Source organism: Talpa europaea (assembly GCF_964194135.1).
Source record: "Talpa europaea genome assembly, chromosome: 3".
Taxonomy (NCBI): domain Eukaryota; kingdom Metazoa; phylum Chordata; class Mammalia; order Eulipotyphla; family Talpidae; genus Talpa; species Talpa europaea.
In genome coordinates, this window is record NC_140069.1 from 148,404,865 (window position 1) to 148,542,082 (window position 137,218).

At 52.5% G+C, this 137,218-nt stretch overlaps 8 protein-coding genes and 2 pseudogenes across 10 annotated transcripts; 7 read left to right on the forward strand and 3 right to left on the reverse strand.

The window, feature by feature from the left end:
- Positions 1 to 17,410: 17,410 nt before the first annotated feature.
- On the forward strand, positions 17,411 to 20,905 carry LOC311169033 (GTPase IMAP family member 4-like; the record flags this gene model as incomplete). Its single annotated transcript, XM_084230729.1, has 2 exons — positions 17,411 to 17,450; positions 19,968 to 20,905. The coding sequence occupies 2 exons, from the start codon at positions 17,411 to 17,413 to the stop codon at positions 20,903 to 20,905; spliced, it is 978 nt and encodes a 325-aa protein (XP_084086855.1).
- A 6,665-nt stretch (positions 20,906 to 27,570) lies between these two features.
- Positions 27,571 to 28,785, reverse strand: LOC311169034 (GTPase IMAP family member 6-like; the record flags this gene model as incomplete). The annotated part of the gene is made up of 2 exons (XM_084230730.1): positions 27,571 to 28,364; positions 28,731 to 28,785. 2 exons carry the CDS (start codon positions 28,783 to 28,785, stop codon positions 27,571 to 27,573), a joined length of 849 nt encoding a protein of 282 aa, XP_084086856.1.
- Positions 28,786 to 43,300: 14,515 nt separating this feature from the next.
- On the forward strand, positions 43,301 to 44,089 carry LOC311169035 (GTPase IMAP family member 7-like; the record flags this gene model as incomplete). Its single annotated transcript, XM_084230731.1, has 1 exon — positions 43,301 to 44,089. The coding sequence occupies one exon, from the start codon at positions 43,301 to 43,303 to the stop codon at positions 44,087 to 44,089; it is 789 nt and encodes a 262-aa protein (XP_084086857.1).
- Positions 44,090 to 44,208: 119 nt separating this feature from the next.
- LOC311169036 (GTPase IMAP family member 7-like) lies at positions 44,209 to 48,498 on the forward strand (annotated as a pseudogene). The gene is made up of 2 exons: positions 44,209 to 44,213; positions 47,879 to 48,498. The product of its transcript is annotated as a GTPase IMAP family member 7-like (transcript).
- A 21,692-nt stretch (positions 48,499 to 70,190) lies between these two features.
- LOC311169037 (GTPase IMAP family member 5-like) lies at positions 70,191 to 72,272 on the forward strand (the record flags this gene model as incomplete). Its single annotated transcript, XM_084230732.1, has 2 exons — positions 70,191 to 70,233; positions 71,395 to 72,272. The coding sequence occupies 2 exons, from the start codon at positions 70,191 to 70,193 to the stop codon at positions 72,270 to 72,272; spliced, it is 921 nt and encodes a 306-aa protein (XP_084086858.1).
- Positions 72,273 to 75,253: 2,981 nt separating this feature from the next.
- On the reverse strand, positions 75,254 to 76,848 carry LOC311169038 (GTPase IMAP family member 3-like; the record flags this gene model as incomplete). The annotated part of the gene is given in 3 exon segments (XM_084230733.1): positions 75,254 to 75,553; positions 75,557 to 76,056; positions 76,821 to 76,848. Coding segments are annotated over 3 exon segments (828 nt in total).
- Positions 76,849 to 77,846: 998 nt separating this feature from the next.
- LOC311169040 (GTPase IMAP family member 7-like) lies at positions 77,847 to 78,523 on the reverse strand (annotated as a pseudogene). The gene has a single exon. The product of its transcript is annotated as a GTPase IMAP family member 7-like (transcript).
- A 37,473-nt stretch (positions 78,524 to 115,996) lies between these two features.
- Positions 115,997 to 116,843, forward strand: LOC311169041 (GTPase IMAP family member 7-like; the record flags this gene model as incomplete). Its single annotated transcript, XM_084230736.1, has 1 exon — positions 115,997 to 116,843. Exon 1 carries the CDS (start codon positions 116,091 to 116,093, stop codon positions 116,841 to 116,843), a length of 753 nt encoding a protein of 250 aa, XP_084086862.1. The 5' UTR covers positions 115,997 to 116,090.
- A 2,304-nt stretch (positions 116,844 to 119,147) lies between these two features.
- On the forward strand, positions 119,148 to 120,026 carry LOC311169042 (GTPase IMAP family member 7-like; the record flags this gene model as incomplete). The annotated part of the gene is made up of 1 exon (XM_084230737.1): positions 119,148 to 120,026. One exon carries the CDS (start codon positions 119,148 to 119,150, stop codon positions 120,024 to 120,026), a length of 879 nt encoding a protein of 292 aa, XP_084086863.1.
- Positions 120,027 to 131,508: 11,482 nt separating this feature from the next.
- LOC311169043 (GTPase IMAP family member 5-like) lies at positions 131,509 to 133,797 on the forward strand (the record flags this gene model as incomplete). The annotated part of the gene is made up of 3 exons (XM_084230738.1): positions 131,509 to 131,518; positions 132,665 to 133,425; positions 133,735 to 133,797. The coding sequence occupies 3 exons, from the start codon at positions 131,509 to 131,511 to the stop codon at positions 133,795 to 133,797; spliced, it is 834 nt and encodes a 277-aa protein (XP_084086864.1).
- Between the last annotated feature and the right edge of the window lie 3,421 nt (positions 133,798 to 137,218).

Below are 137,218 nucleotides of genomic sequence, written 5' to 3' on the forward strand. Positions count from 1 at the left end.
TAGCAGTCATAAACAATTATAATGTCTTCTTCTGTCTAGTCAGTTCCATGTCATTATTTCTTATTCTGCTGGAATCCAGTTTTTCCATTAGTTCTGTAATGCTTCACTACAGGGTGAGAGAATTCACCAGAGACAGAGCGGGCAGCAGAACAGGCAGATTGACTGATATACACTGCTGAGGGGAGCGGCAGGCATGACAGGAGAGGTCTGTCGTGCCATGTGTGACCCTTGCCGGCAGCTGGGGATTGAACTGGCACTGCAGAGGCTGTGGGCAACTTCGCAGCCCAGTGTTCAACCGCTGCACTACCAGGGGAGGCCCTACCTTTAATTTTATAATCTGAAAGCTGTTAGAAATCTGTCACTTTCTGTCCTTTAAAAAAGGACACAGGCTTCCCCAGTGGCGCAGTGGTTTGAGCGCAGTGCTGTGAAGCTGTCCGCAGCCTCTGCAGTGTGGGTTCGATTCTCGGCCAGCCAGGGAGATACCCACAGGATTCTATTTTGTTTCTAAGACTTAAACTTAGCTAGAAGTTTGTACCATTGTCATTTAAAGTGGGAGTGAAGGCAGAGGTGTAAAATACAGTAGTTATTTTAAATACTAGAAAAAATAACTTATAATACACTTACCTGAGTTACCAGGATCTCTGCATGTATAGAGTTCCCTGCTCTGGCTTATATTTGCAATGACACCAGGCTTGGGCTAAATGCTTTCACAATAAAACAACATCTAGGTTGAAATTTGTGACTATGGAAGCCTATTTAAAAACAAAAAGCAATTTAAAAATAATTATCTGGGGAATATAAAAATAAAATTTATTATAAAAAAATAAAAATTAAAAAAAATAAAAATAATTATCTGAGATATCACTTATCTTTATATTCCTTTAATAATTGGAAAAGGACAGCCAAATGGATCTAAAATAGGGAAAGTGAAGGAGATAATACGGAGGCGGGGGGAGGAACACTGACACAGAAAAAAGAAAAAAAAGAAGGAACACACACGAAAATAAAACCAATTATTTGGAAATAATAAGGCTGACATGCCTCTATGTAGCAAATAAAGAAAAGGGGGGAAAATACACAAATTCCCACTCTCAAAAATGGAAGCAGGAACATCACAGGAAATCCTACACATTAGGGGAATAGTGGACTGTAATCAAAGACTTTTTGCCAATAAATATGACTCTATAGATGAAACAGACAACCTCTTTGACAAGCACAAGTTAGCAAAGCTGATCCAAGAAGAAACAAGTTTTAAAGGTCCTCTATCAAATGAAAAATTGAATGTGAAACTTAAATTGAAAACTTTCCTGGAAAGAAATCTCAGGGAAACATGAATTCAGTGGTGAACGCCATGGAATGTCTAAGGAACAAATTCCACGAGGTGAGTCTAACTCAGAGAAAAGAAGGGAACGCATTTCACTTCCTTTAATGAGGCAAAAAAACTGTGAAACCAAAACCAGAAGCAGACATCTCTGCTGAAAGCTCCCAGGTTGGCTTTTCTTTGAGGACCAAGGTCTTACAAAAAGCAGAACAGATTTTCTCTCCTCTAGTTCCTCTTCTGTCTCACTTCCCCATGCAGCTACCTGCTGTTATGATCTGAATTCATCAGCAAATGTAAGCCCATGTAGTAGAGTAAGGCTCTAAAACCCTAGCACCCCACTTTAGGCCCAGAGAAAGCAGGACCCCCCGCCAGGGCACGCACACTCTCTCTCTCCACCTCACTGTGGCCCAGGTGTGCCGTGTAATTTCCAGGTCTTGTAAGAAATAAACCTCTATTTCCCCCCAAAGTTTCCTGATGGTTATTGCTAAGGGCATCTTGCAAAATATAAGAATCCTAAAGCGGGTCCAGTCTTGATGCAGTTACAAATGGCCAGTGTCTCAGATAAACATTAATGAGTTTGTCTTTCCCATGTTTCTTGCAATTCCCTCCTTGTTTGACAGGTTTGTCTTCTTGCACTCCAAGGAATACAGCCGTTAAAAAGGCAAGCTGGCACCCACTTGTGAAGACCCCGTCCCCTCCCCTTTACAGACCCTTGCCCATCTCCACTTTTTTCCCTTTGTGTAAATACCCCACCCACTGCCAAGGAGCAGGACGGGGTCTTTTGGACAAGAGTCTGCTGCCCTCCTCATGTGTCGACAAATTAAACCACTTTCTTTTTCCTAGAAATCTGTTTCCTTTTATTGGCTGAGGGAAACTGAGGCCGGCGTTCAGTACCAGAATTTTCTGCAGGAAACTTACGGGGACTCAGGGGACAGCCCTCAGGCTTTTCTGGCCATTGACCTTTTTATCTATTGACTGAGATGGACGGGAAACAGCCTCACGAGAAAAAACACAGGCAGATATCTCTGATTAGATGGACACATACTTTCAGATATTAGCGAAAGAAACCCAACAATACACCAGAAAATACTGCATCATGATTGAGTGGGTTAGTCCTAGGTATGCAAAGTTAGTTTGACATTTGATAATCATTGCAGTTCACCATCTACAGATTAAAGAAAACACATAATCATTTCAACCATTCCAGAAAAAGACTTCGATAAAATAAAACTCACATTTGTGATGAACTTTCAACAAACTAGGAAGAGAGAGGCAGTTCCTCAACCTGAGTAAGACGGCTAGAGGGAAAACGTGTCTGACACGGGACCTCACAGGGACAGGCTGGGTGGTTTGGATGGAACACTGGGCGTTAGGCAGGGAGGTCAGTTCTCACTACTGTGCTTCAATACTGTCTTAGAGACCCTCTCCATTGCAACAGGACAAGATTTAGGAAAGAAAAGGCAAGAAAGTTGCAAGGAAGAAGAAAAACTGTATTTGCATATGAGATGGCCAAGTGCTACATGTAAACGACATTAAGGGCTGGCAAAGCTGGTTGGAGGAATTGGTGAGTGTGCACCAGGGGACACCAGACCAGTAGCCAAGGCTCCACTGCAGCTTATTAACCAGCAAGAAGAATGTAGGTTTTCAAGCTGACTTTTCTTTTTTGTAATGCAAGAACCTGACTAAGCTTGACGCCTCAAGGGATGTGAGGTCAAGAACTCCGAATTCAAACACTTTGCTGGTCATAGGGCGGGGCGGGGTCAGGCTGCAATATGGATCCCCTCAACAGATCCTGGTTGGCTGGGCTGCTGGTGTCCTGCCTTTGTCCTAGGTTTGTCTCTTCCAATTTTTAATCTCCAACTTTGATATTTAAATTCACCAATAAAGAGTAAACTCACAAAACCTATATTCCTCATCCTCAGGCCCTGCAGAAGCCCGACCACTGCCAAAGTGCGTCCTCTCACCTCCCCCATGCGCCCTCCTCCCCATGGTCACACAGTGGCCTGGGTGTGCTGTCTAAGCCGTGGGCACAGGGTTCTTCAGGTCTGGTAAGAAACAAAATTTTGTTTTTTTAGTTTCCTGATGGCGATTGCGGAGTGGCTTCCTGCAGTCGTAGGAAGAAACATACGTTGGACTCTACATAATATTGGCATAAAGGGGGGGATGCGTAGGGGGAATTCTGCATCCTGGCTGAATGTCCCAGGTGTTGTACCCATTAGCATTGTTATCTATGGGCTGAGAAGACACAAAATAAGGGAATAATTACACTTAAAAATAATATACAAAATCGGCTATTTAAGATACATTTTATGAAGGATGAGCCTGACCTGTGCACTGGGACTCACACGAGAGAATCACAACATAGAGGGTGTGACATTTGCAGGTTGGGAGAGTCAGATTGTTAAGGTGGCAAATTGCCCTTCACTGATCTATGAATTCAGTAGACTCTCAATCAAAATCTTCACATCAGGGCCTCCCTGATAGCACAAGGGGTTAAGTCTCAGCACTATGAAGCTGTCCGTAGCCACTGCAGCATGAGTTCAATCCCCAGCCAGGGAGCTACCCACATGGCGCAGCAGACCTCTCCTGTCTCCCCAGTGCTCCCCTCAGCAGTGTATTTCAGTCAGTCTGCCTGTTCTGCTCCCCACTCTGTCTCTGGTGAATCCTCTCACCACCTGCCCCTCTGGCCTGCACCTCAGTTCTTGTTTGCATAAATAAATAAATCTTTAAAAAAAAAAACAACTAAACTGGTCACATCATTTTTTAAAGAAATTGCTAAACTGATTTTAAAATTTGCAAGGAAAGGCAAGTGACAGATGATGGTGACAGACGCTGGTCACGGCTGCCCTGGGCACCAGGTGAGCAGAGGCTGGAACCCTAGTGACCGGCGGCTCTGTGTCCTGGCTAAGGGGGTCATGTCACTGTGCTCATTACCAAGTTCATCAAACTACAGCTCAGGTGACAGCTTCACCCCGTCGGTGAGAAACCAGCACAGCGGACAGCCTCACCACTGGGTCTGCAGGGTCAAAACTCGAGGCCAGTGGTGGGAGAGGATGGCTGAGCCCCCTCAGGCTTCACAGCCTGAGTCATGAGCTTTGCCCTATGAACTCCTGCCTCTCTGCACCCTGTGAAGCTCAAAGTCACAAAGTTTGCAGACTGGCATTTGACACAGTCAGCATTTCCTGTTTTGACCGCACAATTTAACAGGTCAATTCAACCCACTCCCATCACTTTGCCTCTGGGGGAGGGAGGCTCATGTGCTGTCTTTTTCTTCATGGGGCCCCACTGCTGAGTCTGCAGAAACCCCGATTCTGGGATCCCAATCCCAGGAGGCCACTCTCCCTCCAGCAGCTCAGCTCCACTCCAGCCCCTGGACCTGGACTCCTACTATCGGGATCCCCATGGCCTCCTGGATACGCCCCTCCCGGTGGCTTCGGCAGCCCTCTCCTGAGCGGCCACATTGAGTTAGGGAACACACACTTGTCCACAGCCGTGGGCGCAGGGTCCTTTATCAGCTTCCTCGCCTGTTGCCATGTCCCTGCTCGTGTTCTAGGGCCCAGGGCACCAACCAAACCTAACAGGCACCAACAAAACTCCAGAGAAGAGGACCCCCTGATGACACCAGCCTTGTTCTGCGGCGGCATCAAGGCCAAGAGGCTGCCTGACTTGGTCTGGGTGAGGGGGAGCCCTCATCCCCTGGGGGGCACACACCCCCAGCACGGGGTCCCCTTGGAGCCTCCCCTGCCTGGTCACACAGTCACACAGATGCCTCCTCCCCGGGAGCTGGGGCTCCGGAATGACCCAGACCTGGTGCCCTCAGGGCCCTTCTCCTCCTCACCAACATGTCCCCTTTGCAAAGGCCCTTGTCCCCCCTCCCCAGCTGCCTGCCGGGTGCGTCCAAGGACTGAGCAGCTGCCCCGCAGACCCCACATGGACGCCTGCAGGAGCTTTGGGAGTGGGGACACGGGGTCCTGAGGACTCGGCTGAGACTGCGGGAGGTGTGGGCGTCCATGACCCGACACGCTCACCTGGGTCTCACACATGCTCATCAGCCCCATGTTTCAAGGTCACCCAAGACACCCCCTCTGACCCCCCCTTGATGTCTGACACTCGCCTGTCACACCCGCTGCAGCTGCTGCTCTGGGTCCCCTTCCCCTGACCCTCTCCCCTGCGCCCTGACTCCCTGGTTCTGCACGTCCGGATCCTCCTCCTGACCACCCGCGGACACGGGCGCTGCCTTCACCCGGAACTGGCCCAGGGTCCCACCCCAAGTGCGCCCGTGAAGCCTGGGGGAACTCCCTTGCTGGTCACAGGGGGCCCACACCTCCCGAAACCCCTAGGCCCCGCGGGGCACCCCGGGCACAGGTGCCACCACCTCTGCTGCGGGGAGGGGGCGTCTGAGACCATTCCAGGGATTCGGGGTCACCGTACCCCACAACAGAGGGTGAGACCGAGAAAGGAACAAGGGCCCCCTGGTCTGCAGTAGGGCCCCGGGTCCCGTGGATTAACAAAACGCCCCCAGTCTCGGGGAACTTCGGGGACGGCCCCCCGAGGGCGAGGGCGGGGCCGAGCCCTGAGTGCTCCCCAGGACCCCCCTGTGCAGCCAGGCCGTGGGGTGGGGGCGGGGCGAGCAGCCCCCTCAGTGCCAGGAGTGCTCCCCACAGTGCTCCCCTCGCGCAGCTCACCCCACAGCTCCGTGGCGACCGCGTGTCCTACAGCGCGGATCCCGCCACCCCCAGCCCGTTCCCCGCACGTTCGGGGTGCGGAGGCCCAGGCCGCCCCGCCGCCCCCACCGCGACGCCCGCGGGGGTGACACCCGGCGCCGGCCCGCTGGAGCCCCGCGTTATCTTGGCCAGAGGGAGCCTCTCCCTGCCCGCAGCCCGGTGACCCCGCCCGGGGCTCTGTCGGGGAGGGTGTCCCGGCAGCAGCACCGGGGTGGAAACCCCACGGGGAGTCAGGGAAGGAGAACGGGGAACAGGTAATGAGACGCTGGGGTCAGGTCCCAGTGAAGAGGGATGACTCCAGTTAGTAACCGGGGCAAGTCTGGAGAAGGACCCCGCAGGCTGTGGAGATGACAAGGGTGGGCACTAGTGACAGTGAGGAAACCCCACCCCCACTCTATGGGGTGAATGGAAAGGGGCAGCAAGGAGGCTAGGTAGAGAGGCCAGCGGGGAGGAGTGTGCCCTGGCTTAGGGGTGCGGGTGGCCAGGTGACTCCGCAGGGAGGAGGGAGCACATCACCCGGTCTTGCCCTCCTACCCACAGGGGATCCCCAGTGGACGGGCAGCCCACGGGAATCCAAGCAGAAGTCAGAGGGCAAGAGACACCGGGTCTGGGTGTGGACAGGGGCCAGGGGCTGTGGGGCTGGGGTGGGGGGTGGGGAGACCGTGGAGTCTACAGAGGCCAGTGAGGACGACCCGCCAGAGAGGTGGTTCCCTCACCGTGGCAGGGCGCTGCATGTGGGTTTGTGCCTGAGAAGGAAAAGGGGGAACAACAGGAGGCGGCATCATCTGAGGTTTGCCCGCTGCAAGCTTCCAGCCAGAGCCTCGTGCTTCACTAAGGAAGCCCAGGTACCCCCCGCGCCCCACTGTCCACAAGCCTGTTGTGCCCTTTACGTTCATGTGAGAACTTGTGCTCGTACCTGTTTGTGGACAACCGAAGGAGGATCAAAGGGGATTTTCTCCCCGTGGTGAGAAGTGAAACAGGGTTGAGTCTCTTCCCTGGAGGCCACTTCAGCTACGGGAGCCTTCACAGGGTGCTCGCCCTCAGGTATCGGGGGGCTGTGCCCAGGGCCTGGACAGGACAGCACAGGTCGCCAGCGGTGCCAACACTTGGTGTCCTGGGGTTTATTTCAGTTTTCCTAAATAGAAAATTGCACCTGTTGTGCTGCTGGTTAAGTTTGTTGGCGCATGAGCGGGCAGGAGGGAGTGGGGTGTGGGCTCTGAGCGGGAAGATGTTGATTCTGGTTCATGGAGACACAACAAACCAGCTCCAGCCCTGGTGGTTTAAAACAACAACCATTTATTTTTCTCATGAATGGGACGTGGGTGGGGGGGTGGGGCTCACCGTTGCTCTCAGGCACATGGGAGGCCCAGGGCAGCTGAAGCGTCCACTTCCATGTCTCCTCACCTGCTGTGCAGATGGACGGTCAGCCCCGGTGGGCCAGCGACTTGAAGTGCTCTCCCCGGAGGGTTCTTGGGGGCCAAGTCCAAGGGCGAGCACCCAAGGGAGCAGGGAATAGGTTCCGGCTCCACCTGAGAAGTCCCTGGGGCTGCGTCAGCCACCTGCTGTTCATCCACGTCAGGCAGGGGACACAGACCCCACAGCTCAATGGTGGGAAACAAAGTCAGGGTGCAGGGACAAGTAAGACAGGAGACCCTGCAATGGCCTCACGTGGGGACGGACGTACCCCATTAGCGTCACAGCAGACTGGGAAGGAAAGCTGTGCTTGGCATTACTTCCTAAACACATGCCGTATTCCTGACAGCATCTACTTGATCACATTCACAATGTTGTCAAACACACCCGCCTGGCTTCTTCCTCTACATGTTTTATTCGCTCTTCATATTGCCTCCGCAGCACTGAGATTTTTCTTTCCCTGTCTTCCTGGGGTTTATCAGCATCTTCCTCTTCCACCAGTTTCATTTCATTATGTAATTGATCCACGTAGATTTTCTTCAATCTACCTGTTGTTTCAGCTTTTCCTCTATGTCCTTGTAGATGGCGTCAGAGAAGCAGGCCCCTCCGTTGCTCTGCACCATCTTCTCTACCAGCTCCACCAGCTCCTGCACCTGAGCCTCCTTCTCGGCCTCCCCCGCTCTGTTGTTCCCTCCCTCTTGTGAAAGGCATCTTGATCATCTAAGCCTTTTTAAAATCGCGGTGCGTTCTCTGGGATTGGGAGTCAACAAGTCTCCGCGTTGCCCACGTGGGTGGTGGGTGTGATGTTATCAGCACCCTAGTGCTGACATCATCACTTCCCCGTCATCACCATCTTCTCCTGCACCGGGTCTGATGTGTCGGCCCTGAATGGATGCATCACACGCGCTCCCACCAGGGGACACTGGCCATGCGTAGCTGCCCGGGCTGGCGCCGGGCGGGGAGGGATTCGAAAGGCCTGAGGAGGCGGCTGCGGGCTGTGGCAAGGCCTCCAGGCTGTGTGGCGACCCGCATGCAGGCCAGACTCGTCTTGTAATATGTCATCGAAGTGTTAATTCATATTTTTGTTTATTTTTAAATTGGGCTTTTTGTCTTTTTACTAATGAAATCTGTTCTTCACGTATTCTGATCTTTTTCTGCATTTTATCATATATGTTTATGTATTACATACATATGAAGTTCTTTTTCAGATATGTGATTTGTAAACAGTCTCCCAGTTTGCAGCTCTGTTTCCTTACTGCTTTTGACACATATTTGCTGGTATTTTTTATTCCTTGTGTCTTATCTAATATGTATGCTTAAAGCTAGAATTTAAGCTCTAATCGCCCCTTTAGCTGCATTGCATGAACTGTGAAGCTCACGGTTTTAATTATGCTCTAGTTCTAAATATTTATCAATTTGTATTATCTTATTTATCTATGAGTCATAAAATCATGTTCTCTAATTGCCAACAGCATGGCAGCTTACATTTAATTTTAATCCCAGAAGGGCCAGGAGATATGGTGGATGTTATTTCAAATCTATGAAATCTCTAGGTCACCCCGGTGAGCACACCTGTAGCGGGAGACCCTACACTTCCAAGGTGCTCGCAAGGATGTAAACCAACGGCACTTCAAAATAAATCAATTAAGCAAAAAGAGGTTGGAAACTTAAAATAACAGACCACTATTAATAAATGTTCCCTGTACTCTTTTTTTTTTTTTTTTTAAGATTTGTTTATGCATACAAGGGCTGGGGCACAGGCCAGAAATGCGGGGGGTGAGAGGACTCCCCAGAGACAGAGTGGGGAGCAGAACAGGCAGACTGACTGAAACACACTGCTGAGGGGAGCAGCGGGTGAGACAGGAGGTCTGCTGCACCATGTGGGTTTCTCCCTGACTGGCCAGGGATGGAACCCGTGCTGCAGAGGCTGCGGATTGCTTCATAGTGCAGTGCTTAACCCCTTCAGCCACCAGGGAGGCCCCTGTTCCCTGTTCTCTTGGAAAAACTGACTCTGAAATGTTAAGAAATAGTTTACAGGTGCTCATCAGATTAGGTTTATTAAGCATTTATATCCTCTGTGTCCATTTAGATTTTTCCTGTTCACTTCAGCAATGAGTGGGAATTAAATTTATCATCACAGATGTGGATTTGCATTGTTTTATTGTGATTTAGCTATTTGTTCTAAACCAAGATGCCTGTTATTATTATTTAAATTTTGAGGGTTACATTTTTGCTGTTTCATATGTATATATTCCACTCACCCTCAGCCAAACCACCAATGCCCTCACCCCCTCTGCCTCCCTCCCTACCTCCGCCCATTTTCCCCTCCCCATCCCCCTGGTAATCATTAAATTCTTTCACTGAGTTCAAGATTTATTCCACTGTATTTTTTTGCCTGTGAATGTTTTGGGTTATTTATACATCTTTATGGTGAAAGTCTTGTATCGCGTCCCCTATATTTTCTTTCAAGCAATTTACAATTTCATTTTTTATATCCAGATCTTTAATCCACTTTGAATTAATTTCTGTGTATGGAGTTAGGTGTAGATCTGGTTTCATTTTCTTGTGAGGCCTCTCTGTGTTTCCCAGCGCCATTTTTAAAGAGGCTGACTATTAATTGTGTGGCCGCGGCTATTTTGTCAAAGATTAACTCTCTGTATTGGGTGGTTTTATCTCCAGGCTTTCCATTCTGTTTGGTTGGTCTCAGTTTGTGTTTTGTTCCAGCACCATACTGTTTTGATTACTGTTGCTATGTAATAAAGTATGAAGTCAGGAAGTGTGATAGCTCCATTTTGTTTTTTTGCTTTTCTTTTTCTTGCAGGATTGCTGTAGTTATTTGGGTTTGTGGTCTGTAAAATTACTGTGGTTCTGTATACATTTTGTAATTCCCTATAAATTTTGTGATTCCATATAAATTTTATAATTGCTTATTCCATTTCCTTGAAAAAAGTGATTGGGGTTTTGATAGGTATTGCATTGAATCTTTAGATGCTTTAAGTCATATGGCCATAAAAGATGTTTATTCTTCTAGTCCATGAGTAAGGGATTTCACATTTCTTTGTGTCTTCTCCAGGGAGTGGCTGGAACAAAATTACCTCCTTTTCTGACCTGGAGAGAAAACACAGGACAGAAGCTAATCTCTGAATTCTCCTGCATGTGTCTGTGACTCGTTTCCCCTGTAAGGAAGAGGGGTTCATCAGTCCTGCTTAGGTGGTGAGCTCCATCCCTCGTTGCCTGAACTTCCACTGCATGAGGAGTTAGCGCTTACAGGACGAAAGCTGGGCCATGTCATGTGACTTGGACAAGTGACAGACAACAGACAACCATCAAAAGAAATTACCCAGGCACACAGGTGACATTTTTCCACAAAATTCTATTGCTTTTTCAATATCTGAGCTGATTAATAAAGTTTTTTCAATATTTTGAGAAACTTTAGCACCCATCAACACCTCTGAGGTCTCTTAAATGTAGTCTCTGGCTTGGTGGGGGATAGGGAGCCTGAGTATCTGTGCTGCCACCAGGTTCCCAGGTTCCCAGGACCCCCTGATGCTCAGGGCTGCCCTGACTCTGAGACTCAGGGGGTTTTACAGGCCAAGACTATGGGCCTCACACAGAACACGAGAAACTACCTCACCATGCAGAGGGGGTGGGGCGGGACCCCCAGGTGGGAATGTCTGGGCTGTCGAATCTCAGCTTCTCCTCTAACAGGCCTGGGCACCCACCAGGCCATACCCACTTGCCATACCCACACTTCTGAGGAACCACTGAGCGAGTGCCCCTGCAGCACTTGATTGTTGGGTTAATGGTCAACCAGCGTGACATCTGCCCTTGTAACACTATCCTGCAGATTAATCTAATCCTCTTGCTACTGTCTGGTCCCACGACACTTATTCCTTAGGCCTATCTCAGGCCAAGTGCCAGAATCTGCCCTTGAGACACTGAATTTAGGTTTATCTTCAACCGGCTGCTCAATGCTCTTTCTGTCTTCATGGGCCATAGACTCCCTGTGGGGGGAAGGGAGTGGAGGACAGACCCCTGCAGGTGTCGGGGCTGGCTCTGACAGAGGAGCGGAATTGCTGGTGCCAGGGCAGGACAGCAGCGTTTCCATGAGGAGGTTTGGATTTCTAAGTAGTATTTATCTTAATTTCTGTAAGAAAGGGCAAATCAGGTTCAACTAGTATATTGATGTTTTCTATGCTGCTGATTAATCTGGCTTCCCCAAGTGGCTCAGGACCAGGAGAATACAGTGTCCACAAGCGAAACCCCACTGTGTGAACATATGCCAGGAATCACAATAAAATTCTTCTGGTCAGAGACTGATAGATTTCTAGCATCTTACTTCTGTCTCCCCTGATAGTGGCAAATTTGAGCCATGAAAGTTGATCACCTGACTTGATGCATGAGCTTTGTGTGTGTGTGCGGGGGGAGGGCTAGAAGCAGAACCCAGTCCTGAGCAGCTGCCAGCACATCCTGCTGTCCGCCTGGTGTCTGCAGCCTGGCTGGAGCCTCCCATCTGATCCAGCCAATTGCCACACAGGAATTGCTAGTCCCAACCTGGGACTGTGCACAGAGGGTCAGCCCCTCCTCCCGAACAGGGAGCCCAGGATGCAGACCCCCTGCCTGGGGACCAGAAGGGTCCAGTACAAGGCTCTGGACTCCTTTCCTCGCTCTGCCTGTCATGGCCTGTCCCTTACGTGGCTGACGCCAGCCTCTGAGACTGGGTGAATCATGGCTTCCCGTCCACACACCACCGGCCTGTTGCATGCCATCTCCCCTCAGCTAAGACTATGTCACCACAGGCCCACTGCCCTTGGTCAGTGCACCCGGGGTGCTCCTTGGAGATCTCTTCTCCCTGAGGACAGACTAACAACAAGTCATTTGATTTTGAAATTGAGTGTTAAGAAGCACCTGGCTTTTGCCTTTCTTTTGCCATAAGGAAGTTTATTGCATTTATTTGGGAAGGGGTTGACTGAGGGAGAGATAGGGAGGAGGTTCTAAAATACGTGACCTCTTTAGTAGCCCTCCCCCGCTTCTCTGTCTATGTCTCTCCCCTTCTCTGCACTCTGGCGCTGGGGTCTCCATTGAGAGTTGAAGAGATTCAATGGAGGAAGGTTCAGTTGCCCAAGCCTGAATGACTGGCATTGAGATGGCAGGGACTAGTCCACATCCTCTGCGGGTCGATGACGTTGAATTTCAACTCACTAATTTCATCAAATAATGCTTAAGGTTGGGTTGGATTCTGTTCATCCACTCATCAGTGAGGGAGACTCACAAGAACCCCAAGTCGAGTCCTGCTGGGCCCTAACTTTACTTAGGTCTTGGTGGCGCTGGCTATTTTTTGTGCAGACGTCATGCACATCTTTCCTTAGTTATTCTCAAACATTTGAAAATGTAATGTTTTAAAATGTAGTTTCCATTCGTCATGGATGTAAATAAAAATGTGCTCGAATGACATGTATTAACCTTTCCCCTTGCTGTGAACACCACCGATTCCTTCCACCAGCTTTGTCACGGAGTCCTTATCTTGTCCAAACACATGGTCATCTGCCAACAAAGGTGGTTTTTCTTCTTCCTTGCAATATTCTTGCCTTTTCTTTCCTTGTTTTGTCCTATGGCAATGAGAAGGTCTCTAAGCCAATATTAAAGACAAATATTGGGGCCTGACCTCCTTGCTTGGCGTCTAATGTTATACCCAAAACACCTCACCTGTCACTGTGCATTCCCTTATTAGACACGTCTTCCCCTCATGTCCTTAGTCAGGTTGAGGAAGTGCCTTTTTCTTCCCCCTTTGCTGAGAGGTTTCACTGATGAGTGGCGGTTGCATTTTATCAAATGCTTTCTCTGGCATGACGATGTGATTACAAGTCCTCTTTTCTTTGACATGTGAATAGGCTGATCAACAGTGTTGAACTAACCTTGCATTCCCAGGACTAGCCTTCTTATCATGATGTAGAATTTTATATCTACATTGTTGGATTTATTTTACTAATGTTTTTAAAAGGATGTTTCTGCCCTCATCGTTGGGCACGTTGGTCTGTGGTTCTCCCGTGGGGTGGCTGCTCCACCCCTGGTCTCGTGATGCTGGGCCACAGGCACTGATCGTGGGTGTGTTCTCTTATCTCCTGATTTGTGAGTTTGTGTTAGAGTGATCGCGTGCAGTTTGCTCCTGATGTGTTTACTGGAATTCAGCACTGATGTCACTTTGCTCTGGAGTCAAATTTCTTGGCATGAAGTTGTTCATTGGCATCAACTGCTCCCTTTACTGTGGCAGGTTGGCAGTGGCGCTGCCACTTCTGTTCCTGACATGGGCAATCTACATTTTTACTCTTTTTCTTCAGTCATATAGAGGCTTTCGGTTTTATGTGATAATTGTCAAAGATTCAGTCTAGATTTCATTTTTTTCTCACTGTTTTTCTATTTGCAGTTTCCACGGCTTCTCCTTGTGTTATCTCCGGCATTCTCTTGACCTGATTAGCATTTTGATGTTCCTTTTGCAATTTTTAAATGTTGTATCACCGATGATGAATAACGCAAACCTCCTGCTGGGCTGAAGCTGAGACAGGTGGAGCCAGCCCTTCCCTCTCTCTGTCCCCTCAGGACCCGGCAAAGCTTTTCTTCCTGCCCCTTCTCTGGCCTGGCTGTGGTAGTCTGTGGGATCAGGGACTGAGACGACCTTGAAACTTAGGTTCTTCTGCTCTGGAATATTGTTTTCTTCATTGCATGCATGATTTATTGTATGTTTGTTCCCCCAGCACAGGGAGCTTAGCCTGTGCTTACATAATAAAACCAACCACACGCTGTCCCGGAGAAATGGGCGTCTGTTCTTATCTAGCTTGAGAGCTGTTAGCAGTTTGCATAATTACTACAGTGCTATAAAATTCCAGACAGAGGCTCTGTGAGGGGTTATCATGGTAAATCAGACCCTTTCATAATGAGACCCGAGTCTCCAGGGAGCTGGGACCCAACGACAACACTCAGAGCCCCTCCCCATGGCAGGCGGTGTCACAGATCAGGGTCAACTATTCCTGATGGTTCTCCTACATCTCATGGAGTTGGGACCCATCCTAACGATCTTATGACCCCAGAGGCTCATTCCAAAGATGCACCCTGAAAGCAGCAACCCTGTCTCCCCCCACATCACCTGGAGGAAGGAGTGGAGGGACCCACCTGACCTGAAACTAGCCTGACGCCCTGGGGCAGTTGTGGGGCCAGACCTTGTGTCCTGGGACTCAGGGGCATCAATTACTTGGTGACTCTGGCACCGACCCAGAGTTTTTCCAGAATTTTCCAGCGTGACCCATGCTTGGGTCCTTTCTGTAATGTCTTTTGTGGTCTAGAACACTAGCTGCCAGGCTGAAGGGGCGATCGCCCTTTATCTTTAATCAATGTTCCATTTCCCAACCACTCTCGCCACTGCAGCGCTGCCCCGACCCTGGTACAGCCCTTCCGTGCAGAGGCTCGGGCAGCACTGCCGATGACGAGGCACAGGTCTCCTCAGAGCAAGCTTTGACGGCTCCGCCCTCACTTCTACTTCCTCCACGTTCTTGACATCCTGGCTGAGCAGTGGCCAGAAAATTGGAAGGGAGCCGGGCCCAGATTTTCCAGGTAGGGGAGTGGGGTGTTGATGGGGAGGAAGTGGGTGACTGTGAATTGGGCACCTCGCCCCGGGTCGTGTCGGCAACCTCCGGAGAAACCTGCTCTCAGGGTGTGCCCCTCCTTGGCTCCTGTTCCCTGTTTGCTGAGTTTAAGCTGTCTCTCTTCCCAAGGACGAGCCCCATGAGTTACTGCCTCTTCCAGGGGGAACCGATCAGAGGAGTCCCCTAAAAATGTATGGGCCAGTTCCTAACCCACAGCATTTATAAATAAATGAAGCTTGCAGGGAGAGATGGCCGAGCGGACACCATGAGCTCCGGGGGTGGGTGGGAGCTCACGCCAGAGGTGGAGCAGCACAGCCCAGCTCCAGTGCACCCCGAGAACACAGGGTCAGGGCCAGAGCTGTGGCCCCCCCCCCGTGCTGCCGGCCAGAGCTGCCCTTGGGAACCTGCCTCCTCGGGGACGGTTCCTTACTAGTCCATCGAGAACGGAGGAGGGGGACCCCAGGAGCGGGAGGAGGGGGACCCCAGCAGTGCAGCAGTGGGAGGAGGGGGACCCCAGGAGCAGGAGGAGGGACCGCAGCCCTGTGACTGCAGCCAGGAGAGGCCGGGGCACGGCCTGCTTGGTCTCCAGGCAGAGGGGAGGCTCGGCTTCCAGCGCAGGGGTCTCCACCCAGCTCTGAGTGAGGGTGGACACGGCAATGTGGAGACTGCAGAGAGAGCCCCGGGGCCGGAGTGGGGCCTCAGGAAGCACCTGAGCTCTGGTTTCCTGTTTTTATCCTCCACCCTCTCCCAACACCAACCACATACAGCAGAATGTACCAGAACTGATATTTTAGAGTCTGTGATTTCTCTCCTCTGTTCATAGGAAGCTGTTTCCTCCTCTTTCTCCTTGAGGGATAAAGAGAAAACCCTTTTTTCAAAAGCTCGTTTCTGCATCTGACAGCGTGTCAGGTTGGGCTGGGTGCTGCCATCACTGAGCCGCCCCTCCACGCCAGCACGCTCAGCCGGCCCTGAGCAGTCAGCTCAGCCAGAGTCCTTCTAAACACTTGCAAAACGTTGCGGGTAGCAATGAGAACATTAAAAAATGTAGCACCGTGTTTCTAGAACACTCTCTACTGGTGAATACGGGAAGGGTCATTTTCTCCACAGGTCCCGCGTGGGCTGGGCAGAAGGCCCTTCAGAGGGAGGCAGAGTCAGGGGGACGATGCTTAAGCAGTTTGCTTACTTAGCAAGCGCTGACTAAGAACCGGTCTCTGTCCAGAGCGCACCTGTTCCTGGGGGGCACAGGAAATACCAGACCCAGGGGGTCCTGCAATCACAAATCATCACTCTAGGGGGAGACAGCGGGGCACAGACGAGGTCTCCCTGTTGTAAACCCCACTGCACCTGAGCCCTGAGCGAGCAGAGCAATTGGAGGTGACCTCACCTAAGCTGTGCTGTTGGGGGTGACCGGCTTGGGGAGAGGGGCTGGAGAACACTCGGTGGAGAAGTGGGAGCTGGGCTCTGGGCACTAGATGGCCTGGGATTTCCCAAGAAGAGGGCACCGGCCACAAAGGTGCCAGGTGGATGGAGGGTAGAGGACTCGGGAAGGTTGAGGGGGGCAGGATGGCTGAAGCCTCTTAAAGAGAGACACTGATGGCTCAGGAGGCTTTCTGGACTATGCCAAGGATGGTAAATTAGTTGCAAAAATAATAGTAATAATTTTAAACAGGAAAAGACCCCAAGTATGACATGAAAAATGATCTGACTAAAGCAAAAAAAGTCAGCCATCAGCTCCATCGTTAACAAGTGACCACCCATTAGGTTAACACGAAGCTGCAGGGAACTCGATCATCTGCAGTACCTGCAAGTAGAATCAGCAGGATTTGCAGAGGGACTGGGGAGCAGCTGAGGAACAGGAGGTACAGAGGACCCCAGGTTCTGCAAAACCGCTGGCTGACTAGAGATGCCATTCACGGGAACGGGGACTCTGCGGCGGCAGGCTGGGGAGCTCGGGTGCAGCATGGTCTGATTCTGTGGAGACGCCCACGAAGGCCCAAATGCAGAACCGGGTGGGTTGCAAAGTTTGGGGTCTGGGGAGGAGTCGGCTACTGACTGCCCGTGACACCCCGTCAGGACCCTGAATGCACAGAGCGGGGTGGGGGCAGCCCCAGAGCACGGGGCACTGGAGGCTTCATGTTCGTGTAAGAAAAAGGAAACCCCAGAAATGAGACGAGAATGGGGCGTGAGCAGCAGTTTAGAATTCCAGAGGAAGCGCCTGGGAAAACCAGCAGCTCTCGGCACCTGTGGAAGGTTCCAGAGACCCCCCCACCCCCGCCCGTGACACCGTCTCCTTCCTCTGCAGGACCCCAGCTGCCATGGCGGCCCCCCTCCACAGCGACCCCAGCGCCAGCGCAGGTGAGAGGGGCTCGGCTCCCCAGGCCGGCGGGGGGGGGGGGGGTGGGTCCCCGCGGCGCCAGCCCCGCCCTCTGGGCCGGATCAGCCTCGCTCCAGCGTCCCCCCCGCCCCCCCCCCCCCCCCCCGCACTGTCCTGCTCCTCCCGCCCCTGACCCGCCACCCCCTCTCCTCCCCGGGGCGCGGCCCCTGCAGGGGGGCCATGGGGTTGGGGGGCTCCCTGCCTGCTCCTGTGTGTGGCCCCCAGCGGGAGGGGGCGGGGGGCTCCCTGCGGCTGCCCAGCCCGTCCGCGGGCCGCAGAGGACGGAGGAGCCCGGCGGGACGGGACGGCCCCTCTGTCCGCCCCGCGCCCGCTCCCGGCCCTTCCAGCCCCGCAGACGCCCGACCCGAGCCCTCGAGCCCTCGGCCTGTCCCGACCCGAGTCCGCCCCCGGGTCGGGCGTCCCGAGTCTCCCCGGGGCCGCCCCCTCCGCTGCGCTCCCCTCGGCGCCGGCGGCCAGTTCGCGGGCAGCGGGGCTCGGGCGGGGCCGGGGTACCCCGTGGGCTGGCGCGGGGCGCGGGCGGGGCTCCGGGCCGGGATCGGGGAGCCGGGGGCGCGGCTGGGGCTGGGCCGGGGCCGGGCGGGGCTGAGTCCTCCCTCCCGCGGCCGCGGCTCCTCAGGCGGGGCGGGTCCGGGGCCCCGAGAAGGCGCCCCGGGGACGCCGCGTCATGGGCTCGCGGGGCTCCCGCCCTCCGGGGTCGCCTGCAGCAGCTCAGCTCCCTTGGGGCTCAGGCCACCCCGCGGGGCCGCTGCGCAGAACCGGGGTGACGAGGGCTGCACATGACCCGCGGCCCCAGGCGCACCCCGCGTTGCCCCCTGGGCCAGGAGCCGCGATGGCGCTGAGCCCGGGCCGGGTCTCCCCTGGACTCGCTCCCTCTCCAGGGCGGGCCTCGCCCCGCAGGGTCCCCTGCAGACGGCCTGTGAGGACAGACGGGGGGCTCTGAACCCACACCCCAGCCTCCCCAGGCCCTCTTAGCCCTGAGGGGTTGGGACCTCCTCTCCGGGAAACTGACCCCTCACCCCAGGACTCTGGGTGTCTAACTGGGGAGCACCAAGGGCGGTTTGTTCATCCCTCAATTAGCAAAAGCGTCACCATCAAGTGTAGAGGAAGGGGATTAACTATAGGATTTTGCAGCCAGAGCAAGTTCCACAATTTTCCCCCATGACTGATATTTGTAAAATTTTACCCCAAGCTACTGAGTAGACTGAAGGGACGGGTGGAAGCAGAGGCCAGTCAGGAGACTGGGGGCGTGGGGAGGAGCCTGGATTGGAATGAGGGTTTCAAGATGGAGAAAGTGAAATTTGCAGCTTTAGCCAAAGGAACCAGCCGACCAGGGAAACGAGGCGAGAAAAGGGAAGCGAAGAAGCAAGTGTGACCCACATCTCTGGTCCGATGACCTGGACGAGGGTGACGGTGTCTCTAAGGCAAAGCGGAGCTGGTAGCGGGTCTATGGTGCTGGTGGCACGGGTGTGAGTGTGGACGTCACCGTGGAGACAGCGGTTTCCACAGAGGAGCCTCGTGCAGGGCCCGTCTCGCTCAGGGGCGCGCTGCCGGGGGCACCCCCATACAGACCCGCGCATCTGGGTTGGCAGTGGCCTCGCGCGGGTGCTGTGTGCCCCGAGCAGTCCCGAGAGATTTCCACATCACACACACTTCACAGAGACTGAGAGGGTCACTGAGACGAGGAGGAGCTGGAGAGGGTCGGTTTTCAGTCTCAGGCCCCGTTCTCTGGACACGGGCTCAGCTGCTGACTCTGCAGCTCTGATGTGATCATTCAATTTCCCAGGAAGGGGATGGATATTCCCCTGCGAGCCAAAGAGGGGATAACGGTACTGATTCATATAATGTGAGTTCCCCCGTTTGTCATGTGTCAAGGCACGTTATACTAAACCCCACATTTGTCAGTATTTCATGACTATAATGTTTCAGCTCGTACTTTAAAATAATAGATCTAGATCTTGGCTGATATTTCTAACATTGCCTCTTCTTAATGCCACGATATAGATAGTAAACTCTAAACACAAGGAGTTTCTGTCTCCTGTGGTTCATAATCCCTGAGGTGATGTACTGGGCGGGACAGTGTGTCTTCCTCGAGGGCATCCCTGTGCCACCCACAAGGGAGTGTGGGCCAGACTGATCTTGCCAGGAAGAAGGACAGTTCCATGTTGACTATAAATGTGTGTGTGTGGGTGGAATCTCCCCCAGGATGCCCTGAGTCAGCGCCTGTGCTGCTTCCTACATTCCCTGTACGAACAGCCGCACCGGCAGCACACAGGGCTCTTCTTTAACTGTTTTGTTTCCCTGATAAGCTCTTGATCAACCCCCAAGAGGAGCTTCAGGGTGGGGCTGTGCATGGTCGCCTGTGCAGCAGAGGCCTCTGGGGCAGGACCCTGTGGGCAGTGGCGGGCGCCCGACAGGGTTCTGCAGTGGACACGCTCTGGCCTCCCTGACACTGTGGCTTCTGTCCCCTCCTGTCCCAGGCCTTGGACACCGAGACCCCAAAGAGTCACAGCTGAGACTGGTCTTACTGGGTAAGACTGGAGCAGGGAAAAGTGCCACGGGGAACAGCATCCTCGGGAGGAAGGCATTTTATTCCAGCCTCGCTGCAAAATCCGTCACCACGTCCTGCCAGAGAGAGAGCAGACCCTGGCGCGGGGGAGAAGTGGTGGTGGTGGACACGCCTGGCATCTTCGACACGGAGAAGCCCGATGCTGACACGAACAAGGAGATTGCCCGCTGCCTCCTGCTGAGCTCCCCAGGGCCCCACACACTGCTCCTGGTGGTCCCGCTGGGCCGCCACACGCCTGAGGAGCACAAGGCCACGGAGAAGATGATGAGCATGTTTGGGGACACAGCGAGGAGACACATGATCCTCCTGTTCACCCGGAAAGACGACCTGGAGGACACCGAGTTCCATGAATACTTAGCGGGAGCCTCAGAGGTCATTCGGGAGCTGGTGCGCAGGTTCAGCGATCGCTACTGTCTGTTCAACAACAAGGCAATGGGGGCTGAGCTGGACGCCCAGAGGGTCCAGCTCCTGGCCCTGGTCCAGCGCGTGGTGGCGCAGAACGGAGGGGGTTACTACAGCAATGATCTATTCCAGAGGGCGGAGGAGGAGATTCAGAGGCAAACCCGGGCCCTGCAGGCTCAATACAGGGCAGAGCTGGAGAGGGAGAGAGCGCAGATAAGGCAGGAGTTTGAGGAGAGGATCAGGAAGCTGGAGGGCCAGCTGGAGCAGCAAGAGAGGAGGGCGCAGATGGAGCAGAAGCTGGCAGAGAAGGAGTCTGTCTACCAGGCCAAGCAGCAAAATGCCAGGCATGAAGTCGAGGATCAGAGAGGGATAACTGACGTGATCCTGAAAGCGCTGGAGAAGGCGTTTCTGGTTTTCTCACATCTGTTCAAGGACGAGAAAGCGTGATGGAAATGCGTCTATTTTCTGGGTGACCGTGCCCCATAGAATTCACTCCCCACAGTCACACACTCCCCGTTCCTCCGCTCGCAGCACCATGGGACACAGCCAAGCTCATGGTGGCAACTGGTAAATGTTTCACTGATTTGCAGGACATGCAAGTTCTCAGTTTGGGAAACTCGGAGCAGAAAGTATTGACGGTGCCGCCGTGCGATTTCTCCCTGAGACGCAGAGCAAAGGATGCAGGGACCAAAGGTGGTGACCCCAAGTTTCTCTCCTTACCCCCAAACACACTCTCTCCAGTCTTCTCACGGGGAGATGATCTTGCCAGGGTTTCTCTGCCCTTATTTGTACCTTCCAGACCCCGTCACCTCACCCATGTGGGATATAGAAAGATTAAGCATTTGCAGAGTCAGTTTTATGGCTGAGGACTGTATAGATCCCTCTCCGAATGAACGTAAACATGTTTAGTTACATTTTACAGGACTCAATCATTTCTCACCTCCTTCCCATTGGAGAACAAAGCACTGTCTGGAAATCAGATTTTTTAGTACTCGATTACATGAAATGCCATGAAAAGAGAAGGGCAGAGATGCAGCAGATGACAGAACAATCGTTGTAGATATATTTGCGGACACGCTTCACCCACTGCAGCATCACCCACTTGCTGAGCACCCGGCTCTCTGCTCTCTTTGTAACTGCCCTCCCCGTCCTGGTCCCCCCAGGACCCCACCCCTGGTTTCTGGCTGACCTGGGTCCTCGGCTCAGGCCGGCCTAACCGGTGAGTCGCTGTTTATCACTATGATAATAAAGCTGTATTCTCCATATGGTGCACAGTGGCCGTCTGGTTTTCTTGGGAGTCACCATGCTGTGTGTGAGAACACGGCGATGAGTTTCACGTTGTGGTAAAATCTCTAGTGAGGTGTGGACTGGATCTGCCCTCGTGTCTCTGCCTCTCCTCTTCCCCAGAGGGTTTGAGCTGCTGTCACCTCCTCTGTCGGCAGGGACCCCACTCCCCTGGATTTCCACTCCTCACTGTGTTCTGATAGAAATCATAGTTAACCCACATTCTGAGGATGCTGTGGTGTAACAAATCCTTTCACATTCGGGGGACAGAACTGTGGCCCCTACTCTTTCCCTGTTCTCCTTCCCCTGGGTGCTCCTGGGGCTTCCCCATCTCACCCTATGTCCCCCCCATGTGTTCTGGTGGCCCCCGGAGACCCTGTCAGCTCTCCCTGCTCTGCCATCTTGAAATTGGCTTCTCTGGGCCCCAAGCCAGGTTGCCCAAATAAGGCCACACCTCTTCTGTATTTCCCCAAAACCCAAGCGATGGAAAATAGACAACCCATTCTGAGGAAATTCCCAGTCATACACAGTTGGCATCTTTTCACAATTTTTTTTTTTTTAATATTAGAGGCTGATGTTTAAGTGTTTCTCAGTATTCTCTGAGGCAGTAGCCATCAGAGCCACCTGGGAATCTTATTAAACTACAAAGTTTCGATGCAGTGGACACGTGCAACAGGAGATTCTGCTACCAGAGCAGGTTCCCGACTGGCTTGCCACAGAACCAGCCCCTGCAGAGAGGCCTCCACAGAGAGAACCCCTGCGCTGGAAGGAGAAGAGTGGAAATGCCTTCGTAATGGCCGAGGCGAGTCCCCTGACCCTAGGGCTCCCAGCTGATCCAGGGTTCCAAGGATGCTTTCCCCTGCTGGATCCTGACGGAAACTGCAGATAAAGAAACATATCAAATAATGGGCCTCCCCGGTGGCGCAGCAGTTGAGCGCTGCATTGTGAAGCTGCCCGCAGCCTCTACAGCGCCAGTTCTATCCTTGGTCGTCGGTGAGGGTCCCACATGGTGCGCGGACCTCTCCTGCCGCCCGCTGCTCCCCTCAGCAGTATATTTCATTAGTCTGCCTGTTCTGTTCTCTGCTCTGGCTCTGGTGAATTCTCTCACCCTCCCGCGCTTCTGACTGTACCCAGTGCTTGTATAAATAAATAAATAAATCTTAAAAAAAAAAAAAAGAAACATCTCAAATAAACTCATGTCACATGTAGGCCCCACACATCGGGAGCCTCCCGGTAAAGATGCGGTGGAGACCGTGTCAGAGGCCAGAGGCCAGGTCAGTGTCCTCGGCTTCTCCTTGCACTGAGCTTGGCGCAGAAAGTCACAGCCTGAGGCCTGTGAGCTCTGTGGATGGACCACGAGGCACCTGCTGGCCGCCAGGGAGAGGACTCTGGCCACCTATGGAATGAAGCAAGGAACCAGGACAGGTCCTGCCTGGTCTCGCAGATCAGGGGAGAGGACACTGTCTTCAGTGTGTTTTCTGTTTTGAAATGTGGAAATAATAGCAGGAAGTGGCCTGATGGATGCCGGGCTCCCAGTGTCCTCACACCCGGGCGGTCGACCCTCCGTGCTGGTGGCGAGGAGGCCTGGAGACGCCCTGACCTGCACTGAACAAGCACCCACCCCTCCTGCCCAGTCAGAGGGGACGGCCCGGGGCCCAGGGGCCATGTCACAAGCTCAGATCTTACTCAGCGTTGTTTAGAATATTTTGTTGGACCTTTAATTCTGGCTCCAGGTGACGAGGCTTGTCAGAGGTTTTGCTTGTTGAGAGGAAATGACATTGCAGACTCCCTGGGTATTTGCTGTCGGGTCTTCACCAGCTCTTCTGTCTGTCTCCTGACCACAGCAAACCCACTGCCTTTGTTGCTGTGATGCGTGCTCTTCCCGCCTCTCTCTGCCCGTCTCTCTTCCCTTGCGCAAATTATACCTCCAGTCACTTTCACATCGGTTATTGCCTTTGTCTTAAAGTTACAATGTGTCCATATTTCAGCTGAAATTAATGTAATTTTGTTATAATTATCACTATTTACACTTAATTACTAATGTCAATGTAGGGAGGGCCATTCTAGCGTGCTGTCTGTGCAAATAGTCACATGAAAGTATTACATCCGCGTGTAAAACAGCTCCTTCAGCCTGAGGCAGTCCCGATGCTGCCTGTTCTCTGGCGTGTCAGTAGACGCTAGAAATTGAAAATACATTCTCCTTTAATGCGGCAAATATGTGATACAGCAGGTAGTGTGTTTCTACCTAAACAGTAAAGCTGTGTTTTGAGGCAAAAAATCCTATGTTGCTTCCCATTTTTAATGGAAAACTAAAGCCAATTATAAAGAAATAAAATTTAAAAATCAGTGTTTCAGGGCACCAGCTGGATTCCCCATGCTCAGCAGCCTCTGGGCAGGCGGCTCCCCCAGCGCAAACTGCATTTCCTGGAAATTACTCAAGTATTTGGAAATTAAATACACACTTCTAATTCATAAGTAAACAAGGACGTCACAAAGAAAACAAAGTATTTTAAAAAATTTTAAACTGAATGATCATGGAAACAGATATACCAAAAATTGTGAAATAGAAACACAATGAGGGAAACTGCATGGGTTTGTACCCTTATGTCAGAAAAATAAATGAGAGTGCGCCGGGTACTGTTGAGACTCTGGGTCCTGTTATCTCCTTCTGAAGAATGTTGAATTTGTTCCAGCAGCACTTCAGTTACTGGTGGACCACGGTGACCTTGGGAAGGCAAGTTTGACATGTCACTCGCAAGGCACTACAAGTTTGCTCTTTCGTTAGTGCAAACCCTAGACCTGATGTGGTTCTGAGTCCTCAAGTGTGACCCCTTTGGTATTTTAGTCGAAATTTCCAAGTTTACCACCCTCTTATGTGCTGGAATGGAGTTCTATTGCTGCTGTGGGCAACAGCTGACCTCTCTGACCAAGAAAGCAGTTATTTCATCCTTCCAGAAAATTCTCCCCAATCACTTTGGAGATCAGAGTTATAGGTCAGTCTATGATTTGAAGTGTGGTTATACGCAGAATTTCCAATGGCCTTTCTCCCATTCTGTGCCTTTTTTCTTTCAAGAGTTCCCCATCATTTACTAAATGTCCTGGCTGCCCCCAAACTCTGTCCTCTTACTCACGGGTCACTGTAAATTTCTGCATGAGGGATGATGACTCCGTGTCAGCAAATGGGAAACATCTTCAGGGGAAAAGAAATACACGTAATGGCAGGGTCCTCCCCCCAATTCAGGGTCAAGTTCCCTCTATATCTGCCCATACTTGGTACTTCCCAGGACATTCAAAATGGTAGTTTTGAAATTATTGCTTTGTGTTTTCTACATCATCCATTAACGCTGTTGCAGGGGGTTGGGAGTCAGAAACCATCCTGTGACTTCTAACAGTTTCTTTGACCCAGCAAGGAGCAAACAACCCTGCACTCACTTGCTCTTCAAACACCCCAAATCCCTGGCTCTTCTGCTTTGCTCCAGAGTAGAGACAATCTTTCTAAAATAGACATTTTAAAGTTCACTAACAATAGTTATTAAACGTTTATCCATTTTAAAGTTCACTGGAACAGTTGACAGCTTGACAACCCTCCCTCCTCACTGCACCTCAATCCTACTGGCACCCAGACTGTGGGATTTCCAGAAGCCTGGAATGGGCCTTCCCCATTCTCCAGAGCCAGGGGGTGGTAGCAGCACTGATCTCTCCTCCTGAAATGTTGGGTAAGCAGCTTCCCTGATTCTTATAGTAAGGACAGAAAACACCATTTTGATATAAACACAGAAAATTCCTTTGAGATTTTTAATAAATGACATGTTTTGTGACTTGCCTTTAGAATGATTGGATGGGTGTCGTTGGTGAAATGCCTGTATGACCTATTTTGATATTAATTAACAACAAAAGCTTAAACAGTAACACCTGATGAAGGACACCTGTCTTCTTACCCTAATGGAAATGCAGATGATTTTAGCTTTACTTCACTAGTGCTGACCTTGTGTTTGTCCACTGGATGACCTTGATTCACTTAACCTTGAAGTATTTGCCAATTCCCGAAAAAATCATGTGTAAATGTTAGAGAATTCCCACTGCCAACACCAGTCAGGTTCTTTTTTGAAAATGAAACGAGTGATTTACCTGTCACATAAACAGGGAAGGCCCAAGGGAAGCAAAGGGCATATGAGAGGAAGGCTGAGGGGGAATCAGCCAACCACAGCAGAGTCCACACGGCAGTCATCCCATCACTGCTTTATTCACAGGAGCAGAACAGCAGAAAACAGGAACAAGAGTCAAACATCCTGACAAGGATTTGACAAAGATATGAAACCCGAATACAGTTCACTGGGAAGTGGGTTGCTGATGAAGTCCATGGCTCTGGCTGTCGTGAGACGGCGGCTTTCTTAAGAACACACCAAGACAAGTCTGCGTGCGGCCTTCAGATTTTTCCGAGGCTTTTAGCAAAAGAAAAATTTTCTTAAGTCTTTTGTAGGAGTCCACTGCTCTGGGGCCCGAGGGTGGCCTGGTGGTCAGCTGGAGGCCTGAGGTGATGGGACTGAGGTGAAGGCTTTGCAGCCCGTAGGTGAGGGTGGGGCAGGCCCGGGGCTGTGTCCTGGGACTCCAGTTTATTCACCAGTCGTCACCCCACCTCCACTCCCCACCCCGTACTGAAAATATGGCAAGAGAACTTGTGCTAGAAGAAAGCCAAGGAGGAGCGAGCGGGAGGCATGTTCCCCCCTTTCCTCTCATCATTGCACCCTGAAGGTCAGGCTCCCCATGCGCGTCTGGACCCCAGGAAACTGAGCTGCATCAGGGCTGGGTCAGCCTCCACCTGCAGTCCAAGGGCACCAGCAGACCAGAGCCCGAGCAGGCCCTACCTGCTCCCTCCTGTTCCCTCCGCACCTCTGCTGAGTCCTGTCCACGGGAGCACCCGCTGACAGACACCCAGACTGCAGGGTGCTCCCCATCAACCAGGCGGTGCTCCAGGATATTCAAGTCACTCATCTGCTCCCCTTGCGGGCCCTCTCCTCTCTGCCTCCCTCCGTACTCGCCCCCAGATATCTCCCTGGGGGACTCACGTGTGAGACACTCACCCACCCGAGCCTTTTCCCCACCAGCAAGGGGGAAGGGAAGGGGCTGAGGCAGGGCTGAAAAGGTCTTTGTTTTCTAAGGCTGGGAGGCAGGAGGCCTGAGGAGTGACAGGTGTCAGGCCTGAGTGTGTGGGCTCAGGCATGGGTCCTCCCTGGCCGCTCCAGGGCTTAGCCAGCTCCAGGTCCAACTTCTCGGGCAGCCCTGCCCGCTTTGTTCCCCTCCCACCTGAAGAGTCTCGCGGGAAGGCTTGTTTGTGGTGATGGCCTCCTGACCGCCTCACTCTCTGGCCCAGCCTAGCCTCCGTCCCTCCCACACATCTCCAAGCCCGTGCACACCCCGACCCCACACAGTGCAGGTATTTCTCGCTCATTACGCTCCATCAGTGTGAACGAGTGACTGCAGGGACCCCACACTGGGGTGCACAGGAACATGAGGCCCAGGCTGCCCAGAGGCAGCTTCAGGTCTATGGGGTAGAGACGAGCATCTCAAGAGGTGAAGGCCTGAGGGGAGAGGCTCTTTCTCTGCAGGGGCAGTGGGGAGGAAGCCGTGTGCTCTGGACAACCTGATGAAGGGCCTGACAGAGCAGGGACTGGGGCCCACACCCCTGTCTCACCACACCAGACAGTGTGGCCTGAGGCCTGGGCTGGCCAGTCACCCTGGGCAGGAAGTGAGCGAGTGACCTGCTGCAAGATGACCACAGGCGAGGGAGGCTGCAGGATGTGACTGCCCTGGTGGAGTCCAGCAGAGGCTTAAATGGACGCCCTGGCCAGGAGCCATCTGTGAGTCCCCTCAGCTTCCTTCTGGACCCTGCACAGGCCCTCTGGCCAGCGCTCCCCGGGGGGCCCTTCCTCGGCAGCCTGGCCCTGGCTCAGCGACTCCCCGGGCGCTTCCTGGGGTAGGAGGTACTCCTGGCAGTACCGGTAGGCCGCGTTGCTGAAGGGGCGGTCCTCGCTTTCCCACAGCACGCCCTGGACCTGGAGCAGCAGCTCCCACAGCTGGGCCTCCTGCTCGGCGCCCTCGGCCCGGTTGTTGAAGCCGCAGTGGCGCCGTGAGCACAGCACGTCCAGCCGGGCCAGGTCGCGGTTGTCGGTGTCACGCACGAACTCCTCCAGGGAGCCGTCACCCAGGTCCTCCCTGCGCGTGAACACCAGCACCGTGTGTGCCATCACGGCCAGGCCGAAGAGCTCCTGCAGGCGCTGGGCCGCCGTGCGGTCCTGCTCGGTGAAGCGGCCCAGCTGCGTGACCAGCAGCACGGCGTGCGGGCCCGGGGCCGACAGCCGGATGGCCTCGCAGGTGACCTGCAGCGCCGCGTCAGCCGGGCCCCCGCCGGACAGCAGGTCGGGTGTGTCCAGCACCTCCAGCTCCAGGCCGGCCCACCTGCGCCGCGCCTTCTGGAAGGCCCGAGTCACCGGCTGGGCGCTGAGCCGGGACTCGAACTCGCGCCGGCCCAGGATGCTGTTGCCGGTGGCGCTCTTCCCGCTGCCACTTTTGCCCACCAGGAGCAGCCTCAGCGTCATGGGCTTTGGGGTCAGCTCCCTCAGACCTGGGGAGCAGAGGGGGAGGGTCTGGCCAGCCATCAGAGGGCCTGGTCTGATGTGATCTGGGGGTGGACGTGCTGGGTAACCACATGGATACCACATTTCTAGGTTCACGTTTAAACCTCATCTTAGGGTCAGTGTTCCTCCAGAGGGCCCGTCCACCATGATGTGGGCCTGGGTGTCCAGGGACCTTGACTGAAGGTGCTTCTCAGTGAGAGGGGGGTGTGACTCAGGGACCACGTCTTCCCCGAGGGGATGGTCACAACCCCTCCCAGCTTTTCCCTCAGGCGGGTGGACCATGGGGGCTGCTCAGCAGACACATTGGGGTCACATCCCAGGTCACCCCTTGGTGATGGGACTGAGCCTCTCACCAGCATGGAGCTGAGACATTCGGCTGAGCAGAGACTTGGACCAGCAATGCGTCATATAGAGAAGCCCAGTGTCAGCATTTCAGCCATGCGGGGGCTGAGGGCGGAGAGGGCAGGCCCTTCTGCTGACCTCCAGGGCCAGGACCAGAGCACAACGAGAGGCGCCAGGTGGGGCTGGTCCAGGCCTGTCCCACATGATGTCCCTGAGGCGTCTCCGGGAAGGGCCCAGGGCCCCTGAGGGGGGACCAGCCTGTCTGCCTCTGAGTCTCCTCAGCACCCACTTGTTTCATTGCTGCACCCATGACTGGCTGATCCACCAGCCAGTTCTGACAGGATGACGTGGGGTCCCTGAGCACCCCCAAGTGACTTGAAAGGAACTTGAGTGAATGGGCGGGATTTCCACAGAAGCAGGGAAGATGAGAGTCTGTCCCTGCCTGCCCAGCGCAGCGCTGGACAGTCTCCTGTCAGAACCAGCCAGAGCCAGGTCAGTCGCTGGGCTCTAAGAAGAACACCTCACCTGGGCCCTGAGGATTCTGAAGTAATAGTGAAGCATGTTTTTGGCTAAAAAGGGCAAATCAGGCCTCAGGACTCCTTCGTGTTTTAATGCTGCCTGTTAACACAGGTTTCTCCCAAAGGCTCAGGCCTTAAAGTTCATCTAATAAAACATCTTCAGTGTAATCAGTGTTTATGACACATTCTGGCCAGAGACTGATGGATTCTGTATCCGACTTCTGTCTCCCGAGTTAGTGCACAGTGAGCCATGCAAGTGGAGCACCTGCCCTGATGCCGGGATGAGCTTTGGGGGGACCCTAGAAGCGGTCCCCAGTCCTGAGCAGCTGCCAGCACATCCTGCTACCCCCCTGGTGTCTGCAGCCGGGCAGGGAGCTCCCATCTGACCCAGCCAACCAGCACGCGGGGCCTGTGGTCCCAACCCAGACTGTGCACAGTGGGTCAGCCCCTCCTTCCTGAGCAGGGACCCCAGGATGCAGACCCCCAGCCTGGGGACAGGCAGGGGTTCAGTACAGGGTGAGGGGGGCTGGAATTCCTTCCACACACTGCCTGTCATGGCCTTTGCCCTGTCATCTGATGGGGGCTGGGGGAAAAGCCCTCCCCAGAAGCCCTCGGATTGGGCTCCGATGTGGCCTCTCCACACACCACCTTCCCATCATGCCCCACCTGCACCTTCTCACATTCATGTCAATGGGATGGTGGGTTACCTGGCGACGGGTCCCCTGAATGATTCTGAGACCGCGCTCCTGGGGGGTCTTCAGGGACATGCTCTTCAGATTTTTTTTCTTCCTCCTTTTAGGGAGATGATATGACATGTTTCTGATTTTTCTGAGTTTTAATCAAATGACTTGTGTTTGCCAGAGCATGTTTACTGCATGGGCTGTGCATGGAGCTGACTGAGTGAGGGCAGGAGCAGGTGCTGAGATACTTTACCTCTTCAGGACCCTGTGTCCCCCCACACCTTCTCTCTCACACATGGGCACACTTGTTCACACACTCACACACACACACATGCACGCAAACACATGCATGCACACACATACCCTCTGTGGTGTCCATCAGGACCTGAGGAGGTGTCATGGAGGAAGGAACTGCACAATCTCCCTGCCCCTGAATGGGTGGCACTTGGGTATAAATAGGGGCCCCAGGGCACTCTGTGGGCAGGAGGGAGGGGCAGGGGCCCAGAGCAGCCTGTGGTTGTAGCAGGAAGATCTGGTGGCCAGTTCGTGCCTGAGGCCAGGAGCAGGTGTTGCTGGGAGGGGATGTCTCTGACTCTTGGGCAGAAGGTTGTCCAGGCTTCACCTTTGGGGAAGGCATGGCAGTGAGCACTGAGCAGGCATGAGAGATGGGTCCAGGTGTGGGGGAGGACCACGCCATGCACAGCCTTCCTGCCACCCCCCGCCAGAACAGTGTCCCGCCAGGAGCTGGGAGACCTGTGGTTCATCTGCACAGGGACAGTCTTAGTCCTCTTGGCAACATAGGGCCATGTCACCCTGCTGGTGGAAAGCGACGGGCGCCCGACCATACTCCTTGGGGACTGACCTGGCTCCTCTCTCAGGAACCCTGGGGTCCCGTCTGCTGATGTTCCCTGGGGGCCTGGGCAGGATCCCCATGGCCCAGGACTGTTTCCAGAACACGCAGGACACCCCAGACCTTCGCAGTCAGACAGAGTCTCCAGGTGTGGGACCCAAACACAGGGGCCTTTGCATGGACAGTGCCCCCACCCCGTGGCTGGAGGTGCTGCTCTGGGCCCTGGACGCGCTTCAGCCCCCAGACCTGAGAGTCAGGGGTTGGGAGCGGCCCCTCGGGCTGTGGGGCATAACGTCCGCTCAGGGTGAGTCCCCAGTCAGCCGTGACTCCCTACAGAAGACCAGGCCTGTGAGCAGCGTCTCCCAGACCAGACACCATCTCTCAGGGACACTGTGTCTACCCCCCAGGGGCTTTTAGAACAGTCTCTGCAAAGTGCAGACCCTCAGCCCCTTGCCCTCAGCTTCCTGCATCTTTGCTGTGCCTGAGGCAGTGCCTCCCCCACGAGTCTCCTTCCTCCTCCCAGAGAGGGGCAGGTTGGGCTAGGGCGGGGCCCTGAGGCACCCGGGAGCCAGTGACTTGCACCCCAGGCCCCCATGTAAGGCGCACCCCAGCCCCTGCCTCTCCCTAGCCCTGCCCTGGACAGGGCCCCAGGGGTGCCGCTTGGGGTAATTCCTTCTCCAGACAGACACCCGCAGGTGCCGCTCTCCTGTGGGCTTATCAGGATGATGGTGAAACTGGGGACACGTCCCCCAGGAAGGAACAGCGACTCCCCTCAGACAGGCAGACAGGGGACCCTCTGTTCACCCAAACAGACGCACAGCAGGTGACAACACACATTCACACAACACACAGATGCACACACGAACCTGCGTGTACAACATACACGTAAACACAACACACAGCATCACACTCAGCACACACACAATACAGGTACACTCACACCCACCACACATACACAACACACACACGTAGCAGGCACAAACACATCCATGCATAGAAACACAAATACACACATATAAACACACCACACACCTGACTCACACCAACCACTCCCAATACAACTCACACACACACACACACACAACACACACACACAACCTCATACACACACCCCTCTCTCACACACCCCTCACCCCCACAGGGCACTTACCAGGCAGCCGGCCCCGGGTCCTGTGTCTCCACTCAGGTAGGAGACTATCCCCCACACGCCCTGACGGAGGGAGGTAACTGGTGTCCAGAGGGCTGAATACAGGGAAGACATGGCTTATTTTTGGAGCAAAATGTGGTGGAGAGCCCAGCTCAGTTCTCTGCCTCCCCAGCGCGGGTGCTACGCGGCCTGGCAGCTGTGGGCTGCTGCTGGGAGGCACCGGAAGAGGTAGGAACAGGGCCAGGCCCGCCTGAGCGGAAGCCCTGCCGTCTGCGTGCGACCGTGTGCGGCCTTGAATGCAAACAGGAAGGCAGAGCCCAGCGCTGTGGCTGCTTCCCCTGGACGGGGTGGCTGACCTCGGAGTCTTACATGGTGTGGGCCCTTCAGGAAACTTTGTGGAAGGGAGTGAATTTTTACTCATTTCCCTTTTCTTAGAATTGCCCCTCCCCGCAGACACCTCCTAAGGTGTCCTCCTAAGCCATGAACCACCAGTAGGCCTGAGCTGCCCCATCTTCCGGAGGATGTCCTCTCCCACAGGGGGCAAAGGCAGAGTCTGAAACAGAGACTGTTGGGGGAGCCATAATTGAGAGGGAGACTAGAGGAGGGAAAACCTCCGCTTTCGCAAAGCCGTGTTTGCTGGGACGTTACCAGTAGCTCTGACACGTGATATTAACATGTTAAGATACACTCAAAAGTCCCTCTCACCTAGCACAGTCGTTCTAATTTCCTCCTGTTCTAGTGGACAGCTGTGGAGCATTTACTCCAGTTCTCATACTCTGTGTGTGTGTGTGTGTGTGTGTGCGCGCGCACCTTCTCATGTTCGACTTTAAATGATTCTCTATGTGCCTGAACATGATTAGTTCTTAGACTCCATGGCTTACTTGTACCACTTCTTCCACTGCATAAATAGTTAAAGCTTGACAGCCCCGGCCGGAGATGCCGTCACCTGTGCAGCATCTGGATGAGCCCCTGTGGCTGCCCCTGGGTGGCTGCAGCGGGCGGGAGACCAGCTTAGCCTGAAGCCACTGAGATGTTATTGCAGCAAAATCTGCAGCGTCAGTCTCATGCTTGTTTCTTCTGGACTCTCACTTTTGATGATTCCTTTTCTGGAGAAATCTGTGAGTGTGAACACAGTCTCTGCTGGTGAACGCCTTTGATTGTGGACTCAAGTGTGGACATCCTAAGAGGACATGTTCTTTGTTATTATCAGGAACTGAGATGTGGGTATTGTTGCCACCATGTTAGCCCTCTCTGGGGCCTCTGATTTAACCCAGCACCCCCCAATCTACAGCTCCCTTTCAAATAGGTCAAAGTTTACACTCAGGGCAGGCAGCTGTCTTCACTTCCCTCAGAGCACCCTGACATCCCCTTGGATTTAGGGCTCCCAGCTTCCACTTCAGCTGGACTTTTTCTTTTTTTTTAAGATTTATTTATTCATGCCTACAAGAACTGGGGTATAGGCCAGAGTTGCTGGGGTGAGGGGGTGGTAAGAGGACACACCAGAGACAGAGTGGGGAGCAGAACACGTGGATCCACTGAAATCCACTGCTGAGGGGAGCAGTGGGTGTGACCAGAGAGGTCTGCTGCGCCATGTGGGTAGCTCCCTGGCCGGTGGAGATCGAACTCTTGCTGCAGAGGCTGCAGACAGTTTCACAGTGCTGTGCTTAGCCCCTTGTGCCATCTGGGAGGCCCAAGTTTTTCATTGTCATTGCATTGGTTTTCCCCACCCAGGATTGTTCCTCACTTCCTGCTGACTGTATGAGTCAGGGTTCTCTGGAGAATGAGGACTATAGGATGCGGGTCTGTCTCTCAACAGGTACGTGGGTAGGGAGGTGGACAGGTATTATAAAGAATTGGCTCATAGGAGTTGTTACAAGGAGTTGCCTCACTGGCTTATGGCCCTGGGAACCCCCTAGCTGCAGTCAGTGGAGACCCTGGAGCCAGTGGCCCAGCCCAGTCCCCGTCCACAGCCTGAGAAGCAGGAGCAGCGACGGGGAAGCTCTGGACTGAAGACACGCAGGCTCGAGACCAGGGAAGAGCCCATGTTCTGGTTTGATTCAAAACCAGAAAGAAAAACCCAAAAAACTCAAAAGTAGTCAGGCAAATGGAATTCACTTTCAATCAACCATTTTGTTCCATTTGGGCCTTGAGCTGATTGCATGAGACCCACCCACGTGGAGGAGGGCAAATTTCTGTGCATCTCCTGCACTGCTGGTGCTTCTCTCAGCGGGAAACATCCTCACAGACACATCCAGAAGGTTTGACCAAACATCCGGGCACCCCATCAAATTGACACACAAATTAGCCATCATGTTGGTGGTGCAGGACCTTGAGCTCTCACAGGGTTTTCTCCTACCACCTGCGGTGTCTGTGACTTATCACAGTCTGGAATGCAGGGGCACTTCTTGCTCATGGAGCCAAATGTCTATGCTGTCACTTAGAATGTCAATTGCACTTTTTTTAAAACAAAAAAAAAAATTAGTGGTTGCTGTAGAGTTTGCAATATACATTTACAAATAATTTAAGTGCATTTCAAAAGATGTTATACCACTTCATGGATCAATGAGGTGCTTTATAACAGAGTATTCCCAGCGTCTCCCTCCCGTCTGCCGTAACGCTGCTGTCATTCACTTCAGTTACCCACGTGCTGTCATCGTGTGATGCGAAGCTCCTTTCATCACTTTGAGCAAAACATCACCTAGTAGGCCAGGTCAGAATAAGGAACATGAAAGGTTTCCTACACAAATGCTCTTACTTTCCTTATGTAGAGCTGATTCCTGACCTGTGTTACTTTCCTTCTTCCTAATGAACTTTTGTTTGTTGTCGGGCTGGTTTGCTGGTGATAGAATCCCTGACTCTTGTTTGTGTGAGAAAGTCTTCATAATTCACCCTAAAGGCTATTTTCGTAATAGAATTTTAGTTGGTGGTTTCCTACTTTCAACACTTTAAATATTTAACTCCATTCTATTCTCTCTTGTATGGTTTCTGATGAATAATCTGCTCTTGTTCTTACCCACTCTCCTCCATAAGTAAAGTATTCTCTCTCTCTGGCTCTTTTCAAGATTTTCTCTTTGTCTTTGTCTTTCTGCAGCTTGACCACTCTATGCCTAAGTGTGGATGTTTTGGTATTTATCCCAGTTTCTCTTAGATCACTGAATCTGTGGTTTGGGGGATGTCATTAACTTTGTCTGCCATTGTTCCTAAGGACAGATTTATTATGTTTTATTCCCTCTTTTTGTATTCCAGTTATGCTCCTTTTGAAATTGTCACATAATCCTTGAATATTCTGTTCTGTTATTTTTTTTAATTTCAGTTTGGGAAATTTCTATTATCTTCAAGCTCTTTAATTCGTTCCATGGTTGTACTCAGCCTATCAATGAACTCAAGAAGGTCATTTCTCATTTCTTTTATGGCACTTTTGATTTCTAGAATTTCCTTTTGAATCTTTTATGCTGTTTCCATATCTCTGCTTATATTTTCATCTGTTTTTGCATGTGAGCTACCCTTTCAGGTAAACCCTTTAACCTATCAGCCACATTTTAAATTCTGGGTCTAACTCTTCCAAAATCTGTCTCATATCTGAATCTAGTTCTAATGTTTGATTTGTGTTTTTCTTGTCTTTTAGCATGTCTTGTAATGTTGTTGAAAGCTGGACACTATATATCAGATATTAGGAATTGGAGTAAGTAGTCCTGTGTGTGAGGTTTCACATTAATCTAAGGTGAATCTCTGTTTAATGTTTGTTGAAGCTACAAGAGTCAGCGGTTACTGTTTTGTCTATGTCCTAGTTTGTCTCACGTGATGTCTGTAGGTTTCCCTAAGAACCTTTTTTTCTTCTTTTTTTTATTTTTATTAAAGATATTTAGAAGCGCGGGAGGGTGAGAGAATTCACCAGAGCCAGAGCGGGGAGCAGAGCAGGCAGAAGGACCGAAGGACACTGCTGAGGGGAGCAGCGGGCGGCAGGAGAGGTCTGCGCGCCATGCGGGACCCTCCTCCGGTGGCCGGGGAGCAGCCGGGGATCGAACCGGCGCTGCAGAGGCTGCGGGCAGCTTCGCAACCCAGCGCTCAACCGCTGCGCCACCGGGGAGGCCCTTAAATGTTTTTCTATAGGAGATATATGATGAAATCATGAAAGTCAAAAGGGATTGGTTTATACTCCAGAAAGACACAATCCTGAATGCTAGAATTCCAAAGCCAAAATTCCAAAAATAAAATGATAGAGAATAGAACGTCAACAATTCTTCCAGACATTTCTGGGCCTTTTGAAAGGGCTTGCTCTGCGTGAGAACAACGTGGGCACCAGCTGTGTCTGTGTCTGGAGTGAGCCGGCTGTCCATAGTGTTGTCATCAGGATGTACACACTGTCTGCTCCAAAGTCTGGTGATCACACTGCTGTGGACAACAAGCCAGGTTCACTTTTCACGGCACCAGTGAGAAAGATCTTTCCAGCTCTTCCCTATCCCTGTGAGATGTTCTCATATATCATCCATGAGACACGGTGCAGTCTTTCCCATGAACCAGCTGGAATACCTGCCTGTGACCAGTCCAGCGCTCACCCCCCTTACATTTCATAGCCTGCCTCCTTTTTTTCTCACATGATGGAGGCCATCAGGATTTCCACATTTTGATCACTCAGGACTATGATCTCCAGAAATTCAGATTTCAGGATTTGACCTTCCGGAGCTGGTGTTTGGGATTGTGTCTTTCAGGATCGTGGTCAGCACCAAGAAGTAAATTGCATATATGAAAAATGAAAAGATGTTTGTAAAATTATTATTTGTTGATGCTGTGGTCTTCTATTTGGGAAATCAAGAGAATACACTGATAAACTACTATAAACAATGAGATCATTTCCAAGTGCAAGTGAATGGATGCAAAATTAATTAAAAACTATAAAAATTGATGAACATAAAACAGTAGCCAAGTAGATGCAAATTGTGGTTTTTAAAATACAAAAAATAAAACACCTAAGAATAACCTTTAAAATTATGTAAAAAAAAAAAAAAAAAAAAAAAAAAACTACCTGAAGAAAACTTGAACAAGATTGTCAGGATGTGGAGCAAGCAGAACTCTCACATGATATTTAGTGAAAATGTAAGCGGGTCAAACCACCTTGGACAATCCTGGTAGTGTCTAAGAAAGCTCCTATCTCAATAGTCAGGGTCCAGCTACTGGGTCCCCAAGGGGAACCCAACAGAAGCTGGTGCACGTGTTCACCAAAAGGAATGCCTGCGACATTGGCAGTGGTGCTGCTCAGAACAACAAGCACTAGTGAACATCCATAAAATAAAAGTGTTCTCCCCACAAACAAGGAGAGAAAAGAAAATGGTGACTATGAGAGACAATAGACATATAATGAGCTTGGTTGTAGTAAATACGACCCAGTGTATGCCCTTATCAAGTCATCAAGTTGTATACCTTTAATATGTATAATTTTCACTTACCAATTATATTGATAATTCTGAAAAATAAAATTAATAAAGAGTTTTATTGATTATTTTAAATAAATAAGTAATAAAATAACTGGAAAATGTTTAAAAATGAAAGCAACATAGTTCAGATTAACTGAGTTGATTTTATAAGTTATACTTACACATTGGGTTATATTGGGTTATAGTCGCACAATGAAATAGTATATTGCAATGAGAATGAATAATTTATTGCCATATATTGTAATATGGATAAATCTCAAAACATGCTGAGAAAAAAGCCAGTTATCTAAGGATATATGTTCTATGATTCTGTCAGTATAAAAAACAGAAACAACTAAAACCAATCTATGCCACTGGCCTCAGCTAGAGGTCACCCTGGAGGGCATGGGGTTTTGGGGTGCTGGCGAGGCACCCTGTGTCGGGGTGCCGGTACCAGTGCAGAGAGTGTGAACACAGATGGCCCCTTTTCTCCATGCAGATTATATTTTGACCAAAAAGCCCAGACCTGGAAAGGAAAACTCCATATTTGAAAAAGTCCAACGTGGGCCTATGAATTTCCTCTAATGAGGATTTTCTGAAAAACAGCTGTTAACACAGCTGTAAGGACAGAGGCTTCAGGAGGACTAACCATCCCAAGACACCACCACCAGGAAGCCCCCAGCCCCACAGCCTACACCTCACTGCAGCCGCCACTGCACCCCTCCTCGCATGGACCCCCATCTTCTCTCTGCGTAGGCAGGAAGGTGAGATGTGCTTCAGGGGGTCACCCTGGGCTCCCCAGGAGGCAGGATCCCCTGGGGCAAGGGCGAGTTTAGGAGGCGCTTTGGCTGAAGCCTATAGGAAGGGGAGGGAGAGGCTTGGGCAGAAGGACACCCTGGTCACACTCTTGTCACTCAGCACGACCTGGGGGCTAAGAGGGATTTTAGAGACACCTCAATTGGGGCAGAGTGTCCGGGCCAGCCGGGCAGATCAACGGGGTACCCGGGGGAGGAAGCAGGGGCTTGGTATGGAACAGGGGTACGCGAGGAGTGGAGACAAAGCCAGGATCATCGCCAGTCTCATTTATTCAGGAATGTGTACAATGTTATATAGGGTTCAGAGGAGGAGGTCTCTCGTTATCTCTAGCAAGGAGAGACCACCAATGCAAACAAGCCACAGTAGCAAGCAGGGGGAAAGGTTCAGTCGTCACAATAGGAAACTTGAAACCTTCCCTGGAGCTAACATTCAGTACCTGCTTCAGGCAAGAACCCGGATGTTCAGGTCTGGGCCTCAGGTCTGGGCCCCAACAGCAGAGATTAGGCCTGTTACTCCCACATCAATCGGGCATGGGATGTGGGTGTTGGGGATGGGGTGATCTTGGAGGAGGTGAGAGTCTATGGCACAGAGTCACCCCAGGGAACCCCTGAAGTTTGGGGGCTGGGTGGACGCTGAACTGGCAGCTATGGACACTCCATCTGCTGGGAGCCCAGGGCCTCAGCCCCAAATGGTTGGTGGTCTCAGGACAGAGGCTAGCACACCCTGGTCTGGGCACACGGGCCGGGGCCACGGGCCTCCTGGGCTGGCTATGACCCGAAGCCCTAGGAACCAGCAGCAGGACAGGTGCAGGAGGGAAAGGTATGAGCTGGGCCACCTGCAGCCCCAGTCCAGTGACAGGGAAAAGTTTCCTTTTTCTCTGCAAAGGCAAACCCCCATCGCTGGCTCCGCCCACCTGAGCTTCCTGTGCTTGTGGCCCAGGGATTAGGGCTCCAGAAGGAGAAACACCCTTGTCCTCACTCGCAGCAGAAGCAGCAGCTCAGGGATCCCCGGAGAACTCGAGACTCATCCGTCTGCAGAGAAGGTGAGGCCAAGAGGGCTGCGGGTGTGGTGATGAGCCTCAAGAGTGTGAGTGTTGGGGGGACCATGGAGGAGAGCACAGTGGGGGCTGGTGTGAGGGGAAATGTGTCAGGAAACCAAGAGATTTACTAGATGCCACACGTCAGTTTAGATTTAATTGCTCATCTCATGCTTCATTGACGGTTTATTTTATTTGAATCAAGAGGCCAAAAAAAATCTAATAAGACGATCCCAGGTCATCACTTTATGCCTTTCCTGCCTCGGGCTGTCAGTCAGTCTTTCCTGGGAGAACCCCAACGTCCTCTTGCTGGAAGCTGGACTTTAAGCAATAAAGGGTGCCTAGATGTGGGGTGTGTCCCTATTCTAGACCTTTCCAATAGTGTGTGCGTGTGCGTGTGTGTTTGTTCAGTGTGTACAGAGACAGATCCACACACATATCTTCAGCATCACACCGACATTACTTGTGGTGAATTATAAATAGCTTAAAGGTGATTTGGTTTTTTTTTCCACCTTAGGATGCACTTGGCAGGAGGTTTTCATGCAATCAGTGTGTTTTTAAACACTTGGAGTTTCTCCTGTCAGTACTCTCTGTGATGTTCTCAGGCACACGGTTCTCTTCCTTGTTTCCTTTCATTTTTAAGAATGAATTTTCAATATAATCTCATTGTAATGTACAATATTGTCATCATTCTAAAATCAAAATACGAAATACAGTGAATCCAAAGAAGCCGGGGTCCTGCCTCTCATGCACTGCCCAGCACCCCCACCACCACCCTGGGGTTAGGCACTGGCCCTGTGGTGTTTTCTCCCCTCCTAGTTCCTGTGGTTGCTGCTTCTCCTCATGCTGAGGACACATCTGCTCCCTTGACAAATGCAGCAAACATGGTCTGGGCGAGTGAGAGTGTTTCCACTGTCTAAATAGATAGAAAAAAGATCATAAAAACATGTTCAATTCATCTTCTGTGGAGTGATTGGAAGAGAATGGCTCTTCCAAGATTATATGAAAAATGTTTCTCCCATTGAGCTTCCCCAGCCCCACCTCCCCACTTGGTTCTTAGAATAAACCCCACTTAGTCAGGACACGCCATGGCTTCCAACGCTGCTGATTCTCTTTCCTCACACCGTACCCGAAGGCTGTGCTGGGGTCACAGGGTGGGGCACGGGGCACGGTCGTTTCTGCCACCGCCCGGGTCAGGCAGCTCAGGGGATGCTCCCCTCCCAGGACGAACTGTCAGGTTTCCTCTCGCCCATCTCGGGGTTAAGTGAGGAGGGCGGGGAGTCTGCAGCCGAGGGTTGGGTGGGATGGTCCTGGGACAGCTCCAGGCTGAGGCTCCCTGTGGCAGCTCCTCCGAGTACTTTCTCTGTGGAGTCTTCACCATCAGGGTCACTCTCTATCTGATACCTGCCACGAGCCAGCCGCAGCAGTCTGGGTGTCAGGAGTTCCTGAAGGATGGGAAGGCGTCGGCGCAATTGTAGAGAATGATAAGGGAGGCGAAATGAGGAGACGCAAACACTTGATCAGGGTGCTGACATCATCCTGCTGAGGGTCTCAGCAGGCCTTTATTTATACTAAGCAAATCGTGAGTGCACAAGCATATGCATTAAGGTAGGAAGATGACAATCATCACATGTTTTTTCAAGAGCAGCCAGCCAGAGGTCTATTTGCCTTCCTGCAGAGGTTATGACATTTATTATTCTTTGTCTTAAAGAAGGCACAGTTGCTAAACAAATGTTTTATAGATAGTTATTTACTTTAAACAACCCAACAATTATTATATTACTAGCAAAAAACCTATGTGTCTGCAACTAACATTTCTAAGTTTGCCATGGTGAACGATTAACTATGGGCTAGAGGAAAACAAAGGGCAGAAGGTTACCTGGGGGAAGGGAGACAAAGGGATATTTTCTAACCAACCTATAAAGTTTAGACTGGCATACAACCAAATGATTAAAGCAAAAAACAGAAGGCTATTATAAAGAAATCATCATCTATAGTATATTGTTTTAATATTGATTCGATATTAAGGAACCAAGGGCCTGGAGGGCGTAAATGCCAGGCAAGCTGCACTGACTCTTCCCCAGCCCCCAGCTCTCAATGAAGGCAGGAAGTTTCCTAATCTAACAAAAGAGTTTTCTACCTATCACTCCTCTATTTACCTAGTCAGCCTAGTTTCCGTATTTAACTTTAAGATCAAGGGAAATTTCCATTCTCTGTGAGATTGCTGGTTGTCATTTTAAGGAACTACAAATATTTCATCAGGGGCAGGGCCGGAGATGGTTATAGCTTTTGGTTTTCAAAATGTTTAATATGTGACATATCAGTAGTTGTAACATTGACTATTTCCAAATGCATTATTTGTGCTGCCATGGTTATTAGCTTAACCAGTAACCAAATTGTTGTTGACTATTTTTGAATGCATACTCCAACAGCTACCATATCAATTGTCACCTCCAGGGGAATTAGCCCTAAACAAACAGGAAAAATTTAGCAGGAGCTATGGGTCTCCTGGCTTAACAGGAATTTTCTTAAGTACTTTGGCCAGACGTTTACAGCCTTTTGTTCCTAGAAGTTTTTTCACTTTGTTAATGTAAGGCTGAATGTTGAATTACTGCCTTTTGGCAGAGAACTATTAATTTTATAAAAAATGTAATATTTGTATCACGTAGTGCCATTTGTCATCAAATTGGCTATTTAGTAATTTTACTTTTAAATGTGTATTTTAGCAATGGTAGAAACTAGGCATAAACAAATGAGGAGAATCTTGGAGTCAGCTGACGAGATTCCTGATTTTTCAGAAATCTGCCCCATGCCTGGACTTTTGTCAGACTGTTGTAGGGCAGCCCCGATACTGAACGGGTTCCTGCCTGTGGGTCCTCACCCACGCGCTTAAAAGGGACTTATGAATACTCCACTGCAGGCACACACAAAAGGTTAATAAAAGGTTTATTTACAAGGGAAAAGGAAATAAGGAAAATGTACAACTCAGGGAGAAAATAGGGAAATAAAGTCTTTAATGCATCCTACCCGATCCGCCGGCCTGGAAACCCAAAAACACTCTCAGAGCTGGCTGGATGCTGCGAGCTGGCAGAGAGCCAAAATGGGGGACCCCTCCAAAGCCCACGTGTCTGGCTTTGTACCAACCTGGCTGCTAAACCCCACCCTCAGGTCCCAGCCACCTTCCCTTTGGTGGTGATGGGATTTGGAGTTCCCAGTGTCTTTGGCTTTGGCCTGGGGTGGGGGTGGAGTCCACAAAGACTGTATAGAATTAGCTTTAGGACTTCCTTTCCCCCTAACAAGACGACATGAGTAGCGAGACTCCCAATAGATACCTTTCTAGGGCCCATGATGGGCATAGGCATTTAGCTGTCACATACACATGGAATTTATAAAAGACATATGATTTGGTCTCTGTTACCAGCCAGTGTAGGAACAGCTTCTAATTCTGAGTCAGATGCCAAAGCTCACTTCAAACACTTTGTCACTATACATCACAAGAAATCCCATATTACTCTGTGTCTATATCAGAGTATTTTTAAAACAATGACATCAAATTTATCTTTCTTTTTCTGGGTATCTTGAGAAAATGAGACTTGATCATGGTTTACCCAGAGCAAGCACAAACACCAGACAGAGCTCACATCCCGCCCCAAGGGGTTATCCCCTCTGCTGAGCCCCCTGGCCCAGCTGCCCACAAACAGGTGGCACCCCAAGACCCCCCCAGCCCACACTCTGAGTGTCGATGCTCCTGTTTTTTAACCAGCTCTTCCCTAGACGGAACACTACCTGCTCCCCCCAGCTCCCTCAGGTTTCAGATCAAAAGCAAATACCCGAGTCTGTCCGGGATCAGAAAATGTGCGACTCACAAGGAAAAGGAGGAACAGACGTAACACTGTGGGCGCTGCTTTCCTCACAGGACAGAGGCCCCGTCAGCAGACACCAGAGCAGTAAGAGGACACCAGAGAGTGACTTCAGTGAGCCCCTGACTTAGGAGATTGGCACCATTTACACAACCAGCAGGGTGTGCACAGAGAAAATGGAGACTGGGATATTTATTTAATTTTTTTTTTCATTTCCATTAACATTGTAAAGGTGCCCGTTCTTCAGAACCTCCTGGGTGACCATGGCTCACAGTGTGGACAACACTCTGAGGATCGTGCTCGTGGGGAAAACTGGCAGTGGGAAAAGTGCCACAGGAAACACCCTCCTGGGGAAAAAAGTATTTGAATCTAAAATAGGCGCTGTTACCCAGCACTGCCAGGCAGCAGCCCGGGTCTGGCGGGGGAGGAGGCTTCTTGTGGTCAACACCCCGGGGATCTTTGACACCAAGGAGGCCCTGGACACCACCAGTAGGGAGATCTGCCAGAGCATCCTGGCCTCAGCCCCGGGGCCCCACGCCATTGTGTTAGTGATGTCGCTCACCCGCTGCATGCAGGAGGCATGGAAAACTATCGAGTTGATCAAGAGCACCTTCGGGAATTCCGCCATGAAGCACATGATCTTCTTGTTCACGCTCAAGGATGATTTGGGGGACGGTAGCCTGAGTGAGTTTATAGCACAGACACCCGAGTGGCTAAGAAGCGTGGTCGAGGAGTGTGGGGGCCGCTGCTGCGCCTTCAACAACAGGGCGGGGGAGGCCGAGAAGGAGGCTCAGGTGCAGGAGCTGGTGGGGCTGATAGAGAAGATGGTGCAGAGCAACGGAGGGGCCTGCTTCTCTGACAACATCTACGAGGACATAGAGATGGAGCTCAAAAAAGAGGAGGAGCACTGGAAAAAGATCTGCATTGATCAGTTAAATGATGAAATTAAAATGGTGGAAGAGGAAGATGCTGATAAACCCCAGGGATTCAGGGAAAGAAAAATTGCAGAGCTGCAGAGGCAATGTGAAGAGCGAATAAGAAACATGAGGTAAAATTAGCGAGCAGTGTGTTAGGAGATGTGAATGTGTTTAGAAGATGCTGTCAGGAGTGTGGCAGATGTTTGGGAGTAATGTCACTCTCAGCTTCTTTCCCAGTCTGCAGTGACGCGCTAATGGGGTACGTGTGTCCCCACGTGAGGTCGTGGCAGTGTCTCCTGTCTTACATCGTCCTGCACCTGACCTTCCTCCTGTCGTTGAGCTGTGGGTGCGTGTCCGTTGCCTGACATGGGTGAACTTCTCAGGTGGAGCCAGAACCTGCCCCCTGCTCCCTTGGGTGTTCGCCCTTGGACTAGACCTGCGTGGAGAGGCCTGTATTTGCTAGTGCATCTCCTATCCTTCCATGTGCTGACCACACTGACTGGACAGAGCAGCGGGGCTTCAGGGTCAGAGGAGCCGGGACTGACCAGCACCATGTCCCTGCACATCCCACCTCACTGGCCAGGGTGGTGCTGGGGAGGGAGGGCTCCCGTCCAGGTCACCGGTAATGAGGGGGATAGAGAATCCTGCTTGCTGAGTCCTGTCAGTCTTTCCTAGAGAGACGCTGCGGCCCTGAGCATGAAGTGGGGTGAGGACAGGGTGCTCTGGTGAGGGTGGGCTCCCTAAGGGACAACATAAGTGGAGCCTCCACCCTCTGCCCTGAATCCCGGCTTGCTGCAGCTCCCCGTCAGGGAGAGAGTGGGCTCTGCCCCCCGCCCTGCCCTGTCTCTGCTGTGAGGTCAACAACATTAGGAATCAGGGGGAGGCGGGAGAGTGAGTGGTTCAGGGTGGATGTGGGGTCACGGGGACTGAAGTGACCCCCTCTGCCAGCACCTGTAGCAGGCGACCTGGGCACTTTCCTTGGCACTGTATGTCGCCTGACAGTTCTCCATTTAATACCTGGATGGATAGAGTCAGCCTCCCCAGCTGCTCTTGGTGACACAACCAAGCAGGTAGCGTGGGAGGCTCAGGGCGCTGGGCGTGGACACGGCGCGGGCAGGTCTCACAGTGGGAGCTTAAATCCCATCACAGCCCAGGAGCACAGTATCAGGAATCCCTGTGCCTCTCACTTCAGTGTCTTGCCAGTGATGCACACTCACACCCAGACACAAACACACACACACACACACACACACACACACACACACACCCTAGAGTAGGGATCCTGAAAGCTGCATAAGGTTTCTTTTGCAGTTTATCTGGTGGTGCTGTAAGTTCTGTCCTGGGTGGACAGAGAATTGCTGCGTTTTCAAGTCTCTTGTTCCATTTTTTGTTCGTTCATCCACCACACAAAATACCTGTAGGTTCACCTGTCACATTTGCTTCTTACTTTTAATGTGTTTTTAACTAACTTTTTTTTGCACAGTTGTGTAAGCTACATGTGTGTTTAACACAAATCTATGAAATCTAAGAATATTAAAAAACTCTAGTTTCCGCATTGATCCCTGTCCTCGCCACCCCCCCCCCACCCCCCTGTGTCTCCTGTCCCCGGGGAAGGATGTCACGTTTGTTTAGGTTCCAGATCCTCCGCCTGCTTTTTCAACATTGAGGGAGTGGTGCTTCTCCCGGCAGGGAGGATGTTGTGTCACGACAGGAGAGACATCAGATAGGACACATGTCTTAATATGATGTCTGTATTGGTGAAAGCACGGGACACTGCACACGGTTTCCCTCCATTTCCTCTCCTGCCTCAGGACCCCGGGGCCTTTCCACACAGTGGACACAGGAGCTTCCCGTCCCTCCACAGCTGGTGCATTCGCGGTGTGAGCAGACTCGGCCTGTGCAGCCGTCACCTGCGGATGGCCTCGGGGGCGGCTGGCCCTTTGCTGGCACCAACAGGGCTGCACTGACGAGCCTTTGCGTGGCTTTTCCATGTGGCTGTCAGTGTAGCTTCGGGATAAATCCTAGAACTGGCTTCAACCCGCAAAGGGTCGGTGCAGATGGGCTTTTGCCAGATCTCAGACCTTCTCCTCCCCGGGCTTAGCCGGGTCTCGCGGCCACTAACATCTCTGGAGCCTGTTTCCCTGCGCTGCTGCCACACGACCCCTGCACACGGCGTCTGTGCCAGAGACTGTGGAACTCGTTAACCCTGTAGGGAATAACCTGTGTCTCAGGGACATTCAAGTAATTTATTGAACTATTTTATTTTTCTTTATTGTGATTGAATCTTAAGGTCTTTTTACATCTTCAAGGATGTTGTGCTATTTTTTTTGTTCGAATGATATATTCACGTTTCTTGTCGCATTTTCTCTTGCATTATTGGACTTTTCTTTCTCTGGTTTTAAAATTTCTTGCATAACAGGAAATTAACTGTCCACAATAGCAGCTGGAAATAGTATTTCCCCAGTCTGTTCCTTAACTTGTCTTGGGTTTTTTAGCCTCACATTTTAGATTTTTATGTAATCAGATTGATGAGTCTCCTCCTCACTTTATTTCAAATCTTGGAAATATTTTCCTCACTCGGGTTACAAAGAATTTTTCCACATTTCTTCTTTTATTTATATGGATTAATTTTTTTTACACTTCACCCTGCAGTCAGCTTAGAATTTGCTTTCTCATGACTTAGAGCTACCCCAGTGTTGCTGACTGCTCCCTCTTTCTCCCCACGGACGTGAGATGCTGAGTGAGTGAATATCGATGTGACGTAAAGTGATGAATTAAATGTGAATGAAGAGATTTGGCCGATTTGGTCTATTTTTGAGTTTTGTTTTGTTTTGTTCTATGTCTCAGCACACACCAGCATTTGCTGCTTTAATCATAGAAACCAAATGGTTTACCCCCTGGGAGAGCTGCTCCTCTCGCTTTTCCTTTTCTTGATTGTCCCCGCTAGTTTGCTTATCTTTATCCAAATGAAAGTTATAATTGATTACTTTAGCTGTGGGGAATTAACAATGATTACAAAACACTTTCAATGTATATTTATACAATTATATTCAAGAAGTATCTGTTAATTCCAAATTTTATAATGCTTTAAATATGAATCAGAGTTGAGTTTGCTCAATAGTCCTGCATCTAAGTCATTTTCTTCTCGTTATAAGATGTATGGGGTGTAGGGCCTCCCCGGTGGTGCAGCGTTTGAGCACTGGGCTGCGAAACTGCCTGCAGCCTCTGCAGTGCCGGTTCGATCCCCAGTCGCCTGGTGAGGGTCCCACAAGGCGCGCACACCTCTCCTGCCACCTGCTGCTCCCCTCAGCGGTGTGTTTCGTCGGTCTGCCTGTTCTGTTCCCTGCTCTGGCTCTGGTGAATTCTCTTGCCCTCCTGCACTTCTGACTGTACCCAGTGCTTGTATAAATAAATAAATAAATCTTTAAAAAAAAAAAAAGATGTATGGGGTGTAAAAATCAGTTTCCTCAAACTCTGAAATCACTCACACTCACACTGTATTATCTCCAGTGTCTACTAAGTTGTTTGGGATTCTGGTATCAGTTTTCACAAACGGCCCACACTGGCAGCTTTATTTACTTGTAAAATCTTAGTCAACATTTTGATAAATGTGGTGAAGCCTGACAGAATGTGGGAGGTTCATGAATGGGTGACAGAGCACGGAGAGGATCAGATCTTTCAGGGATGAGATGAGTCCCCTGTGAAAACACCTGTCGCTCTTTGTGGGAAAACTCTGCAGCCTGTTCCCTGCGCAGTAGGTGGACTGTTGCATGTTTCAGAGTCTCCGGGGATCAGTAGGACACAGATGACACTTTCAGGGGGACAAGAGAGAAAAGAGAAAAGCGGGCGGGGAGTGGTTTCCAGGACTGATAATGATCATTTCCCTCTTCTTGTCCTTAAAACCTGAACCTGCCGGCCCTCCAGACCCTCTTATGTGAACACAGCAGACAGTGAGGACAACGCTCTGAGGATCGTGCTCGTGGGGAAAACCAGCAGTGGGAAAAGCGCCACGGGAAACACCCTCCTGGGGAGAAGAGCATTTGAATCTAAACTTAAGGCTTCCGCTGTTACCAAGACGTGCCAGGCAGAATCCCGGGAATGGTGGGGGAGGAGGCTTCTAGTGGTCGACACCCCAGGGCTCTTTGACACCAAGGAGACCCTGGACACCACCTGTAGGGAGATCTGTAAATGCGTCCCCAGGGCCCCACGCCATCATCATGGTGATGCGACTTAACCGCTACACACCGGAGGAGCAGAATACTGTCCCATTGATCAAGAATGTCTTTGGAATGTCCTCCATGAAGCACATGATCATCTTGTTCACTGGCAAGGATGATTTGGAGAATGGTACCCTAAATGATTTTATAGAAGACGCACATGTGAATCTCAGAAGCATTATCAAGGAGGCTGGGGACCACTTCTGCGCCTTCAACAACAGAGCAGGGGAGGCCGAGAAGGAGGCTCAGGTGCAGGAGCTGGTGGGGCTGATAGAGAAGATGGTGCAGAGCAACGGAGGGACCTACTTCTCTGACGCCATCTACTAGGACATGGAGAAAAAGCTGGAACAACAGGCGGAGAACTTGAAGAAAATCTACAAAGAGCAATTAAATAAAGAAATAAAACTGGTAGAACTGGAAGATGCTGATAAATCCCAGGAAGAAAGGAAAAGAAAAATCGCAGTGCTGCGGAGGCAATATGAAGAGCGAATAAAACATATAGAGGAAGAAGCCAGGAGCAATGTGTTTGACGACATTGTGGATGTGATCAAGAAGATGCCGTCAAGAATATGGCACATGTTTTGGAAGTAATGCCAACCTCAGCTTCCTTCCCAGTCTGCGGTGACGCTAATGGGGTACGTGCATCCCCACGTGAGGCCATGGCAGGGTCTCCTGTCTTTCTTGTCCCTGCACCCTGACCTTGTTCCCTGTTGTTGGGCGGTGGGATCTGTGTCCCTGCTTGACGTGGGTGAACAGTAGGCGGCTGACACAGCCCCAGGGACTTCTCAGGTGGAGCCGGAACCTGCCCTCTGCTCCCTTGGGTGCTCGCCCTTGGACTGCCCACCGTGTTGTGAGCAAGCCCAAAGGGCCACCAAGAGCCCCTGATAGAGAGGAGGTCCACTCACTGGCCCATCCAGGCTGATCGTCTATCCACAACACCTCTGAGGAACATGGACGTGGACACTCCAGCTGCCTGAGGGCCCTCCCATAAGGCTAAGAGAGCAATGATGAACCCCCACCCTCCCGCAGACCTGTCCAAATGGGGATTCATTAAAATAAGTGATTCTTCTTTTGTTTTTGTTTGTTTTTTTTTTAAATAATAAATTTTATTTTATATTCCCCATACAATTGCAGCCCCCCCATTCTGACCCCAATCCCTCCCCTCCCACCCCCCGCCCCACAAAAAGTGTCTCTGGTTCATAGTTTTTTTGTTGATTTTGATTTTCACTTTCTTATAGTTATTCATTTTCCTGGTCCCTTATTTAAGTTTTCTAGATTCCTGCTATGAGTGAGACCATCTGGTATTTTTCTTTTTCTTTCTGGCTTATTTAGCTGAGCATGATCCCTTCCAGCGCCATCCATGTTGCTGCAAATTGCATGTGTTTATCTTTTTTGAATGCTGAGTAATATTCCATGGTGTATATGTACCACATCTTCTTGACCAGTCATCTATTTTTGGGCATTTGGGCTGTTTCCAAAGCTTAGCTATTGTAAACAGTGCTGCTATAAACATAGCGGTGCAGGTGTTCTTTGGAATTGATGTTTCTGTGTCCTTTGGGTAAATACCTAGGAGTTGAATTGCTGGATCCTATGGAAGCTCTATGTTTAGTAGGTCCAGAAATCTCCACGCAGCTCTCCACAGTGGTTGGACCAGTTTGCACTCCCACCAGCAGTACAGGAGAGTTCCTTTTTCTCCACACCCTCGCCAACATTTGTTGTTGCTAGTTTTTTTAATATGTGCCATTCTCACTGGTGTAAGATGGTATCTCATGGTAGTTTTGATTTGCATTTCCCTGATGACAAGTGATGTTGAACATTTTTTCATATGCCTGTTGGCCATTTGCATTTCCTCTTCAGAGAAGTTTTTTAGCTCTTCTGCCCATTTTTGGACTGGATTATTTTCTTTGTTGTTGTTGAGTCTCATCAGTTCTTTGCAGATTTTTGTGATCAGTCCTTTATCATTAGTGTTGGGTGCAAAAATGTTCTCCCAGTTGGTGGGGTTTCTCTTTGTTTTTGTTATTGTCTCTTTCGCTGTGCAGAAGCTCTTTAATTTGATGTAGTCCCAGCTGTTTATCTTTGCCTTCACTATCACTGCTTTGGGTGATGTGTCTGTAAAGATGTCTTTGATGTGCAAATCACGTAATGTTTCGCCTATATTTCCTTCTATATATTTTATGGTTTCAGGTCTTATGTCTAGTTCTTTAATCCATTTTGAGTTGATTTTTGTGTATGGTGTGAGGTAGTGGTCAAGCTTCATTCTTTTGCATGTAGCGACCCAGTTTTCCCAGCACCATTTATTGAACAAACTTTCTTTGCTCCAATGCATATTCTTTGTTCTTTTGTCAAAGATTAGTTGACCATAAATCTGTGGGTTTATTTCTGGATTTTCTATTCGATTCCATTGGTCTGTGTGTCTGTTCTTGTTCCAATACCATGCAGTTTTGATGATTATGGCTTTGTAGTATAGTTTGAAGTCTGGGAGTGTGATGCCTCCATTCCCTTCTTTTTTTTTTTTTCAGGAGAGCTTTGGCTATTCGGGGTTTTTGGTGATTCCATATGAATTTCATCAATAATTGTTCTATTTCTTTGAAGAATGACATTGAAATTTTGATTGGAATAGCATTGAATCTGTAGATTGCTTTTGGTAGGATGGCCATTTTAATAATGTTTATTCTTCCAATCCATGAGCAGGGGATGTCTTTCCATTTCTTTGTGTCTTCTTCTATTTCTTTTAACAGTGTTTTATAGTTTTCTTTGTATAGGTCCTTTACCTCTTTTGTTAGATTTATTCCCAAATATTTGATTTTTTTTGTTTCAATAATAAAAGGGATGGTTTTTTTGATTTCTTCTTCTTCAGATTTATTGTTTGTGTATAGGAAGGCTACTGACTTTTGCGTGTTGATTTTGTATCCTGCCACTTTACTGAACTGATTGATGAGTTGAATTAGTTTTTCTGTGGAGTTTTTGGGGTTCTCTATGTATATTATCATATCATCTGCAAATAGTGATAGTTTGACTTCTTCTTTTCCTATTTGGATTCCTTGGATGTCTTTCTCTTGTCTTACTGCTCTGGCTAGGACTTCCAGTATTATATTGAAAAGCAGTGGTGAGAGTGGACATCCTTGTCTTGTTCCAGATCTTAATGGAATTGCTTTCAGCTTTTCACCATTGAGAATGATACTGGCTGTTGGCTTGTCATAGATGGCCTTTATGATGTTGAGGTATGTTCCTTGTATCCCAAGAATTTCAAGGGCTTTTATCATAAATGGGTGTTGGACTTTGTCATTATCATATGGTTTTTATATTTATTTTTGTTGATGTGTTGGATAACGTTGATTGATTTTCGGATGTTAAACCATCCTTGTGTCCCTGGAATGAATCCTACTTGATCGTGGTGAATTATCTTATGGATACATTGTTGGATTCTGATAGCTAAAATTTTGTTGAGGATTTTTGCATCAGTGTTCATTAGGGAGATTGGCCTGTAGTTTTCCTTTTTTGTGTTGTCCTTGTTCGGTTTTGGTATTAGTGTAATGTTGGCTTCATAGAACGTGTTTGGTATTGTCCCTTCCTTCTCAATTTTTTGGAAGAGTTTGTGAAGGATAGGCACTAATTCGTCTCTGAATGTTTGGTAGAATTCATTTGGAAATCCATCAGGTCCTGGGCTTTTGTTTTTGGGGAGGTTTTTGATTACCGTTTCAATTTCGCTGCTTGTAATTGGTCTGTTTAGGTGTTCTATGTCTTCTTTATCTAGCTTTGGGTGATTGTAGAGTTGTAGGAATTTGTCCATCTCCTCTAGATTGTTGAACTTGTTTCCATATAACTGTTCATAGTAGTTACTGATTATTCTTTTGATTTCTGCTGTGTCCGTTGTGATTTCTCCTCTTTCATTGATGATCCTGTTTATTTGTGCTTTCTCCCTTTTTTCCTTTGTGAGCCTGGCTAGGGGTGTGTCTATTTTATTGATTTTTTCAAAGAACCAGCTCTTGGTTTCATTGTTCTTTTGGATTGTTTTTTTAGTTTCAATTTCATTTATTTCTGCTTCGGTTTTTATTATTTCTTTTCTTCTACTGGTTTTGGGGTTTTTTTGTTGTTCTTTTTCTACATCTTTGAGCTTCGAGATTAGGTTGTTTCTTTGAGTTCTTTCTTGTTTCTTGACGTGAGCTTCTATTGCTATATATTTTCCTCTTATTACTGCTTTTGCTGCATCCCATACATTTAGGATATTGGTGTCCTCCTTGTCATTCAATTCAAAGAATTTTTTAATTTCTTCTTTGATCTCCTCATTAGTCCAGTGGTCTTCCAGTAGTGTGGTTTTTAATCTCCATGAGGTAGGAAAGTTACTTGCCTTCTTTTTATGGTTTATTTCTAGTTTGATGCCTTCATGGTCAGAAAAGATGGTTGATATGATTTCAATCTTGGTGTATCTGTTGATGTTTGTCTTGTGCCCCAGTATGTGATCGATCCTGGAGAATGATCCGTGTGCGCTTGAGAAAAATGTGTACTCCGTTTTTTTGGGGGTTTAGTGTTCTATAGATGTCTGTTAAACCCAAATGCTCTAGGTCCTTATTTAGAGCTTTGGTTTCTTTACTTATTTTTTGTCTTGTTGATCTATCCATTGTTGATAGTGGTGTGTTGAAGTCTCCCACTACGTATGTGATTTCTCTGATGTCTGTTTTCAGAGATGACAACAGTTGTCTGATATATTTTGGTGCTCCTTCGTTTGGTGAGTATATGTTAATGAGTGTTATTTCTTCTTGAAGTATTGTCCCCTTGATCATAATGTAGTGACCATTGGGGTCTCTTTTTATCTTCTTGAGTTTGAAATCTGTTTTATCTGATATAAGTATAGCTGTTCCTGCTTTCTTTTTTGGTCCATTTGCTTGTAGGATTGTTTTCTGTCCTTTAACTTTGAGTCTATTTTTATCTTTTGTAGCTAAATGTGTTTCCTGGAGACAGCAAAAGGTTGGGTTTTGTTTCTTAATCCAGGCTGCAACTCTGTGTCTTTTTATTGAAGAGTTTAGTCCATTTACATTTAGAGTTAATATTGATATGTTAGCATCTGTATTTGCCATTGTGTTTGTCTTTCCTTTGATTTTATTTATTTATTCTTTTAATAACTTTTTTTTTTTGGCCTTCTTTCGTTGTTATTCATCCCTCTGAGGTTCTGTCCTTAGGACTCCTTGTAGTATTTTTTGGAGTGGGGGTTTAGTTGTAATGAAATTCCGGAGTTTCTGTTTGTCTGGGAAGGTCCTTATTCTTTCTTCATAGAGGAAGGAGAGCTTTGGGGGATAGAGTATTCTTGGTTGGCATCTGTTTTCTTGGTGTCTGTTGACTATGTCCCTCCACTCTCTCCTTGCCCGTAGTGTTTCTTCGGAGAAGTCTGATGTCAGCCTGATTGGTTTTCCTTTGAATGTTATCTGTTTCTTCCCTCTTGCCAGCTTCATTATTTTTTCCTTGTCCTGGATTCTTGGGAGCTTTACTATTATGTGTCTTGCTGTATTTTTCCTTTCATCGTGGAAGTTTGGTGTTCTTCTTGCTTCTTGTATATCAATTTTCAGCTCCTTCTTCACATTTGGAAAGTTCTCTTCAATTATCTCTTTGAATATTTTCTCTGTTCCTACATCACTCTCCTCTCCTTCTGGTATTCCTATAACTCTTATATTTCCTTTCCTCATGGAGTCAGATAGTTCCCGAAGTCTTTCTTCGTTCTTTTTCCTTCGTACTTCTCTTTCCTTTTCTGTTTTGGTTCTTTTTATTTCTGTGTCTTCAAGAGAACTTATTCGTTCTTCCATTTCATCTATTCTGCTTTCATTGCTTTTCCCAGAATTCTTTAGTTCTTCCATTAATTCTTTGATCTCCTGCATTTCTTTTACTTCCCTCTTTAGGGACTCAGTTTCATTCTTCTGATCGTTGATTATTTTTCCCTTATCATTTTTTTCCTTTATGACTTCTGTCAGTTTTTTAATCACGGCAATTTTAAATTATCTTTCTGGAAGGCTCAGAAGTTCTTCCAAGTTACTGTTGTTGCAGTCTGGGGGCTGGTTTTCTTTTTGTGGTGTGCTTTTTCCCTGAGGAGTTGCTAGGTTGCGTGTGGTTCTTCTACTCCCTCCTGTCTGTTTTCTAATTTGCCGTATGTGTTGGGACACTGTGTTGCTAGGACTGGCCGGCATCTTGGGTGAGCTTCTCTGCTCCCCTCTGGCTCCTCCAGGAGCCATCTGTCAGTTTCAAGCAGTCTTTACTGGAGAAAGGTCCCTGTTCTAAAATGCCGATGTGGGGACACACTCCCCTGTGCACCTGGTCTGCCCTGGCGGTGGGTTCCTGCTCCCCCTCTGGGCTTGGACTGCAGGCCAGAGGGGGTCTGGCGTGGGCGAACTTCCCCCGCTCACCTCTGGCTCCTGAGGGAGCCTTCTGCAGGTAGTCTTTACTGAAGAAATGTCTCTGTTCTAGAATGGCGATGTGGGACACACTCCCTGGGTGTCCGGTCTCAGGCACACTCTTCTGCGCGCCTGGTCTGCCCTGGCTGTGGGTACTCGCTCCCCCTGTGGGCTCAGACTACTGGTCGGAAGGGGCCCGGCGTGGGCTAACTCCCCAGCTGGCCACTGGCTCCTCCAGGAGCCTCTGCTGGTTTCAAGTCGCTAGGTGGCGCCAGAGATCTCTCCTAGCGCCCTTGGGGAGCTGATTTTTCCACCCCGTGGGACAGGGAACAGAGTGGGAATGGTAGGGTAAACCTCAACGGCTTTGGGGTGCTGTGTCTGCCTTGTGCCCCACCGTCGTGGAGAACCCACGCCCCGAATTTCGTGCCCTGGTCTCAGTTCCAAAGCCCTCAGGTCCAGGACGTGGGCTGTAGCCCAGTTCAGTGTCCACAGAATGGAGTCTTTTGCACCCGCTCCTGTGCCTGGGTGCCTGGTTCCTGTTTACTCAGTGAGGGACTTTCACCTCAGTGAGATTCTTCGCGCGCGTCTCCCCGCACGCCTAGGTCGCAGGCGCGGGGACCTGGGCAGCCGCGATCCCGATCCGCGTTTGCTTTTCAACCGCACTGCTTTTCCGCGCGATCCTCTTCCCGATCCGCATTTGCTTTTCCAGTGCGCCGATTTTCCGCGCAAGCTTACCGGGTGGCCCGGGGCTGTGTGCTGGTGCCGGTCTCCTCCTGGGGGGGGGGGGTCTCTGTTTAATGGTGCCCGGAGCTCACCTCCGCGGCGAATCCTGCAGGGTTCTCCGCAGCTCCCGTTCACGGGGTGTGGTGGCTGAAATAGTTCCTTTCCACTCACAGTCCCTCTGGCTTCGTAGTTTGTTCTTGTTGGTCCTTTTGGTTTGTTGTTTTCCTCCTCTCTGCTGGTCGGAGAGTGCCGCCTCTGTGGGTGGGGGAGGGGATCAGGGTTCTGTGCTTTCCTCCCTTCTGGTCCTCTTTTATGGCCACTTTCTTCTTCGGGTAGTTTGCTGGAGTCGTCCGTTTATCTTATCTGTCCCAGTTCTCACTGGGACCTGCTGCTTTTCCTCCCTATTAACGTTTTTTAATGGGAGATCTTACTCGCAGCGTCTCCTCGCCGCCATGTTGCTCCGCCCCTCAAGTGATTCTTCTTTTGAACCAGTAGGTTTTGGTTTGTTTGTTTTGAAACTTTTAAAAAAAAGATTTATTTATTTATGCAGACAAGAGCTGGGGTGTAGGCCAGAGGTGTGCAGGGTTAGCAGATTCCCCAGAGACAGACCAGGGAGCAGAACAGGCGAATCTACTGAAATCCACTGCTGAGGGGAGCAGCGGGGAGACAGGAGAGGTCTGCTGCGCCGTGTGGGTAGCTCCCTCCCTGGCCAGGGATTGGAGTCATGCTACAGGGACTGATGATAGCTTGATAGCACTGTGTCTTTAATCCCTGCGCCACCAGGGAGGCCCTGCTTTTAAACTTTATTACTTTCTTACTCAATTGTTCATTTTTGCACAGTTTTTGATTTCTCCCCTCTGTGTACTCCCCATAAATCTCCCACTGCAGCACCGAGATCCATCACCACAGTCCCTTGCGCTCTTTCCTCCCCTGTTTTGACCCTTCCCCCACACCCTCCCATGACTAATGCCTCTGGTCTATAATTTCCCTGCAAGGCAGGTTTGGTCTCTGCAGATCATTTGGGATTCCAGGTTGGCGGAAAGGTAGGACGCATTTAAGAATTTATCTCCCTCTTTTCTCCCTGAGTTGTACATTTCCTCATTCCCCTTCCCTTGTAAATAAACCTTTTGTTAAGCTTTTGTGTGTGCCTGCAGTGTAAGTCCCTTTTAAAGCACGCAGGTGATGACTCACAGTCAGGCAACCCATTTTAGAGTGGGGTTGCCCTGTAATAATCTGACCACCCGCACCCCTAAGCCAGGGCACAGTCCTCTCCAGTGGCCTCCCTACTTAGTCTCCCGATGGGCTCCATGTTCACTCACCCCCATGGAGTCCCAGCCTAGTCTCCAAGCCCTCTGGGCCAGCTGCTCCAAGCCCCTCCACTAGACTCTCCTCCGTGGTATTTATAGCGGGTGGATTCCATTGGGATCTCATCGATACACTCACCCGCCTGCTCCTTTTTATCCATGAGACCTTCCCTGAGCTCTGTCGTGGGGTTTTCCATCCCCTGGTGCTGCTGCCAGGACACCCTCTCCTCACAGCGGGGCCCTGGGAGGGGCCACCCAGGGCTGTGGGCAGGGAGAGGCTCCCTCTGGCCAAGATAACCGCGGGGTTCCCAACAGGGCCTGGGACCTGTATCACCCCCACAGGCGACACGGTGGAGTCGGCGGGTGCGGCCTGGGCCTCCCCATCCTGAATGTGCGGGGAACGGGCTGAGGATGGTGGGATCCGCGCTGCAGGACACGCGGTCGCCACAGGACTGTGGGGTGAGCCGCGCGAGGAGGGGACTGTGGTGAGCACTCCCGGCACTGAGGGGGGCTGTTCGCCCCGCCGCCCCCACCCCGCGGTCTGGGATTCTCAGGGGGTTCCTGGGGAGGAGCTCAGGGCTCGGCCTTGATCTCACTCATCCGGGAGCCGTTCCCTAAGTTTCCCGAGACTGGGGGCGCTTTATTAATCCACTGGACCCGGGGGGCCCTATCGTAGACCGAGGAGCCCTTGTTCCTTTCCTCCTGTCTCACACTCTGTTGTGGGGTACGGTGACCCCGAAGAAACCAGCATCCGTGGAATCATCTCAGACGCCCCCTCCCTGCAGGCAGAGGTGCCCACGCTGGCCTGGGGTCTCGGGAGCCGCTGGACAGAGGGGATTTCAGGAGCCTGAGCTCAGTCCAGGCGGCTCCCAAAGGTGAGACCCCCTGTCCCGCCTGCTCTGACCCCCACGTGCAGGCCGGCCGGGCCCACCTGCTCCTCAGGAAGGGCGGGCGCAGGAGGCGAGGCCGAGGACCTGCGGGGACCTTCCTGCTCGGCTCTCTGGGCCGCTCTGGGACCGTCTGATGCTCGGCATCGCCCACACCGGAGGACTGGCCGAGAGTAGCATCACGAGCCCGCATCCCGGGGCGCCGGAACTGAACCTGCTTGACCGGGGACCCGAGTCCCAGCCCGACCTCGAGGCCCTGCGGGGCTCCCTCCCTCTGGCCTGACCCGGTCGTGTCCAGCCGGCACGCTGGAAGTCCTAAGCACACGTCAAAGGGTCCCAGAGTGCGGGGGGGCATCCTCGCCAGCCCCCTCATCAGGAGGCGCTGATGTAGTCGCCCATTCAGAAGGATGAGCAGCCCCTGCGTGTCCCCCCCTCTGCATGGCCATCATGGAGCCCGAGCAGAGATCTGCCCTGACCATGGCCACCATGTCCTGGGGCTTTGCTTCTGCTGCTTCTGGCCCGTGCACAAGACCTGCTGGTCAGGGCACCAGCTGTGTCCACCGCTGTAAGGAGACGGGGTTCAACTGCAGGAAGGAGATGGGAAGAGAGTGGAAGACACTTATGGAGGGCCGGCAGAGGGTTGTGGAGTGCAGACCCCTTTCTTTCTGACCAGTCCCCCAGGTGACTTTGCACCCCCACTGACCCCAGGTGCAAAGTCAGGGCAGAGTCTGGTCTGTGGGGAGGTGGGAAGAGGACCTGGAACCCCAGAAAGCTCTGTGGCCACGCTGACCCCTGGTTATTTGGGCCAGGAGGGAGCAAAATCACCGGGGTTGCCCTTCAGTCTCCCACCAGCCTTCTCTGCGGACCCTGGGCCGGACCCGGGACCAGAGGCTTTTAGTGACCGTGGCCTGTCGGGGGTCCTTGCTGTCAGCCCCGGGATCGGTCACCGCCACCCCCTGTCTGCTTACCACCCTTGGTCTCCTCTGGAGCAGCCTGCATGTCCCCCCCACCTGTCTGACTGTCAGGGACCTTGCGGGTGGATGGGCCTGGCAGCGCTGACCCGGGTGGAGACTCTGAGCTTGCTGCCCAGACTGGAGACTCGGGCCATCCACCAAAGCCCCCATTCCACCCCAAGTCAATGGGGTGAGTCCTGCCCATGGCCATGGACCCGGTGGCAGCTCATGCCCCCTCCCCATGTGCAGACGCAGGCCCAGCCTCCCTCTCCACATGTGCACTGGGGCATGGGTTGAGGTGTGGGGAGTGCACCCTGATATAACAGTCCTGTTGCCAGCCACTCTGGGAGGGCAAGACACTGGATGGAGGGACAGACACTGGATGATGTGTACGTGGTAGCTGAAGCCATACGCTGTCACAGGTGGGGCCCCCTGGAAGGTTCCTGGTGAGGATAGATAGCCTCAGGAAAAATGCTAAAAAGTATCACATATTGGGGTAGGGTGACTGATAACAATATAAGGGATGAGGATTTATTCAGTCTTTGGATTCAAGGTTTTTGGATCTTCAGCATTTAGGGTCGGCAGATTCCAGCCCCTACCGCGCCAATCTTCCAGAAGGCTCTTGTGGGCCTTTGAAAGTGGAGCCCTCCAGCAGCCAGCCTTGGAGAGGAAAAGTTCAGAGGCTTTGCGGGTATCAGAGGGCCTGAAATTGTTCCCAGTTTTGCTGCGATTACAGCCTGGCAGGGAAGGCGAAGACCCAGAGCTGGGTCCCTCACTGAGCTATGAGTGGGGCTGTTTGTCAGGTCCTCCGGCTGCTGCAGCTGCTGTCTGAGTGTCTCTTGTCTGGTGCTGCGCTGGGCCCTCCCGGCACTCCTGGAGCATCTCCTGTTGCGCCTTCTGTTGTCTTCGTGAGCCGGAACCTGGCCTAGAGTCTGGCTTCTGCACGCTCCAGGTCAGCAGAGGCAGGAAGTCAGCATCTTGGACATGTGGCCTATTGTTCGGGAGAGGAGCTCCGAGTCCTCAGTGGTGGGAAGAAGCCATCTTAGCTGTTTTGTTTAGGAATGAAAAACACTGGACACAGCTTCAGGTGAGAAAAAGGCCATTTTTGGCCTCAGTAACTCTGTTTTTCCATGGTTTGTTAAATAAATCCCATTGTTGTGTTTCCCTGAGCCTGAGTAGTGCAACTGTGCTCACAGGTGAAGAACTCAGACAGTGACCGGTAAACTATTGAGCAGTGTCCTTAGTGAGTTCTGGTGCCCCTTGCTGAGCTGTGTCAGATGGAGGGGCGGAGACCCTGCTGCACAGTGGAGGAAGGCCAGGAGACCCTGTTGCAGGGACACTGCTCTGGTGAAAATTCAGATCCTATCGCTGTGTGGGGACGCTCAAGACAGAGTCCTGTCAGTGGACAGGGGCCTAGTGACCCTCTCTGACCACTGTAGCCTGACCTCTCCTGCTCCCTGACGTTTCCTCCACCTGCCAGGAAAGAACGTCCTTGCCTGGTCTCCAGCTAACCCGAGCTCTGACAAATTCCTCCTCAGAGGGCCTCAAGCTAAGACCTGAAGTGGGAGACACCGTGAATGGGGGCTGGATGGTCAGCCCGGGTGTGAGTGTGAGTGTGTGTGTGTGAGTGTGGTTGAGTATTGTGAGTGGTTTGTGAAAGTGTGTGTGCAAGTATGTGAGTGGATGAGTGTGTGAATGATTCTATGCATGTGATTGAGTAACTGTGTGTGGGTGGGTGAGTGTACATGTGAGCAGGTGTGTGAGTGTGAGTACACATGTGTGAGTGAGTACACGGGCTCTGGGGTCCTCAGGTGCGCATCAGGCTAAGGCTTCGGCCCAGCCCAGCTCCCGCCATTTTGCCGCCTCTGAGAGATGCAGCCGCGGCCGTGGGGGCCTGAGAGGAGGCGCAGGCCTGGCCCCTCCTCAGCCCCTGAGCAGCACTGGTCTGCTCCTCACCCGAGCGGCTCTGCCTCCTGCTCAGCGCCTCCGCCCCTTCTCCATCTCCCCCAGTCGCTCCCTTTGCCAACCAGCCTTCTGGGGGAGACCATCACTCAGGAGGGGCCCAGCTCAGGGCAGGAGGGCTGCTGAGTCTGGGCAGAGGGGAGGCGGGTCCTTTCAGGCCCCCCAGGCGAGCTCAGGGCTGGGGTGAGGGGGTCGAGCTCCCTCCCCGCGGCCTGGGTTGTGGTTTCCGTTCACATGCTGAAGCAGACACGGTTGTTTTCACACTTGGGAAAAGCGCCCAGAAGCCGCGTCTCCCTGGGCAGAGCTGAGCTCAGAGAGAAGTAAAATCTACAGGTCTCGTGCCTGGGCCTGGCGGGAGCGGGGCTGAGCTCTGAGCCTGGGGTGTCAGGACGGGGTCTGGAAGCAGGGGCCCCTCAAAGGTCACGGCCAGGGCTCTGGGAAAAACAGCCCTGCTTCCTGCACTGAGGGGGCCAGGCCTGGGTGTGAAGGGGCAGCAGCAGGCCTGGGGAGCTGCTCCCTGCACAGTCTGAAGCTGGAGTGGGGACAGGGCTCCCCAACCCCCACCCGCCCGCAGGTCACATGGGAACAGTCAGCTACAGGCATCTCCCACTTCCCTCAGGAGACATGCAGGGTCCTGGACAGCTCACCCGCCTCCCGCTCCAGCCTCGAGTCTACACAGCCTGACCTCCGCCTCCTGGGGCTCCCCCCCCCCCAGAGCACCGAGGGCTCCCTGAGGCCCCAGCCCCGTCCTCACCTTCACTAACCCCCTCCCCAGGCTCTTCCTGGGGCCACTGGTGCAACCCCCCTCCCTGGGGTGTCCTCTGTCCCCTCAGCCAGCAAGGCCTGCGCAGTGTCGCCCCGCAGAGGAGGAGAGTAGTGACGGGGGGTCGGGGGAGATGGAAAAAGTCTTATTTGCTTACAATTATTTTTGAAATTGAATCATCACATACTTAGTTTATAAAAATTTATTTTCTTTCTCATAAAAAACAGGGGCGGGCGCAGCTCCGGGTGGGCTGGCAGCACCAGTCGGGGCCTCGGCGTGGAGCTCACGGGACCCGTGTCCTCTGGGGCGGGAGGCCCAGCGCCCCGAGAACTCAGGGGGGCCCGACGCCCCCACCGCGCCCCTCGCCGCCCCGCGCCCTCCAGCGCCGCCCCGGCCGGCCCGAGGGCTCCGTCTCCCGAGGGTCCCTCCCCCCGCGCGGGCGGCGGAGCGGCAGCCGCGGACCCTGCCGGGTCCAGGGGCTCGGCCATGGCCGGAGGAGACGCCCCCCGCGCCCTCTCTGCGGGCCGGACCCCGAGGCCCCGTCGGCCGTTCTGGGCCCACCCGGTGTTGGCGCCCGCGGGGCCACCGTGACCCCACCTTGACCCGGGTCCCACCTGAGGCTTCACCTGCGCCCCTCCCGCCCCGGCCCCCGACAGCCCGCGGCTCCGGGGGGCTCGGCCTGGGCGCGGCCGTGCGCGTCCTTCTCCGCGGGCCTCGCCCTCCCGAGCCCGCCCCGGCCCCGCCCGGAGGACACGGCCCGGCCCCGGGATGAGGAGACCCGGCCCGCCCCGCCCGCCCCAGCCCCCGCCGCGGGGGCCCTGAGCGCGGCCTGGGGTCTGGTCCCGGCGCTGCGGGGGCTCCCCCGCCCCCCGCGGCCCCCGCCCTCCGTGACCCGCTGGACACGCGGTGCCGGCCCGTCCCCGCCCGGGGCTCCCTCGCCCGCGCCCCCCGGGGCTCCTCCCACCCCGCCCGCAGAGCCCGCGGGTCCCCGCCTCCCCGGACCCCGTCTGTGTGTCCAGCCCCCTGGTGCGGGGCGCGTCCTGGCGGGTCCCGGGGAGCGGGGCCGGCGCCCCCCGCTGCGGCGCCTCGGGGGAATGTGACGGGGTCTCTGCGGGCCCGAGTTCCAGCAGCAGCAGCAGCAGCTTCTCCCCCCAGAGCCCCGCGCGCCGCGCTCGGACACCCGCGCCTGGAAGGGGCGTCCAGCGGGTCTTTTCCCGCAGACGGTGTCCGGCCCGATGGCGACACGACGCGCGCTGCGCGGGGTGTGGGCGCGGCCGCAGCTGCTCCCTGGGGCGGGGGGCCGCGGGGCCTCAGGGAAGGCGGCTCTGGGCCCCAGGAGGCCGCCCGGGCGCCCCGCAGAGACCGCGCAGAGCGGGTGGGGGATCAGGTCCCGCACCCCCTGGCGACTCCGCGGCGGAGTCCCCGCAGCCCGGAGAACTGGGCGCGTGTCCCTGGAGGAGAGCCGCCTCCAAACCCCTCTCCCTCTGGGGCCTTTTTCAAGGACCCAGGGGGCACCCCTGCAGGCCCGGACACCCCCGGCCCCGGAACCCTGAGTTGTTCAGGTTGGGGATGGCGTCGGCTCCATTTTAAGTACCCGGGCGCTGCGCCCCTCCCGCCTGGTGAAGCGTCTCCCGCCTGGTGAACCCCTGCAGCAGCCCCGGGTGACCCGCCCGCTGGACCTCGCAGGACACCGCGAGGGGACGCGCCGGGGCACCCCGCTGGGAGTCGTCCTGTGGGGCCAGACCGGGACCCGCAGAAGCGCCACGGGGAGCACCTCCTGGGGCCCGCTCGAGGCCAGGCTGGCGCCCAGGCCTACCCGGGACTGGCCAGCCAAGCCGGGGAAGCCGGGGCGCGAGAGCTGGTGGGGATCCACACCCAGAGTGTTTCCGGGGGGCCACCCCGACGCCCTGTGCCGGGAGGGGGAGCTGCTCTCGCTCTCGGCCCGGCCCCCACGCTGCTGCTGGGGGGCGCAGCGGGGCCGCTTCACCGCTAGGAGGGGCTTCGGGGAGCCGCGCTGGGCCCCACCGGGCTCCCCTTCCCCGCCAGGAGGACCTGCAGGGGGGCCCTGACGGAGGCTGCAGGGTCCGGACAACAGGGCCTTCGGGGAGGTGCTGGCCGCGTGTGGGGGCCACTCTGAGCCTTGAGCAACCGCCCGAAGGCACGAGCCGAAGAGCAGGTGCGGGAGCTGGTGGCCCCGATCCAGGCCTGGGACTGGAGAACCGGGGGCGCACGACACCGACGAGCTGCACGGCCTGGTCACCGGGCCAGGGGGACGTCGGAGCCCTTCGTGGGGAGCCCGACTAAGGCCATGGGGTCCAGAGAGGGGGCCCGCCATGGCCAGGGAGAACCGCCTGGCGAGAGCCCCGAGCAGGACGCTGCTGCTTGTTTTATTGTGTCTCTGTTGTTTGCAAATTTCTCTTCCTGCTGCTCCACACAAAATATGCGGTTTGTGTTCCGACTTGTTCTGTGCTCTGCCCACTTTGCGCTGTGGTTTGTCGATGTTGTCAATTGTTCCCCAAAAAGCAATGATGATTTTGAGAAAGACCCCTGGTTTGAAATGCAAGACTCCAAGGGCATAGCCAGACCAGTGTTTGCTCAAGTCCTGGTGGAGGAGGGTCCCTGGGGCCTCAGTAAATGAGGGTCTGTGAGTGTTTACATCTTTACATCACTCTCTTGGTTAAAGAACCGGGTTATTTTAAAAGTTCCTGTGTATTTTGAAATACAGTAACAGGACCTTTGAAATCTGTAAATATGAAATTCTCATTTGCAAATCTCTAAAGTCAATGCACGCTACTGGAAACTCTTTTTCTTCTTTAAAATACTACTGCTACTGAATAGAATAAAGTAAAAGCTACATTTTAACTGAATATAACAAAATTATAGTGATAAGTCAGCTGTGAAGGTCCTGAGATCATGTCCTTGATTCTGTCCTGTGGTTTTGTCCCCAGAGGGCGGTGGTGGACACATGGTCATTTACTCTATAGTGGAGCCAACTCGTGCCCACGGCCACGCGCAGGCCCGCTCACGCCCCGACAGTCTGTTTCACGTAAGTTACAGGTGCTTAGTTGATGGAGGCTCAGCCAGATTCCATCCCTGACCCTGAGCCAGGGAGCCTGAAACACACAGGCTAACCCCCATACAAGGAGGGGGGCTGGATGTTCTGAAGCTTTGTCCTGTTCACTGAAGACAGAATAAACAGAATCTTTATGACTGACGAGCTTGCTGGGAAATAAGAACTCCCGGCGTGAAGCATACAATACTCCTAAAAGAGTGTGCTGCTAACCCTGGTCAGTCAGGTTGAAGGGCTGATTCTGGAACAGCTATTTTAAAGTACTTGACTGAAAATTCCAATGAATACCTCGTCTGGGATTCTGCTTCTAGGAACCATCTCAGCAGCTGGATTTTCCTAATATCTCATATGTCAGATAAACCGCCTTTAGGGGAGCGGACAAGACAGGAACGGCATCCCCAGAGCTGAGCGGGGAAATAAGAATTTCATTCCCAAGGAAGCCGCATTTCAGAGCCAGTTTCAATGACACAGGAGCTTGGAACACTGCTCAGTTTCACACAGGCTCCGGCTCACTTCTTAAGTTTTCAAGTTCCCCTTTGACTGTCTGTCCACAGTCTGAAAAGAAACGTGTCTAACTTTAAAGCATCCTTCGGGTGTTTCAGGAGTCTGTGTGCAGCTAATAGAAACGACCAGTCATGTTTTGATAGAAAATGGACTCATGGCAAAGAGAAAAGGATTTTTATTTTGAGCATTAAAAAAATTTAGACCCTGGCTGAGCCCATCAGGGCTGATATTAAAAAGTACCACCCACTGAAAAACAAGGATGTTCTGTCTTCCTCTCTTGCTTCCTTTCCTTCTGCTGTTTCTCTTTCATTGCAGAGCCATTGTCTGACATCCTTGCTAGGGTTTGGATGGTAGAGGATGGCCCTGCTCAGGTGCAGTAGCACTCCCGTCACTGAGCCACCATGGCCCTTCCCCAGTGTCCACTGTGTCCTGCCCCTGCCCTCGTCTCCCTCCCCCTATCCCTCTAGATACTCCAGATCTTTGGTTCAGCTTCAAGAGTTGGTTTTCATGTTTGGAAACTTTGTTTGGTTTCTCTGGATTCCACACACCAGTGACACCCTCCAGTATTTATCTTCTCCTCCTGGCTCACTTACCATCATCCCTTCCAGCGCCACCCACGTGGCACGGATGTCACGAGTTTATCTTTTTGATGGCTGAGTAGTGCTCCACTGTGTTACAGACTACGTCTTCTCGACTCACTCCTCTGCTGGGGGTGCTTAGGTTGTATCCATGTCTTGGCGATTGTGTGTGGAGCTGCAATGAACTAAAAACCTTTTTCTTAATGGTTTATAGGAATTCTCTGTAGGAGAGGCGTGTGAATGCTTTATTGGCAGAGCAAGCAAATTCTGTTTGACAGATTTCTATAGACAATAAAGAAATCTTTCAAACAAGAAGGTAAAATAAAGACTAGCTCACTAATAACAGCTGAGATAATTCTTGGCCAGCTTACCTGGACTGCAAGAAATATTGTAACAGGTGGTCCCCAAGAAAGGGGGAAGTTCCAGGTTCCCTGCCCCACCCAAGGGAGGGTGGAGCTGAGCAGGGAGAGGAGAAGCTGCAGAAGAGACTGAGGAAGGAAGCAGGATGGAGCCAGGAGACCTGGAGGAGGCGCATGGAGCCTAGAGACACGTGAAGAAACTGTGCTTGTCTTTTGGTCGTGGACTGGGTGACACAGATGTGGGTAAGACCCTGGGGAGGTGACAATGGCAGCTTTTATCTTGATGTTGATTTTGCTCTTTTCCTTCCGGGATTGTCTGGTGGTTTCTGACCCTTTTCTGTGGGTCCCCACTGGAAGGTGCTTTAGACTTGTGGCAGGCTTTGGGGCCTTGTTCTGGGCCAATCCCATTTGGATGGAGTTTTACCCACGAGGGGACGGGTCACTTTGGGTGCTTGATTTAGAAAGTAGATTGTTTGCCTTTCCTGTATTGTTTCCTAGTTGTATTAAATTTCCTTCCCATTAAAGTCTCATATGTTTTGTGTTGATGCGGCGGATGGCAGAACCCATTTTGAGTAGGCAGGTTTGCGGGGTTTTGGGCTGCCCCTCTCCCTGTCCTATAACAATATTAGAAGTTCTTTAGCCAAAAGTAATAAATGATACCAAACATAAATTTATCTTATATAAAGAAAATAAAAGCTTCAGAGATGCCAAAAAGAGGATAAATATAAAAGACATTTTTCTAACATTTTGTTGCTCAAAATTAATTGACTGTATAAAGCAAAAATAGTAATAATGCATTAGGGAATTTACAACATACCAAAAAGTCAAACAATATATGGGAGAAATCATAAGTATAGTATTATGTTTCTTAAACTACACATGAAGTGGTCTAATATTTTGTACAGATAGACTGTGATAAATAGTCTAAATACCCCAGAATAAAAAGCAGAGACCATAACACTGGATGAAAGAAACCAGTTATATGCTATTTACAAGAAACTCACTGTAAATACTACTACTGTACTCATTTTCTATTGCGGCCTCGCCAATCAGCCAGGCTCTATAAAATAAGGACACACACAGACCTGGCAGCTTAAGGCAACCTACATTTATTATCGCACAGTGTCTGTGGGTCAGGTCCTAGGCTTACCCGAGCCCTCTGCTCAGTTTCCACCAAGTGCCGCCACGCTGTGTTCTCACCAGGAGCTCCAGACCCTTCCCTAAGTGTACTCAGGTTGTTGGCAGAATTGAGCTCTTGCAGTTACAGGACTGCGGTCCTTCTAGAGTCTTCTGGAGGCTGTTTCTTCTCACAGGCAGTTCACAATGTGGACATTTGCTTTCCTCCAAGCTGGCAGGAGAATCCCTTGTTAAGACGTTCTTAGTGAGGTGAGACCATCCAGCACAAGCCTCCCTTGGACTAAGCCAAAACCAACTGATTAGGAAGCTTAATTACATGTATAGATGTCACTAGGAGTCCCTTTTTCTTTGCCATGTAATCAAGACAGTAACACCCACCTTACTCACACGTCTGCCCACACACAAGGGGAGGAAGTTAGCCAGGGTTTGTACACAGCCGTGGCGGGGAGGGCATGATCTTGGGCCCCATCCTAGAATTCTGCCTAGCATAACAACATAGTGTGAAAGAGAAAGAGGGGGAAAGGAATACCGTGAAAACACTTACAAAAAGAAAACGGAATTGCTTTATGAGTAGAAAGTTCATCCATAGAACAAGGACTATTGTGAACAATAAAGACAGACGTTACTAAGGCTGATGTGTGGACTTTCCAGGAAGACCCAGCAGTCCCAAACATGATCCACCCCCAGTAGCTTCCAAATACATGAAGAAAAAACGAAACAAATCAAAAGGCTAAATAGACAAATGCAAAGTTATACGGGGAGACTTTAGATCTCTTAGTCATCAGTAAAGCACAGAGGCTGAAAGCGAGTAAGAAAAGAAGGTGTAAGACAATGATTCTCCCTCAAGGTCAGCTTCTTCCTCCTCCCTGTGCTCAGCATCAGAAAGGACGTCCAGCCAGCGACACAGGCCACAAAGAAAAGACAGAAAATTTACGCAGATTGGAAGGGACATGGTCAAATATTTACTCCGAGGTGATGTAATTGTCTGTGTAGAACAAGGACTGGAGAGGCACATCTGTGAAAGGTGAGCCTGAGGCAGGGAGCACCCACGAGGGCTCTGAGCAAAGGGAGGAGCCTGACTTCAAGGTGCCCAGCTCCCTGCAGCCCCAACTCTCCTCATAAAGATACAAAAAGTTGACTTTCCCTTTGAATAAAGGCAATTAGTGAACACAGGTGCCCACTCCCCATTACTGTGTAAATTTAAGGTAATGGGGCTGGCTGACCCTGGCGAGTGAGGACCAGTGAGATTGATCCTGAGACCATGGATGCGGGGGGTTTTCACAGAAGGTTTCCTGGGCTGGGCCGTCTCTGGGGTTTGCCTGTGCTGCGCCTCACCAGCGCCGAGCTCAGTGCTCAGTGGATCATAAAATCGCTCTTTCCCTTCATTTTACTGGAGAGGCTCTGGGTCAGCAAGCGATTGTTTTAAGTTGTTTCCCCCCGACTGTTCTTACTTCAGATGTGGAGGGAGACACGCACAGACTTCGGGAGAGGCCCCTGGCCGCGCGCACTGTGCTCTCCGGCTCACTGTGCAGCTCAGTGGTTTCATGCCCATGACGCTCTCGGGGAGCCCTGGGTAGACAAACGCAAATCCATGGATCTCCACTTGAATATACGCCCCTTAAGCTCCAGCCCCTGAGCACGGGCTGGTCTGACCAGTGGGAGCGCGGAAGCCACAGGCAGTGCATGGAGAGCTGGTCAGAGGCGCCTCCTGGGAGCGGCTCTCCCCGCCCCTGGGGACTGCAGCCCTCTCTGTCCCTGGTCAGCAGGAGCCTTCTGGTGGCTGCAGCTTGAGGAGGCAGGGCCCGGAGAGTCGCCAGGGCAGGTACTCCCGGGATGGGGGCCGAGGGGGGCGATGGTGACCCCACAAGGGCTGTTCTGGGTGGAGGGGAGGCCTTTCTGCACCTGGGGCCCTGTGGTTGCCTTCTTCATTTTTTTCCTCCAAATTGGGCTTATTTTAACAAGTTGTGAAAAGGAAATGGGAGGGGCCTGGCTAGGGCAGGTTTAGCAGGAAGCTCTGGTTAAGGGGGAGCTGAGTCTCCCAGGACCTGGTCCTGTTTGTGAGGGTTTGTGACCCTGGGAACAGATTCCCTTCTGCTGGGGCCTGAGGACCTGCTCCTCAATCTCCCCATTTTTCTTCTCCCTGCAGCTGTGTTCTGCGCCATTCAGCCACACGCAGGCTCCTCCTTAACTGCATTTGCCAGGCTTCCTGCTGCGCCCTCACTGAGCACCACTGGCTCCCCAGGTCTGTCCCAGCTGCTGAGCCCTTTCACAGTCTGGCAGCCTGCCCCAGGGCCTCCAGTGTCCCACCCAGCACAGTCACCGAGCTGCTAGCCTGCAGCACAGCACCTGGTAAGGGGAGCCGGGGAGGGTCACCACATCTAGGGGAACCCAGAGCAAGGGCTTAGTTCCTGCTACTGGTTTCTGATGGGCTCTCACACAGGTTACCCCACCTCCGGGCGATGGTGGGGAGCAACTGGGCAAGAGCAGATGTAGGTGGGTGGAAAACCAGTTTGGGAAGCAGCACCCCACAGTCCCTCTCAGCCACGGCCACCGCGCCGGCCTTGGCCAGCAGATCCTCTACTTCTTAGCCCAGGGGGTCTCATGGGCCACACAGGATTCCATAAAGCTGGAGCAATATTTTCAACCCGGTTGTCAGATAGGAAAAGGGAACCCCCAGCACCCCCTGCTGCGGGAACCAGGCCAGGACACAGTCCTCAGTCTTACCCTCCTGACTTCTCATTTCCCTCCCTGCAGCCCGTCCTGGAGTGTCCATGGCCCAGTGACCCTGGCGAGGGGAGCAGGTCCTTGAGGCCCCATAGGGCAGATGTGGCCTCAGTATCTCCCACCCCATGAGCTGCATGTTCCCTCGTCCCCTCTGCCCCCTTCTCCCCAAATACACACTCATGGTGACAAGATGAGGGACTCAGCCTGAGGCCCACCCGAGTTCAGGGGAGTGGGTGGAAGAAATCCATCCCTTTATCGGCCGAGCCTGTGGGGGAAAGTGTCACAGACTCACACTCACGGAACTAGAGCCGTGACCTGGGTCCCGGAAAACACAGGGATGGGCCAGAGGAGTGGAGGAGACTCTTAGGGCGCTTGGCCCCTGTCCCCCAGGGGAATGCCTTCTTTATTTCATGCTTTCTCAAGGGGAGAGGAGACCCTCCGTGGGTTTGATTAAAAACAGTTTCTGCTTTCTCGTAAGGAGTGAGAAGAGGGGAGAGAGACGCTCCAGTCCAGGGTGTTACACAGCCTCCCCCCGGCTGCTGAGTGATTTACAGATGCTTGAAAATAAAATAGGATCAGAAAATGGCCAAAGGAGATAGTTCCTTGAGGATAATTATGCTCAGGTGTCTGAATGTGAGGTGTTCTCAGACGTTGTCAGACTTTTTATTCCAGAAGGGAATGGAAGGCCTTCAGAAGAGCAGCTACGGGACTATGGCTGAAGGTGAGAAAGCCCCAAAGCCCTGGAGACCTCCGGCCCTGGCGGTGTGGGGGGCTCACTATCTCCCCCACATGCCCCTGCCCCTCCCTTAAACACGGCAGCAGAAGCCAGTGGTTTTAACCTGAAGGCGAGAGAGGCAGCTGCCCTTTGTCCCCCGCCTGCCTCCACCATCACACGCCCTGGGGGGGCGCCCTGCGCAGCCTGTGGGAAACGTGGAGATGAAACTTCTGGCCACAGGGCGGAGGGTTTGGAACTGAATTGTGAGACAATGATTTCTGCTGCTGCTTCTGCTCTCAGCTGAAGAGAGGAAACCTCCCCCGCGGAGGTGTAGTTATCGTTTTTGCTACAAAGCATCCGGGCTCCTGAAGGACAGGAAAACCACTGCAGCAGGAGGAATAAACCAGGGCCCTGAGGAGCCTGAGGAACTAAATTCACCTGGGCTCCCCAAACGCGGGAATCCTTGGGTTCTCACCCTCTTCACCCCTTCAAGATGGTAGTTCTTGGTTCCATAGCACCCTCTTCAACACCGCTTTTCCAATAATTTCCCGATTCCCGTCAGCCCATAGATGATCCTCCCGGCCCATGTCCTGGAACCGTCTCCTCCACCCACCCGAGGCCACTGCCAGGCTCTCCCTGACATCAACTCAGACCCTTCAGGCTTCTCCATTTCAAACACCCAACTCCCCACCCAAAGGGCAGACACCCCCAACTCACCCTGGGTGGAGGTCACGAGGCCGTGACCTTGGAGACTCCCTTTCTCCCCAGGCTGAGCTGTGGGTGCTTCCACCCGAGCACACCTGGGGGTTTCCTCACTCGTGACTTCTAATCCACATTATTCAGCCTGAAGCTGCTAAGCACCATCCAGGGAAGCCCTTTTCCTGCAGGCCCGTGGGCTGGTCTGGAGGACGGGCATGGAGCCCCCTCCTTGGAGCAGCAAGATTTATTCTGGGCTGTGGGTATAACCCAGGCTTGCCCTGGGGGTCCCCTTCTGCCCACGAGCCTCCTACGTGGCCTACAAACCTTGACATGTGTTCCGATGGGACTGTCCATCTGGGACAGAGGCCACCCAGGGCGTCCATGAGGCGCTGTGACCAGAATCCTCAGAATTACTGACTTAGTTGGGCACAAAAAGCTCCCTCTTTCTTTCACACACAGGCTGTGCAGAAGATGACAGGATCTCGGCATCGTCCTCACTGAGGATCGTGCTGGTGGGCAAGACGGGCTGCGGGAAAAGCGCCACCGGGAACAGCATCCTCCGCCAGCAGGTGTTCGAGTCCCAGCTGGGGACCCAGGCCGTGACCAGGAGGTGCCAAAGGGAGGCGGGCACCTGGAAGGGGAGGGGCCTCCTGGTGGTCGACACGCCCCCCATCTTTGAGGCAGAGGCCCGGACAAGGGAGATAGCCCAGGACGTCGGGGACTGCTACCTGCTGTCCGCCCCCGGGCCCCACGTGCTGCTGCTGGTGACCCAGCTGGGCCGCTTCACGGAGCAGGACACGCAGGCCGCGAGGAAGGTGAAGGAGGTCTTCGGGGCAGAAGCCATGAGACACGTGATCGTCCTGTTCACCCACAAAGAGGACCTAGACAGCGGGTCCCTGCACGATTACGTGGCCCAGACGGACAACCAGAGCCTGCGGGCGCTGGTCCGGGAGTGCGGGAGGCGCTACTGTGGCTTCAACAACCGGGCCACGGGGGAGGAGCAGAGGGCGCAGCTGGGGGAGCTGATGGCCCTGGTGGAGCAGCTGGAGAGGGAGCTGCAGGGTGCCTACCTCAGAAATGCCCTCTTCTCAGAGGCTGAGCTGCTGCTGCTGCGGGGCAGGGGCGGGGCCTGCGGGCAGGAGCTCAGGGCCTTCCTGGCCAAGGTGCAGGCACAGGTGGAAAAGCAGAAGCAAGAGCTGAGAGAGACCCAGAGCTCGGGGGTGATGAGGGGGTTCCTCAGAGTCCGGAGCTGGGTGATGTCTCACCCCAGAACTTCTGCCTGCCTTGGCGTGTGCGTGTTGGTTTCTGTTGCCCTTTTAATTTACCTTGAGGCTGGCGGCCACTGAGCACAGGGGACACGCTCTGCACGCACCTTCCCTTCAGAGCCGCCCATCTGCCCGTTGGGGCTTCCCTTCCCTTTGTGACTGCACTTTCAGCCCCTCCCCCGCAGGATTGCAGCCCTTTTCAGTAAATAAAATCTAGAGGAAAAGTGGCATCTCTGGTTGTTTTTAAAAATTCTGAGGTTGAATGCTAGGACCTGGCCACTGCCTTGGAGTTGGGCTGCAGGAGGGCGCGGGCCTGAGATGCTGTGTGCACCTGTGCCCTGTGCCCAGTGCCCCACTCTATCCTGCTGGGGAGAGAGGGGGCGTGCAGGGGGCGGGGGGGGGGCGGAGCTCAGGTCCCCTTATTTATCAGAAACACACTGGTTCCCCAGGCTGGAGGTAACTGAAGATGCCCCGTCCCCGTGAGTCCCCACAGGAGACAGTGACGGGGCTGGAGGGAGAATCAGGCCATGGGGAGGTCGGAGGGGCTGAGGGGCTGGGAGGGGAGGGGAAGGAAGGGGAGGGGAAGGGAGGGGAGGGGAGGGGAGGGGAGGGGAGGGGAAGGGAGGGGAGGGGAGGGGATGGCAGGGGGCGCAGCTGCTGCCTGGCAGGGCTGAGCCCTGAAATGCCAGGACAGAGCATGAGGACCTCATGCTCCCGAGGCCATGAATCCTGTTTGTCTTGGACGACATCAGATGTTAAACACCCAAGCACCTTCTGAGGTCACTGACCCGGCCCACAAGCAGGGCGGGGTAGCTCCCACCTTCTGGGAGTAAATGGCCCTGGTTGAGCTTCCTTGTAGGTGACACTGTTTATCCTGGTCTAGGCCCAGCTGTGTGTCACGTGAGGGCCCCTGAGCAAGGGTGGGGCGCCCCATTTCAGGGCCAGGCACCCGGTGGAGAAAGGAAATCAGAGGAGGCGTCCCCGGGGCTCCCCCAACCTCCCCCTCGGGGTACCCGCCCCGCCCCCACCCTCTCTGCCCCCTGCGCCCTGTGAGGGAGGCCCACAGACACCCCAGACAGCCTGCGAGGACGGGGTGGGCACAGGGCTGGTTCAGTGACCCCTGTCCATCATCCTCCGTGGGCAGTAAAGCTGCTGTGTTACTCTCCAGAGCTGCAAATAACTGTTTCCCAGCCTGCACAAGGGCTGGGAAGAGCCCTTGGCCTTGAAGAGTTCTCAGGCCAAGGGCCACCTCCTCCATGCAGCCTTCCCAGACTACCCAACCTAATTTGTCCATCCCTCCTGGCTCCACTTGGTCCTGCTCCACGGACACTAAGACATGACCATGAGTGTCCAGCTCTCTGCTGGGTGCCAGGAACATAAGGTAGATAACACAAGGTTCCTGCTTGGAAGAAGTCACTGTGTGGTTGGGGATGAAGGCATAGAAAAATGGGGTGATTTTGTTTGGAAGTGGGGTGTCAGCCAACAAAAGTTTATCCTGGGCTCTTCAGAGGCTCCCTGGACAGGGTGGTGCTGGCCTCTCCCGGGAGTCACGTCAGGCTGAGGCAGGCCACAGCCCAGGAAGGGGGTGGGATCAGCCTATGAGAGAGGGTGCAGGGAGGGATGGCACTGCCAGGGCCTGTGCTACCAGGGCAAGGACAATGTCACAGGGCAAGGGTGGGTGTACTGGGAAGATTGCACATGGTCGTTGGAAATACAAGACAAGCCTGGGGATGGGGGAGTATTGGGGAGAAAGAATTCCATCTGGGGGGTCAGAACCAGGGCTGTGTGGATGGGAGCGGAGCAGGGAGGAGAGGGTGGGTCTGAGGCACAGAGGAGGTGGAGCGACAGCAGCCGGGGAGGCAGCCAGGTGTCATCCTGGGCATCTGGTGACTCGTTCCTGTCACTCCCAGGGCCTGCGGAGGGAGAGCAGAAAGGTGAAGACTTCAGATCAGGATGTGTGGCGGTGAAGGCCTCTGGGGCATGTCCAGTCTGGGAGACAATCGCGGGGGGTCCATCCTCCCTCCAGGAAGGGCCCTTGATGCGTGACCCAGGCCTGAGGAAGTGTGAGGGGCAGGGCTATAGGAGGGCGGCTCCCGCCAGGGTGCCGATGGTCATTCCCAGGCTCCCACGGGGAACAGAGCACCCACACTTTGCCCACAAGCAGTGCTGCCTGTGACCCAGAGGGCCCCCACCTTTGTGGATGTCCGAGGAGGGTGAGGTTGGAGCGTGACCTGGAGCTAAGCGGCGTGGAGGAGAAGTTCTTGGACAGCTCTTTATTCAGAGGGGAATGTTCAAGAAAGAAATTGAGTTGTATGTCCCAGCTCCGGCCCCACCCCTACCCCCCACGCCACCTCCTACCCCTGCATCCTCCCAAACAGTCCTGTCTGAGCATCTGTCACTTCATTCAGAGTCTGTGAGCAGTTACCTGACCAGGCCCCTGGTCCCACCTAAATCTAAGAACGAGAGAAATTTGGTCACTTGTCCCCAAGGCCATGTCCTTGGCCCCGACACGTATTCTCATATTTCAGAGGAAGCCTGAGAGGCTTAAGGATTTTTAAAAAAGAAATATGGAGTCAAATGCTTTCAAATGTAGGTAAGAAAAAGACCAAAACTCAAATACCTTAATCAATAAGGGGATTTATTCTGAAGTAATGGGAAATTCAGAGGTCAGTTGGGCTTCGGGACCAGTGGACTCGGGGGGTTCAGGTCTGTGTCGTCTCTGTTCTTCTCTCAAGCATTGACTTCACCCCACCCTAGTGGCAAGATGCCAGCTGGCACTCCAGACATCACCCTCAGAGCCAAGAAAGATCTGAGACAGAGACTGTCTTTCTGAGGGACTCGTTGGCCTAAAATGAGGCATCACGCCCATCCATGAACTCGTCGGGGCAAAGAGACTAAGGTTGGCGCCTGCAGGCCACAAGGCGGCCCGGGGCTGGGCTGTTGTCCTCTGCTGGGGCACAGGGCTCGGTGCCAGCCAGGCAGAGTCCAGGCCCCCCAGGAGTGTCCGAGGCAGAAGGGAGGGACCTGCAGGGACAGCAGCCTGTTCTCTGTGGACAGGACATTCATTCCAGAATCGGTGACTCGGAGGACCGTGAACCCACAGGGTGTTGTTTAGAACATGCTCTGATGTGCAGATGCCAGCTGGAGTGAAAGAGGGTGGAAGATGGCGGGAGAAACAGGAACAGGTCAGCAGAGCAAACAAGACAAACACCCCCTTTCTCGCAGAGTGTCTGGTCCTTGGAGGGCTCAGAGCCCTTGAGGAAGGAGGCGCCCTGCAGCTCCCTCTCCAGCTGCGCCACCAGGGCCATCAGCTCCTCCAGCTGCGCCCTCTGCTCCTCCCCCATGGCCCGGTTGTTGAAGCCTCAGTAGTGCCTCCCGCACTCCCGGACCAGCGCTCGCAGGCTCTGGTTGTCCGTCTGGGCCACGTAATCGTGCAGGCACCCGCCATCCAGGTCCTCCTTGTGGGTGAACAGGACAATCACGTGTCTCATGGCTTCTGTCCCAAAGACTTTCTTCACCTTCCTCATGGCCTGCGTGTCCTGCTCCGTGAAGTGGCCCAGCTGGGTCACCAGCAGCAGAGCGTGGGGCCCGGAGGCCGAGAACCAGCAGCATTTTCTGATGTCTTTAGCCTTAATCTGAGCCTTTGCCTCAAAGATGGGGGGCGTGTTGACCACCCAGATGCTCCTCCCGTTCCAGGTCCCTGTCCCCTGCTGGTAGGTGCTGGTCACAGGCTGAGCCCCCAGCCAGGACTCGAACACCTGCCGGCGGAGGATGCTGTTCCCGGTGGCGCTTTTCCCGCAGCCCGTCTTGCCCACCAGCACGATCCTCAGCTGGGCCTGCCCGGGCCCTGAGCTCTCTCCTCCTCCTGGGGGGGCATGAAAGCGGGTTTGCCTCCTTCTGGGTTCCTCAGCTGAAACCTGTCCCCAGCATGAGGGCCTCTGGGAGGAGGTTTGGTTTCCATGGGGTCGTGAGGGTGGAGCCCCCTTGATTAGGGGATAGTGTCCCTGCAAGTAGAGGAGTCCAGGGGCCTCTTTCCACCAGGTGAGGACACAGCCCCAGGAGTGGGTCCTCCCCAGACGCAAATCCGCCAGCACCTTGACCTTGGACCTCCCGGCCTCCTGACCCAGAGAGAGATTTGCTGCTTCCCACCCAGGCTGCGGGGTCAAGGAGGCCTCATGCCCTCCTGCCGTCACGGGGCTGCACCGAGAACCCCAACTGCCCCTCAACAAAAGCAAGAAGGGCACTCAGGCAGGGTTGGGAGGACACATCACCCCAGCTGGGCAGAGCCCCTGGGCTCTTTCCTCCACGACTGCCGCCGCCCTTTCTAGAAACTTCTCTCTATTTTGTTCCCACCCAAAGTGATGCTCAGGGCCTCCCTACTTTCCACTCCTGTCGTTCCTGCCTGATCTCTGTCTTACAAAATGACAGGGTTTTACTAGAAAAATGTAACCTCACTACGGAAAACATCACAGCAAATAGCCCACCACGTTACATTTCCTGGGGAGATGCATGTCCTGCGTTGCTGATAAGTTGAGTCACCCCAAGGAGGGGAGTTCGCTCCCCAATGCTCAGGTCCTGGCCCCCAAGTTCATAAAGAGCTCGCAAGACCCTTGCCTTGTCTGGAGGCACCTTCTCTGTCCTGAAGCCCTTCTTCCATGGTGCCCTAGAAGGGACATGCTGAGACGGCCCACACTGGAGTGGCTGGGCATGCCCCACAAATCCCCACATTTATAGAGGAAACAGGGGTGGGAAGAAACAGCCACTGAAGGTGGGACATGCAGGAGGGACGGCCAGACCAGGTCTGCGGGGACCCGGCCCCTCCCCACAGCCTGGGCTCCCGGGGGGTTCACGCACAACCCAGCATGGACGCAGCCGCAAGGGCTTCCTATTTCCGTGAGTAGCTCACGGGGGGCACTGAAATTGCAGCGTCCACCCCGAACATCTAACCAGTGAGAGCGCCCTGCCTGCCAGCTCCAGGCTTTGGGGCTCCCGTTGCTTTACGGTCAGTCCTGCCAGACTCACGGCTGCCTGCAAGCGTGCCCTTGCGTGCTGCAGAAGGACCCCTCCCTAAGCATCCGCGTGACGGGAGCACCTCACTTGTGCTGCAGATGGAAGGTCAGCCAGGATGGGCCAGTGAGTGGACCTCCTGTCCATGGAGGGTTCTTGGTGGTCCCATGGGCTTGCTCACCACGTGGTGGCCGGTCCAAGGGCGAGCACCCAAGGGAGCAGGGGGCAGGTTCCGGCTCCACCTGAGAAGTCCTGGGGCTGCGTCAGCCACCTGCTATCCATCCACGTCAGGGAGGGGACAAAGACCCCACCACTCAACGGCGGGAGCAAGGTCAGGGTGCAGGGACAAGGAAGACAGGAGACACTGCCATGGCCTCACGTGGGGACGCACGTACCGCATTAGCGTCACTGCAGACTGGGAAGGAAGCTGAGGCTGACATTACTCCCAAATCCTGTCCCATACTCCTGACAGTGTATCCTTGACCCAATTCACAAAATTCACAATGTCGTCCAGCACACCGCCCTTAGCTTCATTCCTTGCATTTTTGCTCTGCTCTTCCCATTGCCTCTGCAGCTCTTGGATTTTCCTTTCCCTGTCTTCCCTTGGTTTATCAGCATCTTCCTTTTCTACCTGTTTAATTTTTTCATCTAATGCTCCATGTACTTTTGCTTCAACTTCTCCTCCTTTTCTTTGATCTTTTTCTCCATTTCCTCGTAGATGTTGTTAGAGAAGCAGGCCCCTCCGTTGCTCTGCACCATCTTCTCTATCAGCCCCACCAGCTCCTGCACCTGGGCCTCCTTCTCGGCCTCCCCCGCCCGGTTGTTGAAGGCGCAGCAGCGGCCCCCACACTCCTCGACCATGCGTCTTAGCGGCGCGGGTCCCTGTGCTATGAACTCACTCAGGCTATCGTCCCCCAAATCATCCTCGCGCGTGAACAAGAAGATCATGTGCTTCATGGCGGATTCCCCGAAGACACTCTTGATCAACTTGATAGTTTTCTGGTCCTCTTCCGTGCAGCGGTTGAGCTGCATCACCATGACGACGGCGTGGGGCCCCGGGGACGAGTGCAGGACACACCGGCTGATCTCCAGACAGGTGGTGTCCAGGGTGTCCTTGGTGTCAAAGAGCCCCGGGGTGTCGACCAGTAGAAGGCTCCTCCCCCGACATTCCCGGGACCCTGCCTGGCACGTCTTGGTAACAGCGTGGGTGCAATTTTAGATTCGAAAACATTCTTCCCCAGGAGGGTGTTTCCTGTGGCGCTTTTCCCACTGCCGGTTTTCCCCACGAGCACGATCCTCAGAGTGTTGTCCTCACTGTCAGCCATGGTCACGGGGTTGGACCTAGAGGGCAATGTGAGGAAAGAGAATCACTGTAAGCAATGGCGCGTCCTGACTAAGTGGGGTTTATCCTGAGAACCGAGGGGTGAGTGGGGCTGGGGCAGCTCAAGGGAGAAACATGGTTCATCTAAGAAATCTCAATAAGAAATGGAAGAAAAGGGCCTCCCCTGGTGGCGCAGCCATTGAGCGCTGGGTTGCGAGGCTGCCCACAGCCTCTGCAGCGCCGGTTCGATCCCCGGCCACCGGGGAGGGTCCCACCAAAAAAACAAAAAAAAGAAATGGAAGAAAAACGAAAGCCTGGAGAACTAGCCCAGCCTCTCCTCCTCTCATGCCCTCCGTGCACACCCGCGCTGCAGGCTCCTGGGGCCGCTGCTTCACCCCTTCCTCTCACTCTCTCATTTCCACCCACGCCCTCCTTGCTCTGCGGGAAAGCAGCGTCTGCAGCGCCCGACGTCACTGTCTTCTCCTTCGGTGTCACGCGCGTCCTGATCCGGAACAGGCTCAGGCGTCCTCGTGACACCCGATCTGAGGACGCTGGTGGGAGCAGCTCGCGTTCCGTGCAGGGGAGACAGCGTCCTCACCCCAAAGCAGGCGCGTCGGGCACTCAGGGTGTGGACTCGAGGGGGGAGCGGGTGCTGCCGCGGGGCTGTGGGCAGCTGGGCCGCGGGGCTCAGCCGAGGGAGTAACCCCTTGGGGCGGGATGTGAGCACGGCCTGGGGTCTGTGCTTGCTCTGTGCACACGGTGAGCGCCGCTCATTTTCTCAGGTTACCCAGATAAAGAGAAATTTGACGTCACTATTTAAAAATACTCCAATATTTACGAGAGCATGACGGAGTTACTTGTGACCTAGTGTGGGTCTGCTAGTCCTAGGTGGCCTGTCCGGCCGCCATTTTGTTACCTACAATTCTGAATCCTAAGCAAGGTCAGAAGGGCCTGGTCAGTTAGGTCCAGGAGCCCCGCAAGGTGCCCTTCAGATCCATCAAGAGCACAAAGCTGGATCACGCTGGGAAGGGTGTGCTTCACGAGTATGACCGGGAACACCGGGGTCGATGTATAACAAGGGACCCCAGAAGCTGATCAGTGGAACGCCTTGTTGATAAGATTGAAACCAAGGTGGGGGGATTAGGGTGTGATCTCCATGACAACACCGAGTCATCAAGCAGGTGAGAAGCGCCTGGAGGGCAGACTCACAACCCCTTATCTTCTATATTCCGCCCCTTTCCTGACTCTCCTTCCCCTTCATCTCCTTCCTCTTTCCTTTTGCTCCGCCCCCTTACACCGATGCTGTGAATCAATAAAAAGGCCAGGATCTTGCTCTTCAGCAGCATCCCGCATCATGTAGCCTGCTCCCCGACTCCCGTGTCTTTATCAGTGTGGTGTTGCCCGACAGAGCAATCTATCCTGACAAAGTGTTTGAAGTGAGCTTTGGCATCTGACTCCAAGTTCTAGAAGCTCTTCCTACGCTGGGTGGTAACATAAACCAAATCACAGTCTTTATGAATTTCATGTGTGTGTTACAGCTCAATGCCGTGACCGTCATGGGCCCTGGAGAGGCATCAGATAGAGAGTGACCCCGATGGTGAAGACTCCACAGTTGAGGAGCTGCCACAGGGAGCCTCAGCCTGGAGCTGTCCCAGGACCATCCCACCCAACCCTGGGCTGCAGACTCCCGCCCTCCTCACTGAACCCCCAGACGGGCGAGAGGAAACCTGACAGTTCGTCCTGGGAGGGGAGCATCCCCTGAGCTGCCTGACCCGGGCGGTGGCAGAAACGACCGTGCCCCGTGCCCCCCCTGTGACCCCAGCACAGCCCTCGGGTACCGTGTCAGGAAAGAGAATCAGCAGCGTTGGAAGCCATGGCGCGTCCTGACTAAGTGGGGTTTATCCTAAGAACCGAGGGGTGAGGTGGGGCTGGGGAGCTGCATGGGAGAAACATGGTTTGTAGAACCTGCGAGGAGCCATTCTCCCCCAGTCACTCCACAGAGGAGCAGCGGAACATGTTTCTGATCTTTTTCCATCTATTTAGCACCAGAGAGTGGACACGCTCCCGCTCCCAGACCGTGTGTGTCCGGGGAGCCGAGGCGTCCTCAGCGCAGGGAGAAGCAGCAAGGACAGGGGCGGGGAGGGGAGAAAACACGGGGTGGCGGTGACTCACCCCGGGGAGCTTCTCAGGGTGCTGCACGCAGCGGGGACCGGGCAGGAGACTGCACCCCAGCCGCACAGGCCCGAGGGGGGGGCGTCCCTGCAGGGGTGGGGCCCAGGGGGGAAGCCAGGCTGGCCGGGAGGGCAGGCACCACGCCCCTCATGCTCACGGGACCAGCAGGAGGGTCCAGATTCACCCCCAGAAGCAACGCCTGCGACGCCGTAGGAGACAGGCCCGCGCCTCCCAAGCCTGAGCATTGGGGACTTTCCTAAGTTTACCCCAAAACACAGATGAGGCATCATTGTTAAAAAATAATAACAGCACAAAACAAAAGTGGACAATTATAAACCAGAGACCTCCTGCAGGGGGGAGGGAGGGGGTGAGAGGAGGGAGGCGCACAGGGGACCAGGGGATGGTGCAGGGCACACTGGGGAAGGAAACTCTAGGGGATGCACCTGAGGGGATGGGGGGACATGCATGTTGTTTAAAAATGAACACTGATGTAAAAAATTTAAAAATTAATAATAAAAAAGAAAAAACCCCACAGATGCGAACCGAGCCCAAGGGGGACACCTGGACTTGGGGTTTGTGGCCCTGACCGTGAGGCGCTGGGCCACACCCCGCCTTCCTGACAGCGGGCAACAGCTGGAGAGAGGGGATTCAGCAGCGACTTTAAGCTCTTTTTATAATTTGCCACCAGTACTGTCGGTGTGATCCTGAAGTTGTGTGTATCCGTGACTCTGTGCACACCACACACACACACACACACACACTCTATTGGAAAGATCCAGAATAGGACACACCCCGCAGCTGGGCACCCTTTATTGCTTAGATTAGATTCCAGCTTCCAGAACCATCTTCCAGCAAAAGGAATTTTGGATTCTCCCAGCAATGCCCGACTGACAGCCCGAGACAGGAAAGGCATAGAGTGATGACCTGGGATCGTCTTACTGGATTTATTTTTGGCCTCTTGATTCAAACTGTTAATGAAGCATGAGATGAGCAATTAAATCTAAACTGACGTGTGGCATCGCTCCAGTAAATCTCTTGGTTTCCTGACATATTTCCCCTCATGCCAGCCCCGCCAGTGCCCTCCTCCATGGTCCCCCCACACTCACACTCACTCTTGAGGCGCATCACCACACCCACGTCCCTCTTGGCCTCACCTTCTCTGCAGATGGATAAGTCTCGAGTTCTCCGGGAGAGCCCTGAGCTGCTGCTTGTGCTGCGAGTGAGGACAAGTGTGTCCTCCTTGTGGAGCCCTGAGCCCTGGGCCACAAGCACAGGAAGCTCATGTGGGCGGAGTTTGCATTTGCAGAGAAAAAGGAAACGTTTCCCTGTCACTGGACTGGGGCTGCAGGAGGCCCAGCTCACACCTTTCCCTCCTGCACCTGTCCTGCTGCTGGTAGCTGGGCCTCGGGTCATAGCCAGCCCAGGAGGTCCGTGACCCCGGCCCTTGTGCCCAGACCAGGCTGTGGGGCCTCTGCCCTGAGACCCCCGAGCATTCCGGACTGAGGCCCTGGGCTCCCAGCAGATGGAGTGTCCATGCTGCCAGCTCAGGGTCCACCCAGTCCCCCAACTTCAGGGGTCCCCTGAGGTGACTCTGTGCCCTAGACACTCACCTCCAAGATCTCCCTACCCCTGACACCCACATCCCATGCCCAGTTGATGTGGGGTTAACAGGCCTGAACTCTATCCCAACTGGGGTGTCTCTAGGCCCCTCTTAGCCCCCAACTCATGCTGGGGTGACAAGAGTGTGACCGGGGCACGTCGCAGCCAAGGGTGTCCTTCCTCCCAGGCTGCTCCCTCCCATTCCCACAGGCCTCAGCCAAAGCGCCTCCTAAAGGCATCCTTGCACCAGGGGAAGCTGCCTCCTGGGGAGCCCTGGGTGACCCCCTGAAGCATGTGTGACCTTCCTGCCTGAACGGAGGGGAAGCCGGGTTACCTGGTGATGGGTCCCCTGTAGGATTCTGAGACCGCACTCCTGGGGGCCTTCAGGGACTTGCTCTTCAAATTTTTTTTCTTCCTCCTTTTAGGGAGAAGATATGAATGTTTCTGATTTTTCTGAGTTTTAATCAAATGACTTGTGTTTTTGCAAGAAACATGTAAACTGCATGGGCTGTGCATGGAGCTGGCTGAGTGAGGGCGGGAACAGGTGCTGAGATACTTTACTTCTTCAGGACCCTGTCGCCCGGCCCCACACACACTGGCATCCCCATATTCTCTCAGGCACATACACACGCCCTCTGTGGCTCCATCAGGACCTGAGGCTCCATCAGGACCTGAGGGGGTGTCATAGAGGAAGGAACTGCACAATCTCTATGCCCTTGAATGGACGTCCCTCAGGTAAAGTGGGGCTCTGGGGCTGCTCTGTGGGCAGGAGGGAGGGGCAGGAGCCCAGAGCAGCCTGGGGTTGTAGCGGGAAGATCTGGTGGCCAGTCTGTGCCCGAGGCCAGGAGCAGGTGTTGCTGGGAGGGGCCATCTCGGGCACTTGGTGGAGAAGGTTGTCCAGGCTTCACCTTTGGGGAAGGCGTGGCAGTGAGAACTGAGCAGGCATGAGAGATGTGTCCAGGTGTGGGGGAGGACCACGCCATGCACAGCCTTCCTGCCGCCCCCCACCAGGGCAGTGTCCTGCCAGGAGCTGGGAGACCTGGGGTTCATCTGTACAGAGACAGTCTTAGTCCTCTTGGCAACATAGGGTTGTGTCACCCCTCCCAGCAACCCATCACCCTGTTGGTGGAGAGTGGCGGGCGCCTGGCCATGCTCCTCGGGGACTGACCTGGCTCCTCTCTCAGGAGCCCTGGGGTCCCGTCTGCTGATGTTCTCTGGGGGCCTGGGCAGGATCCCCACTGCCCAGGACTGTTTCCAGAACATGCAGGATACCCAGGACCTTCTCAGTCAGAGTCTCCTGGTGTGGGACCCAAGCACAGGGGCTTCATAGACAGTGCCCCCAACCCTGTGGCCAGAGGTGCTGCTCTAGGTCATGGACGCACTTCAGCCCACAGACCCTGGAGTCAGGGGGTAGGAGCAGCCCCTTGGGCTGTGGGACATAACGTCCTCTCAGGGTGCACTCCCCAGTCAGCTGTGACTCCCTACAGAAGACCAGGCCTGTGAGCAGCTTCTCCCAGACCAGACACCATCTCTCAGGGACTCGACATCTACCCACCAGGGGCTTCTGGAACAGTCTCTGCGAAGTGCAGACACTCAGCCCCTTGCCCTCGGCTTCCTGCATCTTTGCTGTGCCTGAGGCAGCGCCTCCCCCAGGAGTCTCCTTCCTCCTCCCGGAGAGGGGCAGGCTGGGCTAGGGCAGGGCCCTGAGCACCCGGGTGCCAGTGCCCTGCCCCTCAGGCCCCTGCACACACACAACACAGGTATACTCACACCCACCACCCATACTCTCACACACACACACATACACAATACACTCACGCATGTAATAGGCACTAACATATCCATGCACAGAAACACAAACACACGCACACAAACACACCACACACCTGACTCACACCAACCACTCCCAACACAACTTACACACACACACACAACACGCACACACCCCTCCCTCACACACCCCTCACCCCACACGGGCAATTACCCTGCAGCTGGGCCCTGTGTCTCTACTCAGGGAGGAGACCATCCCCCCCACGCCCTGATGGAGGGAGGTCACAGGCGTCCAGAGGGCTGGACACAGGGAAGACATGGCTTATTTTTGAAAGAAATGTGGCGGAGGGCCCAGCTCAGTTCTCTGCCTCCCCAGCACGGGTGCTACGCGGCCTGGCAGCTGTGGGCTGCTGCTGGGAGGCGCCGGGAGTGGTGGGAACAGGCCAGGCCCGCCCGAGCGGAAGCCCTGCCGTCTGCCTGCGTCCACGGCCTGGGAATGCAAACAGGAAGGTAGAGCCCAGCGCTGTGGCTGCTTCCCCTGGACGGGGCGGCTGGACTCGAGGCTTACATGGCGTGGGCCCTTCAGGAAACGTTGTGGAAGGGAGTGAATTTTTACTGATCTCCCTTTTCTGGGACCTGCCCCTCCCCGCAGACCCCCTGCGCCTTCTCTAAGCAACACTTGTCTCGGTGCTCCCCCGAGCCCTCCTTCCTGTGAACATTCTCTCAGGGCGGGTCTGCTGCTCCTTCTAGCCATGAGCCACACGCAGGCCTGAGCTGCCCCCACTTCCAGAGGACGTCCTGCCCTGCAGAGGGCATGTGCGGTCTCTAACACAGACACTGTTTGGGGGGAGTCGTGTTTGAGAGGGAGAGTGGAGGAGGGAAAACCTCAGCTTCTGCAAAGAGGCGTTTGCTGGGACGTTACCAGTAGCTCTGACTCATGATGTTAACACTAGGGAGTTAAGATACACTCAAAAGTCCCTCTCACCTAGCACAGTCTTCTAACTTTCTCCTGTTCTAGTGGATAGCTGTGGAGTATTTACTCCAGTTCTCCACTTTAAATGATTCTCTACGTGCCTGAACATGATTAGTTCTAGGAAGCCACGGCTCGCTTGCACCACTCCTTCCACTGCATAAACAATTAGAGCATGACGGCCCCGCCCGGAGATGCCGTCACCTGTGCAGCATCTGGATGAGCCCCTGTGGCTGCCCCTGGGTGGCTGCAGCAGGCGGGAGACCAGCTTAGCCTGAAGCCGCTGAGATGTTAATGCAGCGAAATCTGCAGCGTCAGTCTCATGCTTGTTTCTTCCGGACTCTCACTTTTGATGATTCCTTTTCTGGAGAAATCTGTGAGTGTGGACTCAGTCTCTGCTGGTGAACGCCTTTGATTGTGAACTCAGGTGTGGACATCCTAAGAGGACATGTTCTTTGTTATTATCAGGAACTGAGAAATGGGTGCAGTTGCTACCACATTTGCCCTCTTCTGGGGCCTCTGGTTTAACCCAGCACCCCCAATCTACAGCTCCCTTTCAAACAGGTCCAAGTTTATGTTCTTGGTAGGCGGCTGTCTTCCCTTCCCCCAGAGCACCCAGCCGTCCCCTTGGGTTTAGGGCTCAAGCTCCCACTTCAGCTAGAGTTTTTCAATTTTTTTTAAAGATATATTTTTTATACATACAAGAAATGGGGTGCAGTCCAGAGATGCGGGAGGGTGAGAGGATTCACCAGAGACAGAGTGGGGAACAGAACAGGCAGATAGACTGAACTACACTGCTGAGGGGAGCAGCGGGGAGACAGGAGAGGTCGGCTGCGCCATATAGGCCACCTCCCTGGCCAGGGATCAAACTCGTGCTGCAGTGGCTGCAGACAGCTTCACAGAGCTGTGCTTTACCCCTCACGCCACCAGGGAGACCCGAGTTTTTCTTTTCTGCTGTGTTGGCTTTCCTCACACGGGATTGTCTCTCACTTCCTGCTGACTGTATGAGTCAGGGTTCTCTGGAGAATGAGGACTATAGGATGTGGGTCTGTCTCTAACAGGTAGGTGTGTAGGGAGGTGGACAGGTATTATAAGGAATTGGCTCATAGGAGTTGTTATAAGGAGTTGCCTCACTGGCTTATGGCCCTGGGAACCCCCTAGCTGCAGTCCGTGGAGACCCTGGAGCCAGCGGCCCAGCCCAGTCCCCGTCCACAGCCTGAGAAGCAGGAGCAGCGACAGGGAAGCTCTGGACTGAAGACACGCAGGCTCGAGACACGGGAAGAGCCCATGTTCCGGTTTGATTCAAACCAGAAAGAAAACCCAAAAAACTCAAAAGTAGTCAGGCAAATGGAATTCACTTTAAATCAGCCATTTTGTTCCATTTGGGCCTTGAGCTGATTGCATGAGACCCACCCACGTGGAGGAGGGCAAATTTCTGTGCATCTCCTCCACTGCTGGTGCTTCTCTCAGTGGGAAACATCCTCACAGACACATCTAGAAGGTTTGACCAAACATCCGGGCACCCCATCAAATTGACACACAAATTAGCCATCCTGGTGGTGGTGCAGGACCTTGAGCTCTCACAGGGTTTTCTCCTACCACCTACAGTGTCTGTGACTTATCACGGTCTGAAACGCAGGGGACACTTCTTGCTCCTGGAGCCAAATGTCTGTGCTGTACTTAGAATGTCAAGTGTTCTTCCTTTTATAAAAAAATTTGTGGTTTCTCTAGAGTTCGCAATAAACATTTACAAATAATTTAAGTGCATTTCAAATGATGTTCTTCTGCTTCCCGGATCAGTCAGGTGCTTTATAACAGAGTATTCCCAGCTCCTCCCTCCCGTGTGCCGTAACGCTGCTGTCATTCACTTCAGTTACCCACGTGCTGGCATCGTGTGATGCGAAGCTCCTTTCATCACTTTGAGCAAAACATCACCTAGTAGGCCAGGTCAGAATAAGGAACATGAAAGGTTTCCTACACAAATGCTCTTACTTTCCTTATGTAGAGCTGATTCCTGACCTGTGTTACTTTCCTTCCTCCTAAATAACTTCTGTTTATTGTCGGGCCGGTTGCTGGTGATAGAATCCCTGACTCTTGTTTGTGTGAGAAAGTCTTTATGATTCACTCCTGAAGGCTGTTTTTGATACAGACTCTACTCGGTGGTTTCCTACTTTCAGCACATTCAATATTTTACTCCTCTCTATGCCCCTTGCACGGCTTCTGACGAGCAGTCTGCTCCTGCTCTTACCCTCTCTCCTCCGTAAGTAAAGTGTTCGATCTTTCCGGCTCTTTCCAAAATTTTCTCTTTGTCTTTGTCTTTCTGCAGCTTAAATACTCTACGCCAAGTGTGGATGTTTTGGTATTTATCCCAGTTTCTCTTAGACCGCGGCATCTGGGGCTTGGGGAGTGTCATTAACTTCGTCTGCCATTGTTCCTGAAGATGGATTTATTATGTTTTATTCTCTCTTTCTCTCTTTCTTGTATTGCAGTTATGCTCCTCTGGAAATTGTCACACAATTCTTGAATAGTCTGTTCTATCTTTTCTACTATTTTATTATTTCAATTTGGGGAATTTGTACTATCTTCCAGCTCATTAATTCTTTCCATGGTTGTGTCCACTTGTCAATGAACTCCAGAAGGTCATTTCTCACTTTTCTTATGGCACTTTTGATTTTTAGAATTTCCTTTTGAGACTGTCATGCTGTTTCCCTATCTCTGTTTACATTTTCATCTGTTTTTGCATGTTAGATACCCTTTCAGGCAAACCCTTTAACATATCAACCACTCATTTTATTTATTTATTTTATTTAAAAAATTATTTACTTATGCGTACAATAACTGGGGTACAGGCCAGAGTTGTGGGGGGTGTGAGAGGATTCCCCAGAGACAGAGTGGGGAGAAGAACAGGCAGATAGACTGAAATCCACTGCTGAGGGGAACAGCAGGAGACAGGAGAGGTCTGCTGCGCCATGTGGGTCACCTCCCTGGCCGGGCATCCAACTCGTGTTGCAGTGGCTGCGGACAGCTTCATAGGTTGTCTCTAAACTTCTTGCACGACCAGGGAGGCCCCAGAGTGTATTCTCTTAATTAAAATATATTTGATGCACAATTGAGAGTTTTAATATAATCTTGGAAATTTAGATTGTTTCCTATTATCCCTACTTAAATGTTTTTCTATAGGAGGTATGTGATGAAATCATGAAAGTCAAAAGGTTTGGGTTACACTCCAGAAGGACACAATCCCGAATGCTAGAATCCCAAAGCCAAAATTCCAAAAATAAAATAATAGAGAACATCAACAATCCTTCCCGACATTGCTTGGCCTTTTGGGAAGGGCTTGCTCTGTGTGAGAGAGAAGTGATCACCTGCTGTGCCTGCATCTGGAGCGAGCTGGCCATCCACAGTGTTGTCAGCAGGATGTAGGCGCCGCTTGGTGATCGCGCTGCTGTGTCCCCCACCCGCTCTAGCCACCCCGGGTGCAGGCCTTGCCTGGGCCCATCTAACTCCCCCACGGGAAGGAATGGGTGCAGGAGGCGAGACCGAGGACTGGGCGGAGACCGTCCTGCTCTGCTTGCGGGAGGCAGCTCTGGGATGCATCTGCCACCCAGCATCGCCCCTTCCTGAGGACTGGCTGAGGCACAGCAAACACGAGCCCACATCCCGTCAGCATCAGAACTGGAACCTGCCTGACCCGGTGACCCGGAATCCCAAGCCCAATCCTTGAGGGCCCATAGGCTTCCCTCCTGCTGGTCTGACCCAGTCATGTCTAAGCCGCCGCGCTGAGAGTCATAAGGACACGTCAGCGGGTCCCGGGAGGGCACCCTCGTCAGCCCCCTCATTGGAGGAGCCGATTCTGTTGCCCGTCAGGGCTGCATGGCTGTTGCGGAGCCTGTGCAGAGACCTGCCCTGACCACGGCCACCGTGTCCTGGGGCTTTGCCCCTGCTACTTCCGGCCAGTCCACAAGACCCTGCTGGTCCGGGCACCGGCTGCGGACACTGCTGTGAGGAAAAGGGGTTCAACTGCAGGAAGGCAATGGGAAGAGAGTGGAAGACACTGTCCTGGTGGGCCTGAGGGAAGGGATGTGGGGATGTGGACCCCTTTCTTCCTGACCAGCCCCCCAGGTGACTTTGCACCCCCACTGACCCCAGGTGCAAAGTCAGGACAGAGTCTGGTCTGTGGGGAGGTGGGAAGAGGACCCGGAACTCCAGAAAGGGCTGTGGCCACCCTGGCCCCTGGTTATTTGGGCCAGGAGGGAGCAAAAGCACTGGGGTTGCCCTTCAGTCTCCCACCAGCCTTCTCTGCGGACCCTGGGCTGGACCTGGGGCCAGAGGCTTTTAATGACTGTGGCCTGTCGGGGGTCCTTGCTGTCAGCCCCGGGATCAGTCACTGCCACCCGCTGTCTGCTCACTACCCGTGGTCTCCTCCGGAGCAGCCTGCAGCCCCCCACCTGTCTGACCAGTGGGGACGTTGCGGGTGGGTGGGCCCTGGCCCTGCTGACCCGGGCAGAGGCTCTGAACTCGCTGCCCAGACTGGACACTCGGGCCATCCACCACGGCCCTCATTCCACCCCAAGTCTACAGGGGTCAGAGCCCGGTGAGTCCTCACCGTGGCCATGGACCCGGTGGCAGCTCACGCCCCTCCTTCTGTGAGACGCAGGCCAGTTTCCCTTTACAGGTGTGCGTTGGGGCGCGGGCTGAGGCGTGGGGAGTGCACACGGACAAAACAGCCCTGTCGCCAGCCGCTCTGAGAGGGCGAGACAGACAGACACCGGATGGAGGGACAGATGCCGGATGTGTAACCTGTGGCTGAAGCCATAGACTGTTACAGGTGGCAGCACCTGGAAAGTGGCTGGTAAGGACAGACAGCTCCAGGAAAATGCTAAAAAGTATTGCATTTGGGGTGGGGTAACTGATAATAACATAAGGGGCGCGGATTCACTCAGTCTTCGAATTCAGGTGTTTGGATCTTCAGCATTTGGGTCGCAGATACCAGGCCCCACCACGCCAATCTTCCAGAAGGCTCTTGCTGGCCTCTGAACCTGGAGGCCTCCAGCAGCCAACCTCAGAGAGGAAAAGTTCAGAGGCTTTGCAGGTGCCGAGCAACTAAAACTTTTCCTGGTTTTGCTGCGGTTACAGCCTGGCAGGGAAGGCGAACACCTGGAGCTAGAGCTGGGTGCCCCGCTGAGCTATGAGTGGGGCCGTTTGGCGGTCTTTTAGCTGCTGCAGCTGCTGTCTGAGTGTCCCTTGTCTGGTGCTGCGCTGGGGGTCCCGGCAGCTCCGGGAGCATCTCCTGTTGTGTCTCCTGTTGTCTTCGTGAGGCTGAGCCCGGCCTCAAGTCTGGCTCCCGCGTGCTCCAGGTCAACAGAGGGGGGAAGACGGCATCTTGGGCACGTGGCCTATTGTTCACGAGAGGAGCCCCGTGTCCTCAGTGGCAGGAAGACACCATCTTAGCTGCTTTGTTTAGGACTGAGAAGCACTGGATATGCCTTCGGGTGAGGTAAAGGCCATTATTGGCCTCAGTGACTCTTTGTTTATCCATGGTTTGTTAAATAAATCCCATTGTTGTGGTTCCCTGAGCCTGAGTAGTCTTGTAGTTGTGCGTGTGGGTGAAGAACTCAGACAGTGACCGGTAAACTATTGGGCAGTGTCCTTAGTCAGTTGTGGTGGCCCTCGCTGCCCTGTGTCAGATGGAGGGGCAGAGGCCATCTGGGGGAAGCTCAGGCAGAGGCCCTGGCTGCACAGTGGAGCAAGGCCAGGAGCTAGTGGCCCCTGTTGCAGGGACGCTGCTCTGGTGGAAATTCAGGCCCTGATGCTGTGTGGGGACTCTCAGGACAGAGACTTGTCAGTGGACAGGGGCCTGGTGATCCTCTCTGACCACCCTTAGCCTGACCTCGCCTGCTCCCTGACAATCCCTCCACCTGCCAGGAAAGAATGTCCTTTCCTGGTCTCCAGCTAACCCGAGCTCTGATAAATTCCTCCTCAGAGGGGCTCAAGCTAAGACCTGAAGTAGGAGACCCCGAGAATGGGGGCAGCTGGTCAGCCAGGGTGTGAGTGTGGTTGAGTATTGTGAGTGGTTTGTGAGAGTGTGTGTGCAAGTATGTGAGTGGGTGAGTGTGTGCTGACTGTATGGGTGTCACTGTGTGACTGTGTGTGGGTGAGTGTGTGTGTGGTCAGGTGTGTGAGTGTGATTATATGTATGTGAGTGTGAGTACACGTGTGTGAGTGTGCTCACTTCTGTAGCAGCTCTCCAAGGAGCAGCCTGGGCACAGGGGTCAGCCTGTCCCGAGCGCCAGGGGCTCTGCTCTGCCCCTGGGGGTGTCAGGCCTGGAGCCTCCGGGGCCTGTCGGGAGCCCAGGCCGGGACTGAGGGGGAGTGTCCAGGCATTGCTGCCCCAGGCCCCGCGCACAGTGAGGACGGGCCCAGGACGCTCCTGACAGTGTGCGAGGAGGGGAGAGGGATCGGGGAGGAGGAGGCCCAGACTCGCTGTGGGGAACATGGGGCTTGGGGAGTCAGGGGGAGGAGGGGGACGAGGGAGGGGGGTGAAAGGTAACGTCCCTCTGGCCCCAGTTCCGCGTCTCTACTTCTCTCTGCAGCCACCGAGATTAGGGAGCTCAGACTCATCATGTCTGTGGCTCAGGAGACCCTCCCCATGGTCCCGGGTTGGGCTCTGGGGCCCTCGGGTGCGCATCGGCCTCAGGGTTTGGGTCCAGCCCAGCTCCCGCCATTTTGCCGCCTCTGAGAGACGCAGCCGCAGCCGTGGGGGCCTGAGAGGAGGCGCAGGCCTGGCCCCTCCTCAGCCCCTGAGCAGCCCTGGTCTGCTCCTCACCCGAGCGGCTCTGCCTCCTGCTCAGCGCCTCCGCCCCTTCTCCATCTCCCCCAGTTGCTCCCTTTGCCAACCAGCCTCCTGGGGAGACCATCACTCAGGAGGGGCCCAGCTCAGGGCAGGGGGGCTGGTGCGCCTGGGCAGAGGGAGGCCGGTCCCTCCAGGCCCCCAGGTGAGCTCAGGGCTGGGGTGAGGGGGCCGAGCTCCCTCCCCGCGGCCTGGGCTGTGGTGTCTGTTCACACGCTGAGGCAGACACGGTTGTTTTCACACTTGGGAAGCGCCCAGAAGCCGGGTCTCCCCAGCAGAGCTGAGCTCAGAGAGAAGTGAAAGCAGGAGCGGGGCTGAGCTCTGAGCCTGGGGTGTCAGGACGGGGTCAGGAAGCTGCAGCCTCTGAAAGGTCACGGCCAGGGCTCCGGGGAACACAGCGCTGCTTCCTGCTCTGAGGAGGCTGGGGCGGGGTGTGAAGGGCCAGCAGCAGGCCTGGGGAGCTGCTCCCTGCACAGCCTGAAGTGGGGGGGGACAGGGCTCCCTAACCCCCACCCGCCGTTGGGTCACACGGGAACAGTCAGCCCCAGGCGGCTCCCACTTCCCTCAGGAAACTCGCAGGGTCCTGGACAGCTCACCCGCCTCCCCCTCCAGCCTCGTGTCTGCACAGCCTGACCTCCGCCTCCTGGGGCTCCTCGCCCCGGCATGAGAGCTCCCTGCAGCCCCAGCCCTGTCCGCCCCAGCCCCCGCCGCGGGGGCCCCGAGCGGGGCCTGGGGTCTGGTCCCGGCGCTGCGGGGGCTCCCCCGCCCCCCGCGTCCCGCCCTCGGCCTCCGTGACCCGCTGGACATGCGGTGGCCGCCCGTCCCCACCCGGGGCTCCCTCGCCCGCACCCCCCGGGGCTCCCCCCTCCCCCGCCCGCAGAGCCCGCAGAGCCCGCGGGTCCCCGCCTCCCCCGGATCCCGTCTGTGTGCTGTGTGTCCAGCCCCCTGGTGCGGTGCCGCCCCCGCGTCCTGGCGGGGTCCCTCGGGAGCCGGGCCGGGCGCCCCCCGGCTGCGGCGCCTTCGCGGGGAACAGCATTTAATGGGGTCATCTGTAGGCCCTTATTCCAGCAACTCTCCTCTCCAAAGTAAATGTGCCTCCTCTCACCCTCCCTCGGGGCATCTGGCCTGTACCCTGGTTCTTGTATAAATAAATAAATAAATCAGAAAAAAAATACTACTGCTACTGAATAGAATAAAATAAAAGCTACATTTTAACTGAATATAACAAAATTATAGTGATAAGTCAGCTGTGAAGGTCCTGAGAGCATACTTGGTTCTGTCCTGTGGTTTTGTCCCCATGGTGGGTGGACACACAGTCATTTACTCTATAGTGGAGCCCACTCGGGGCCCACAGCCGCGGGCAGACCCTGCTGCACCTCCCCCTGCAGTGACCTTTAGGGCTAATGGCTTTCGCCAAGGTCCCTAGGTCCGGCTGGGCAAGGAACCAGTGCGCAGGGGGAGAACAGCAAAAACTCCCTGAGGCAGGGGAGTACATCAAAGTTCCCTGAAGACATGGATAAGACAGAAGCCTATCAAAGGATTACGACCACCAGGAGCTAAAACCTTATCTTGTCTTTCTAGAACTACAAACTTTATCCCTTCATTGTCTTTCTAAAACTTCCTTCTTTCTTCTATAAAGGTCATTTGTTGTTAATTAAAAAATCATATGAAATCCTTAACACAAGGCTGACTCAAATGAAACGTTACTAAACCCTGTAATAATTAAAATATAGTTTAAGTGAAAAAGTGGCTAGTAAAACAAAAAATGCGATCATATAGCTTAAAAACAAAACTAATGGATTATCTACTTAAGAAAGAGGCTAGGTCCAGATGTAAACCACTCAGCAATAAGCTAAATCCATTCACTGCTCCTGTATATATACTGGCAACTAACTCAAATAAAAGCGCACTCAGATTTACACTCTCTCTTGAAGTGTGTCTGTTTGTCATTTCTTCAGCCGAATCCCTGACCACCCTGCGCAGTCTCTCAACCCTGAGACGGCCTCATCGTTCACTGCTGTGCTGGTCCGCGGCAGACCCGCTCACGCCAGACAGTCTGTTTCACATACATCACAGGTGCTTGGCTTTGACAGACACTCAGCCAGATTCCATCCTGACCCGGAGCCCAGGGAGCGCTGAAACACACAGGCTGACCCCCAGACAAGGGGGTTGGGGGCGCTGGACGTTCTGAAGCCTCGTCCTGTTCAGTGCAGACAGAAGACGGGCTTAGCAGAATAAACAGAATCCCTATGACAGATGATCTTGCTGGGAAATAAGAAGAACTTCCAGCATGAAGCACACAATATTCCTAAAAAAGAGTGTGCAGCTAACCCTGGCAATATGGGAACCACACATGAAGCGGTGGTGAAAAAGAGACAAGAAGAAACAAAAGGAAAGGCAGAAACAAAGGGAAAAGAATGATGGAATGCTTTCAGAATGAACACTTTTAGAATAAGACTCATAGCAATCCAGAAGGAGAAGAGAGGGAGAAGGGAACTGTGAATCTATTTAGGGAAATAGTGGAGGAGAACTTCCCAAACCTGAAGAAGGAAATGGACATAAAAATGCAAGAAACAAACAGAACACCTAGCTGTCTAGATGAATGGAAAACTACAGCAAGAAACAATAGTAAAACTCCAAGAGTCCAAGACAAAGAAAAAAATAATGAAACTGATGAAGAGGAAGAAGCAGATACCCTGTAAAGGAACACCAATTATACTGACATCAGATCTCTCTACTGGAACACTAAGGGTAAGAAGAGAAAGGAAAGACATGTTCAAAATACACCATGAAAAAAAAATGCCAGCCAAGAGGACTCTATCCTGTAAGCCTCTCCTTCCTGTATAATAGAAAGATAAGAATCTTTCAAACAAAGAAAGTCTTAGGGAGTTTATATCTACCAAACCATCCTTCTTAGTATCAAGAAATATTAAAAGAAGTCTTAGGCTCCAAACCAGAGGGAGGTACAAACACAAAGAACTAAAGAAAGAAAGAAACAGAAGCACAAAGCTAGGAACATATTGCCAGAGATGGACAGTTACATCTCCACAATCACTCTAAACATGAATGCTCTGAATTCACCAAGGAGAAACACAGAATATAAAGTTGGATTAGGAAACAGAATCCAACTTTCTGTGCCTCCAGGAAACACACCTAAGTACCAAGGATAAACATAGACTGAAAGTGAAGGATGGAAAACAATCCTGCAAGCAAATGACACCTATAGGTGCCATTTAAATGCAAACAAATTCATCAACCTTGATGAAATGAACACACTCTTAGAATTACACAATAATCTAAGACTGAATAGGGAAGAAACAGAAAACCTGAACATACCTTTCACAAGCAACGAAATTGAAAGTTACCAAAACTCTCCCCCAAAACAAAAGGTCTTCACAAAAGTCTTCACAAGTGAGTTCTACCAAACCGTTAAAGATGAAATAACACCTGTCCCCCTCAGTCTCTTCCAAAAAAATCAAGAAAGAAAAAATTCTTCAAAACATATTTTATGAGGCCAACATTACATTAATTACATCGATGCTCATTATTACTATCTCAGGGAAATGCAAATGAAAACCACAATGGAATAGCATCTCACCCCTGTGAGAATGGCCGTATCAGAAAATACCACACACGCAAGTGCTGGGAGGCCGTGAAGGAAAAGGAACCTGTTACACCACTGGTGGGAATGTGGCCTGATCCAGCCCCCACAGCAGGACCTGAAAACACTAACTGCAGATGCCTGAAAACACTAAAAGGGGCTTACCATATGACGAAGCAATTCCACTCCCGGGTATGTATCCAAAGAGCACAAAAATACTAATTCCAAAGGAAACCTGCACTCCTACATTTACAGCACCTCCGTTCACAATAGCTGAAATACGGGGAAAAACCTAAATGCCCCAGAACAGAGGAGTAGGTCAAGGGGTGTGCACGTACACACAATGGAATACTATTCTGTGAACAAACAAGGCTACACTCTTGCCATTTGCCTCAACATGATGGAACTTAAAGGGATTATTCTAAGTGAGTCAGAAGGAAAAAAATACTGGGTGGCTTCACTTATAATATATGGAATGAGGAGATACCGAACAAAGGGTCAGAAAAAGACAAACTGTAACACTGACCCTTGGAGGCTGACCCAAGATCTGAGACCCTCAGGCCAGGGAGAGAGGGCAGGGCAGGAGACTGTAGTGAACGGTGTGGGGAGGGGCGGGTTCCAGGAACTGTGGTGGAGGGCTGCGGGCACTGGGGTGGTGGGGAAGCTATGATGACTGCACCTGAGGGGAGAACCCGATGGGGTGAACAAAAATAAACAGGGATGTTTAAAAACAAAAATAAAAATAAGGGAAAAAATTAAAAATATACTATAACTCAGACAGAAAGTGTAATTTTAAATAATTTTCTATAACTTTAAGTTCTTCCTAGCTCCATCTATTACTTTTAGGGGAAAAGCATGATGAACAGCTAACTCTTCCTTACACCTGTCCAGTCTGATATGAAAGAGCTCCTCCAGATGCTGAGTGTCCTAGCAGGTGACTCATATAGCATCTGGGCAGTGGGTGTCCTGAGGACAATGTCCACTGTGGGTGTCGGGAGAGGCTTCCACACACCCAGGAGCACTTCTCAGCCCCTGGGAGGACATCTGAGAATTCAGCTCAATTCTGACATTCTCTATGGAGAGACACGTTCAGAAACCAGAGGCTACGGACTCCGTCTCCCACTACCACCCTCCACTACAACGCCGGCCAAAAGTCCTGGCTGTGACTGGGACTTCTGACCAACTGGCGACAGACAGGAGGTGCCCACAGCCCACAAGTCCTTCCTCACGCCTCAGGTGCCTGAGGATTATCTGTGCTTCTGGTCAACAGGCTGTAAATCAGAGGCTCTCAGGACACCCCCCTCCGTTCCATTTATGTGTCAGGACAGCAACACAGGAATCAGGAAACCCATGTATTCTTTAGAGCATTAGTTTATTACTAAGCATTTCACACAGGAACACGTGGGAGAGACCTGCAGGGCAGGGCAGGGTGCAAGACTTGCAGCTTCCTTGTCCGCTCCAGACACACCATTCCCTCTAACTCTCTACCCTGTTCCCCGCCCAGAAGCTCTCTGAAGACTCTTCTTTTGGGTTTTCCTGGAGGCTTCACTTCACAGGCCTGACTCAGGAACTCCCTGACCACTGACAGTTGATCTGACTTTCAGTCCCTCTACTCCCCAGAGGTCACCAGTGGGACTGGACGTTCCAACCCCTTAAGCACAGGGTTGGTTCCCCTGGCAGCCAGTCCCCACCCTTGGGTGTTTGCCTTCATTAACAGAACAAGAGACACCGTTAATATTCTCAACACAGGAGATTCCAAGGGTTTGGGGGAGCTGAGAGACAAACTGCTGATAAAGGTCAGACATGTGTGGGGAATATTTAGGTCACCAAAATGAAAAATTTATATATTTCCAATGAAATATTTCTAATAAGTGACAAATATTGTGCATTCCTCCCACTTCTGTCCTTCAGAGGGGCATGGCTGATTTGTAGAGAAACACGCAGCCTTGACCTCTATCTCCTACACTTGTTGGGTGGTGGCCCTTGTCTGCCGGTCTCTGAAGACTCCTGGCCCGCACCCAGGATACCAAGAGCAGGAACAGCCCAGAGTCTGATTCTCAGGCAGGGCCCCAAGGGTGCTTCTCCCTGGTGTTCCCACAGCTCAGCTCCTGTGGGTTTAAACTCTGGGCTGGCCTGGCAGTGACTCACCCTGTTGTAGAGCAACCCCGATACAAAACAGGGTGCCTGACTGTGGGTCCTCACCCGCGCGCTTAAAAGGACTTATCAATGCTCTACTGCAGGCACACGCGAAAGGTTCATAAAAGGTTTATTTGCAAGGGCAGGGGAAATGAGGAAATGTACAGCTCTGGGAGAAAAGTGGGAGACAAAGTTTTAAATGCGTCCTACCCGATCTGCCGATCAGGAATCCCAAAATGGCGCCCTGAGAGCTGGCCGCCAGCCAGGAGCCCTGAAGCCAGGAGGCGAGCGATAGCCAGCCCCCCCAAGGCCCACGTGTTTGGTTTTTATACCCAACCTGGCTGCTTAACTCCACGCTCAGGTCCCAGCCACCCTCCCTTTGGTGGTGATGGGATTTGTCTTTCCCAATGTCCTGATGGCTTTAGTCTGGATTGGGGGTGGAGTCCACAAAGCCTGTATGGGATTAGCTCAGGACATCATTTCCCCCTAACAACTCCACCTTGAATATCTGCTGGAGAGTGTATTTGGCTGCAGGTAAGAGAGTCTTCACTAAAGTAGCTTAATAGACACAGGCTTCACTTTGATACAAGAAGTTTCGTGATGTAAGTCGCAGCTAATAAAGTATCCAAAGATCGTGATTCTTCCCCCATCTGCCCTGTGCTTTGCAAGTAACTTTTGACCATAAAGAAGCAAGATGGCCACTTTCCTGCTCGGGGCCAGCCTGCGTAAACTGCCAGGGGTTCCCGTAAGGATGAGACACCTTGGATGAATCTGATGGAGTAGGGAGGGGGAGTGAGGAGATGCAAACCCTTTTGATCAGGGTGCGGACATCATCCTGCTGAGGGTCCCAGCAGCCCTTTTTTTATACATTACAAGGTACATAAGCATATGTATTAGAGCAGGAAGAGAACAATCATCATATCTTCCTCTAGAACCTCCAGGGGTTCATTTGCCCTTCAGCAGAGGTCGTGACATTCTTTATTTTGAAGGAGGCACAGCTGCTAAACAAAAGTGTTCTTAGAATAGTCATTTATCTTAAACAATTATTTTATTACTAGCAAAAGCTTATGTGACTGAAACTAACATTTCTTTGTTTGCCGAGGTGACCGATTAACTAGGGCTGGGGAAACAAAGGAGAGGATGTTATGGGAAGAGGGGAGACTAAGGGATTTTTTTCTAACTAACCTATAAAGTTTAGACTAACATATAACTCTCCCTGAGTTGTACATTTCCTTATTTCCTTTTCCCTTGTATTTTATTAACCTTTTGTGTGTGCCTGTAGTGGAGTATTAATAAGTCCCTTTTAAGCACACGGGTGAGGACCCACAGCCAGGCAACCCGTTTTACATTGGGGCTGCTCTATAACAATATGATTAAAGCAAAAAATAGAAGGCTTTTATATAGAAATTATCATCTAATAGTATATTGTTTTAATAAGATAATGATTCAATATTAAGGAACCAAGGGCCTGGAGGTTGTCACTGCCAGATAAGCTGCACTGACTCTTCCCTAGCCCCCAGCTCTCATTAAGGGAGGGATTCTCCTAATCTAACAGAAGAGTTTTTCTACTTTTTACTCCTCCACTTATCTAGTCAGCCTAGTTTCCTATCTAACTTTAAGATCAAGAGAAAATTCCCTTTTCTGTAGGATTGCTGATTGTTGTTTTAAGGAACTACAAACATTTCATGGGAGGCAGGGCCAGAGATGGTTACAGCTTTTGGTTCCCAGAATGGTTAACAGGTGACATATCAGTAGTTGTAACATTGACTATTTCCAAGTGCATTATTTGTGCTGCCATGGTTATTAGCTCAAGCAGTCACAAAATTGTTGTTGCCTTATTCTTGAATGCACATTCTAACAGCTACCCTACCCACTGTCACTGAAAGGGAACTGTTAAGGAAAAGGAAACTGTTAATGAAAGGGAAACCTTCCCTGCTAAAGAGCTATAGACATAGAAATGTGAGTAAAAGACACGTTTGCTTCCTTAATAAGCATATCTACACAAGGCCTGGCAGGCTGCTAGTCTGGTTGTTCTCCGGGGCCATTCTCAAAGATCTGCATCCTTCCCCTTTTCCTGGGTCAAGAATCTGTATGCTAACTCACCAATGTAATTGTTATAGGGCTGCCCCGATACAAAACGGGGTGCCTGACTGTGGGTCCTCACCCGTGCACTTAAAAGGACTTATCAATGCTCTACTGCAGGCACACGTGAAAGGTTCATAAAAGGTTTATTGACAAGGGAAGGGGAAATGAGGAAATGTGCAGCTCTGGGAGAAAAGTGGGAGACAACGTTTTAAATGAGTCCTACCCGATCCGCCGATCAGGAATCCCAAATGGCGCTCTGAGAGCTGGCCGCCAGCCAGGAGCTGTGAAGCCAGGAGGCGAGCGATCGCGAGCCAGAGAGACCCCCAAGGCCCACGTGTTTGGTTTTTATACCCAACCTGGCTGCCCAACTCCACCCTCAGGTCCCAGCCACCCTCCCTTTGGTGGTGATGGGATTTGTCTTTCCCAATGTCTTGGTGGCTTTAGTCTGGAGTGGGGGTGGGGTCCACAAAGCCTGTATGGGATTAGCTCAGGACATCCTTTCCCCCTAACAATTCCCCCCTTTCACTTTTTGCCACCATTTCCATGGTGATGAAGATTAAACATACGGATGCTGGGATATAGTCTCAGATGAAAATTTTCCAGGGTTCCAGTGTGAAAGAAAACCAGTCCCTCTGTTATAGAGCAGCCCCGATATTGAACGGGTTCCTGGCTGTGGGTCCTCACCCGCGCGCTTACAAGGGACTTATGAATACTCCACTACAGACACACACAAAAGGTTAATAAAAGGTTTATTTACAAGGGAAAAGGAAATAAGGAAAATGTACAACTCAGGGAGAAAATAGGGAAATAAAGTCTTTCATGCGTCCTACCCGATCCGCCGACCTGGAAACCCAAAGTCACTCTCAGAGCTGGCCGGACGCTGCGAGCTGGCGGAGAGCCAAAATGGGGGGATCCCCCAAAGCCCACGTGTCTGCCTTTATATCAACCTGGCTGCTTAACCCCACCCTCAGATCCCATGCTCCTTCCTTTTGGTGGTGATGGGATTTGGAATTCCCAGTGTCTTTGGCTTTGGCCTGGGGTGGGGGTGGAGTCCACAAAGCCTGTATGGAATTAGCTTTAGGACAGCTTTTTCCCCCTAACACCTCCAGGTATTGTCCATTGTGGAAAGCAAAAGTCCTCCTCCAGTCCTGGAAAAACAGTTCATCAGTCCAAGCCGAAAGAAAACATCTGGAGGCATTAGACAGAACAAGACAGCAGATATGTCAAAATCACAGGAAAAAAGATCTTAAAATGGTTCAACTTATGTAAAAACAAATTCTCTCAACCTTGATCCCAAATTTTTTGAACAGCATAGCAAAAGTTTGCAAACTAAATCTACTTTTAAACCATATTGCCTATTTTTGCATAAAATCAGAGGGCAGAATAACTAAGCAGCAATTTTAGCTGGCTTTGTTGGAATACTCCATATAGGATTCAGAGCGAACCGTTGGCATCCGGTCCGTGTAGGCTTCAGGAACAAGTTGGTCTCATCAGACTCCACCTGTGCTTTCCTCTTCTCGAGGGTACCAGGGACTTTTCGTTGGCCGGGTTGTCCAGTCCTGCCAATGGAGGCAGCTTCCTCACCTTCTTTGGAGGTCTCTGGAACCCTACGAACAAAGCAAACAGGTTCTCCTCTTCTTGGTTCAGGTCTGTTTCAACTTTCTGGAAGAACTCCACACAAAGCCACACAATGAACTTATGTTCAATTTTTTTTTTTCAGTTTAAGCAAACAAAATCCCTATGGAAGTTATGCAAAAACAGACTCTGAGATAAGTAGTAAAAGATTACTACCACTATTTTTATGCTGTGTTGGTATCAAGGGGAGAGAAAATGCAAACACGTTAGCCTTGCTGGAAAAAAAAAAAAATTGCAACCTTGCTGCAGATCCTGGTCACCAAAACAAGAAAATTTTGTGGATTTAGAACAAAATGCAAAACAAATCATCAGTATTATGTCAAAGAAAACTTAGTAAATGTCAGGTGTATTTCCAAGTCTATTCAGTCCTTAGTAGGAAAGTTTTACTCTCAACAGTTCCATCAATAGGAAGCTGTCGAGACCTTCTCTCCCTATATTTCCAGAAACAATTCCTGTAGATATTAAACAATTGAATTATGCAATATGACAAGGTGACAATCACCATTGACAATTTACATTCATGTCAGGTAAAGGTGTTACCCGTTTTCCCAAGTGACAATGCTTCCCTTCCAGTTTTACTTCAGTAGGTAAAAGCCAAATAGAACAAATTAATCTAATGCCTTCCCAGGAGGAAAGGGAGAAACTTCGTGGAGTGTCTCAGGAGCTCTACTGAGGTTCCACAAAATTCCCTTGCATCAGCCAAATGACAGGCTACCAAATTTGTACTTGAATTTAGATTTCTGGGAAGCTTTGCCATAAATATCAGAAAAATAACAGAAACAACAATGTTCAATCTCTATGAAGGCACCGGCTTAGTTCAGTAGTACAGTGTTGACAATGAAACCATAACCTTTGTGTTTCCTCACAACTGGAGAATTTTTTTTTCTTCAATGTCTATGGGCACCATGTGTACCAATTTGTCAACCACTGGAGGTCAAGACCAGGACACAAGGAAAGGACATACAGACAGACAACATATAGACACAAAGAGCTCTTTAGTTACCATGTATCATGTGTGGGGTATCTCATACAACTGCAGTTTCACTCATAGGCCAAAGTAACAAAAACAAGCAGAGAAAAGAAAAAAATCTCAAAGTTAATAACAAAAAGTTAAAAAGAAATACCAAAATCAAGATTGCACGCCTTTCTGTTTAAAAAAAAAAAATACTGGCCACATATGTGTGATCCTAGATGTTATTTCACTTCTCCTAAACTTTGAAAGGAAGAAGATCGGTTAGAGCATGTTAGTTTTTTCAGGGTTTCTTCAGAAAAAGTGAGTCCTTGGGTATCCTCTAACAATAACTGGAAAACAAGTCAGTAACATTCAAGTTTTTTCCTGTTTCTTAAACAAATATCTCAAGTCCTCAATGGGTTCACAAGACCAATGGGACTTCGTCTCTGGGTCAGTTCCTTCTGGCGCTTTCTTAACTCTGGAATGATGTACCCAGGGTTTTATGCCTGCAAGTTTCAGAGAAGTATGTGTGCTCAGCAAAACATCCTAGGGACCAGTCCATTTTTCTGACAGCTGGTTTTGGGCATCCCCACTCTGCCAGGTCTTCAGTAAGACCTGATCTCCAGGTCTGAAGCGATGCAATGGTTGATCAGGAGGCATAGAGATCCTCGAGGTTGCAAAGTTGTGAATCACTGCCAGAACCTCCTGGATGTGTTTCACATGTTGTGTGATCCGGCAATCTTGTGCTATGTCCAGACTGGCTTTCAGAACTGAGGCTGGAAGGGTCTTCCAAACACAATCTCAAAGTGGCTTAATTGTAGGCCACTTCTAGGTGCCACTCTTATGCGGAGGAGGGCAAGGGATAGTACCTGGTCCCAACAAAGGTGTGTTTCTTGGCACAGTTTGCCAAGGTTTTCTTCAAGGTGTGGTTCATCTTTTCTGTTTGCCCGGAAGACCGCGGTCTCCATGCAGCATGCAATTTCCAGTTGATGTAACACACTGCTTACTGCATGAGTGACGTCAGAGACAAATGCCGGCCCATTATCACTCTGGATAGAGTCCGGCGACCCAAAGCGAGGGATTATCTCTTTCAGTAGCTGTTTGGCAACCTCGGAAGCTTTTTCCATCTTTGTGGGAAATGCTTCCACCCATCCTGAGAACGTGTCCACAAAAACCAAGAGGTATTTGAAGTTGTCTGTAGTTCTAGACATTTGTGTAAAGTCCACCTGCCAGTCCTCAAAAGGACACTTGCCCCGATATTGAACCCCAATGGCTTTAGGGTGGGAGTCAGTCTTGGGGTTATTCCTGGCACATAATTCACAACCTCGGGTGATCCGTTGTGCTATTTTGTGTAAATGCGGGCCCTTCAAATATGGGCGCACTGTTTCTAATAAGGCATCTCTCCCATAGTGAGATCCTTCGTGAAGATGTTTTAGCACCGGATATACCAGGGCCTCCGGGAGGAGTATCATCCCATGGGAGTTTACTCTCCAAGTGGAGCTGGGGTCCAACTCAGTAAATCCCCATGCACGAGCTCTCTCCTCATCCCGCTCGGTGTATTCAGGAGCATATGAGTCAGGTCCACAAGAGGGATGAGTGCACCCTGGAGGGCAGGACGGGCAGAACGGGCAGTGGCCTTAGCCACCCGATCGGCTGCCCTGTTGCACTTTGCCATGTCAGACGCATCCTTTTGGTGGCCAGGACAATGCATCACGGCAACAGCTGATGGTAAAGCTACTGCCTTTAACAGGGCCAGGATTTCCAATGTGTTTGACGTCCTTGTTACTGGCAGTAAGAAGTCCCCGCTCCTTCCAAATGGCCCCATGCATGTGGAGAATCATAAAAGAGTATTTTGAGTCGGTAAATATATTGACTCTTTTACCTTTCGAGAGTTCCAAGGCACAGGTCAGGGCTATTAATTCAGCTTTTTACGCTGATGTACCTGCCGGAAGAGCCTTGGCCTCCACGGTGTTCTGGAGCGTCACCACTGCGTATCCCGCACATTGACGGCCTTGGTCCATGAAGCTGCTGCCATCTGTAAATAGCTCCCACTCTGGATCTGGCAGAGGCTGGTCAATCAGATCTGGTCGGCTGGCATACACTGTGTCTATGGTTTCTAAACAGTTGTGGATTAAAGTGTCATCCTCAGGTCCATCTGCATTGCTTGGAAGCAGTGTGGCGGGATTCAGGGAATTAGAAACCTGCAGCTTCACATTAGGATTGTCCAACAGAGCTGCTTGATATTTTCCCATTCGTCCGGCAGTCAACCAAAGTCCACCCTTCTGCTCCAGCAATGTCAAGACCTGATGTGGCACCCACACAGTGATGGGCTGACCCAATGTAAACTTCTCCGCCTCATGTAGGAGGTCACAAGTGGCAGCCACAGCATGCAAATACGGAGGCCATCCCTTAGTGGTGTGGGCCAATTGTTTGGACAGATATGCAACGGGCTGCATTTCTGGCCCCAACAATTGGATCAGCACTCCTAGGCCAACGCCTTGTCTCTCATGTACATAAAGTCTGAATGACTTCCTAAGATCCAGAAGCCCTAATGCTGGTGCCGAGATCAACTTTACTTTTATGTCATCAAAGGCCTTTTGACATTCTGGGGTCCAAGACAAAGTTTCAGAGTCCAGGCCTTTGAGAGCATCGTATAAGGGTTTTGCTATTAATCCAAAGTTAGGAATCCAAATCCTGCAAAACCCAGCCATACCCAAAAATCCGCACAAGAGTCGCCGGTTGCTGGGGACTTTAAGGCCTGAAATTCCCTGTTTTCTTTCCGTCATCAGGCTCCGTCTGCCTTTCTTAATTTCAAACCCCAAATACGTCACCGTTTGTTTACAGATCTGTGCCTTTTGAGGTGACACCTTCTAGCCACATTCTGCCAGGTGGTTCAGTACCACTATGGTATTTTCCAGACAAGATTTGTAGTCTGGACTTGCAATCAATAAATCGTCTACGTACTGCAACAAGACGCCCTGGTTTAATTGAACCTTCCTGAGATCCCTGGCCAGTATTTCCCCAAAAATAGTTGGGGAGTTCTTAAACCCCTGTGGAAGCACAGTCCAGCAATACTGGAGAGTGCTCTTGGACTTAGGGTCTTGCCACTCGAAGGCAAAAAGCGGTTGATCCTGGACATCTATTGGGATACACAAAAAGGCATCCTTCAGGTCTAATACCGAAAACCACCCAAAGTCACCAGGTATGGCAGTTAATAAGGTGTAGGGATTAGGCACGGTGGGATGTAAATCCCGAATAATGTCATTAATGGCCCTTAAATCTTGGACAAAACGGTACTCGCCTGTATGGGGTTTCTTCACTGGCAGAATCGGAGGGTTGTACGGTGAGCGGCAGGGTGAATTTATTTTATAATGCAGTTAATATCATAGGTACTAAAGTCAAGCACATAATAGAAAGATTATTAAACTAACAATTCTATTATAACACAGTGTTTAGTAATGTTTCATTTGCATTAACCTAATTATTAAATTAGGTATGTTGTTTAATTAGCAATCAATGACCAGAAAAAGGAAAGATTTTAGAAAGACAGTTGTAGCAGAATAAAGTTTGTGGGCCTTGAGAAAGCGAGATAAGGTTCCAGGTGGTCAGCATTTCTTTTAGCTTCTGGTGGTCATTATCTCTTGGCAGGCATTCAGCTTTTCTGCATCTTAGGGAGTTTGCTGTTCTCCCCCTGCGCGCATGGTTCCTTGCCCACGCCGGACCTCAGGGACCATGGCAACAGCCATTAGCCCTGAGGGTCACTGCAGGGGGGGGTGCAGCACTCTCTCTACACACACACACACACACACACACACACGCGCGCGCGCGCCAAATGTTCTACTTTAAATTATTCTCTAAGTGCCTGAATATCATTAGTTCTTAGGAGCCATGGCTTGCTTGTACCATTCCTTCCACTGCATAAATAATTAGAGCATGATGACTCCTGTACTACATTCTGTTTTTTTTTTTTTTTTTTTTAAATAGAGGCATGTTTTATTTATTTATTTATTTGTTTGTTTGATTGTTTTTGTTTATACATGCACTGGGTACAGTCAGAAGCACGGGAGGGTGAGAGAATTCACCAGAGCCAGAGCAGGGAGCAGAGCAGGCAGAAAGACCGAAGTACACTGCTGAGGGGAGCAGCGGGTGGCAGGAGAGGTCTGCGCACCATGTGGGACCCTCCTCCGGTGGCTGGAGAGCAGCCGGGGATCGAACCGGCGCTGCAGAGGCTGTGGGCAGCTTCACAACCCAGCGCTCAACCGCTGCGCCACTGGGGAGGCCCATCCTGTACTACATTCTGGATGAGCCCCTGTGGCCGCCCCTGGGTGGCTGCAGCAGGCGGGAGACCAGCTTAGCCTGAAGCCGCTGAGATGTTATTGCCGCAAAATCTGCAGCGTCAGTCTCATGCTTGTTTCTTCTGGACTCTCACTTTTGATGATTCCTTTTCTGGAGAAATCTGTGAGAGTGGACTCAGTCTCTGCTGGTGAACGCCTTTGATTGTGAACTCAAGTGTGGACATCCTAAGAGGACATGTTCTTTATTATTATCAGGAACTGAGACGTGGGTGCTGTTGCCACCATGTTAGCCCTCTCTGGGGCCTCTGGTTTAGCCCAGCACCCCCAATCTACAGCTCCCTTTCAAATAGGTCCAAATTTACGCTCTGGGTAGGCAGCTGTCTTCACTTCCCTCAGAGCACCCAGACGTCCCCTTGGATTTAGGGCTCCCAGCTCCCACTTCAGCTGGAGCTTTTCATTGTTGTTGGGCTGGTTTTCCCCACCGGATTGTCCCTCACTTCCTGCCTGACTGTATGAATCAGGGTTCTCTGGAGAACGAGGACTATAGGATTCAGGTCTGTCTCTCAACAGGTAGTGGGTAGGGAGGTGGACAGGTACTATAAAGAATTGGCTCATAGGAGTTATTATAAGGTGTTGCCTCACTGGCTTATGGCCCTGGGAACCCCCTAGCTGCAGTCCGTGGAGACCCTGGAGCCAGAGGCCCAGCCCAGTCCCCGTCCAGAGCCTGAGAAGCAGGAGGAGCAACCGGGAAGCTCTAGCTTGAAGACACACAGGCTCAAGACCCAGGAAGAGCTGATGTTCTGGTTTGAATTCAAAGGCAGAAAAAAACAAAAAAACCCTCAAAAGTAGTCAGGCAAATGGAATTCACTTTAAATCAGCCATTTTGTTCCATTTGGGCCTTCATGTGATTAGATGAGACCACCCACGTGGAGGAGGGCAATTTCTTTGCTCCATCCTCCACTTCTAAAGATTCTCTCAGCTGGAAACGTCCTCACAGACAAATCCAGAACTTTTGACCAAGCATCCAGGCACCCCATCAAATTGACACAAATTAGCCGTCACGTTGATGGTGCAGAAAATGGAGCTCTCACAGGGTTTTCTCCTACCACCTGCAGTGTCTGTGACTTATCACGGTCTGAAACACAGGTGACACTTCTTGCACATGTAGCCAAATGTCTATGCTGTCACTTAGAATGTCAAGTGTACTTCTTTTTATAAAAAAAAATTAGGGGCCTCCCCTGGTGATGCAGGCGATTGAGCGCCGCACTGTGAAGCTGTCCGCAGCCTCTGCAGCCCTTTTGATCCCGGTCTACCGGCCAGCGAGGGTCCCACATGGCACGGCAGACCTCTCCTGTGGCACCCGCTGCTCCCCTCAGCAGTGTATTTCTTCATCAGTCTGCCTGTTCTGCTCCCCACTCTGTCTCTGGTGAATCCTCTTACCCTCCCACGTATCTGGTCTGTGCCCGGGTTCTTATATGGATAAATAAATAAATCTTTAAAACAAAATAAAATTAAATTAAAAAAATAGTGGTTGGTCTAGAGTTTGCAATATACATTTACAAATAATTTAAGTGCATTTCAAATGATGTCATACCACTTCATGGATCAGTCAGGTACTTTAGAACAGAATATTCGTTGTTCCTCCCTCCCATCTGTTATAACTCACTGTCATTCGATTCAATTACCCATGTGCTGTCATCGTGTGATGCGAAGTTCCTTTCATCACTGTGAACAAAACATTACCTAGTAGGCCAGGTCAGAATAAGAAACATGAAAGATTTCCTACACAAATGCTTTTACTTTCTTTATATGGAGTTCAGTTCTGACCTGTATTATTTTCCTTCTTCCTAAAGAACTTTTGTTTTGTGTAAGTACAGTTTGCTGGTGATATAATCCCTTCATCTTGTTTGACTGAGAAAGACTTTATTATCTTTTACTCCTTGAGGATATTTTTGATAGATATAGAATTCTAGGCTGGTGGTTTCCTTCTTTCAACGCTTTAAATATTTTATACCACTCTATTTGCCTGTATGGTTTCCATAAATGATGTGTTTCCTTTCTCTGGCCCTTTTCAAGATTTTCTCTTTGTCTTTGTTTGTGTGTGTGTGTGTGTTTTGTTGTTGTTGTTGTTGTTTGTTTTTTTTTTTTGCAGCTTGAATACTCTATGCCTAAGAGTGGGTGCTTTGGAGTTTATCCCAGTTTCTCTTAAGTTACTGAATATGTGGTTTAGGGGATGTCATTGACTTTACCTGCTATTTTCCCTAATGATGTATTTATTATGTTTTATTCTCTTTCCTTTTCTTTTTGTTTTTTGTTTTGTTTTGTTTTTAAGATTTATTTTTATTTATTTATACAAGCACTGGGTACAGTCAGAAGCGCGGGAGGGTGAGAGGATTCACCAGAGCCAGAGTGGGGAGCAGAGCAGGCAGAAGGACCGAAGTACACTGCCGAGGGGAGCAGCGGGCGGCAGGAGGGGTCTGCACGCCATGTGGGACCCTTCTCTGGTGGCCGGGAGCAACCGGGGATCGAACCAGCGCTGCAGAGGCTGTGGGCAGCTTCGCAACCCAGCGCTCAACCGCTGCGCCACCGGGGAGGCCCTCTCTGCAACTTCTTAAAGAACAAAGACCTTAATTTTTATCAGAGCATATTTTCTCAATAAAAATACTTTTATAAACAATTTAGAGATTCAATATAATCTTGGAGATTCATATTTTTCTCTATTATCACAATTTTTAGTATTTTTCTGTAGGAAATAGACAATGAAACCATAAAAGTCAAAAGGTTTTAGATTATACTCCTGAAAGACATAATCTTGAATGCTAGAATTTCAAAATGTGAAAATCCCTAAAAGAAAATGATAGAAAACAGAACACCCAAAAATTCTTCCAGACATTTCTTAGACTTTTCGAAAGAACATGCTCTGAGTGAGACAGACGGGTGCACCTGCTGTGCCTGTGTCTGGAGCATGCTGGTTGTCCACAGCGTTGTCATCAGGATGTATGCGCTGTCTGCTCCAAAGTGTGGTGACACACTGCTGTGGAAATCAAGCCAGGTTCACTTTTCATGGTACCAGTGAGAACAATCTACCAGTGAGAACAAACAAGGCTCTCTCTTTTCCCTGAAAGGTGGTCGCATATGCCAACTGTGTGAGGGGACACGGCGCAGCCCTTTCCCATAAACCAGCTGGAGTATCTTGACTGTGACCAATTCAGCTCTCAACCCCCTGACATTTCATAGACTGCCTTCTCTTCTCCCACAGAGATGGAGGCCTTCAGGATTTCCACATTTTGATCGCTCAGGATTACAAACTTCGGACTTCCAGATTTCAGGATTTGATCGTCAAGATCTGGCATTTGGGATTGAGTCTTTCAGGATTGTGATCAGAACCAAGCCAAGCAAATTGCATATATGAAAAATGTAAAGTGTTTGTAAAATTATTATCATTTATAGATGTTACTATCATGTATCTGCAAATATCAAGAAAATACACTGATTAAACTACTATAAACAATGAGATTGTTTCCAAGTTGATGTATGCAAAATTGAATAAAAATTATAAAAATTGACTAACATTCAAACACTAGTTAGATATGATTATTAAAATCACAACAAAAATTAAAACTCCTAATAATAAACTTTATAATTGTGTGAAAACTTTCTATATGAAGAAAACTTTAATGAATTCTCAGTATATGGAGCAAACAGAACTTTCACATGATATTTAATGAAAATGTAAACCGGTAAATCCACTTTGGACAGCTCTGTAGTGTCTAGGAAACCTGCCTGTCTCTACAGTGTCCAGCTACTGTACCCCAGGGGAGACCCCAACAGAGATGTGTGCGGGTGTTCACCAAAAGGAATATCTGTAATATTTGTAGTAGTGCTGCTCAGAACAACAAAAACTCGGAACAATGTAAATACCCATAAAAATAAGTGTTCTCACCACAAGAAAGGAGGAAAAGAAAATGGTGACTATGTGAGATAGCAGACATGGAAATGAGCTTGGTTGTGATAAATACGACCCAATGCATGCACTTATCAAATCATCAAGTTGTGTACCATTAGTATACAAGAACCGGGGTACAGGCCAGATGCACGGGAGGGTGAGAGGATTCACCAGAGACAGAACAGGGAGCAGAACAGGCAACTGATTGAAATACACTGATGAGGGGAGCAGCGGGTGAGAACAGGAGAGGTCTGCCACGCCATGTTGGTTGCTAGGAGGCCGGCAGGGATCGAACCGGCACTGCAGAGGCTGTGGACAGCTTCACAGCACTGCGCTCAACCAATTATATCTTGATAAAAATGAAAAATAAATTAAAATAAGAGAATATTTTAAAATTAAAATATAGTTCAAAATATAGTTCAAAACAATTGGGCTGATTTTATAGCATATACTTAAACTATACTATAAATGGGGTTATAGTCACACAATGAAATAGTATATTGCAATGAGAATGAGTAATTTATTGCCACATATAATATGGATAAATTTCAAAACAGAATATTAAGAAAAAAGCCAGTTATACATGGTCAATGAGTCCACTGATATAAAAATAAAAACCAACTAAAAGTTATCTACGCCACTGGCCTCAGCTAGAGGTCACCCTGGAGGGCAGGGGTCTTCTGGGGTGCTGGTGCGGCTCCCTATGTCGGAGTGCCGGTGACAGTGCAATGAGTGTAAACACAGATGGCCCCTTTTCTTCATGCAGGTTATATTTCGATCAAAAAACCCAGAAAATTGAAAAAAAAAAAATAGACAGTGAGTAATGGACACACAAGGACAAGAAATGCAAAGGCATGTGACACACCTAGAAAGGAAAACTCCATGTTGAGTAAATGTCCTGGGTGGGCCTATGAATTTCCTCTAATGAGGATTTTCTGTAAGACCCCTGCATGTTTCCTTCTATCCTGGAGAGTGATGTGAGGGACGTTTGCTCTAAACACAGCTGTAAACAGCTATAAAGACAGCGGCTCCAGGGGGACTGACTATCCCACGACACCACCATCAGGAAGCCCCCAGCCCCGCAGCCAACACCTCACTGCAGCCACTGCTGCACCCCTCCTCTGCAGACCCCCAGGTTCCCCTCTGCTCAGGCAGGAAGGTCACATGTGCTTCCGGGAATCACCCAGGGCTCCCCAGGAGCCAGGATCTCCTGGTGCAAGGATGTGTTTAGGAGATGCTTTTGCTGAGGCCTGTGGGAAGGCGAGGGAGAGGCTTGGGCAGAAGGACCCCCTTGGGCTGCGACGAGCCCCAGTCACACTCTTGTCACCCCAGCAAGAGCTGGGGACTAAGAGGGGTCCTAGAGACACCCCAATTGAGACAGAGTCGGGCCTGTTACCCCCACGTCAACATTGGGCATAGGATGGGGGATGACCTCAGAGGAGGTGAGTCTCTTCAGCAGAGTCACCCCAGGGGACGACTGAAGTTTGGGGACTGGGTGGGCCCTGAGCTGGCGGCCATGGACAATCCATCTGCTGGGAGCCCAGGGCCTCAGCCCGGAATGGTCGGGGGTCTCAGAGCAGAGGCCCCACACCCTGGACTGGGCACATGGGCCGGGGTCACAGGCATCCTGGACTGGCTATGACCCGAGGCCCCCGCTACCAGCAGCAGGACAGGTGCAGGAGGGAAATGTGTGATCCAGGCCAGCTGCAGCCCCAGTCAAGTGACAGGAAAAAGTTCCTTTTTCTCTGTAAATGCAAACGCCCATCGCTGGCTCCGCCCACCTGAGCTTCCTGTGCTTGTGGCCCAGGGCTCAGGGCTCCAGAAGGAGGAACACCCTTGTCCTCACTCGCAGCAGAGGCAGCAGCTCAGGGCTCTCCCGGAGAACTAGAGAGACTCATCCATCTGCAGAGAAGGTGAGGCCGAGAGGGCCGTGGGTGTGGTGATGCGCCTCGAGAGTGAGTGTGAGTGTGGGGGGACCATGGAGGAGAGCAGCAGCGGGGGCTGGCATGGGGGGAGATGTGTCAGGAAACCAAGAGATTTACTGGAGCGATGCCACAAGTCAGTTTAGATTTAATTGCTCATCTCATGCTTCACTGACGGTTTGAATCAAGAGGCCAAAAATAAAACCAATAAGACGATCCCAGGTCATCACTCTATGCCTTTCCTGTCTCGGGCTGTCAGTCAGGCATTCCTGGGAGAACCCCAAGTTCCTCTTCCTGGAAGATGTTCTGGAATCTAATCTAAGCACTAAAGGGTGTGTGTGTGCAGCGTGTACAGTCACAGAAAGACGTAACTTCAGGATCCCACCGTACTGGGAGTAAATTATAAAAAGAGCTTAAGGCAAGTTCAGTTCTTTTTCACCATAGGGTACTCTTGGCTGGAGGTTTATATTAATGTGTTGTTTTTTCTTTTTAAAGATTTATTTTTATTTATTTATACAAGCACTGGGTACAGTCAGAAGCGCGGGAGGGTGAGAGAATTCACCAGAGCCAGAGCGGGGAGCAGAGCAGGCAGAAGGACCGAAGGACACTGCTGAGGGGAGCAGCGGGTGGCAGGAGAGGTCTGCACCATGTGGGACCCTCCTCTGGTGGCCGGGGAGCAGCCGGGGATTGAACCTGCGCTGCAGAGGCTGCGGGCAGCTTCGCAACCCAGCGCTCAACCGCTGCGCCACCGGGGAGGCCCTATATTAATGTTTTTTAAAGCTTGTAATTTTTCTTGTTTGTAGTTCTTCCTACGATGTTCTCTAGCACATGGTTCTGTCCTTGTTTCACTACATTTTTTTTAAAATAAATTTTATTTTTATATTCCCCATACAATTGCACCCCCCTTATTTTGACCCCAATCCCTCCCCACCCCCCATAGAGTATCTCTGGTTCATAGTTTTTTGTTGATTTTGATTTTCACTTTCTTATAGTTATTCATTTTCCTGGTCGTGTCCCTTATTTAAGTTTTCTAGATTCCTGCTGTGAGTGAGACCATCCGGTGTTTTTCTTTTTCTTTCTGGCTTATTTTGCTGAGCATGATCCCTTCCAGCGCCATCCATGTTGCTGCAAATGGCATGAGTTTATCTTTTTTGAATGCTGAGTAATATTCCATGGTGTATATGGACCCCATCTTCTTGATCCAGTCATCTATTTTTGGGCATTTGGGCTGTTTCCAAAGCTTAGCTATTGTAAACAGTGCTGCTGTAAACATAGGGGTGAAGGTGCTCTTTGGAATTGATGTTTCATTTTTAAGAATAAATTTTCACTGTATTTTTGCTGTAAAATCATGTACAATCTTTACATCATTCTAAAATCAAAACACGAAATACAGGGAATCTAAAAAGCCAGAGTCCTGCCCCCCAGCTCCCCTAACCCCAGAGAGAGGGAGAGAGAGAGAGAGGAAACCACGTCCTGCTGGTCTGACCCCTTGTTCTCTTTCTCACCCTCCCCCACCGCCCTGGGCCCCCCCTCCACCCTCGGCTGCGGGAAGGAGTGGAGGTTTCGGGGCGCGAGGCCTGTGTCACCCTGAAATGCGTGGACCTGTGGGTGAGGCCCCGGGGCCCCGGGCGGAGCCCGCACCTGCCGGGCACTGTCTGCGGGGGGACGCAGGGTTTGTTGGAGACCCTTCCTCTGGGCCACAGGCCTCGGGGGCGCGTGTGGGGGGCCCGTGGCCCGGGGGTCCCACCCTGGCGCCCCCCCCCCACGCGCCCTCACATCCTGACCGTGGGGTGGCGCTTGTCCTGCATCCTCCTTTGGGGTTTCCAGGACCCCAGAAGCACCTGCAGGGTCCCCCTCTCTCCAGCTGTTGCCCGCACTCAGGAAGGCGGAGTGCGGCCCAGTTGCCTCACGGTCAGAGCCGCACACCCCAAGTCCAGGTGTCCCCCTCGGGCCAGGTTCGCATCTGTGTTTTGGGGTAAATTTGTGGAAGTCCCCCCCCACCCCCGCTCAAGCTTGGGCGGCGCGGGCCTGTCTCCCGCGTTGTCGCGGGTGTCGGTCCTGCGGGTGACATCTGGACCCTCCTGCTGGTCCTGGGGAGCGTTGGGGGAGGTCTGCCCTCCCGGCCAGCCCAGCCTTCCCGCTGGGCCCCACCCTGCAGGGCACCCCCCACCCCTGGCCTGTGCGGCTGGGGGTGCAGTCTCCTGCCAGGTCCCCCCGTGTGCAGCACCCTGGAAGCCCCCCGGTTGAGTCACTGCCACCCCGCGTCTTCTCCCCTCCCGGCCTGTCCTGGCTGCTTCTCCCTGGGTGGACGACGCCGGGACGGGACAGACACGGTCTGGGAGTGAGAGCGTGTTCAGCTGAGGGAGCAGCTGTCTCTGGTGTAGACGGGGAGACAAATAGGTCATGAAGGGTGTTGCGATTCATATTTTGGGGAATGTTCTAAAATGAGCAGCTATGAAAGGATCATATGGACAAATTTCTCCCATTGAGCTCCCCCAGCCCCGCCTCCCCACTCGGTTCCTAGAGTATAAACCCCGCTAGTCAGGACGCGCTGTGGCTTCCAACGCTGCTGATTCTCTTTCCTGACACGTTTCCCGAGGGCTGTGCTGGGGTCACGGGGGGAGGCACGGGGCACGGTCGTTTCTGCCACAGCCCGGGTCAGGCAGCTCAGGGGATGCTCCCCTCCCAGGACGAACTGTCAGGTTTCCTCTCGCCCGTCTGGGGGTTCAGTGAGGAGGGCGGGAGTCTGCAGCCCAGGGCTGGTGGGATGGTCCAGGGACAGCTCCAGGCTGAGGCTCCCTGTGGCAGCTCCTCGAGGACTTTCTCTGTGGGGTCTTCACAGTCACGGCCCTTTTCCGGGGCCCACATGGATCCCCTGCATTTGGCTGTGACGCACACAGGCAATTTCAGAAAGAGATGACTTGATCTGTTAGCAGCCAGCGTGGGAACAGCTTTTCAACTTCTGAGCCCGATGCCAGAAGCTCACCTCAAACACTTGGTCACTGTAGATCGCAAGACACCCCGGACTGGTCTTTCTAAACATCAGAGTATTTTTAAAACAAAGACATCAAATTTATCTTTTTCTGGGTATCTTGAGAAAATGAGACGCGCTCACCGTGTGCCCAGAGCAACACAAACACCAGGCAGTGCTCACATCCCGCCCCAAGGGGTTATCCCCTCGGCTGAGCCCCCTGGCCCAGCTGCCCACAGCCAGGTGGCACCCCAAGCTCCCCCCCAGCCCACACCCTGAGTGTCCCACTATCCGACTTTTTAACTAGCTCTTTCCTAGAGGGAACACTGCCTGCTCCCGCCAGCTCCCTCAGGTTTCAGATCAAAAGCAAATACCCGAGTCTGTCCGGGATCAGAAAATGTGCGACTCATAAGGAAAACGGAGGAACAGATTTAACACTGTGGGCGCTACTTTCCTCACAGGACAGAGGCCCCGTCAGCAGACACCAGAGCAGTAAGAGGACACCAGAGAGTGACTTCAGTGAGCCCCTGCCTTAGGAGACTGGCGCCATTTACACAACCAGCAGGGTGTGCACAGAGAAAATGGAGATTGGGATATTTATCTGAATTTTTTTTTATTTCTTCTTAAAATTGTAAAGGTGCCCACCCTTCAGACCTCCTGGCTGACCATGGCTGACCTTCTGAGGATCGTGCTCGTGGGGAGAACCAGAAGTGGGAAAAGCGCCTCAGGAAACACCCTCCTGGGGAAAAAAGTATTTGAATCTAAACTTGGCCCCCACCCTGTTACCCAGCACTGCCAGGCAGCAGCCCGGGAATGGCGGGGGAGGAAGCTTCTAGTGGTCGACACCCCTGGGCTCTTTGACACCAAGGGGAGCCTGGACACCACCTGTTTGGAGATCAGCCGGTGCGTCCTGCACTCGGCCCCAGGGCCCCACGCCGTCGTCATGGTGATGCGGCTGGACCGCTACACGGAGGGGGAGCAGCAAACCCTCACGTTGATCAAGGACATCTTCGGGGATTCCGTCATGAAGCACATGATCATCCTCTTCACGGGCAAGGATGATTTGGAGAATCACAGCCTAGATGAGTTTATAGAACAACAAGAGGTGTCTCTAAGAAGCATCGTCAGGGAGGCTGGGGGCCGCTGCTGCACCTTCAACAACAGAGCAGGGGCGGCCGAGAAGGAGGCTCAGGTGCAGGAGCTGGTGGGGCTGATAGAGAAGATGGTGCAGAGCAACGGAGGGGCCTACGTCTCTGACGCCATCTACAAGGACATGGAGAAAAAGCTGAAACAACAGGCGGAGAATTTGATGAAAATCAACACAGATAAATTAAATAATGAAATTAAACTGGTAGAAGAAGAAGATGCTGATCAACCCCAGGACAAAAGGGAAAGGAAAATCTCAGATCTGCCAAGGTAATGTGAAGAGCAAATAAGAAATACATGGTAAGGGCCTCCCCGGTGGGGCAGCGTGTTGAGCGCAGTGCTATGAAGCTGTCCGCAGCCTCTGCAACGCTGGTTCGAATCCTGGTCGGCCAGGGAGATTCCCACATAGCGCAGCAGACCTCTCCTGCCTCACTCACTGCTCCCCTCAGCAGTGTGCTTTTGTCCTTCTGCTTTTTCTGCTCCTTGCTCTGTCTCTGGTGAATTCTCTCACCCTCCTGTGCCTCTGGCCTGTACCCCAGTGCTTGTATAAATAAATAAATCTTTTAGAAAAAAAGATACAAGGTAAGAAGTGAGAACAACACATTTGAAAAGGGAGGGAATGGGGTCAAAAAGATGCTCTGGAATACATAGGAGATGTTTGGCATGTAATGTCAATTTCAGGTTTTCTTCTTCATCCATGATACACGCTGAGGTGGGGCATGCATCTCCCCATAAGGCGTGACAACACCTGCTGCCTTTTTCTTCTTACAATCTGACCTTGTTACTCCCTCAGTAAGTCGTGGGGTCCGTGTCCCCTGCCTGAAGTGGATGGACCTTGTGGCTGCTTTGATAAGAGGCAGGTGGCTGACGCAGCCCGGGGGACTGCTCAGGTAGAGAGGGAATCTGCCCCCTGCTCCCTTGGGTGCTCGTCCCTGGACTTGGCCACAATGAACCCGGGTGGAGGGGCCCATCCCCAGGGGGATTGTCCATGTGCTGCCCACACTGACTGGACAGAGCGGTGGGGGCGCAGGGTCAGAGGAGCCGGGACTGACCAGCACCATGTCCCTGCACCTCCCACCTCACTGGCCAGGGTGGTGATGGGAGGGAGGGCTCCCGGGGCATCCCGGTCACCGGTGACGGGGGAAATGGAGAATCTGGTTGCTGCGTCCTGCCAGCCTTTCCCAGAGAGACGCTGTGGCCCTGGGCGTGAGGTGGGGTGAGGACGGGGTGCTCTGGTGAGGGTGGGCTCCCTAAGGCACAACGTAAGTGGAGCCTCCTCCCTCCGCCCTGAGTCCTGGCTTGCTGCAGCTCCCCGTCAGGGAGAGAGTGGGCTCTGCCCCCCACCCACCCCCGTCCTGTCTCTGCTGTGAGGTCACCCACATTTGGAATCCTGGGCCCGAGAAGCAGCCAGGGTGAGGCAGGAGTGTGAGTGGTTCAGGGGGGATGTGGCGTCACGGGGACTGAAGTGACCCCCTCTGCCAGCACCTGTAGCAGGCGACCTGGGCACTTTCCTCGGCGCTGTACGTCACCTCAGATTTCCAATGTTAACAGCTGGAAAAACAGAATTAGCTTCCCCATGGGCTGCTCGTCGTGAGTGAATGAAACAAATGACTCCTGCAGAACATCACTGGTTCTGCGAGATTCCTGGGTGTCGCCTCGGCTCCCATATCTGGGGGTGCAGGCATGGAGGCTGTGGCCGATCTGCTGAGTCCCCGCACCCCCCGCAGGCCCAGGACCCACCCGCCTGGTTTCCTCTGTTGCTCTGTACTCAGCTCCCGCCCCCTCGCTGGTGCCTTAACCCTGGAGCCACAGAGGCCACTGCCCGGGAGAGCCGGCTCCCTCGTGGCTCTTGGTCTTGCTTGTCCAGGCCAGTTTGTGCCTCTTTACCCAACTGAGTTTTATGATGGACTGAGGTAGCTGCAGGGGGTAAGAGTAGGACAAACTTTTCCAATATAAATTTTACAATTATGCTAAAGAAGTGTCTGCTAATTTCAATCTTACACCAGGGTCAGAGTCGAATTTGCTCCATTGTCTCTACTTGCTCAGTAGTCTGCGTTTCGCCTAAATCATTGTACGAAGTATTGTGGTAAAAATCAATTTTCTCAGATCCTGCTGTGTTACTGTCGAGTGTAATAAGTTACTTATGATTCTCGCATCAATATTTACCAGTGACCCACATGGGCAGGATTGTTGACTTGTGGCATTTTAGTCAGCCTCCGAGAAACATGATAAAGCCTGACGGGGAGCTGGAGGGTCCCCCTCAGTTTTCTGTGACTAGGTCGCAGAGCACCGAGATGATCAGGTCAGTCTCTAGAGGCTTAAACGAGTCCCCTGAGAAAGCAGCTGGGCCGGATGCTCCTCGGAGGGAACCCTCTGGAAGGACTGTATTATTCCCTCCATGGTGAGGGGCGGTTTCCTCTTCCAGCCTCTCCTGGCATCAGGGAGGACACAGATTAGATTTTCAGGGGGAACAAAAGAGAAAAGCAGCTGGGCGGGTTCCAGGGCCTGGACTGATCCTTCCCTCTTCTTGTCCTTTTGGCCTGGAAGGACCCTGCCCGCCGGAACCTCCTGGGTGACCATGGCTCAGAGCGAGGACAACACTCTGAGGATCGTGCTCGTGGGGAAAACCGGAAGTGGGAAAAGTGCCACAGCAAACACCCTCCTTGGGGAAAAAGTATTTGAATCTAAACTTGTTCCCCACGCTATTACCCAACACTGCCAGGCAGCAGCCCGGGAATGGCGGGGGAGGAGGCTTCTAGTGGTCGACACCCCGGGGCTCTTTGACACCAAGGAGAGCCTGGACACCACCTGTGTGGAGATCAGCCAGTGCGTCCTGTCCTCGGCCCCGGGGCCCCACGCCATCGTCATGGTGATGCGGCTGGACCGCTACACGGAGGAGGAGCAGCAAACCGTGGCGTTGATCAAGAACGTCTTCGGGAAATCTGTCATGAAGCACATGATCATCTTGTTCACACGTAAGGAAGATTTGGGGAATAGCAGCCTGAGTGAATTTATAGCACAGGCAGGTGTGAATCTCAGAAGCCTGGTCAGGGAGGCTGGGGGCCGCTGCTGCGCCTTCAACAACAGGGCGGGGGAGGCCGAGAAGGAGGCTCAGGTGCAGGAGCTGGTGCAGCTGATAGAGAACATGGTGCAGAGCAACGGAGGGGCCTGCTTCTCTGACGCCATCTACAAGGACATAGAGAAAAAGCTCAAAGAAAAGGTGGAGAGCTTGAAGAAAATCTACACAGATCAATTCCATAATGCAATTAAACTGGTGGAAGAGGAAGATGCTGATAAACCCCAGGGAGAAAGGGAAAGAAAAATCGCAGAGCTGCGGAGGAAATATGAAGAGCGAATAAAAAATGTAGAGGGAGAAGCTAGTCAGGGTGTGTTTGATGACATTGTGAATGCGGTCAAGAAGATACTGTCAGGAATAAAGGACTTCTTTACGAAGTAATGTCAACCTCAGCTTCCTTCCCAGTCTGCGGTGACACGCTAATGCAGTATGTGCGTCCCCACGTGAGGCCGTGGCAGTGTCTCCTGTCTTCCTTATCCCTGCACCCTGACCTTGCTCCCTGCCATGGAGCGGTGGGGTCTGTGTCCCCTGCCTGATGTGGATGAACAGCAGGTGGCTGACGTAGCCCCAGGACTTCTCAGGTGGAGCTGGAACCTGCCCCCTGCTCCCTTGGGTGCTCGCCCTTGGACTTGGCCCCCGAGAACCCCTGGAGAGGATCAAGTCGCTGGCCCACCGGGGCTGACCCTCCATCTGCAGAGCAGGCGACGCGACATTGAGGTGGACACTCCAGCTGCTGGTGGGGCCCTCCCATGAGGCTGAGAGCAATGAGGAGCCCCTTGCCCACCCCCCCATCTAAATATGGATTCTTTGTTTAAAAAAAAAATAGATAGATGATTATCAACTAAAAACCCTAGGGTTTGAAATGGTTTGTTATGTGGCTCTATTTTCAACTGTGAACATTTTACCATCTCATTCCACACAGCCCAGGCCCGCCTTGTTCCTCCTCACAGACACACATAACCAGTTGCAGAAGAGGCAATAATCTGTCTGAGTACAAAGTTTGTTTAGGAAAATGGAAATTAGATCTTTTTTGACACTACCTGTGAGCACCGCTGGTGATGTGGGGTGTTCTCCATGACACCCCTACACCCAGCTGCACGGCCGGGGCCCATGTCCACACGGGGCCGTGTCTCTTGCTCTCTGGCTTCTGCTTGGATTCCCAAGGGCCGTCCACGCGGGGATCCCTGGGGGGAGGGGAACGGGGCCTGAAGACCTGCTCCCTCCTCCCTGCAGTGTCATCTGGCCACGGCACCCCTAAGTCAGGGACACTCCCCCCGCTGGCCTCTCCACCTGCCGCCTGAGTGGCTCCATTATCGCTCACCCCACGGGGTTCCCAGCCTGGTGCTTTCCAAACCCTCTGTCCACAGCTTCTCCGAGCCCCTCCCGACTCCCCTCGTGTGCTAACAGCAGTGGCTGCCAGTGCTCACCGGGATCTGACTAATAAATCTCAGGACACCTGGTTTTGTGTGTGTTTGTTGCGTTGTTCTCTGTCAGGCCTTCCCTGACTCCCCGTGGGGTTTCCACCCCCGGTGCTGCTGCCGGGACACCCTCCCTGACAGCGCCCCGGGCGGGGTCACCGGGCTGCGGGCAGGGAGAGGCTCCCTCTGGCCAAGATAACGCGGGGCTCCAGCGGGGCCAGCGCCGGGTGTCACCCCCGCGGGCGTCGCGGTGGGGGCGGCCTGGACCTCCGCGCCCCGAACGTGCGGGGAACGGGCTGGGGTGGCGGGAGCCGCGCTGCAGGACACGCGGTCGCCACGGAGCTGTGGGGTGAGCCGCGAGGGGAGCACTGTGGGGAGCACTCCCGGCACTGAGGGGGCTGCTCGCCCCGCCCCGCACCCCGCGGCCTGGGTGCACAGGGGGTTCCTGGGGAGGACTCAGGGCTCGGCCCCGCCCTCACCCTCGGGGGGGCCGTCCCCGAAGTTCCCCTACACTGGGGGCGCTTTATTAATCCACGGGACCGGGGCCCTACTGTAGACCGGGGGGCCCTTGTTCCTTTCTCGGTCTCACCCTCTGTTGTGGGGTACGGTGACCCCGAAGAATCCAGCGTCCCTGGAGGCGTCTCGGAGCCTCCTCCCCCGGCACGCGGGCCTGGGGTCTTGGGGGCGCCGGCCAGAGGGGCTTCCAAGAGCTGCGCCCCGTCCAGCAGGTCCCAAGGCGAGACCCCCGTCCCGCCGCTCGGGCCCCGCGTGCAGCCGGCCGGGCCCACCTGCTCCCGGGAGGGCGGCGCAGAGGCGAGGCCGGGACCGGCGGGGCGTCCTGCTCGGCTCGCGGGGCGCTCTGGGGCCTCTGACGCCCCGTCGCCCGCACCCCGGACCGGCCGAGAGCAGCGAGCACGAGCCCGCATCCCCGGCGCCAGAACCGAACCTGCCTGACCCGGGACCGCGTCCCAGCCTGACCACGGGGCCGCGCGGCTCCTCCCGCTGGCCTGACCCGGGGGTCCAGCCTCCTCTCTGGGGGTCATAAAGACAGGGCAGCGGGTCCCAGGGTGGGGGGTGGTGGGCACACTCACCAACCCTCTCATCAGGAGGAGCCGATGCCCTCTCTGGTCTGGAAGGAGGAGCAGCCCCGCGTGTCTTCACAGCTGCGTGGCCGTTGCGGAGCCCGAGCAGACACCTGCCCTGACCACGGCCACTGTGTCCCCGGGCTTTGGTCTGCTGCTTCCAGAGGTGCACAAGACCCCCTGGTCAGGGCACTGGCTGTGGCCACCACTGTAAAGAAAAGGGGTTCAACTGCAGGAAGGCGACAGGAAGAGAGTGGAAGACACTGTCCTGGGGGTCAGGGAGGGGCGTGGGATGTGGACCCCTTTCTTCCTGACCAGCCCCCCAGGTGACTTTGCACCTCCACTGACCCCAGGTGTGAATGCAGGGTGGAGTCTGGTCTGTGGGGAGGTGAGGAGGGGACCCGGAACTCCAGAAAGGGCTGTGGCCACCCTGGCCCCTGGTTATTTGGGCCAGGAGGGAGCAAAAGCACTGGGGTTGCCCTTCAGTGTCCCACCAGCCTTCTCTGCCCACCCTGGGCCGGACCCGGGGCCAGAGGCTTTTAGTGACTGTGGCCTGGTCGTTGCTGTCAGCCCCGGGATCGGTCACCACCACCCCCTGTCTGCTCACCACCCGTGGTCTCCTCCGGAGCAGCCTGCAGGTCCCCTGGTCCCCCAGCTGTCTGACAGCGGGTGGGTGGGCCTGGCAGCGCTGACCCGGGTGGATGCACTGATCTCGCTGCCCAGACTGGACACTCGGGCCATCCACCACGGCCCTCATTCCACCCCAGGTCAACGGGGTTCGGAGCCCGGTGAGTCCTGCCAGGGCCATGGACCTGGTGGCAGCTCACGCCCCCTCCTACTCTGTGTACACAGGCTTGGCCTCCTCTTCTGGGTGCACATTGGGTGCAGCCTGAGGTGTGGCGATGGGCGCCTGACAGAACAGCCCAGTCACCAGCCCCTCTGGGAGGGCGAGACAGATGGACAGATGCCGGATGGAGGGGCAGAGGTGATCTGGGGGAGGCTCTGGCAGAGGCCCTGGCTCTGCAGTGGAGCAAGGCCAGAAGCTAGTGGCCCCTGTTGCAGGGACGCTGCTCTGGGGGCAGCTCAGATCCTGTCACCACGTGAGGACTCTCAGGACAGAGGTTCCATTGGGAGGACAGGGGCCTGGCGACCCTCTCTGACCACTGTGGCCTGACCTCGCCTGCTCCCTGACGTTCCCCCACCCCCCAGGAAAGAACTTCCTTGCTTTGTCTCTCACAAATTCCTCCTCGGGGTGCTCAAGCTAAGACCTGAAATAGGAGACATCGTGAATGGGGGTGGGTGGTCAGCCCAGGTGTGAGTGTGAGTGTGTGTGTGCTGTGAGTTGTGACTGAGTGTGTGATTGAGGGTGTATGGGTTCATGAGTGTGAGTGTGTGTGAGTGAGTGTACGTGTGTGAGTGTGCTCACTTGCGTGGCAGCTCTCCGAGGAGCAGCCTGGGCACAGGGGTCAGCCTGTCCGGGAAGCCGGGGGCTCTGCTCTCCCTTGGGGGTCTCCAGCCTGGAGGCCTTCGGGGCCTGTCAGGAGCCCAGGCCGGGACTGAGGGGGAGTGTCCAGTCAGTTGCTGCCCCAGTCCCTGCACCCAGTGAGGACGAGCCCAGGACACTCCTGACAGTGTGCGAGGAGGCGGGAAGGAATGGAGAGGGGAGGAAGAGATGCAGACTCGCCATGGGGAACATTGGGCTCTGGGAGTCTGGGGGAGGGAGGGGTGGTAAAGGTAAAGTCCCCCCAGCCCCAGTTCTGCTTCTCCACTTATCTCTGCAGCCACTGAGATTAGGGAGCTGAGACTCATCACATCTGCTGCTCAGGAGACCCCTCCCTGTGGTCCCGGGTCGGGCTCTGGGGTCCTCGGGTTGGCATCAGCCTCAGGGTTTTGGCCCAGCCCAGCTCCCGCCATTTTGCCGCCTCCTGAGAGATGCAGCAGTGGCCGTGGGGTCCTGAGAGGAGGCCCAGGCCTGGCCCCTCCTCAGCCCCTGAGCAGCCCTGGTCTGCTCCTCACCTGAGCGGCTCTGCCTCCTGCTCAGCGCCTCCCACCCCTTCTCCATCTCCCCCTGTCGCTCCCCTTGCCAACCAGCCTCCTGGGGAGACCGTCACTCAGGAGGGGCCCAGCTCAGGGCAGGGGGGCTGGTGCGCCTGGGCAGAGGGAGGCCGGTCCCTCTGGGTCCCCCAGGCGAGCTCAGGGCTGGGGTGACGGGACCGAGCTCCCTCCCCGCGGCCTGGGCTGTGGTTTCCGTTCACATGCTGAGGCAGACACGGTTGTTTTCACACTTGGGAAAAGCGCCCAGAAGCTGCGTCTCCCTGGGCAGATCTGAGCTCAGAGAGAAGTAAAATCTACAGGTCTCGTGCCTGGGCCTGGCGGGAGCGGGGCTGAGCTCTGAGCCTGGGGTGTCAGGATGGGGTCAGGAAGCAGGGGCCCCTCAAAGGTCACGGCCAGGGCTCCGGGGACCACAGCCCTGCTTCCTGCACGGAGTGGGGGGCCGGGGCGGGGTGTGAAGGGGCAGCAGCAGGCCTGGGGAGCTGCTCCCTGCACAGCCTGAAGCAGGAGGGGGGACAGGGCTCCCCAACCCCCACCCCTGCTTGTGGGTCACACGGGAACAGTCAGCCCCGGGCGGCTCCCACTTCCCTCAGGACACACGCGGGTCCTGGACAGCTCACCCGCCTCCCGCTCCAGCCTCGTCTACACAGCCTGACCTCCGCCTCCTGGGGCTCCCCCCCCCCCCCCAGAGCACGGAGGGCTCCCTGCGGCCCCAGCCCAGTCCTCACCTTCACTCCACCCCTTCCCAGGCTCTTCCTGGGGCCACTGGTGCAACCCCCCTCCCTGGGGTGTCCTCTGTCCCCCTCAGCCAGCAAGGCCTGCGCAGTGTCCGCCCAGCTGAGAAGGAGAGTAGTGATGGGGGGACAGGGAGATGGAGAAACCTTATTTGCTTACAACTATTTTTGAACCTGAGTGATCACATAATTTATTAAAATTTGTTTTCTTTCTCCATCAAGCATTGAAGCCTCTGGAAACAGGGGCGGGCGCAGCTCCGGGTGGGCTGGCAGCACCAGTCGGGGCCTCGGTGTGGAGCTCACGGGACCCGAGTCCTCTGGGGGGGGGGCCCAGCGCCCCGAGAGTTCAGAGGGGCCCGACGCCCCCAACGCGCCCCGCGCCCGCCCCGCACCCGCCAGCGCGGCCCAGGCCCGAGGGCTCCGTCTCCCGAGGGTCCCTCCCCCCGCGCGGGCGGCGGAGGGGCAGCTGCGGACCCTGCCCTGCGCCCGCGGGGCTGCCCGTGACCCCACTTTGACCCGGGTCCCACCTGAGGCTTCACCTGCGCCCCTCCCGCCCCGGCCCCCGACAGCCCGCGGCTCCGGGGGGCTCGTCCTGGGCGCGGCCGTGCGCGTCCTTCTCCGCGGGCCTCGCCCTCCCGAGCCCGCCCCGGCCCCGCCCGGAGGACACGGCCCGGCCCCGGGATGAGGAGACCCCGGCCCGGCCCGCCGGCCCGAGCCCCCGCCGCGGGGGACCCAGAGCGCGGCCTGGGGTCTGGTCCCGGCGCTGCGGGGGCTCCCCCGCCCCCCGCGGCCCCGCCCTCGGCCTCCGTGACCCGCTGGACACGCGGTGGCCGCCCGTCCCCGCCCGGGGCTCCCTCGCCCGCGCCCCCCGGGGCTCCCCCCTCCCCCCCGCAGAGCCCGCGGGTCCCCGCCTCCCCCGGACCCCGTGTGTGTCCAGCCCCCTGGTGCGGGGCGCGTCCTGGCGGGTCCCGGGGAGCGGGGCCGACGCCCCCCGCTGCGGCGCCTCGGGGGAGCAGCATGTGACGGGGTCACTGCGGGCCCGAGTTCCAGCAGCAGCAGCAGCAGCTTCTCCCCCCAGAGCCCCGCCTGGAAGGGGCGTCCAGCGGGTCTTTTCCAGCAGACTCTGGCTGGATGCGACACCAGCAGCGCGGAGCGGGGGTCCTGGCACCTGTCCGCGGTTTCTCCCTGGGGCGAGGGAGCCGCGGGGCCCCCGGGATGCAGCTCTGGGCCCGCGGAGGCCACCCGGGAGCCCCGCAGAGACCGCACGGGGGGGGGGGGGGGGGGTCGGGGATCGGGTCCCGCACCCCCTGGCGACTCCGCAGAGGAGGAGAGCCACCTCCAAACCCCTCTTCCTAGGGGGCCTTTTTCAAGGACCCAGGGGAAGCCCCTGCAGGCCCAGCGCCCCCCACCCCCGCCCCCCGGCTTGTCAGTCAGGTTGAAGGGCTGATTCTGGACCAGCTATTTTAAAGTTCTTGACTGATAATTCCAGTGAATACATCATCTGGGATTCTACTTCTATGAACTATCTCAGCAGCCGCATTTTCCTGATTCCTCATATGTCATATAAACCGCCTTTAGGGGAGCGGACAAGACAGGAACGGCATCCCCAGAGCTGAGCGGGGAAATGAGAATTTCATTCCCAAGGAAGGCGGCATTTCAGAGCCAGTTTTAATGACACGGGAGCTTGGAACACTGCTCAGTTTCACACAGGCTCCGGCTCACTTTTTGAGTTTTCAAGTTCCTCTTTTGACTAGTCTTAAAATAAATGTGTCAAACTTTAAAATATCCTTCTGGTAGTTCAGTAGTCTGGGTGCATCTAATAGAAACAACTAGTCATTTTTAGTAGAAAATGGACTCATGGCAAAGGAAAAAGGATTTTTATTTTGAGCATTAAAAAAAAAATTTAGACCCTGGCTGAGCCCATCAGGGCTGATATTAAAAACTACCACCCACTGAAAAACAAGGATATTCTGTCTTCCTCTCTTTCTTCCTTTCTTTCTGCTGTTTCTCTTTCATTGCAGAGCCATTGTCTGACATCCTTGCTAGGGTTTGGATGGTAGAGGATGTCCCCCCTCAGGTGCAGTAGCACTCCCGTCACTAAGCCACCCATGGCCCTTCCCCAGCGTCCACTGTGTCCTGCCCCTGCCCTCCTCTCTCTCCCTCTGCCCCTCTGGATGCTCCAGATCTTTGGTCGCTTCAAGGGTTGCTTTTCATGTTTGTTTTTGCCTGACCCTTTGTTTGGTTTCTCTGGATTCCACACACCAGTGACACCCTCCGGTGTTTATCTTCTCCACCTGGCTCACTTACCATCATCCCTTCCAGCGCCACCCACGTGGCACAGATGTCACGAGTTTATCTTTTTGATGGCTGAGTAGTGCTCCACTGTGTTACAGACCACGTCTTCTCGACTCGCTCCTCTGCTGGGGGCGCTTAGGTTGTATCCATGTCTTGGCGATTGTGTGTGGAGCTGCAATGAACTAAAAATCTTCTCCTTAATGGTTTACAGGAATTCTCCGTAGGAGAGGCGTGTGAATGCTTTATTGGCAGAGCAAGCAAATTCTGTTTGACAGATTTCTATAGACAATAAAGAAATCTTTCAAACAAGAAGGTAAAATAAAGACTAGCTCACTAATAACAGCTGAAATAATTCTTGGCCAGCTTACCCGGACTGCAAGAAAAATTAGAAGTTCTTTAGACAAAAAGTAAAAAATGATGCCAAACATAAATTTATCTTATATAAGGAAAATAAAAGCTCCAGAAATGCCAAAAAGAAGGTAAATATGAAAGACATTTTTCTAACATTTTGTTGTTCAAAATTAATTGACTATATAAAGCAAAAATAGTAATAATGCATCGGGGAACTTACAACATACCTAAAAGTCAAACAATATATGGGAGAAATCACAAATATATTATGTTTCTTAAATTACACATGAAGTGGTCTAATATTTTTACAGGTAGACTGTGATAAATGGTTAAATGCCCCAGAATAAAAAGCAGAGACCATACACTGGATGAAAGAAACCAGTTATATGCTATTTACAAGAAACTCACTGTAAATACTACTAATGTATTCATTTTCTATTGTGACCTAGCCAATCAGCCAGGCTTTGTAAAATAAGGACACACACAGACCTGGCAGCTTAAGGCAACCTACATTTATTATCGCACAGTGTCTGTGGGCCAGGTCTCAGGCTTACCGGAGCCCTGTGCTCAGTTTCCATCAAGTGCCTCCTTGGTGTGGAGCTCCAGGCCCTTCCCTAAGTGTACTCAGGTTGTTGGCAGAATTGAGCTGCTTGCAGTTACAGGACTGCGGTCCTTCTAGAGTCTCCTGGAGGCTGATTCTCCCCATAGGCAGTTCACAATGTGGACGTTTGCTTTCCTCCAAGCTGGCAGGAGAATCCCTTGTTAAGACTTTCTTAGTGAGGTGAGACCATCCAGCACAAGCCTCACTTGGACTAAGCCAAAACCAACTGATTAGGAAGCTTAATTACATGTATAGATGTTATTAAGAGTCTCTTTTCTTTGCCATGTAATCAAGACAGTAACATCCACCTTATTCACACGTTTGCCTACACACAAGGGGAGGGGGTGAGCCAGGGTTGTACACAGCTGTGGGGGGGATGATCTTGGGCCCCATCCTAGAATTCTGCCTAGCATAACAACACAGTGTGAAAGTAAAAGAATGGGGAAAAGAATATCATAAACACACTTATGAAAAGAAAACGGAATTGCTTTATGAAGAGAAAGTTCGTTCACAGAACAAGGACTATTGTGAACAATAAAGACAGACGTTACTGAGGCTGATGTGTTGACTTTCCAGGAAGACCCAGCAGTCCCAAACATGATACACCCCCAGTAGCTTCAAAAAACATGAAGAAAAAAACGAAACAAATCAAAAGACTAAAGAGACAAATGCAAAGTTATACGGGGAGACTTTAGATCTCTTAGTCATCAGTAAAGCACAGAGGCTGAAACGAGTAAGAAAAGAAGGTGTAAGATGATGATTCTCCCTCAAGGTCAGCTTCATCCTCCTCCCTGTGCTCAGCATCAGAAAGGACGTCCAGCCAGCGACACAGGCCACAAAGAAAAGACAGAAAAATCACGCAGATTGGAAGGGACATGATCAAATCTTTACCCCGAGGTGCTGTGACTGTCTGTGGAGAACAAGGACGGGAGAGGCATCTCTGTGAAGGTGAGCCTGAAGGCAGGGAGCATCCACGCGGGCTCTGAGCGAGGGGAGGAGCCTGACTTCAAGGCGCCCAGCTCCCTGCAGCCCCAACTCTCGTCATGAAGATACAAAAAGTTGACTTTCCTTTTGAATAAAGGAAACACAGGTGCCCACTCCCCATCCATTACCGTGTGAATTTAAGGTAATGGGGCTGGCTGACCCTGGCGTGTGAGGACCAGCGTGATTGATCCTGAGACCATGGATGCGGTGGGGGGGGGGGGGGGTGTTTCACAGGTTTCCTGGGCTGGGCCGTCTCTGGGGTTTGCCTGTGCTGCGCCTCACCAGCGCCGAGCTCAGTGCTCAGTGGATCATAAAATCGCTCTTTCCCTTCATTTTACTGGAGAGGCTCTGGGTCAGCAAGCGATTGTTTTAAGTTGTTTCCCCCCGACTGTTCTTACTTCAGATGTGGAGGGAGACACGCACAGACTTCGGGAGAGGCCCCTGGCCGCGCGCACTGTGCTCTCCGGCTCACTGTGCAGCTCAGTGGTTTCGTGCTCATGGCGCTCTCGGGGAGCCCTGGGTAGACAAACGGCACATCCATGGATCTCCACTTGAATATACGCCCCTTAAGCTCCAGCCCCTGAGCACGGGCTGGTCTGACCAGTGGGAGCGCGGAAGCCACAGGCAGTGCATGGAGAGCTGGTCAGAGGCGCCTCCTGGGAGCGGCTCTCCCCGCCCCTGGGGACTGCAGCCCTCTCTGTCCCTGGTCAGCAGGAGCCTTCTGGTGGCTGCAGCTTGAGGAGGCAGGGCCCGGAGAGTCGCCAGGGCAGGTACTCCCGGGATGGGGGCCGAGGGGGGCGATGGTGACCCCACAAGGGCTGTTCTGGGTGGAGGGGAGGCCTTTCTGCACCTGGGGCCCTGTGGTTGCCTTCTTCATTTTTTTCCTCCAAATTGGGCTTATTTTAACAAGTTGTGAAAAGGAAATGGGAGGGGCCTGGCTAGGGCAGGTTTAGCAGGAAGCTCTGGTTAAGGGGGAGCTGAGTCTCCCAGGACCTGGTCCTGTTTGTGAGGGTTTGTGACCCTGGGAACAGATTCCCTTCTGCTGGGGCCTGAGGACCTGCTCCTCAATCTCCCCATTTTTCTTCTCCCTGCAGCTGTGTTCTGCGCCATTCAGCAACACGCAGGCTCCTCCTTAACTGCATCTGCCAGGCTTCCTGCTGTGCCCACCACTGGCTCCCAGGGTCTGTCCCTTGGCAGAGAGGAGTCTTCCAGAGAGCCATGCTGTCCCGTGCACAGCCACGGAGCAGCTAGCCCGCAGCACTGAGCCTGGTAAGGGAAGCCGGGGAGGGTCCCTGCAACTAGGGGGACCCAGAGCGCGCAGCTTAGTTCTTGCCTCTGATTTCTGGTGGGGTCTCACACAGGTTACCCCACCTCCGGGCGATGGTGGGGAGCATCTGGGCAAGAGCAGATCTAGGTGGGTGGAAAACCAGTGTGGGAAGCAGCACCCCACAGTCACACTCAGCCACGGCCACCGCGCCGGCCTGGGCCAGCAGATCCTCTACTTCTTAGCCCAGTGGGTCTCGGGGCCACGCAGGGTTCCATAAACCTGGAGCAATATTTTCAACCTGGTTGTCAGATAGGAAAAGGGAAACCCCCAGCACTCCCTGCTGCGGGAACCAGGCCAGGACACACACCTCAGTCCTGACTTCTCATTTCCCTCCCCGCAGCCCATCCTGGAGTGTCCGTGGCCCAGTGACCCTGGGGAGGGGAGCAGGTCCTTGAGGCCCCATAGGGCACATGTGGCCTCAGTATCTCCCACCCCACGAGCTACATGTTCCCTCGTCCCCTCTACTCACCTTCTCCCCCAAATACACACTCATGGTGTGACAAGATGAGGGACTCAGCCTGAGGCCCACCCGAGTTCAGGGGAGTGGATGGAAGAAATCCATCCCTTTTTTGGCCGAGCCTGTGGGGGAAAGTGTCACAGACTCACACTCACGGAGCTAGAGCCGTGACCTGGGTCCCGGAAAACACAGGGATGGGCCAGAGGAGTGGAGGAGACTCTTAGGGCGCTTGGCCCCTGTCCCCCAGGGGAATGCCTTCTTTATTTCATGCCCTTTCAAGGGGAGAGGAGACCCTCCATGGATTTGTTCAAAAACAGTTTCTGCTTTCTCGTAAACAGTGAGAAAGTGTGTTACACAGCCTCCCCCCCCACCCCCCCCCCCAAGTTATTTACAGATGCTTGAAAATACAATAGGATCAGAAAATGGCCCAAGGAGATAGTTCCCTGAGGATAACTATGCTCAGGTGTCTGAATGTGAGGTGTTCTCAGACCTTCTCGACTTTTCATTTCTTTTTTTATTCCAGAAGGGAATGGAAGGCCTTCAGAAGAGCAGCTACGGGACTATGGCTGAAGGTGAGAAAGCCCCAAAGCACTGGAGACCTCCGGCCCTGGGGGTGTGGGGGGCTCACTATCTCCCCCACATGCCCCTGCCCCTCCCTTAAACACGGCAGCAGAAGCCAGTGGTTTTAACCTGAAGGCGAGAGAGGCAGCTGCCCTTTGTCCCCCGCCTGCCTCCACCATCACACGCCCTGGGGGGGCGCCCTGCGCAGCCTGTGGGAAACGTGGAGATGAAACTTCAGGGCACTGAGGGTTTGGAACTGAATTGTGTGACAATGATTTCTGCTTCCTCTTCTGCTCTCAGCTGAAGAGAGGAAACCTCCCCCGCGGAGGTTTAGTTTTCATTTTTGCTGCAAAGCATCCAGGCTCCTGAAGGACAGGAAAACCACTGCAGCAGGAGGAATAAAACCACAGACCTGAGGAGCCTGAGGAACTGAATTCATCTGGCCTCCCCGAATGCGGGAATCCTTGGTTCTCACCCTCTTCACCCCTTCAAGATGCTAGTTCTCGGTTCCATGGCTCCCTCTCCAGCACCACTTGTCTTACAATTTCCCGATTCCTGTCAGCCCATAGATGATCCTCCCAGCACGTGTCCCGGAACATCTTCCCCACCCACCCGAGGCCACTGCCAGGCTCTCCCTGACATCAGCTCAGACCCTTCAGGCTTCTCCATTTCAAACACCCAACTCCCCACCCAAAGGGCACACACCCCCAACTCACCCTGGGTGGAGGTCATGAGGCCGCGACCTCGAAGACTCCCTTTCTCCCCAGGCTCAGCTGTGGGTGCTTCCACCCGAGCACACCTGGAGGTTTTCTCACTCGTGACTTCTCGTTCACATTATTCAGCCTGAAGCTGCGAAGCACCATCCATGGAAGCCCTTTTCCTGCAGGCCCGGGGCCTGGTCTGGAGGATGGGCATGGGGTCCCCTCCTTGGAGCAGCAAGATTTATTCTGGGCTGTGGGTACAACCCGGGCTTGGCCTGGGGGTCCCCTTCTGCCCAAGAGCCTCCTACGTTGCCTACAAACCTTGACATGTGTTCCAATAGGACTGTCCATCTGGGAAAGAGCCCACCCAGGGCATCCATGGGGAGCTGTGACCAGAATTCTCAGAATTATTAACTTAGTTGGGCACAAAAAACTCCCTTTTTCTATCACACACAGGCTGGGCAGGAGATGACAGGATCACAGCTTTGTTCCCACTGAGGATCGTGCTGGTGGGCAAGACGGGCTGCGGGAAAAGCGCCACCGGGAACAGCATCCTCCGCCGGCAGGTGTTCGAGTCCCAGCTGGGGGCCCAGGCCGTGACCAGAAAGTGCCAGAGGGAGGTGGGCACCTGGAGAGGGAGGAGCCTCCTGGTGGTCGACACGCCCCCCATCTTTGAGGCAGAGGCTCAGACAAGGGAGATAGCCCAGGACGTCGGGGACTGCTACCTGCTGTCCGCCCCGGGGCCCCACGTGCTGCTGCTGGTGACCCAGCTGGGCCGCTTCACGGAGCAGGACACGCAGGCCGCGAGGAAGGTGAAGGAGGTCTTCGGGGCAGGAGCCATGAGACACATGGTTGTCTTGTTCACCCACAAGGAGGACTTGGAGGATGGGTCCCTGGATGATTACGTGGCCCAGACGGACAACCAGAGCCTGCGGGCGCTGGTCCGGGAGTGCGGGGGGCGCTACTGTGGCTTCAACAACCGGGCCACTAGGAAGGAGCAGAGGGCGCAGCTGCGGGAGCTGATGGCCCTGGTGGAGCAGCTGGAGAGGGAGCTGCAGGGCGCCTACCTCAGAAACGCCCTCTTCTCGGAGGCTGAGCTGCTGCTGCTGCAGGGCAGGGGCGAGGCCTGCGGGCAGGAGTCCAGGGCCTTCCTGGCCAGCGTGCAGGTGCAGGTGAAAAAGCAGAAGCAGCAGCTGACAGAGGCCCAGAGCTCAGGGGTGAGGAGGGGGTTCCTCAGAGTCTGGAGCTGGGTGCTGTCTCAACCCGGACCTTCTGCCTTCATTGGCGTGTGCATGTTGATTTTTGTTGCCCTTTTAATTTACCTTGGGGCTGGCGGCCACTGAGCACGCGTGGCCTGGCTCTGCACACGCCTTCCCTTCAGAGCAGCTGAGTGTGCCCCTTGGAGCTTCCCTTCCCTTTATGACGGCACTTTCAGCCCCTCCTCCGGCAGGATCACAGCCCTTTTCAGTAAATAAAATCTAGAGGAAAAGCTGGCGTCTCTGGTTGTTGTTGTTAAAAATTCTGAGGGTGACCCCAATGACCTGGCCACAGCCCTGGAGCGCGGGGAAGGCAAGAAGGCGGGGCCCTGAGATGCTGTGTGCACCTGTGCCCCACGCCCCACTCTCTGTCCTGCTGCGGAGGGAGGGGAGGCCTCAGGGACCCTTATTTATGGGCAACGGGCTGGTTCCCCAGGCTGGCGGTGATGGAATGCGCCTGTCCCCGCGCCCAGGAGACAGCGACTGGGCTGGAGGGAGAATCAGGCCTGGGAAGGCCGGAGGGCCTGAGGGACTGTGGCAACGGAGGGAGGGGAGTGGGGGCAGCCACAGGCCGGCAGGGCTGAGCCCGTGAAATGCCAGGACAGAGCGCAGCTCATGGAACTCCCCCAGGCCATGAATCCTGTTTGTCTTGGATGACATCAGCCATTAAACACCCGAGGACCTTCTGAGGTCATGACTGCTGCAGGAGGTCTTGTTGCCCCAGCCAGATAGGATACTGACAAGCAGCTAAGAGAAAGGGCCTCACACCGTGGGGCTGAAGATCTGACATCCCTTTGCTTTTTGTTCATGGACATAGAGAAAAATTTATCAGAAAGTATATTAGGCAATAAATTATATGTATCAGCATACTGTAAGTAAATAACACAAAAAATTGTTTGTTTAGAAATTAGTTGTTGGGCTGTTTGGCTCACTTGACAATGGGAGACAAGTTATTGAACATGCCTGACAAGCATTACAATACAATAATCATAGTAGGCCCTTCTATTTTGTTTTCTCTTAAAGTTTCTTGGGAAAGTTTTTAATATGAAGCTATTTGAGTTAAGGAATTTCTAGGTAGAAAAAGTTCTGATAGCTGAACTGCAGCTGGTCTCCGGCTGAAGGTCATGTGAATAAATAGTCCTTTGATGCTTAGGCTTTAGCTGATAGGAATGCACTGGCGGTTATTCACTGTTTTTAATAATTGTCTAAATAAAAAAATAAGTAGCTTTAATGTTAGGTTTGGTTTATTATCTGTTAACCTTGAGAGCTGCTGTCTAGCTGAGACCTGTAGGGGCCGGTAGTCTATGGGAAACATAATACACTAATTGTTTATGCTTTACACTTGATAATGTATTTTCTTATTATTATTACTAATAATAAATAAATAAAGACCTGCTGAGTCTCTCGGCAGAAGATACTAACACCTCACCAAGTGTCAGTGTCTCCTCATTCTACCTCATCCCCTTCCCCTCAGCCCTTAAGTTTTCAGCCCTTTCGTTTTCGCCTAGGCCGTCTCATCCTTTCAGGAACCCCTGACACGACGTTTTGCCGGAGGCTGGTCCCCGGCAAGTGGCGCCCGAACAGGGACTTGAAAGGTAAGATTTCTTTCCCGTGCGGGGACGGCTAGGATCTGCTCCATAGGGTAGGGCGCATACCCGCCTGTAGAGAAAGCAGGTTTGAGGGGAGCAGTAAGTCAGAACCGTAATAAGGCCAGTGAGTGTCTTATTACGTGATAAGGCGAGTGAGTGTCTTATCGTTGAGAAGCATTGGGCCATATTGAGTCTAAGGAAAGAGGACTCTTTATTGATATAAGTATACTTGTTAAGAGAGGCCTTAAGACCTCTCATGCGCAATTGGCTAGTTTCCTAAATTTTGTTGTGATGTGTTGTTCTTGATTTCCAAAAGACAGAAGAAAATTATGGCTGTCTGCATGCCTAAAGGACATCAAAGAGGACTCAGCTGACAGCCCCGTATTAACAAAACAGTATTAGAGAAAGTGATCAGGATTCTTGGAATAGTAAAATTGTTTTTCAAAAGCTAAAAGTTGATTCTAGAGCCAATAGTGACCTCTTTGCAAAGGCATCGGCTCCCAATTATGAGACCATTCCAAAATCCAGCCCAAATTTCCAGCCCTGACATGGCTAAAATTGTTGAAATAAAAATAAAAACTCAAAAACAAGTAAGAAATAATGTGTCATGATCTTAAATGAAAGAAAAAATGCTCCAGTCTTTTCCTGTTAATTATTTGGGGAGGAGGCTAGGTTCCCCCTGGTGGAGTTTTGCCATTTGTTTCTTTTTAAATAAATAAATAAATAAATAAATAAGGCATTTCTAAATAATAGTATTCAAAGTTCATTCACAATTGGTAAAGTAATAGAAAATGGTTAAATATGACTATGTAAGATTATATGACTATAATATAACTAAAAGGTTTTTATTAAAATAGTATAAACCCACTTCAGTGGGCTCGTGGGGGCTGCCCTTGATCTCAACAAGCAGCTGCCTGGACTTTTTCTCCAGTGTTGAGATCACTGGCAGGTCTCTACTGCCTTCCTGCTGTGGGGGACTGAACTTTGCTATTGTCCACCTTAAAAAATTATTTTGGTTCATTCTACAAAAATAGTTCTATTTCCCTGTGTTTCTCTGATTTTAAAGTCCAAATTGTCTTAGGCAAAAACTGTTGAGTTACTTTTGACTTGTTAACAAGCTATACAAAATACTTATTGGATGAATAAAAGCTTTCAAATTTACTTATTGAAACAGTAAAAGGTTAAGTTTCTTGTTAAAACTACATGGTAAAATATAAAGTGGTAATATAGACATTTTTGAGCTAAATTCTAAACCTCAGTATCTTCACACATATTGGTAAAATAACTATATTTTAAAATATATGCACATGGCCAAAAATTTATATGTATATCAAGAGATCTCTGTGTCTGTTTGTGTCTGTCTTTGTGTTTTTGTTTTGTTTTGTTTTGTTTTGTTTTTTACCTCCGGAGGACTAATAATAAATGGCGCCTATATAAATTCTCATAAAAACAAATTTTGACATCATCTTCCAAAATTTTTAATATACAAAAACTAGTTCAAATTTTATGATATAATTCAAAGCATATATGCCTTAAAGTTATGTTAAATATTAATAATCTACTCTGTGTAAATGTATCTTTAAAGTATTTTTCTTTCCTTGACTAAAAACGTATATATATGCATTTATGTATGTATATGTAAATTTTTTTTTTGTCATATTAACTTTACCAAGTGCAACTAAGTTATACTGTTTTTAAGTCAATTTTAAAAATCTGCAATGTTTAAAGTAACATTTTGGGGTGGTGAACACACAAAGCACCTCCTTATGTTCTGGACTACTAAAAGAAAAACACCATCATAATTTGTTGAAAGTTTCAGTGATGTCTGAAAAAAAAAAAAAAATTGATGACTGATGGTTAATTAAAAAAAAAGGTAAAAAAAAGTAGTTTTGTCTTAAAATTAAAATGTCTGGTTGTGCCAGAATGTAAAAAAATAGAGAAAAAAGCTAAAATTGAGGGTATGTAGTAAGTTGTAAAAGGTTTGAGGAAAGTGAATTTTATTTGCCTTACTTTATAAAACCTGCAAATAATGGGTTTAAAGAAAAACAATGATATGTGTTGGAAATTTGGCTGTGTTACATTATTTGATCAATTTATTCATTTGATGAAAAAAGGACTAATTAATACTAAATCTTGCTTTCGTGTGGCCACACAGGCCGTTTCAG